We start from the raw sequence: 144,179 nt of genomic DNA, 5'->3' as shown, positions 1-144,179 counted from the left end.
TTTAACCTTTATACTTAGGTCTTGTGGGAGGAGGGTTTCCCATAGATACATGGCTCAATAATCAATTGTGTGCTTGAGTTGGGAATCAGTACAACTTGGAAGCCCATGGCCCCAAAAGATAAATCCTTTACATTTGAATAGCAAAAATATTACAAGCTCGGCTTCAGAGCAGAAAATTAATACAAAAAGGCGGGGATTTGACTTGATGTAGTGGTGGGCGCTATCCACCGTTGCTGACCTGCAACAAGGACCTGAATGCAATGTTGACTACCATATGGATTTTCACAATGCCAACTTGTCAAGCAAAGGTTGCTTTGAACAAGCAGTATTGGACAATCGCTGCTGTAGATAATATCTTTTCATTGTCGGGCAATGTAATGATTCTCAATCAGTAGCAAAATTTGGCAAGGCCATTTCCTATGTATGTCACCAAGAGCATCTGTTAGCTATGACCACTCAGGTTACATTCTTGTCTCATCCATTTGATGAACTTATGTGAAGCACGGCTTCTATTTATGCATCTTGCTTTGCGACTCCCCACGTTTGGCCTATGCTATGAGCATACAAACTTGGGCGGACTTGACAATATGCTTGCAGGTTATTTCATCACATACCATACGGTATAGGATATACGAGGGCGTCTGTACAGATATGGCTATGAGCCGTTTTGGAGCAAGTTTTTCTTCCGACATCTCCAGGAAACTAGTTACAGTAGGATGACCAGGTTAGACCAAATTCACTTTTGTTTATTTTTCCATGTTTACACATTTCATTTGGAAAATATTGTCGATCGTGTAAAGCAAAGTGCTTTGACAATTTCACATGAAGCAAGGATTCTCACGCGTGCCACGCTATTGCCTATTGATTTGGTATCAAGGGCATTGGCACGCCAGTTTGGGGAACTGTTACGATTAGGAATTTGTTCCCGTTTTCTGTGTGGTGACATCATTATGATGCATCACTACCAATGCAAACTGTGCAAGGCACTTATGGCTTTGGCTCCCACGCTTGAGGCCGTCATAGTAGCCAAGAGCTTACAATTTTGCATGCAAGGCATGTTGGTCAAGTGGACTCAACTGCACTGCCTCCTAAATGACGCTTCTGCTATAACACCAAACGCTCTGTCAAGGACGAGGAAACTTTTGGATTCCCTCGACATGCTTTTTGGTTGCTGTCAACACACAAAAGCACTACATGGAATCCAAATCTAAGACTTAAGAGGCAACGAACCATTGTTAAGTCATTTCGTACAGTCACGATCCCCTACACGATAGGAGGCAAGATGTGACTTGTGTTACCTCTCTCGATGCGAGCATTATCCAGTCAGATTTTTGTAGGATTATAGGATAAGCTGCACGCTACGCATAAGATGCACACAAGCATGGGCGCAGTACATACAAGGCAGTAACTTAAGGAAAGTTCCTCAGCCAGCATACACTCTATCTCTCTCTCTCTTATTTCTCTCGAAGAATAATGCACCCTTTCTAAGAAGCTTTTGCTACATGTTTCGCTGGTGAGTCCTCCTCAGCCAAGGTGCTCTAACTCTCAGCTAGAAATTGGAAAAAATGCCATCTACATTAGTCTTCATCCGTTTGACGATTGAACACTAATTGCCATGAGGGCTATGAGCCACACACGTTGGCTAAGAGCCATTGTTCAATCTAGGGCAAGACTCAATTGTTGGTATTCCTTGGATGATTGTTCTCAAGATCGAACAGCTCTACCCAGTGGAGTACACATTGATGTTAATTGACAAGCAAGAGTCTTGTCATTGATGTTTAGTGTGTCGTTTTGCACTACATGTTTTCAGTGCGACACTTGAGTTGAGCTTTTGATAACCTTAAACTCCCATCAGTTGATCTCTACCCCGGAGTATAGATGCAACAATAGGTTGAGACAGCATGGATGTCCATAAGAGCTAGGCATTTCACTTGTTTGGATGTCCGGCTCCCTCTATAGCGTTATGGATGGTCTATAGACATACTGTTTTGGGGTAAGACCCGACGGGTGATTTCTACATCTTCCCATAGGCATTGAGGATCTTAATTCGATCTATCCCAGTTCTACTTTCAAGGAAAGAATCCAGTACTCTACCATGGGGTAGCAAAAAATTCAACTTTTCAAGTTGATTCTCATCATTCTGTACAAGGTTAACTAGTTTGATTACCGTTACCTGCTAGTTGAGTAGTATCTACAAAAGGTCTTACCAAGGGTTTAACTACGTAGATTCTATCCAATGGGTTTGGATTGCAAAGGCAGCACCCAGAATTTCTAGTGCAAAGTTGCTTGTTTTTTTTTCACAGGTGAGAGATGTACTCCTGTGCATTTGAATACGGGGAACTGAGATTTAGTTCAATCCCTAGGGCCATGCCAAGGGCATGTCAAAACAAAAATTTTGGGCCGTAGTGTCCAATGTACATTATGCTGTTATGAATCCACTTGTAGGATTCGATTTGGCACATGTTTTCACATGGGATACAACATGGTCTAGGGACTCAAGGAGTTCGGTTTAGCCAGTGTGGAGCAAAGAATGAAGGTCCCTCTCACTCTTGTCATGAGTGTTTAGAGTTACCTCCACACACAAGTACATCTTGTACTTGAAGGATGTTCTTTTTTACACATCCTTACATGAGACATATTCCACATGTGGAGAATATGAGTCTCTGGACTGACACTGGCGCCATCACTTCAATTATGCATCACGACAAAGTCCCTAGGTGCTGGTCACATCTATTTTCTAGACCATTTTTAGCACGACGTATCCGGAGCAATTTCAGTGGCCAGAAATTGCCGGATACTTAGAATGACTTGTCAGGTACAAGTACTGCTAAACAACATTACAAATGGTTGTTAATACATATAGCAAGGCTCTAAATTGTTAATGAAAAAAGTTTCATTGTTTGTACCTAGAAGTGATCAATGTTTCACCTTCTATTATTGTTCAGACGTTTCAGCAAGGTTTGCAAACGATTGCAATTGAAAGTATTTAGCTTCTTTCTAGAACTCCTTATATTCCTTTTTAATGTGTGCTAGACGCATCACATTTGCCAAAAGTATTGGCAAGGATCACCATGGATATACAGGTTTGGATCTGTTTTTTGCTAAATGCATGCACACTAGGTGTTATGGACCCTGGTGTTTAGCAAAGGCTGATTTGGAACGCATGCATATTCATCAAGTTGTTGCTTATGAAGTATTTTGCACTCTATGTACAGTATCTCAATGAGTTTACTTTTCGGTCTACCAATCACCAATAGAGGTCATGGCTTGGTTTGGATGCTTGTGGACCCCTCAAAGTTCACCACGATGGTTATTCAGCCAATTGTTCATTCCTCAGCAATGTGGTATGATATTGTGATCCCCGTTTACCAGCCATCTGGAAAGACTGTCTGTAAACCGTGGGGGAAACACACCTCAATATTGTCAGTTATTCAAGGGGATATGTAGATTACAAAGTGTAATCTTGTGCTAAAGGATATGCAAGTGCGTACATTAGTACCAAGCGATCCAATCAGTAAGCATTTATTGCTCTACTTAGAGTTTGTTTACTATAAGTTAAAGCATGTTTGCGACTAGGTGTAGTCTCTTCATGTATAACCCAGGTTCTCAACCTTGAACACTCACTAGGGTGGGGTTATTTTCTGATGATGAAAATTGGAAACAAGTCAAGGACTTAAACTTGACTAATAAGTTATGTCAGCAAGTTACTTTCATGGAAAGTGACAAGATGTATTCTTTTTGGTACATCTTTGTTGTGATAAACTCGTTTACCACTCTCATGAGCGTTGTAAATGGAGTCTACACACTATGTTTGAATAGGAACCGGTACCATCAGATGGTTACAAATGGACAACAATGTAGACAATCAAGATGTTACTCTTGGTTTCATTGAACCTCCTATTGAACTGGGTTCCGCGCAAATGAACCATTGCTCTATGAGGGATGTTACGGTAGAAAACATTAGTGTTCTTATGAAGATTACATCACTTGTGTTTTCGCGGACAAAAATGCTTCTCCAAGGGGGGAGTAATGTCAAGACAAGGGAAGGACCAGTCACGGCCAAGGGCCAAGATGGACATGCAGTCAAGGGGGTCCCTATATTTAGCAGGCCAAGGGCCTATATAGGGCAGGGCTGGGTGGAGATTAGCATGTTCAGTTCCCTAGTCCTTTCAATAGATTTCTAATGAGCATAGCAAGAGTGCTTGGATGGAGAGAGAGCAACAAAATCATAACACCTAGCTAGATAGGCATGAACAATACTTCAAAAAGAGAGAGAAATTAAGCTATTGACAACAGTTGAGGACCAGATTTACATGGAGCCGGTCCCCCTCCAAAAGGCTTTGCATTATAGGTTTCCCCCATCAAGGGAGACATTTTACAATACGATACTTTGTGTTCCTTCAATAACTTGCTGGTGCAATGAAGATGGAAGCTTCAAGCACCAAGCTCACACTTGTAAAACACAACATCAATTCCCTCACGGTCTCATACCCAAGACCTAACAGACCTTCGAATAAGGTGAGAGCTAGCGGGGTATGAGAGTAGATCGAGAGGAAGAAGGAGTATTCTTACGAGAAGAAGTATGTCTCCTCACATAATCACTCATAATAGCTTAGCATAGCTTAGTAATTAGGAGATGAGCATGCATTGGAGCTTGGCTCTTGGTTGGATTTGCATCACAAAGCCAAGAGTTGTTGGTGTAGGCCTTTCTTCTCAAAAGCTTGGAGAAGATGATAAGCTTTCCATTAAATCTTGGAGAAGGAGATAGTCTTCTTTTCTTCACACATGAACTTGTGTGAGTGTGTAAGTGATAATGCCTTACAAAAATCAGTCCCCCTCTCTCTCTTGGTCGACCCCTCTTGCTATTTGCACATGCTGGCATCCTATTGGACCCTGCAAAGCTTAGCCAATGATAACTAAGAAGCATAAATGATAGCTTTGTGACATGTGTCCCCCATTCCCCTTTTGTGAGAGCTTTAGGTATTTAAATAATGCAATTAAACTCTCATTGGACCTCTTAGTCTTTAGGCCAATAGGAATCAGGCAAGCCATTCGGCTGTTGAATGCTCATTGGACCCCTTGGGAGACTATCCAATAGTCTTATGAGAGCTTAATTTCTATTGGTTCTTTTATCAAGTGTTTTTAAACGACTTAAACTAAATTTACTCTAGCCTAATTCTCATTGGTCCAACTATGGCCATCCAATAGGATTTGAATGCACCTTGGGGGCAACTAGGCTAGGGAGCTGACATGTGTCCATTATGCCCTTTGTGTAAAGGGAGCTTGCAAGAGTGTGTGTGTGTGTGTGTTCCTCTCTCATCCCCTACTAAAAGGGCTTGCCCCCTCAAGGATAGGGATGTGGGAAGACTTTTGAGTCTTCCCACAAGCATCCAATATTCCCTAATTTTTGACCATTGGACATTACCTTTGAATTTTGGAACCTTACCATTTTGCAAGTCTTAAAGGGTTGAACCTTAGGGTCTTTGAAGCCCATTGTTGCACATTGCTCTTTTGCAGATGGCCCCCCCTTTGGATCCCTACTGTGATCGGTCTACCAGCCTAATCAATATTCTAGCTTTTTCTCCCCTAGCACTTCCCCATATTAAATGATCAGTTTAACATGAGAAAATCATTTAGGAGACTTATTATGACACATAGTCATTATGGTGTGTCCCTTCCAACCCAGCAATAACCATCCATTTGCATCATCACGCATTCTTTATATAGGATCTTGATCTGGATAGAATAATTGAAGGCATAGGTAGCAAATCAAAGCCTGTTCTTTTATTTCTGGATTCCATACTTTGTACATATCAGGTCTCTCCACACTCTCAGCTCCCTCACAAGCCACAATGTTCAAAACCTAGCAGGCATATGACCTTGTTTTTTAAATAAGCAAGTCTCGATTATCACCATAGAAAGTGTCAAGCATGTCCACTACGTTGGAGTAAAAAGTAAAGAGCTTCACGAATACGAGAGACAAAGAAGGGTGAATTTCAAGGCAAGGGCAACGCCAACTTCTTCTAGATAAACATGAGCAAGAGTGGACACCAATCTTTGGCTCAGTCTAGGTTGCCAATGTGAACAATCCGAGCTTTTTCACCTCTAATGATGCTCTCTCACTAGTAGGTTCATCCTTTTATGCAGGAGGTGCAAAATTTGAATCACCTCTGGGCTCACCACGACACCATGGCTAGAGTTGTCTTTCAAGTTCAACACATGCTAGAAAACAAAAGTGAAAGGCCAAGTGGAGATTGAACTCTGGATTCTCCTCCCAGCCAACCTATTATAGGACATCCCATGGCCCTTTGCCCTAAATGGATCCCTTGTCCACACCTTCAGTCCGGCCCTTAGCCTAAGTCCTTGACTCCTCTAGGTCGGGCCCTGCCCTCTAGCCCTTGGCCTGCCATTACTCCCCCCTTGGAGAAGCGTTTCGTCCTTGAAAACACAAGTGGTAGTATCTTCATAAGAACATTGAGGTTTTCCTTGTGGGCATCCCATACGCGGGCCAATTGTCCATATGATTGATACTTGGTGCAGTGAGGAGATTCAATGAAACCAAGAGCAACATCTTGATTTTCAACATTGTTGTCCTTTTGCAACCACTTGTATCTAAATGGTAACTCAATTTATAACTCACTTGAGTACTTTAAAGGAGTAACCACAACTAAGAGGTGTCTAAAGGCATAACCAGTGTTCACACTTTCTGAAGGTACTAGAATACTGCAAGAAAACCTTGGTGCAACTTTCCATGAAGTTGTGAGCCAGATTTCCAACTTGTGTGAGTATCTTGAAAAGCTCATAGCTACTAAGGGATAGAATAGGGAGTGTCCTCATGTCAGACTTATGAACATTTTGGAACACACAGAACTACATGTTCACCCCTAATGTAGGTTACATGCCAACATACTTTGTCAGCACACCTACTAAGTCCTTGACTTATGAAACTATTGAAATGGTATCCAACCCCACCACAACAAGTGTTAAAAGTTGAAAACCTAACCTAAGAAAATTCTAGAATAGGGAGAGAATCGCCCATTTAGAATGCATTGTGCTAATGTATGCGCTTAGCATATCCTTTAGCAAAGAATACGTGTAAGCTGCCCATCCAATGCGGGATGAATAGCAGCAGTAAGAGTGAGGCACATTCCCCCAACCACTTACAGACAGTCTTTCCACAGTCATCCCAGATGACTGATAAACGAGGTTCACCATAGAGTGCAAAATGCCTCATAAGCAGCTAATGTGATGAATATGCATGCCGCTCCAAATCAGCCTTTGCTAAACACTAGGGCCCATAACACCTAGTGTGCATGCATTTAGCAAAAAACAGATCCAAACCTATATATCCATGGTCATCTTTGCCAATACTTATGGCAAATGTGATGCTCGTAGCACACATTAAAGAAGAATGTAATTATTTCTGGAAAGAAACTAAATACTGTCCGCTGCAATCATTTGCAAGCCTCACTGAAACGTTTGAACCATAATAGAAGGTAAAACATTAATCACTTCTAGGGACAAACGATGAAACTTTTTCACTAACAACTCAAAACCTTGCTATATGTATAAACAACCATCTGTAATGTTGTTTAGCAGTACTTTTATATGAACAAGTCATTTTAAGTATCCGAAAATTTTTGGCCACCGAAATTATTCCCGATACATCGTGCCAAAAAAGGTTTAGAAAACAGATTTGACCAGCACCTAGGGACTTTGTCGTGGCATATACTTGAAATAGGTGGTGCCAATGCCAATCCTAGAGACTCATATTCTCCACATGTGGAATATGTCTCATGTAAGTATGTCCGAAAAAAGAACATTCTTCAAGTACAAGATGTATTTGTGCATGGAGTTAACTACAAACACTATACGACGGGAGTGAGAGGGACCCTCATTAGCCTTGCTCCACACTGGCTAAACCAAACTCCTAGAGTTCCTAGACCATGTTGCATCCCATGTGACAACATGTGCCAAATAAACCCTACAAATGGGTCTATAACTGCATAATGCAAAAACTTATTTTGGACACTACGGCCCCAAAGTCTTGGCTCTTACATGACCTTGTCATCTCTTTGAAGAGCAAAAATGGATGACAGCATAGTTTATGCATCCTACGTAGAAAAAGAAAACCAAAAAACAAATTAGACGCGTACCTGGAGGGTGAACATAGTGTTCACTTATTTGTAGGCATCTGTCCAAATTTCCCAACTGCAAAGGCCTAGGAACACTAATTGAAAATTAGTAAAATGCTAGTAGTATTGCACATGATTGTACATGTAACCTTGGGTGTCGCCTTTGCAATCCAGATCCCTTGGTTAACACTAGGTTGGTAACCTAACAGGACATAAAAGTGTCCTTTCAGGGTTTTGAAAAAAACCTCCAAAACCATAGTAGATCCACTCATTTTGTAAAATCCTTTAATGAGGTTATAGTTCAAGGCGTACTATACATGGAAAAAATAAGAAACTTGTAAAATTTCTCATCTTTTGGTCACACCAAGCCTCCAAAGTTGATGGACCAATGCATTTTCATCAAAACAGTCATTTCTTACGTTTTATTGCATAAAAATAAGATTAGGGATTTTTGTAGGACTTGATATAAATCCCTAGTTAACTTCAATGGGTTGGTGATCAGAACATATGATTGCTTCTCACTCACTATTTTTTGTTTTGCCAAAATAAATAGGTACAAAAAAGTTGAATTTTTACCATTCTGCAAACCTATCATCAAAGTTTCTATAGCCACGCTCAATACAAATAATATATGCATGTTTTCTTGGTTCCCTATTGTCCTTTATGTTCATAAGGAGCCATGGAGCATGTCAAAAGAATAATACATCTCTTACCAAGGGGAATCTTGGGGACAAAGATGAAGTGCTAAATACAGCAAACATGAAAAAACTGGGTTCAACATTATGCGTTGTAGAATCCCATAGAAACTATTCAATATCTAGCCAAATTTGATCCTTATGATTAGATATGGTTACTACCTACAAAATGCATGTAGTTGTCACAAGAAACTAACAATATTGAAAAAGCTATACTTGATATACTAGAATGTTTCGTTTTCTTCTATAATTGAAAAAATCAACCATCGTTGTGTACTATGCAAAATAGGGTATTAGGTGCCCCAAAACTCAAGAAATATTAGCTTTATGTTACAATATGCGACATAGAAAATCAAAAATGCATTTGGATATCATGAAATCCACCAAAAAAATCATAGAAGAGCCAAAATTGGCTAAAATACAGGATTTGACAATTTTTGTAATTTGGTCATAACTTACAACTTTTATATTTATTTCTCCCTAAAAGCATCAGGACATGTTAAGGACTACTAAAGATAGTTCTCTAGCATTATAGACCTCACAAACATGAATTCTAGAGTGGTATAGTTGCAAAAAGTTGAAAAAAGGCAAAAACAGGACCTGTTTTTTCACACAGTTTAGGTTGTGAAATGTTGTGCAAGGACAAGGTTAAATATGGAATTGATATTCCAAAAAAGTGTCGAGTTTTTTTCAGCTCATGAGACAAATTTCTAGATAGATAGCACCTCAAAATCCATTTTGAAACTCTTGACATAATTCAAAGAAAATGGTCACTTAATAGGACATAAAAGTGTCCCAGGACATGAAAGTGTCCCATTACCAACCTAGTGTTAAAGAAACATTGTCAAACCCCTTGGTTAAAACGTTGCATGAAAACTGCTCAACGAGCAGCTGGCCCTTGGCCCTTGTCGGTGATCCCCGTTGGGTTTGCCCCTGGCATTTTATTACGTTTGAAGTTGAAATAATTCCACTACCCTTCGGCAGTTTGTGGACTTCTTTCCTTGAAACTGCAAGTATGAAGGTTCCAAGAATGGACCATCAACCATTCTAAGTGATTTAGTAATCATGTGTTGGGTCTTACCCCAAATTGTACTCATATAAGCACTCTTAGTGCTAATAGAGCTCCATTGAAATTGGAGTCGTATGCACAACTAGATCTTTGTCACACCCAAAAATCCATAATGTGGGGTTTCTGTGAGCAGTTGTACGGTCTAAAATGTTGGCTTTGTCCTTACACCTTGGTAGAGATAAGCTCGGATGAGTTTAAGACGTTCAAAAACTCAACTTGACTTGCACACTTAAAGTGTTGAGTGCAAAAATAATGTCCAAAAAATCACTAATGGCAAGACTCTTTCTTGTCCATTTACAAACAAATGGCTCTTAGCCATGCCCAACGAGGTGGTAAGTAACTCATAGCCCTTCCTGTTACCGTATTATCATAGAAAGAGTTTAATAAAATCGTGTCTAGTTTCACCTTTCCCACATAGAAGTTGGAAAGAGAGAGAAAGAGAGAATGTTGGGCTGAGGAAATCCCCTTATTCCAATGTGTTGTATGCCCTTTTCAAATGCTCGAGTGCAGACCGTGCCTGTGTCATAGCTTATCCTATAAGCGTACATCACTGTAATTGTACCATGCCCTTGTAGAGAGAGGTACTAAAAGTCACATCTTGACCCACTTACCTTGTATGTGAGCGTGACTGTATCAGGGTGCAGATGTATGGCATGTTTCCTGTGAATAAACATAAAAATAAAATGTCTAAAAACAACAACAACTGAGTTCGTCCTTGACAGAGTAGCTAGTGCTATAGCGGAAGCAAATGCAATGATGGGTGGTGTACGTCCATCATACTAGTATGTCATGCATACATATCAAAAAATGGAATGATAAGCCCTTGGCTTCAATGACAGTCTCAACCATGTGAGCCGCTGGTATACATGCCTTGCACGATTACACAGACATGGATACATCACAGTGCGCCGTTGCGGAAACTATGAGCCTATATCCACATAGTGCCAAATATGTGTGACCTTATCATTGATTTGAAGTCAATCGATAATACCTTGGCACATAAGAGAAGTAGTGCTTCATATAAAAATAGGCAAAGCACTTTGCTTGATGCAGTGGCTTCTTATGGAGTTTGCCGAAGCATTTTGCTTTGCACAGTAGAGAGATCTTATGTAATGTAAGGAGATTGTTTGGAAATTTACGCAAAAGTGGCTCATAGCCATATGTATTGATCAAGTGAGTTATCATACATAGGATATACACCCTTAGGGGATGTACAAACCTGCAAACATCTTGGCAAGTTTTCCCAAGTTCATATGTGAAGAGCATATTCCAAACTGTGGAAATCACAATGCGAAATACGAAAGGGAAGCCTTGCTTCACCTAAGTACTTATGGAGTTTTGGTGCACATAGCTAAGAGACACTTTTGCCACTTGACAATGGCATAACAAAAGAAGGTCGACCATGTCGAGCAATCACAAATAATCAATCTTGTCGAATTGTGCAATGTGTTGAAAAATAGAAAAATAATTGTAAGAGATGTTCCTGGTACCTGCTTGGCTTGCTTATTGTATTCCTGAAGATTTTGTAAACGGAGTCGTGCTCCCGTGATATCTTAGCAAACTCGTCGGATCACGCTTGTTGAGAATGGGTAATCCTGTTGTTTCCTGATTGCAACAATGACAAACAATTGACCTAGGAGCCATGTCCTAGCAAACTTGGTTTACAACTTCTTGAAAGTGTAATCAGTGGTTGGCCTTGCTGAATATTGGCACCTTAAATGCCACAGGCCTTGCCTGTACCAGCATGGCATAGGCCTTGCTTGAACCGGAGGATCAAACATTGCCGAGGATCAAAAATCTCCAAGCCAAAACTGGGAATTTGACAGCCATAACGGTAGAGCCTTGATAGCATAATTTATTCGGCCAACGACTGTGCTCGTAACCATTTAAGATATCACATGCCATGCATGAAAAATGTTCAATACTTACTGAACATGCTCAAATTGCTCCATGCTTTGCTTTTTGTGCGTATAATGCAAAGAGATCTGCAAGATTCAAAGAAGTTATAATTGAAAACATTAAAGTCGACTTGCTTACCGACTCTTAGAAGTCCACTTTGAACGGAGGAAACATGTCTTCGTAGCCACAATGCAACATCTTGCATGTTGCATGGCCCTCCATGCCAAGCTTACTGTGAATCCATGTTGGATCACAGCCATCCCGATTTAATATCAGTTAAGCTATAAACATAACTTTTTTCTTTGTAAAGAGCCCACAATGTTGTGGAGTTAAAATGTGTACTGTAATTGACTGGATCGATGGCGGATATGAAGCGTTAGTATGCTCCGCTGCAATCATTGTTTCCGCCATCCTTGATTGCGTGGTCAGTCCACCATGGGCCGCAGCCCTTAACGAGAGAGGGTGCCCAAAAATAGGGCACCCTAAATAAAAATTTAATCTTGAAAAGTATGAACTTCAAGCCCTTGGCCATGGCGGCTGCTGTAGACAACGCACGCAGGGAAAAAAGCATTTGCTTCGTCTTCTGCCGACTTCGAATGGCCTCAACAAGGAAACGCAAAGTGTAGAGTATGCCATGACGCTTCTTTTTGGTGCTTATCGTGCCCTCAACTGTGCAGGTCCATCGCGTTGTCTTTTGCATGCAAGGGAGGTTTCCCCTGCTGTCGTATTCTCTATTGAACCCACCACCCTCATGCAAGGGACCGCTCCCGCGTCCCCTGTTCTCTGTCCCAACCTACCATGGGACTTCGGGGGGGAGAGAGAGAGAGAGAGAGAGAGAGAGAGAGAGAGAGAGAGAGAGAGAGAGAGAGAGAGAGAGAGAGAGAGAGAGAGAGAGAGAGAGAGAGAGAGAGACCATCTACGGCCATGCATCCACGACCTGGCCTTTCTCATAAAAGGAAGAGCGAGCAAGAGAACATATGTCAGAGCTTCCATAATGGAGAGAGAGACCTTGCTTCCATGCCCTCCACCCTCCTTCTCCTTCCTCCCCCCCGAGCTCTGATACCAGTGAAAGGCCAAGGGGAGACTAAACTTTGAATCCTCCTCCCAGCCAACCTATTATAGGAGAGCTCACGGCCCTTTGCCCTAAAAGGATCCCCTATCCACACCTTCAGTCCGGCCCTTGGCCTAGGTCCTTGACTCCCCTAGGTCGGGCCCTGCCCTCTAGCCCTTGGCCTGATAGAAAGGATGTGCAATCAATGTGCTTGACTAGGCTGCATTGATCCTAGCTGTGAGGAGAAGATGAGGGTCAAGACTGCACATGTTCATACACAACTATTAGCAAGGGGAAAGGTCAGATTAGCAGTCTATCAAATGATTTAGGAGGAATGCCAATGTCGATGTATGTGTAGTCCGTCAATGTCAATGTGTGTGTGTGTGTGTCACACACACACACACACACACACATATATATATATATATATATATATATATATATATATATATATAGAGAGAGAGAGAGAGAGAGAGAGAGAGAGAGAGAGAGACCATATACCTGAGAGCTAGCCATCTCCCACATCAGTCCTATGGTTTGAAATACCTTCTTATGAAGACAGAGAATCGCCACACACTGGTCTAGAAACCAAACCAAGAGAGCATCTATCTTTTTTTACTGAAAACCTTAAATGTCTCAGAGCCTCTACCTGCTGATCCCATCCCCCTCTATCCGTGTAACTTAGTCTCAAGTCCTCTCTCTCTCTCTCTCTCTCTCTCTCTCTCTCTCTCTCTCTCTCTCTCTCTCTCTCCCCCCTCTACTCATCGCCTATCCCCTCGCTTGCTACCTACCCTCCATTCTCTCTCTCTCTCTCTCTCTCTCTCTCTCTCTCTCTCTCTCTCTCTCTCTCTCTCTCTCTCTCTCTCTTGCTAGCCATCAAAGGCATGCCTACTGCTATGCGAGCCATGCATGGCCCCTCATTAGGAGGCCTCCCTTAACATGAGGCATGGCTCACCCATGTGACCACCCTTCTCCCCCCCCCCCCCCCCCCCCTCATTGAGCCCTGCATTGAAGGCCCTACCTTGTTGGCCTGTAGAGCCACCCCCCACAACTCTTTGCCTGCCCCACACACTCTCTCAGTTCTAGCTTCTTGGCAACTTTCTCCTCCCTGGTTCCTACTAGCCCTGGGTTACTAGCCTATAATGCTAGAAGGCATTGCTTGTGCCAAGCCTTGATGCACTCACATTAACACCGAGTTTTACCTTGCAGCTAGCAAGTAGGGAATAAATTGAGACAAAAACATTTCCAAAGGCTCTATCGAGTAGATAGAGAAATTCCATGGTTAGCGGCACTTTATAAGATTTGAAATACTTTGGTCTATATAAGTAGGATTGATTTCATTATGCACTATTTTACAATGTCTAGGTGATTTATGAAAGAACCAGTGATGTAAACTAATTAAGGAATAGTGTTTTTATATGTAAAGAGCATGGTAGTAATTAGAAAACAAGAAGCATGGGTGAGTGTGGTGTAGAAAGTGGGAGACAAATGTCCATATGGGACTATGTCTTTGGATGGTTGGACCCAATTAGGTCGGTACTTTTCACATAAGTTGGTTAGAATCTTGTTAGGTTGACTTATTGATAGTGCAAGCGTAGATGGTTGTATCTGGAGTGATGCCCTTGCCTTGCATCCACTCCATATATTGCTTCCACAAAAGCACAAAGCGTATTGGGATCAAACTTGTCTTTGAAGTACGCCACTTGCGAAACCAATTATGGTCGGCTTCCATCTGTCCGTTCAATTCTACCAAAAACCTTGCAAAATCTCACTATAAAGGCTTGAAAACTTTTAATATTGCAACTTTGCTTAGCTTTAATACTTTCATATGCAAGGGTGGCGGAATTCCACGTAGACAAATCCTTGGGGTGTGTTTGGTTTAGTTCTAATGCCCTAGACCAAAGAGTGCAAGGGACATGTAGAAACAAATGAAAGAATCACGGTGGCTTTCTAAAATAATTAGAACATGATAAAATCATTAAGTTGAGTTTAAGTAGAATTAGTGTTCAAGAAAGGATTGCCTCAGCTTAACCTTGAGCCGGTTGAAAATGGAGACTACCTGGTTGCAAACCATGGTAAAGGGAAGAAAAACTGGTGAAATATGTGAGAAAATAGTTTAAAAACCTGCAATTTTAAATTTATGCTAGTATTTTCCGGTTTGCTTCTTTGTGGAAAGGAAACTCAATCGACGACCGCTTAATAAAAGAGACTTTCCTGAATATTGACTAGAATTAAGTTATAGAATGTAAGAAAAGTCAAGCCATGTGAGGCTGTGAAATGAAATGTGAAATTAAAAAAACTCATTCATATATATGTGTGTGCATAGAATTTACTAGAATTATGCAAGTGAAGTTTCACTTTAACATTCTAAAACAATAGAATGCAAGAAAAACCAAGACATGTGAGGATATGAAATGAAAGTGAAATAAACATTTAAGGTAAGTCTCCATCATGCACTGAAAACAATGAAAGTCTCCCTAACCCAACACAACACTAAGGTTTCTTTTAGAAAGCAAAAATCCTAATATTGCAACTTAGCTTCAAGTCATTGATGTACAAGGGTAAGAGCTTATATTTCTTTTCAGGTTGAACTTCAATCCACAACAACAATAGCTAATCCAAAAGCTCTAAAACCTACCATAAATTTGTACGTTAGATTGTTAATTATGAAATCAATACATAGAATCATCCCCATAAGCCTCTTCGACATAATACTTAACACTAGTTTGGTACCAAAACAGGACACTTCAGTGTCCCTATTTTACAACTTCCGATTAAATGCTACTTGCATCAAACAATGAAAAACCCTCTTAATATGCTTAAATATGTAAGCTAGAGGGTCTTCTCACATTTTAGAAGCTATCATGATCAAGACCTATATTCATCAAGTGGACCCTGTAAGACTGCGATTGATGATTTGAAAAAGTCAAATTTATAAGCTCAATAAAAAATGAAGAGACCTTGTAGAAAATTGTACATGACTTTTCCACAATTGTGCTATAGATAGTTGCAAGTTTCATGTGTAAACAAATTTACTTGAGAGTATATAAAATAATGGGAAGTTCTACGAGCATATCATTATATACAAAGAAAAATTTGTTTTTGATGTATTTGTGCCTTCTAAAAAGTGATACATTGCTTGCCCTCCCTCCATACTATCTCGCACGGGCAACTTCAGATGGGATCTACGGTTGAGGTGATTCGGATCGTCAGATGCACATTTGTAAATTCAGGACATTCGATAAATTCGAGAAGAAAAGTAAATTCGAGTAGGGTTGTAAATTCAGGGCAGTCCGCACCCCATGTCTTGAACCCACGACCTCCCCATTGAGAGCTAGGTGCACTAACTAGTACGCCCGCATGCGATCATTGAAATATAGGAGATTTGAGTATCTCATGTTGTAAATGTGGACCGATTAGTAAATTCAAGGTAAATTTGTAATTCGGGCAGACTAGTAAATTTGGGGGAATTGTCGAATCTGACGGTCCACGATTGGCGTGTCCCACGTTTTCCTCCTCCACCATTGATCCCATTTGAGCATGCCCGTGTGATATAGTGATGAGGCCCTCCCTCTCCATTGAGGACTCAAGGTGAAAAGTGTAAGTGCTTTGGTAAGCAACAATTAATGGATCATTTCAAATATTCAAAATTGCACATGAGAAAATTTTGATATTTAATTCTTGAGACATAAGCATTCAAAATCTCAAATAACATTTTACGTAAATCAGCTAAATGTGTAAAAGTACATGGTACTGACACAATTGGGACACCTAAACCTTGGTTTCAATGTTATTGTGGAAGACTCAAGATTTCCAATAGGTTTTGCAAAAACAAAAAAATCAAGATAGGGTTCGAGCAATGAAATTTAATTGAGTTAGGAGCTGAAAAATATGTAGTTTCTTGGTTTCAACATATAAGTCATTTTTAGTTGTCAATTTGTGCTAGAATAGCCCCAAGTCCATGAAAGCACCTTTGGAAGGCCAAAATTATGCACTTTGTCAGCACGTAGCACGTGCTGAAGCATGCAATTATGTGTATAACTTGCAAGTGACTTGGAAACTAGTCTTTGAAGGAAATTCCATTGTTTTGTAACACTAAGTACTAACACTTGACTTTTACTAACATAAAAAGGTAATCTCTACACAAAGATGTAAGCATTTTTTTTAAAAAACAACTTGGAAATTTTCTAAAAATTAAGACTTAAAACTTACCATAATTCTCTCCATAGGGCTTGTATTTTGAAATGAACAACAATTCAATGTTTTTTTCCCCCTCATAACCAACCTATGGTAGCAGCAAGGTGTAATAAGATTTTTTCTAGCTTGACAAATAAATTGCCAAAACTTAGTAGGAAAACATGACACTTTAGTGCTTGGACACTTGAATGTTCAATTACAGGACTAGTGTTAAAACAAAGCAAACCCAAAGCTTGCAATAAGTTAACTGACCCAACAAGGTACAAAATCACAATGGCTTCCTACAAGATAGTTAAAACATTTAAAACATTTATCGATCTACTCTATCTAACAAGGAGAGACACACTTATACTCTTGGTCTAGGCTTTAAACTAAATCAAACACACCCCAAAAGTTTGGGTTCAATTTGCAGGAAGCCTATAACTGGGTGAGAGTGGTAGCTTATCCTCAACTATATCTAACACGGGCATGGGAGATGGGACCAAAAGCTCCTATCAATTTAGGGGTCCGACATTAAGCGGGCGCTGTAGATCTTGTCGCAAAAGTAAACCCGGGGGTTTTTACAAAAATATTCGAGTTTATTTTCTCTTGCCTCGATATATTTGCACGTCAAAACTGTACGAAATCGTCCACCTTCCACATGTGGTGTGTGCGGGCGATGTGGTTAAGCCACATGGCTCTCATCCCCCAGGTTGTGGGTTCAATCCTGCAAGGTGGGAGGGGGAGGGCCAAAGGGGGTGTGAACAAGGTACTCGAGTTTACATCTTTCCCAGGTTTACTTGCCAGAGACCTACACATATCGGTGTGACATATAGATGAGGGTAGCCAATCCACCAAGAAGGGCTTAATCAGCGGAAGGGTAAGGTCTCTATCACACAAGGACGGATGGAACGATAGAATATGACTTGGACCATGAAAAGACACGCTAGTCATGACATCAGTCACACATGACCGGAGGACAGTGCGCCTTGTGCTGCTGAGTGGCAGCCGCGTCATGGTTGCACCGTCACAGTTCATGGGCCCTCAAGCCGTCCTAGTCACACCCAAGCAAGGAGACGAGCCGCATAGTCTCTTGGCTGCCGCCTTGTGTGACCTTTGTGCTTGGACAAGCGTTATGGTTTTGAAAAGGTTTGCGCCCATAGAGCTCCAGGTCATGCATGGCAACTGGCCATGTCACAAGAACATTTAGAAATTTTCTCATGTAGGAAAACGGAGTCTTTTCCAGTGTTTTTCATACAATGAATAACATCATGAGCTTCTGCTCGAGAGGCTCCCCGCATACCTAGCTAGGTATGTGGTGCCTCTCGAGTAGAAGCTCATGATGTTGAGGTTAGTCACAATGTGGGAATTATTGTGAGAATTTGTCCAAGCTCATGATGTTGAGGTTAGTCACAATGTGGGAATTATTGTGAGAATTTGTCCAAAACTTCTTGTGTGTGTGTGTGTGTGAGGGCCTAATTTAAGTCCTCACTTACACTCTAGGTCTAGAGCAACTTCCCAAGTTATAAATGTAGGGTTGGGGAATAGAAGTGGTTATTGCTTTTCTGCGCGTCTGTAGAGCTGGGGCCTGTGATGCTGTTGTTCATAAGTTACCTACATTGTCTGAGTCGCAAGATTCGATGAAGACTCTTACATTACACCTGAGGCCCTTTCCGCTTGCAGAAGCTTTGTGAGTACAGGTACACCTACAAGCTTTCATGGCGTCTCATCTTCATCATCATCTGTTTTTGAAGCGAACCGGATCTGGCATGTCTCAGCAGTAGTGCGTGCGTGTGTGTGAAAGTAGCATTGAGTTCTGTAATGTGTGGATTTTTAACGTCTCAGAACTCGGCTCCTTATGAAGTCAGTTTTGGCTTGATGACATGCCATGCGCTATATGCTTTCTTGCTCTTTGGCCTTCGCAGAGAGAGAGAGAGAGAGAGAGAGAGAGAGAGAGAGAGAGGTCTTCTTCTGATGGTGCTTCTTCACTTAGGGTTTAGACTTCTCCGTCGGGGTCTGTAGGTTGGCTCCGTTCTCTAGTGGCTTGACACGTTAGCAGTCCGTGTGTCAAAATCCCAAACATAGACTTTACAATGTAAATCCATCTTTAAAAGTTACTTCTAAATATATAGCTACCTATAGTTATAATGTAAATGTCCCATACTTTCATTTTCAGCACGTTCTTGCCTCCACATAGTGACGCAAATGGCAATGTGCACTAAGACAAAGACAAAGACTCAGTGGGGGATAGCAAGAGCTTAATATCGTGTTTTCAATTTCTAAAATGGCGGTTGGGGGCAAAGGGTGAAAGGAAAATTTCAGAGAGAAAGTGTAAGAACCCAAAAAAATGACCTAATTTTCTGAAATACCCTCTCGACAAAATCAAGAGAAGAAGTTTTGTATGTTTGGAAAAATGATTTTTCCCAAACATCGGCAAGAGCCACGTGTTGTGGCTATAGCATCCTTTGCATGAGATGCTATTTCATATGCATGTCAATAAGGTGAACTTCCTTCGCCACGTCGAGAGAGAGAGAGAGAGAGAGAGAGAGAGAGAGAGAGAGAGAGAGAGATTCTATTACCGCACTCCAAGTTCAGTATTGACCTACGGGGCATATCACTGGGGTTGATAATACGTGACACTTGATCCTCAAGGATTGTAGAAAAGAGGGTGCTTGATAGGAGGTGTAACTTATAATCTATGGTAAGACTACGATATAACTTTTGAATGCTAATAAAGCCATGCTATCTCCGCAACCCACCTCTTGGTGTAGGTTTTGTTGTAAGCCTTTGCCTTTGTTTTAATTTAGGTGTTTTGTAGTCTAGGTTTAGCTAACTTAACACACTTTTGCTATTTTATTGTTGGTTGACATAGTTGATGTGGGGCAACAGAGTTGGAAACTTCTCGAGAGTGTGAGAACATGATCACAAGTAATATTTTAACAAAGATGGTTGGAGAGTCCTGCTACGTTACACCTAATTGCTATGCAGATTCTACGTAGGTGGGATAGCTAAGGTGGATTAGTACTGGTAGAGAGTCCTGCTACGTTACACCTAATTGCTATGCAGATTCTACGTAGGTGGGATAGCCAAGGTGGATTAGTACTGGTAGAGATGGCTTGAGAATACAAGGACGTTGTAGTCAGTAAAGTTGTTTTTGAAGGGATTTCTAGGAAAACTATCTTCTTTTTCATTAATTCGGTTTGATTTATTCTTCGAAAGAAAACAAGTATTCGACCATATTGAAATCCGGTATAATTGTTTGGGTGGATATTCCTCGGGTTGATCTCAGCAGATGTAGATTGAGGCTACGGCTTTTGTAGTTTGTTTTTAGTGAATGCAAATTGAGAGTTTTACTTTGCATGCCATTTTCTATGGTTGCATCTAGAAGACATGGGTGTTATACAAGAAGTTGATATTGATAAACAAATAGATGATGAGAATGTTTGTGGGGCCTTTTGAAAATACCACTTGTTTGAGATTGCTTTAATCAACATGTGTGTCATGTAGTCACACAAGCATTAACAATACTTGATCAAGGGACATGCTTGCATCGCTAGGGATTAACCCTAGCTTGTTGACTCAAGCGAACCATGCCCTCCTTGCTCCATTGCTGATGTCAACATAGTTGGAAGTTACGTTTTCTACCCTTGTCAAGTGTTGCGAGCGAACAGATTGTACTCGGAGGCTATTGCTTTAAATTAGCAAAAGCCAAAACAGTTGATGCATGGTAGGGGTAGCATCGTTGCCTGTGCGAAACTACTCCAATTTCATGTGGTATGTAATGGCTTGGGGTGCATTAATTGGAAGTTCTCTCAGCTAGGTATGACCAAGCAGTGAGCTATACTTGTGAATACATTTTGAATGCCGGTTGCATTATGTATGGTTCTAATGTGACCAAACAAGTTGGTGAAGTTGTGGATCTGCAAAGGAATCTTATTCTTTGCATAACTCTTTCTCATGTATGTCAAACAAGGCCTTTTCAAGAGCACAATAAGTGAGCCTCGTGTGTCGTTTATTTGTTCTAGTAAACCGTTCAAAGAGATTCATGTCTCAAAAGTAATCTCTTAGAGAGTATTGTTTGCTAGGCAGATGACATAGAATTTGCAAGCGGATATGTAAGGTGAAAAGGCAGAGAGAGCAATGGAAAGATGTAAATCCCTTGATCAAGCAAATTAAAAACGATGCTAGAGGAAGTTGTTGAAAAACACTAGAGTGAAAGAGTTGCTTTAGGGATAGAACACTATAGATCCCAAGGGTGACCCTACAAGGGGGGCACCTTGATATATGCATGTGCATGAGGGTGCCCGTGGTGCTACTTATATGGGCAGAGCAACCCATAAATAACCCCTCAACATATAAAATCAGCTTGTAAAGGGTGTTGGCAATTTCACATGGTCTTTAAGGCCAACAAAGTGACCATGTGAACAACTAATTGGCCCAACCACAAGCAATGCAATCCACCCTAAATGTAGATGCAATAAGGGTGGCCAACTTGGGAACACATTAGCTATACAAGAAAAGCCTGTCGAACCCTAGGTGAAGCAACAAAGTGGTGTAGTGTTTTAACACCCTCTCTTATCATTGGATGTTAAACAACTTGCTAGGAATCAAAGATGTGAGGTCGTGAATAAAGATGTGCTGTCAATAGTAGTTTGGGATGCTATGGAATGGAAGAAGAGAAGGTTGTGTGCGTGATGTAGCAAGTCAGGGCAATTGAGTCGTGGGCAAGTGGTTGACAATAAATATCAAGACATTGAGTAATCCAATAAGAGGCTTTGTAGTTCAATAAAGTTCCCTTCTCCTGGAGTTGAATGTAAATAGCCTCAATTTGTGATGCATAGAGAAAGCAAGCTCATCTCGGAATGGGGGGATGATTGTACTCAATGCCCTCTCTCTCTCTCTCTCTCTCTCTCTCTCTCTCTCTCTCTCTCTCTCTCTCTGATTGCGTGTTATGTGTCATGGGATTCGTCAGGTATACATGTTTGTCTAATTTCATGTGTTCGTCGCATAATGTTTTCCATATTTTGCAGGGCAGGCGGCCTTCCCTATTTTTGTTTGTAGCAAATGGTATTAGAGTATAGGCTACGCTACAAAACTCTCTCCCTCTTAATCTTTGTTTGATCGCGTGTAGTTTTGGTATGTGCCATGGGACTTGTCAGGTATACAAGTTTGATTGATAACATTTGTTGTCGCATAATGTTTTATATATTTTATAGGGAAGGTGGCCTTTCCCGTTTTCGATTGTAGCAATGGTATTAGAGTATAGGTTGTGCTACCAAAGTAAGACTTTGATCAATACCAACTAACTACACTAACCAAGTATTTTGCTTATTATGTTTGTAGATACCATTAATTGCTTCAATTTGTAGTTAGTGATTTTTTGAATTGAAGAGTTTTTTTTATTGTCACAATATAGTGATTGTTAGTGTAATTATGTTAGTTAAACATGATAACTAAATCATATAGGGATACTCACTATTGAAAAACAAGAAAAGTACATAGCCCTAGATAGAATATTACAAAGAAAAGAATCTTGTCCAAGAAGAGTCAGTTGCAATGCACCTCAGATTGATGAGTTGTTTTAAGATTGTAGAAACTTGAACCTAGATGAGAGTAGAGGGGATGAAAGAACAAAGATTGAGGATGATGGGGCATGACGAGAAAATTTTTAGCATTTTGGAAACCATCCTAAAGGTAGAGAATTTCCATGGGAATGAACTTCGAAAGGGTTCTTTTCAATAACCCTTTGCTTTGTGTATACTGTATCGTAATACATGTGGCATCCACATCGGCAATCTAGCGCAGTGAGAAGCACTGCCCATCAAAAGCAATGTTTGATAGGTAGTATGTTGTCGTTCGTAACCTGGTAATTGACGGACAACATTTGTTTGCAGTTATTGAAGTGCCATAAAAAATTACCCATTTGTATGGCGATGCAATATATTTCACCCCAACAATAAATGAGTGTTGTCAATCGCTCCAAGATGGGGGTATTGCTATTTGAGCATTGCCATTCGACGTCCACACTATCATTGCCAGTAGATTGATGGTTAAAATTACAGGGAATCACTTTTCCTCAATGTTCTTTACCTTGCATATCTAAGAGCGATTCGGGAAACCTTGAAAGGAGAGGTAGTCGACTTGGCTCATCTTCATTGGTTCAACCAACGAACCTCCACCAAGCTCACTCTGCTTTCTTATCCTTTGCACGACCCCATCTACCCCTCGTATCACATCTAGTTTCTCGACATGGCATCTCATTGTGTGGATGTAGCCATTGTAGTCGTCCGTTGATTAAAGTTTTAGTTTCCTTCTGCATTGATAACTATAATATGTATTTCTAGTGTGAGGTGAAGTTATTTGGGAAACCTTGAAAGGAGAGGTAGTCGACTTGGCTCATCTTCATTGGTTCAACCAACGAACCTCCACCAAGCTCACTTTGCTTTCTTATCCTTTGCACGACCCCATCTACCCCTCGTATCACATCTAGTTTCTCGACATGGCATCTCATTGTGTGGATGTAGCCATTGTAGTCGTCCGTTGATTAAAGTTTTAGTTTCCTTCTGCATTGATAACTATAATATGTATTTCTAGTGTGAGGTGAAGTTTCTTGCCACGAGCTCGTTAGAGGTTGTTTAGTACAACCAGCCATCCGTGGTCTAGCCACCAAATTACTTTATCACCACCGATAATGCATAGAATTGGGAGGTTGCCATGAGTAGGTCTTGGTTATCTCAAAAATAAAAATTCTCCCACACACTCACAGTCTCCTACACACACACACACACTCTCTCTTTCGACTAATTGCAAAACGAACTCTCTTCACCCATCAAGGACCTCTATGCGTGTGCACTCTTTGAAAAGTTGGCAAAAGCGAGGTGTGATACACACGCTCACACCTCGAAGCTAATTGAAGCTAATCGAAGAAGTAGGTAGTTGCAAATTAGACTAGCCTTGCATACGAACAAGGTGCCATGCGCTATCCTTAGAGAGAAGTAGTGCATCATGTCGAACGGCGACTCCCTTATTTTTGATCCACTCACCATCGAGCAACAAATCTAGTTCCTACAACAAGACGTCCAAGAGCTCCAACACCAACGTGCGAAATGTGAGGAACACGATCGAGAAAAAGAATTCAGTGATAAGCGACTTGTAAAAATACTCAAAGTAACTTTTGACTACTAAGTGGATTGTAAAGACCAGAAAATCAGTTGCCCTGCCTTTGCTTTCTCTACCTATGATGGTCGCAAAATCGATGACGTAGTCTTTTCTTGGCTTAGTGAATTTGATGATTACTTTGTTGACGAATCCTTTTCCAAGAATGACAAGGTTAAGTGTGCCACAAACCACTTAAACGGTAAGGCGTCGCTATGTGCATCGCCACACGCAACATCACACAACGCCCAACCACTTGGCAAGAGTTTCAAGCCTAGATCAAGAACAACTTTTTCCCATCCCAATTCCACTTGCAGGTTCGATGTGCTTGGTTTGCTTTCTCTTGGATAGAAGGTGAGACAGTGAGCCGATACACTGGAAGATTTTGGCAATGCCTGCTTCTACTTTGATGGAGGATGTCCCTAAAAAGACGCTCTAAATCAAGTATGAAGATGGACTCCATCGCCGTATTCAAGCCAAGCTCCATTCTTTGAAGCCAACATCTCTCTACGAGGCAATTTCTTATGCATATGATTTATCAATTTGATCACGCATATGCTATAAGTTAATCAACCGCGACGTCAACCACCTCCCTTCAACAATTTTTCGTGCTATAATAACAATCGCAGGTATAACCTCAATAATTATTGGACACCGCATACTCACAATTTCACACTTGTAGGTGCTTTTAATGCTCCATGTAATACACCACCTCCACACAGTCTTTATTATGGTCCACAACTGCCTATATTTGGGTAACCATCTCACAATTTCGCACCGCAACATGTTTCACCCACTGTAACACATCCCACAAACAATCGTCCTTGCATAGTGTCATTGCTGTCACATGATTGGCCATGTCATGCCCAACTTCATAATCTCGACACGAATACGGAACTCTATGATGACTCGACCAACGATCCCTCATCTCCACTCTGTTGATGCAACATGTACTCCTATCACCATACTCTTTTTGTTGCTCACGAATGCTTCTATACACTTACAATAGTTGCTCTTTTGCACGTCGACGACAACACACATGATTTTATTTTTGAACATCTTGCACACAAATTAAATCTAACTAATATAAAATCACCATTTCAAGTTCGAGGCACACGATTTAATGGTATTTACATGGTTAATGACATTTCTCGCTGCACCACTACAATCCATCGACGTAATTTTAGGTATGCCTTTTTATCATGAGCATAACCCCAACGTTGACTACAAGACGCACACAATGTACTTCACTTTTAACGATCAACACATCATTCTGAAAGGTGACCCCAAATTTGAGACATACCCACTCCTTTCACACACTCAAGTTAAGCGTGCACTTAGCAAAGAACACAAAGCGTATATGGTGTATGTGACAGAAGCTGAGGAAGAGCAGCAACCCCCTCTCCTCAATAACAAATTTTTTTGCATGCATATGATTGTTTTGCTCATGATTACCCACCTCCCTCTTGCGGCGATAGACCACACAATAGAGATCATCTTTGTCAGTCAAACCGCCGCATCATGCACCATATTGTCATAGTCCTATGCACAAACATGAGATTCAACGCCAAGTCTATGATCTCCTAGAAAAAGGACTTATTAGACCTAGCTCCTCTCCTTTTGATGCACCCGTCCTATTAGTCCAGAAGAAAGAAAAATAATTTAGGATGTGCATTGAGTGTAGGCCTCTCAACAAGGCCAATGTGAAAAACCGCTATCGTATTCTCCATGTAGATGACCTCCTAAACAAGTTAAAAGGTGTCTCAATGTTTAGCAAGATAGATCTAAAATCAAGGTATCATCAAATTCGTATACACCCAAACAATATATTTGAAATCGCATTTCGCACACAGTTCGGTCACTATGAATTTGTTGTACTTCTCGTTGGTCTCACCAATGCATGACAACATTCTCTCGCATGATGAATAAAATATTTTTGGACCACCATCATTTTGTCATTGTCTTTTTTGATGATATTATGATATTTAGTAACTCACAAAAAGAATATGAACAACATTTGTACATTCTCTTTGAGCTTTTACGTGACCATGATCTCTATGCTAACCAAGTCATTTCAACCTATTGATGCTCACCAAAGCTCACTAAAATATGAGAAAGTGAGCAAGCATGTGTTGGCAAAGCGGATGACTAAGCCCGTGAGGATGCAACCTGCTCCAATATCAATTGTTGGAATTAGGGTTGCAGGAAAACACAACTTTGAGAATACGAAGGAAGCTCAAGGCACACAATTGAGAGTGTATTACTTAGTGTGCACTAAAAAGATAAGATAGCCCTAGAGTGATGACCGGATATACAATGCACGGGAAAAAAAAACTCATGGTGAGGGAATAAATGTCTCGGCGGTCCTAAGTGTGTTCACACACATCACTACCACATGTATATGGTAATACCCTCAAGAGCTTCTACACCTCTGCCTCCACCTCCATGGAACAGGAGAAAAGACCACCTCGTCCTCCACCTTCCCCGTCCAATCGGTCCATTTTGTGCTTCAAATGTGGGAATTATGGGCATTGGGCCAAAGCAAATGTCCTCCACCTTAAGGGTGTCCTCCTTGTTGACATTGCTATGAGGCTCATGATTGATATAGTAAAGATTACGTGCATTTACATCGTTGAGCCCAAGTCAAAGCCAACTTGAATTCACATCTTCCATTATCAATTTGATAGCAATTAGCACCATCCCTCAACTGTAACCTTCTACTCATGTGGCGGCTCCTAATGAAAAGTTCTAGCAAGAAGAAGAGACCACGGGTGTCCTCACTCAGGCCCAAATGGAATCCCGGAGTCTTAGCCTTCTAGCAAGTTCTGCTCTTCCCTCCACCACTATCCCACCAGTGGACACTCCGCTTTCAGCAGTCCACAAGCCATCCTCTAGTGCCAAGAGAGGATCTTCATCTTTGCTCTTCGATATTGATGGGCCTTTCTTAGAAACAGTACATGACCTACAACATATCAATGTTCCAGAGAAAAAACTGGTAGAAAAAACAGAAGCAGCAGAGATTATCTTGAAGAACACTTTCCAGACATGATTTGGCTAGATGTAGGTTTTCGAAGTGACACCCTTGTCGTTTATCAATCGCTTTACCTCGACGCAGGTACTAGTGGCAGACACCTTCCAACGTAACCATCAGAGTTCTATATGATATCCTACCGCGCTGCTCCCTTCACTAGAAGCCCTCGTCTCACCATGTCCATTTTGGGGTGGAAATTCTAAGGAATGATAATGGATGCTGGAGCTGGCATCAACATGATGCTTGAGTTCACTATATTGGCTTTAGGTTTGCAACCTACCCGACGTGCTCCCTCCACGATTATGTTGGTTGACCAGAGAACAATCTACTCATTGGACATAGTGGACAAGGTGCATTTGTAGGTACAAGATTTTACCTTTAGCTTGGATTTTGTTGTGGTTCATCTTTCCTAAATTGAGGGAGGATTTATTTTGCTCATCAGTAGACTATGACTACGACACACTAAAGCACTACATGATTGGGGCAATGACGCGATGTGGATACATACTCCTGGCTCCCCAATGAAACCCGTCTGCCTCGAAGAAGGATGGATCGAGTAGTGCAACATAGTTCTTTGTTGATGGAGTCCAACCTTGAATCGGAACAACCTACTCCACCTGATGGAAAGGAAGACTAGCTTGAGTAGTTGGAAGCTATAAAGCCTATGCCTTGTTATGGGGTCTCTATTCAATCCTTGCTAGAGGGTACCCCATCTTTCAATGTCCTTACAGCAGCTAGCCCTAGTGTGGCACCTAGCCAAGATGTAGGGGTCGGGGTTAGGAAGGATGATGCCTTATATACTCCTAGAGTGGAAGCCTTTGAGGTTGGTGAGCTCCTAAGGGACCGTAGCAAAGGAGGAAACCAATCTCCTTCACAGGAGTTAGCCCAGTCCACAACCTTCTTTGTGTCTAATGCACTACAATTAGATGAGCCCCCCCAAGGATGGTCACAAGAAGCAGATCATGATCATGATGTCTCTATGTTCCAAAAAGCGGTAACCTCTACAGTCACAACAACATCTTCAGTCGTGCCCTCTTCAGACCCAATTATAGAAGTCAATTTGGTAGACTCTCACAACGCCAAGCCCATTCTTTTGGCTGCATTACTGTGGCATCAATGCTGCTAGAAGAGGTACATCTGCTAAAGCGGGAAATCGAAGATCCATATTCACATAACTTCTTTTTTGTTAACGTGACCTTAGCCTGCTCTTCTCTACACATTGTATTCATAGGAAAAACCAATAAATTTTTTTAGCTTTCAGCACCCCCCTCGCCCCTACCCAACCTCTCTCTCTCTCTCTCTCTCTCTCTCTCTCTCTCTCTCCCCTACCCACCCCCTTACCCCACTCTCGCTCCTAGCTACCCCCCCTTTTCTCTTGCCCCTAAATACGTGTTAGCACCAAGCTAACTCGGATAACATTTTTCGAAGTTTTTATTATAAAACACTTATTATTTTGATGAATCGAGAATGTTGTAACACCTACTTTTCAGATAACAGTGTAATCGATGAGCCAAGGCTACAATCTTTCAGATTGTATCAATCTATCTTTAGTTAGAGCTCTCAGATTATTAGTTTTGACCATAAAAACCTTGGCTAAGGTATAAAAGTCATTTTTTGTAATTATTTTATAAGTTTTGGATAATAGAAACACAAGGTGAGCTAACAGTGCTCACTTGTCTCCTTCTCGCGCTTCCTACTCCCTTCTCGGTTGTCACATTGCAGTGCCGTCTGTTGCGTTGTAACCGCAGGTAAGAGCTCTACGTATTGATGTAAGCATTTCATTGGTAATCCGTAGCTTTTAGCGCGTCGTCGATTCGCGGCCTAATTCATCATAAGTAAGAATTTAAGCTTCAAAATCATAAAATAAGTATAGGTAGGGTATTGGGGCATCATTGCTTACAATCATTTAGATGTATTTTGGGTCGAAAACGATTAGGTCAAAAACTCATTGCTGTTAATAATCACGATTTTGCACTTGATTTAAAGTGAGATTTGAGACCATAAGCATGTGTGCTTAGGGCTTGTAAACATGTCCTAGAAGTTTCGTAATGTTTGGATGTCGCTTGATGCTGTAACGGTTGTGATTTTTTTGCCGATTAGCAATTAGCTTTTGGTGATTTTTACCATTTGAGTGTAGCTTGCGTTAGATGCGAATTTTTTGTTGTTTTCCAAGAGATTGACAACCTCTTGTAGCCTCTATGCACTAATCGAGTCAGCTTCCTCCCATGGATTGACAATTATATTCGTGGTTCTCGCTATGTCTGCAATAAGATAAGAGTGAGGTTAGACACTCGTCTCACATTTGGCGCCACTATCGGGGATCGAAGAGACTTAAACTAGAGAAAAACACGATCGTCTTGTGTAATTGTCCTTTAACTTCCTTTAGGAGCACCTAGAGTCAAAACTTTCTTTTTAAAACCGCATAGCTTAAGATTGTCGTCTTTTGTTGTGTAGAGGGTAGAGGTAGCTTGGAAGTAGGTTGTAGTTGTATTTGCTAAGTACCTTTTAGGATTTTATGATTGTAGGATTAAATTAGGATTTTGAGAATGATTGATGGACGAGACAAGTCTTAAGATCAAGGCTCAAAAAACCATAAAAAACAAGAAAACTAGTGTTTGTGAACACTTTTCACAACCCCATTGCAGTAGAACCTAAGAGTAGGATAAGTAGAATCCGAGGTGGGATCTTAGAACGTTGCTTTATCCAAAAGAATCAATTGTGAGTTGTTTGTGTGAAGTTGCAGAATTTCAGGTCTATGGCTAGAAATAGCACCAGAAGACTGTCCACCATTGAATCTGACTGGAGAGTATGCTTTAAAAGTTGTATGAACCAGTGGGTAAGGTTAAGGACGCATTTGAGGTAAAATTTTAAGAGTTTGCAAAAACTCAGATTATCTACTTTTACTTATACATTTTAGATCAAAGTAAGTTTTGACATGACTCAAAGGCTTAAAATAGACGATAAAAAGACCGTCCATTGAAAAAGTTGAAAAAAGTGTTTATTTTAGGTCAAAAGTAAATAATCACGATTATTTACTTTCAATTGAAAAGTGACCAAAGTTGATACTAGAGACTCTGTGTGTGTACAAACATCTTTTGTAAAGACCTATAGAATTTGAATCACCAAAATGACCAAAACCTTGATAAACTGTAATCTGTACTGATTGTCGAGAGCTTGAGTGTGAATTGGGAAAATTTTTGTTCAAACTTAGTGAAACTTGACTCAAAGGCTTATCTTGGTGTTAAACAAGTGTATATGCTCAGTTGACCAAAAAGATGCAAAAATTTATCAGAAGTAAATAATCGCGATTATTTACTTTTGTTCAATTTTTCAACTTTTTTGACCAATCCAACATACCACTAGTTTTAGCTAGTTTTAGCATGTTATATTAAGTCCACAAATTAAGATTTGGATCATTGAAGTGAGACTTAAGCCAGATTCTCAAAAACTTAGTCTGCAGACACGAAACAATTGATAACTTGAACAAATTTTGTTTAAACTCAGTGAAACTTTTTCAGAGATCTTAACAAGTTGAATACTTCGCAAAACAAGCCAAAAAGTGTAGAAAATTAAGAAAAAGTAAATAATTACGATTATTTACTTCTGATACACAGAGATAGACTTTTGAACTTTTGAGTTTGTACAATGTTAGAACAACATAATACAAGGCCACCTGTCAATTTTGGGTTCAATCGGATCCAAGTTAGTACATGTTCTCTCAGTTTCCAGGCTACAGATTAATCCTTTGGATTTTTTGCAAAAGTAGAATCTGAAAGTCTCAATTGCTGACTCACTTAGCTCAAATTGAAGTGATACACATAGACCAATCATAATAGTTAGCAAAAATTATATACTCTTTGTGAAAGAATAGCTAACTTGATTAAAATTGATACAGGAATCAGGTTGCAAACAAGGAATTGAAAGCTTGACAGGAGTTGTAATCACGTCAAGTGGAAGAAGCTGATTACAAGTCAATCTGATGGTAAGTACTCTATCCAGGGCTTCACATGTCTATATGAACCTTAGAGCTGGTCATATACTAGCAAACCAAAGCATATTTGGAGAGACTGTTAGTAGAGTATCCACAGAAGAGAGTGTGAATCAAGGCGATCATTTGGACACTATCTTTGAAGAAGTCTTAGACACTTTTTCAGAATCAACATTTGAAATGTCTTCTTGTTCGACTCGTTCAAGAACTCGAACGACAGTGTAGTATAAGCACATACTCACTTTTTATAAGACTAATGGCTATGAAGCTTAGGTTTACCTGGATCTTAATGAAGAGTATGCCATTTGCATTGATGACCATGACATAGAGTTTGAAGTGGAAATCAGTGCAAACAAACAAGGAAAAATGTTCATGGATAAAAATGGAATTCAGTATTTATAAGTTGAAAACCCTGATGTGATAGACAAACGGGGGTTAGAAGTAAATAGCATAATTCCAGATATGGCAGCAAAAGAAGGACCACCGACTTTAGAATTCGAGGGATACGATCAAGTTGATTTGAATACTTTGAAATGGCTAGCATGTATGTTGAGCCTAGTCCGTCTACATTAATGGTAGAAGAAGATTGATATAATTCACATCCACTACGAATGGAAGAACTTGTGACTTATACTACATCAGAGCTCGCATCGATGTACTATGTAGCTAATCAAGGTGTTAGACCTCCGATGGTAAGACCCATGATTAAGCCAAGGAATGAAAACTGTCATAACTGTGGTGCAGATGATCACTAGAAAAATGAATGTCTAGAGCCTAACAAGAACATTAAGCTAGTTGAAGCTTTTTGTATACAATGTTGCAAAAAGGGAGGACACTTTCCTGAAGATTGTCTAAAAAATCCTTTAAACAAGGGTAAAACAGTAGTGAACGTAGTCCAAGTGATACCTAGTAGCTCATCTGAGAGTGAACCTATTGTTCCAATCAAGGTAATCACCAGAGCCTAGGCCAAGAAAAAGAAACATAACTCCTCTTATGATTCAGAGAATACTAAAATTTCCTCTCAAAAGACCAAGAGAAGCAGAAGCAAAAGGTATGAGATGAGAAAACAAAAACAAAGGGCTGAAATCCAGGAGAAAGCCAAGAAACTATTCCATGAAAAAGTGAAAGAAACTGAAAGTGAAATCAAGGACAACAAAGTGAAATATGGAGGATCAATTTTGGTAGACAAAATTTTTAAGCAATGCAGCCTTGGAAGCTTACCAAGCGGGACTTAAAGCATGCCAAAACATGGAAAACAAATGAAAAAACTATTCTTCTCCAGGTATGGAAGTAGCTAAGCTTGAAGCTTATCAAAATCTGGTAATAATTACTCAAGAGATGCTGGAAAAAGAGAAACCCAAGCTCGAGAGTATAACAAAACCTGAGGAGCTTGTGGTAGGAACTAGTAAAGAGAAATTCGAAGGTGGTAGAACCCCACCTTGAAACTAAAGAGCTTGAACTCACAGTGCCTAACAGTGAAGATGCCCTAGATATGGAATTCCGTTCGTAGAAGAAGAGTGGCTAGGACACTTGTGGGAAAAACTTAGAGAGATTAATGATGGGAGCCTAACTCTGAAGCTAGCTTCTATAGAGGAAGTTTGGTTAGACAATCTACCTCTTGATATGGACATGGATGTACAATCCTTGTATGGGGATTGTGGCTTTGAAGCTTCAGGACTGTCTAAACCAATGACTTTGAAAACACTACCCTTTTACTTGGGAGATAACGAAGAGGAATCCATAGTGTGTAAAACCACTCAAATGAAAAGAGCGGAACAGACCCTGGAGGTAGACAACATCCATTCAATCATGTACACACTCATTCAATGCACTCTTACTTTAGGAGAACTATTAAAAATCAGACCATATTTATGGAATGATCTACAGAAAACTCTAGAGAGGGTGGGGATAATAGGGCTTATCGTAATTTTTTTGGAAAAATTGAAACACAAATTGGATAACAAAAAGATTAGATCCGTTCGAATGAGCAAAGTTTGAGAATACTACGAAGGGGAAGAAGGAAACACAACCCTTCCAGTGAGGTATAATGATATAGAAACCATGGCAATACTCTATAGTGGGGCAGGCATAGCCATAGCCACGAAAGCGATACAAAAATCATGGGAAAAACCAACCATTAGACAAACTCGAATGAAATTGCAATTTGCTGATGGACACATCAAAAATCCCTTAGGATTGCTTGAAAAAGTGATAGTTAGTTCCTGTGGAATTGATTATCAACGTACTTTTGCAATAGTGGACTTTGGGAAGAAACTCAATTATGAAATCATCTTGGGAAGACCTTTCATGCGACAAGTACAACTCATTTAGGATTGTGGAAACAATTATCTGTACTTGAAGCAAGTGGGATCAATAACAAGGGTTAATCTAAAAGATCACACTTATAGAAATGTCATAAAAACGCCCATACAAGAATTTGACTCAGTCTCTTCAGCTAAAACTAAGCTTTCATCTTGGTTAAACAAAGACACACCTATTCGGATGTGCGGAGCCTCAAAAAACGAGAGCTTAAAACGAGAAGAATGTATCTTAAAGAGAGATTGCACAGATGAAGCTTATGGACCTGAGCCTTTTCCAGAGCATTTGTTTGAGCCATTTGAGTGGACTCAAATTTTAGCAACAATGGATGTGTGTATAAATACGTTTATGCCTACTCAATTTTGTAATGAGGACAGCTATGACATAATTTCCATACAAATGATCTCAACCCTTCACATTGAAGACGAAATGCAAGAACCCAAGGACTTAATGAAAGCTCAACAAGCCTTTTCAAACCTCTAATATGATGCAATATATGAGTTAAAAGAACATTCAGCTACCTCAGATAATTCGGGGTCGGAAAAAGAACATGTGAGAGCTAAACTACTCATGAAAGGAGGGGAGGAAAAGTTGTTGACTTTCCAAACCAAAAACCGAGAAGATAGAAATGGTACAAAAGAAAAAGAGACACGAGAAACTTGAAATTTAGACCTATGTCATCAGTCCCCAGTAGAACACAGTTTCTAATGCAAATGGATGCACATGATTGTGTCAAAGACAAAATCACAGATAGATATTCATTAAATGAAAAGAAGAAAATATAAAAAACATTGAGAAAAACGAGAAAGGAAACTCAAGCAAAACCTAAATACCAGGACAAGGATTCAACCATGACACGAGTTGAACGGAGAAAAAAGTATTAAGAGTTGAAGAAAGCTCTAGAGGAAAGTAAAGATGTAATGAGTGTTCTATCCCATTACAAGAAATATACTCTTCAGGACTGAAAGATCATAGTCGAACAACGTGTCTCAGGGAACTATGAAAATAGGGCGAATCTTATGAAGGACATGAAAATACAAAAAAGATAGATCTGGCCGAACCAAGAGAAGAGCCTAGATCTGCTTACATTGCAAACAACCTAATGGAAGAAGAAGAAGAGCTTTTGTTAAGATTATTGAAAGAATACCGAGATATCTTTGCTTTGTCTTATAAGGATCTCAAGGGTGTTGATCCAAAAATCTGTCAACATACCATACCGATGAGAGATGGTGCGAAACCAAGCAAACAAAGGCCACACACTTATAATGAGACATTTGTCAGAAAGATCAAAGAAGAGATAGAAAAGCTCATGGAAGCCGAATTTATTTATTAAATTGAACACACAGGTTGGGTGTCTCCAATTATGGTAGTACCCAAGAAAAATAGAAAATTACGAGTATGTGTCAATCTCAAGAAAGTGAATGCAGCTACCATTAGAGACAACTTTCCTCTGCCAATCACTGAGCATGTTTTAAAACGAGCCGCAGGAAAAGAAGCTTACAGATTTTTAGACGGATTTTCGGGATATAACCAACTTTTGGTTGACCCCAAAGATCAGCATAAAATTGCCTTTGCAATTGAATGGGGTATTTTTGCATAACGGGTTATGCCTTTTGGATTAACTAATTCTCTTGCCATCTTTCAAAGATTCATGAGCCATGCTTTTAAGGAATACCTTTGAAATTTCTTGGAAGTATATATGGATGATCTATGTGTACATTCATCAATCTGAGCTGATCATTTTGAATACCTCAAAAAGGTCATTGAAAAATATAGACTTTATAAGATTTGCTTAAATCCTGAAAAGTGCACATTTATGGGTAGACAAGAAAAAATTCTTGGACATATAGTGTCTAAAAACGGCATAGCTACTGATATGGATAAAGTTCATGTTATTGTTGAATTGCCTAGGCTGACCACAGTCAAAGGGGTTCAAGATTTCATGGGACATTATAGATATTACACACGTTTCATTTACATGTATGCTATAATTGCAAAAACCCATGTACAACTTGATTACACTCTTTGAATGGACTGATGAGTGTGAAGAATCATTCATAAAGCTTAAGCAAGCTCTCACTTCAACCCCAATATTGAAAGCAGTAGATTGGAATAAGATATTCCACATAGATTTAGATGCTTCCAATTTTACCATTGGGTGTATACTAGCTCAACCAAGAGACAGAAAAATTGATTTTCCTATTTCTTATGCTAGTAGACAATTGAATATGGCAGAGGAAAACTGTTATGTATGGAGCCTGATTTACCCTTGTAATTTTTTGTGTGGTAAAAGCGCACTATTGTAAGGCCCCCATTATGAGGGGAAGCCATTGTGCGTGAAGGAAAATCACTCTTCGGAAACCAAAATTTTCACGGCAAAAAATCAAGGGCAACTTTAGGGGCCTTGGGGCCCCGGAAAGTGGTCGGAAAACAACCGTCGGTTGGCCGGTGGCCGGTAGTCAATGGCCGGTGGCCGAATTGAAAAGCGGACTTGTCTTCTCAAGGATGGCCACACATGGGTGGATTGGAGGGTCCGATTTGGACTTATCTACACAAGGGTGGCTACACATGGCTACCTCTCATGAGAGAGGGGAGCCCTTTTGGCCTATAAAAGGAGGTCATTTCTACACACATTTCATAGTGTGAAGTTGATGCAACAAGGTGAGTGTGAGGTGGTGAGAGTGAAGCAAAGCGGGATTTCCATTAAGGGTATAATCCCTTTGTAAATTAATTCTTGTTTTGAAGTACTAAATCCATTGAGTGGCTTCTTTTTCGTGGACGTAGCCCACATTGGGTGAACCACGTATATCGTGTGTACTCTCTCTCTCTCTCTCTCTCTCTCTCTCTCTCTCTCTCTCTCTCTCTCTCCCTCTCTACTCTATAATCTCGTATGTATTTAAATCTGTCTCTCTCCATTAAGTAATGTACTCAATTATCTATTTAGCTATGTCTTATTTCCTAACAAAAACTATACAACCTCCGAAAGAGAAGGATTATGAATGATCTATGACGTAAAAAAGTATAGATATTACCTATTAGCTAACAAATTTGTGTTCTTTGTGGACCACCAAGCCTTATTGTACTTGGTCAACAAGCCATGCAACACAAGAAGATTAGTGAAATGGCTCATTATTCTTTTGGAATTTGATTTCCCGTAGTTGTGAAAAAGGGCACCACTCACCAAAGAGCAGATCATTTATCAAGGATTATATCAGGAGAACCACCAAAGGGAGTAGACGACGATCTACCAGATGCATATCTGTTCTCCGTGGAAATGATATCCCGATGGTGGAAAATACGGTATCATTGATAACCATAGCTCAAGTGGATTCGCAAATACCACTTCCTATTACAATCAGATTAATTGAGCAATTGGCTATGTATCAATTACTAGCTGGAAGGCTATACAAAAGAAATCGAAATGGAATATTGCTTTTGTGTATTAATCCTGAAGAGAAACCAATACCTAAGTCAAACACATATTACCATAGTGGGACTTCACTTTACGGAAGACCAAACTATGCAACAGATCCTGAGACTTGGAGTATTGTGGCCAACTATGAGGAGTGATGTTTACTCATTTGTAAGAAAATATCTTCAATGCCAGAAACAAGCACCCATATATTATGTAACATTGTTCCAAATATCGCTTGTTCCTAAATGGAGTAACTATCTAGTTGCTTACTTATCAAGCCGAACATTTCCCGAGGATATGAATAAACACCGCCAAAGAGCAATTGAAACTGAAGCAATAGACTATGCTCTTGTTGGAAACCAATTGTATTGAAGAGGAAAGGATCAACATCTGCGTCTTTGTTCAAATGAGGACGAATATATTCCCATTATAGAACAATCACATGCTAGATTAGCTGGAGGTCACTTTTCTAGTGAAATTGCCGCAAGAGAAATCTTAATGGCAGGCATATGGTGGCCAACACTTTTTGTAGATACCAAAGAATATGTTCGAAGGTGTGATGCATGTCAACGAGGAAAAATGCCAACCCGTGTAGATAGCATGCCTTTAAGACCAATGATGGAGGCTAGAGCTTTTGCAAAATGGGATATAGACTTTGTTGGGCCAATACAACTACCTGCTCTTATAGAACCCAAGCTCAATATATCTTTGTAGCTACGGACTATTTGACCAAGTGGCCAGAGGCTAAAGCAACCCAAAAGAATGATGCCAATACCATAGTTGCATTCTTGTATAAGAATGTATTCACAAGATATGGATTGCTAATAGAAATTGTCAGTGATAAGGGAACTCATTTCCTCAATGAAGTAATGGAGTATTTGCTTAATGAATTTATGGTCATCCATAACAAATCAGCTCCCTATCACCCACAAGCAAATGGACAAGCTAAGCATACGAATAAAATTCTTAGCTCGGTATTGACTAAAGTGGTTAGTTCATGACGGACTGATTGGGAAATGAATCTCCATGCCGCTCTATAGGCTTATAGAGTTTCATTCAAGACAGCTTTAAATACTACACCCTTTAATCTTGTTATGGTCTTCATGCCATACTGTCGATAGAATTTCTATTGCTGACACTAAGGGTTGCTAAGGCTCTTGAGTGGACTGAATTGTCAGGGAGGCCCGAGGATTTAGAAAAGATTGATGAGCAAAGGGTAATAACTATAGCTCACATCTATGCACAAAAGCGAAAACAAAAACATTTTTTTGATCATCTAGTGACAAAAATCTTCAAAAAAGGAGACTTAGTTTTAGTCTATTCCCTTAAGCAACAAATTCCCAAGTTTAAGAAAAAGAGAAACGGATCGTTTATCATTGAAGATGTATCTCCAAGTGGAGCAGTTAAGTTGTCCACCCTAGATGGTGAACCAATGGCTAATTGGATTAGTGGATGTCGTTTAAAGAAGTACAGTTTGTCACTAACCGATGAACTGCTAGAAAAGATGCATGCAGCAAAGCAAAGAAAGAAAAAATGAGAGCAGGTTATTGATGAAGCCCAAGAGGAAGCTCGGCTTCGAGTACTCAAAAGGAAAGCTGCTCTCAAAAATCAACAAATACCTATTCCCATCAACACTCTGGAACTAGATGAATGGCTATGGGAATTAGAGAAGGATGCAGTATCAATAGATGATGAATTGTTAGATGGAATGGACCTTCGCATCAAAGTACAACTGAACAATCATACACAAATGCATTGGTCGACACAGGAGCTAGAGTAAATGCAGTCAGTTATTCCACGCACAAGAAAGCAACGAATCAATCTTTGACATCAGGAATATCGGCTATTAAAGAATGCAACAAGAACCCAAGGCCGACACTGGGAGTAGTAAACTTAAACGTGATAGTACATGGATGTTCATGCCCTCATCAGTTTGTATGTTTACCAGATGAACACATGAATGAAACCATGATTCTTGGAATCTCATGGATGCGAACGTACAGAGCAATACCAAATTGGGATACCAATCAAATCAAGCTATCACCTAAAGGCGGACAACTCATCGTTCCAATTGCACCAAGCAAAGAGCAATGGAAAGGGGATTCCCAACAGAACAAACCACGAAGCAATCAATCTTCTCCATCCTATCGACAAGAAAATGCTACAAGTAGCATGCAAGGAGTTAGGCATACTTGGGTACCAAAAGCACAGCTTAAGGACAAGCCTTGTCAAATTTGGGTGCCCAAAACATCATCGACTGTACCAAAGACGGTTCCAAGGTTCAAAACACAAAGAAGAGCATCACCGAATAGGGAACCTAAATCAAAATGGATTGGAGAAAAAGGAGTACTTATCTTCTCCGCAAACTATAAAATCGATGAAGTAGTGGAGAGTTAAGTCTCAAAACACTCAACCACAACATTTCATCGAAGAAAAACCAAGATACCAATGGTGAGTTAAAGCTCCAAAACCATCATCATTGATACCGACAGCTCAGGAAATTAGCATGCCAAAGTATCCTGACGGTACAATAAAGCAAAGAGCACACAAGCTACAAGACTTGCTCTTTGGGAAACAACAAAAGAAAACCTCGACCTCAGAAACCATTGAGTTAATTACTCAAGACCCAACTCTTGCACAACATAATGGTTTGAATTGCATTGATCTTCAAAGCATGGTAGAGCCAACCAAGGCTATGCATAGACACGATTGTTTAACCCATGCACACAGCCGTCCCGGGTGGAAGGGAACTAAGTAATTAAGGGCAATGTTTGAAGAGGGAGAAAAAGGTTTGATGTTAACGTGTGATTTTTTACAAAATTATCTAATAATGCCCTTAAAAATCAATAGGAGACATCTCCCCGATGAGTGTAAATAGTGTATACACTATAAAAAAATCATTAAAAAATGATTTTTTTGGTTATTTTTATCATTTTTCTTAATATTGGGATTTAAAAATGCAGAAATCCACCAAAAAACAATAAAGCAGTAATGTTCAATTGATTTTTCTAATTATTGATTTTTCACTTTGCTTTTTTAGCGCAATTTATTATTTTCTTTATTTTTTCAATAAACAGGTCAAAAATTAATAATAAATAGCGAATGAACTTAGATGGAGAAACTGAAGATACGTTGAAGATCAGAAGGATAAGACGGATAGTCACTCTAAATTTCAATCAAATCGACAGATGGAAACGGGAAGCCTGCCAAGGCCTACTTTCACAAATTCTAGCTAATGAAATCCGATTGAAGAAATTTTTGAGTGTAACATAGATTTCACACCCTAGTAGGACTAACAAAGGAAGTTGAGAAAAAATAGTTTTGGAATAAGTATAGATATCCAAGGTGGCCCAAAATCACCTCATTTCCACTAGTTACTCTCGGAGGAGAGAGCTCTCGGCCTTCTTCGCGCGCATTTTCCAAAGTCCACAGTCGTCCGTTTACAGCGCCATCTCACACAAGACATGAGGGATAAGTTCTAAGCTTATTAATGAACAATTCTGTATGGACCCTAGAAACCAAGCAGTGCACGAAGTCCTACGAAACAAATTTGACCATAGCGACCTGTCAGCTCAACCGAATTGAATGAGACTTGAACCATAGCATATCCCTATATAATATAACACTTCTATATCACCAGATGACCATTTGGGAGGGGTCAAGGGGGGTCCCAAGTGGATAATTTAGGTTTTTATCATATGCTAGAATTAGATTCTGACTCCACAGACAGCTTATTGACTGGGTCTATACACAATGTACCTGGATGGTTTCATGAAAACAGTCAAGGCAAGCTCTCGAACAGCAAAAAACAGCTCAAAGACTACAAAGCGTCAAATTTGACATATGAAGTCAAACTGACTCCAAATGGGCCAAAACTGGACGGGTAGCATCAGGATTATGTAGCGAACAAATCCATAGCTTCAAAAATGACTAACCAACTCCACAAGCCATCTAGTCACAAAACTGAATGATTTCAGAGTCGACAAGAGCACGAAGTGATGTCGACACGACAAAACTTTACCAAATTCATTTTAGGACTTATTTTAGATGTATTGAATATGTCTAGGTCATCAAATTGTCAAGTCTTGCAAAACAATTGATTGCAGTAAATAATCGCGATTATTTACTTTTGTGCTTGTTTGTCTTGAAAATGATCTCTTCACTTCACCTATCACTTGTACACATCTATTACATGCCACATTTCAAGTATCAAGAAAAACCTAGAAATTGTCAAAAAGACGCACCAAAGTCTTTCCAATCCATTTTTGAGTTATCTGTCACATTTTTTGATCCAAATCACCCCATATCTCATACACAGAGTCTACATCATGCCTATAACCAAGTTGCAATAAAAATTGTATATTTTGATAAAAAAGTTTATAATCGCGATTATTTACTTTCTTGCCAAAATGGGAGAAATCTGCAACTCTGACCTTATAGGATCAAAGACCATAATGTCCCAAGTCCACTGGACAAGTTTGAGCAAGTTTGGATCTCAAAAACTCAAAATCTCTTTATATCTATTGTTTTAGAGCCTGAAAGACTAAATCTGGCACCATTTCCATCCAGTGCACTCAAATGAGGCCACACTTCACTCAGAGTATCTAAATGCCATATGTTTCAAGCCTATGATGTCAAAAATGCAAAAGGTTGGAAAAAATTTTCATTTGTAAATAATCGTGATTATTTACTTTTATTTCAATTTTTGCATGAATTGTATGATTTTGATCTTTACATGTTTTTATGCATCTATGCATGCTCCAAAATTGATTTGAAGCAAAATGGACATCATTTGTTGACAATTCAGACTCAGGGCAATTGAGAGCGAAATTTACAGAATTCTCTAACTTTGACACTGTATTCATTTAACAGGAGCAATGCAAGCTACCGAGAAAGCAAAGAAAGGGTGTCCCACAAAGAAAAGCTGCAAGAGTTGCCACCATACGAATTAGATCCAAGTTCAGTGAAGACGGCAAAGGTAACTTACTTGTCTAAGGAACAGCTTGAAGAAAACCATACAACTGTTTTCAGTGGCAGATTCAAGAGTGAAGAAGGACACCAAGTAGAATTGGAAATGCTACCAAAGGAGATATATGATGTAGCTGCAAAGACAGACACCAAAGAAGCCAACAGTAGGCTAGGCCTAAGAGACTTCTACGACCAAGAACCATGCGGCGTGGATTTCTAGAAGGCATATGAATTACTGTTCACAATCAAAGAAGATGGGTCAATCCAAATCACCGACCAACAAGGGCAAAAAGTAGAAGTGGTAATCATTAAAGACATAGTGGCCGAGGCACTGAAGCTGCCAACTGCGATGCGGGTTAGAGACAGAAAGACAACAGTCACTTTTACCAAAGATACTGCTGCTACCACATTTTCTGATCTCATCCAAAGGTAAGAGGAAGAACCAGCTCGCCTCTACCATCAACACTTCCATTTCTTATCAAAGAGACCGCCACGGTACACAACTCCAAACCATGTGATTGCGATAACCTTCACTCAAGTATTGAAGTCGACAACCAAGCAGGCAATTGATCATGCGCAATATGTGCTTATGGCACTGAAAGGCACAAAGAAAGAAGGCAAAATCACATATCTGGACAATCTAGAAGTGCTAACCATAATAGCATATCATGCTATTGGAATGGCCGACAATTTTCCACCAGCCTCAGATTAGAACACATGGATTGTGTCTACTCAACCTTCTCCAAGAACCATTCGTTCAAAGAGTGTACAAGTCAAATGAAGAATATACAGAAAGCTCACATGAGGCTCATAGCAGTGAAAGCTCGGAGAATGAGGAAAGAAGAGCAAGAATTGAAGAAATGAAAAAGAAAGCACTAGTAGCACACTGTCACTAGCGTGTGACTACTATCTATTCTTTTTGTTGATTTCTTTCTTAATATCTATTTACTTTCACTTTTTGGAAACACCCCTAGGGAAATCTAACTGCCCTGCATTGCATAGCTAGTGTGGAATTGTCCAGAGGGAGTCCAGGCCTGAGGGCAAGAGAGCACTAAGGTTGGACAAGGACTATGGTTAGCTAAGTGGGGTCATTGAATAGCCAAAGTGGAATCCTTTGCTACAGAGGCTACATTTTAGTTCTGGATGTGGCCACAATGTACAAAGAGGGTCGGATGACCTAGAAAGATACAATGGCAGCATCTCCTAAAATTTAGGGAACTGCTATTTTGGGACCTGAAAATGTGTTTGCGTCATTACCTCCGGAATGACAAGGGGAACATTTTCTTACTCTGCCGTGAAGTCAACTGGGCAACCGGTTGGGAGATTTTTAGGCGGCAATCCCGAAACGGGAAAATGCTTATAAATGTGCCAAGTGGCACCTTCTGGTGCACTTTCCTCATGCAAGAGAAGGGGGCGCTGAATTTTAAGCTGGGAGAGGCTCATTTTCAGATTTTGTCACAGGTTAAGAGCTATGGAGTGCTTGCTTTCCCTCTTATGCACAATGCGGTGCCAGGAGTGATGCCCTGCACGCTACGCACTGCCCTCTCTCTCCCCTTTGGCAATATGTTATGCCCCTCTAGTGGGCTCTTCATTTGACCAATGTACAGTTGTGTGGGTTCATGCGTGATTGCCGAGGCAAGAGCCTCTTGCACAGGTACTGGATTAGCTAGCGGCTAATCCCCCGCAGGTACAGGTGATTCGGAGAGGTTTCACGCTCGAAATCTCGTCCGATTCAAAGGGCAAGTAGCCCTACAGGTGCGGGAGCTCGAGGACTTGCTACGGATGTGACCGGCACGCGAAACGGAGCTCAAAACAGTAAATTACAGCCTGCTGTGTATTTTTGCAGGTTTAGGGTTTTGGCCCTAAACGGTCCCTAATACCCCCAGGAGGTTCGGGGATGCGAGGGGACCGCTGTACAGGTGATCTGGAGCATTTACGGGGCTGAAAATAGAGAATTCAGCGTGCTGCAGATTCTCGCCAGGTTTTGCAAAGTGCCCGTATGCGTCGGGAAAGTCAGTCAATGCTCTAGTACAGTTATGCTACCGAAATCAGGCCAGAACAGTCAAAATTCAGCCAAGGTTGTGGGGGGGGGGGGGCAGCTTGTAGGGAACCACATCGTTTATTCCCTCTTTTGAACAATAAAGAAATACCGAAAGGGGCACCTAAGTTAGGGGCCAATCTGGTGTCGGTCTACTTATGCAGGTGCAATCTAGCAGCCTGTATCCCTCTCCCCTTTGTTGTGTCTTGAAAGTACAGGTAAAATAGACGACTAATAATGGGTGAAAGCTAAATCAAGGTTTGAAGTAAAGTTTACCGCCCTTTTTGGATTGAACAGGCCGGTTTCATGGTTCCATCGACGCGATTAAATCACTTTTTCCCATAGAAGTGAGCCTTGGTGAGTTGGGCTTGAAGACACAGGGGATCACAGACCAGACACAAGAAATTTCAATTATGGCTAAGAGACCAGATGATGTGACTGAAGAGGTTTCCTCTTCACAGGGTCAACAGATACATGAAGTGGGTGAGTCCTCAAGACCACCACAGACGGATGATGATATATTTAGGACCCAGTTGGCTACTGCTGTGGCTATGTTCACACTAGTAATGCAGAATCCGAGGTTTTTAGCCTTTCTGCAACCTCCTGTTCCGTCTCAGCAAGTTGGGTCACTGGATCATATTCAAAAGCCTGTTAAGGCTCGAGCACAGGTGATTCATACTGCATAGTCAATGGAAACCCCTGTACACTTGACGGAGAACATGCAGTCTCCACAACCTATGCCTAAGGTGCAAGAACAGGTGGCTGAGATGCCAGTCTTTCAAGCTGTACCAGTTCATCCCGCCACCTTTCAGCAGCCTATAGCTGGTTCTAATGGGCAAGGAAGCAACCTACAGGCTATGCAATAGGTCTTCCCACCACCTTCAGTACACCCTGGCTATTTTGGAGGTGGATCGGTATTCCAGAGCATGGCTGGTCATGCACTTGGAAATCAGTTGTACATGCCAGGAACAGTGTTCGGGGGTGCTCAAACGATGATGGCTAACCCCATGTATGGTGTCACGGGCATGCTACCAGGGTTTCAGAGCACTCAGGGCCAATTTGGGATGCCACAGGCAAATTTTGGTATGGCTGGAATTACAAATCAGCAGCCAAATATGGCATTTCCAGGTCAACTTAATTGCGGTCAGGGAACACAAATGAACTCTAACAGTGTTCCCATGTTTCAGTCACTTCCATATGACAATTTAACGCCGCTGGAGAGGCCAACTCCATACAAAGAAGGTGGCAAAGGTGTGTCTTTCACGAACTTTATAGGGTTTGATGACAGGAAGAAGACTCTCATTCCTCCAGCAGTTTGACAAGGCCTATGCCGGGGGAAACTTTACAGAGGCTTCAAAGGTCCGCAAGGAAGCCACTTTCTTGACAGGGAATGCGGGACAATGGTGGACAACTTTATTGCTTCAAGGGCAAGCTTCGTCCACATGGATTTACTTCAAGCAGATTTTTGCAGCAGCATGGTTATCTGATGACTTTGAAGCAGATGTCATGACAGAATGGCACCAGCTTAATGCTGCCACTTGCAGAAATTTGGATGATTACAATCGGAAGTTTTGGAAAGCTCTACTTCCAACAACTTCCTATAGGTTTGTGCCATTGACAGAACAGATTGAAAAATACTGTTGTGGCCTACCTAAAGGATTGAGAAAGTACTGTACGAAGACAAAAGTCACTACTTTGACGCAGCTCATTGAGATAGCGAACACTGGCAATGGTTTGCTCAAGGGAGAAGATTGTGAATTTAACACTGGCGTCAAGGCAGGATTAGGCAAGAAAAATTCAACCAAGAAGCACGTTCCCAAGGAGGTTCCTAAAGTGACTCACGAGCCACCCAACGCAGGGAAAGGCAAAGCTTCGGCTGAATCAGAAAAGGGACCAGCAGAGAAATGGAAAAGATGTTTTCCTCGCAAGTCTGAAGAGCAAAAGAAGGTCCTGAGGACAGAGAACAAATGATTTATATGTGAGCAGCCTGGCCGCATTGCTTACAATTGTCCTACAAAGAAAAGGCCAGTTGATTCTGATGACAAGGAAGACAAGAAAGGAAAGAAGCCCATGGCTGGTCTAGTGCCAGATATGGTGGGCGATAAGCCAAATTCAGATGCAAGTGAGCTTTGCAGAGCATGGGGAAAGGTCAGGGATCAAACAATGCTTATCTTCTTTGATCCAGGTGCCAAAGCCAACTTCATTTCCCCAGAATTGGCTTCAAAGTTGGGAATCACACCAAGAGATGGGGTATACAACAGAGGTAGGTTTGGCATGTCCTGGCCATACAGAGGCTGTGACACCCATCATTGGAAAGTTGCGCCTACATATCCAGTCCTATGTAGATGCTGAAGAATTTTACATCATGCCACTGGATGGATGTGATGTGTTGTTAGGTATTCCTTGGTTGTTTCGTGTACAGGGAATCATGGATGCCTACAACAAAAAGATCACTATACAGAGCAGGGGAAAGACTCACATTCTGGATGTAAAGCTTAAAGGGGAGTCTATTCCCACTATATCAGCTTCTGCTATTACTTCTGTAATGAAAAAGCATCTTTCTGCGTACTTGGTTTTTGCACGTGAAGTGTCAGATTGTGATGAATCAAATTTATCTGTGCTAGATAAAGAAAGGTCAATGTTTTTACAACAATATAGTGACTGTTTTTCCGATTCATTACCATCTCAATTACCGCCAGAGAGACCCGATGACCATGCGATAGATTTGGTGCCAGGCAGTAGCCCACCAAATAAGCCTCCGTACAGGGTTAGTGCGGCTCAGCAAAAAGAGATAATGGGCCAAGTATAGGAGCTGTTAGAAAAGGGGCTGATTCAGCCCAGTTCATCTCCATTCTGTTCTCCAGTGTTGTTGGTGTAGAAAAAGGATGGCTCATGGCGTATATGCATCGACTACCGTACACTGAACAAGAATACCATCAAGAATAGGTTCCCTATACCTAGAATTGATGATATTATGGACAAATTAGAAGGAGCAGCTATGTTTAGCAGGATAGATCTAAAGAGTGGGTACCATCAGATCCGCATTAGATCAGAGGATGTGCACAAGACTGCTTTTAGAACAACGTTTGGCCTTTACGAATTTTTAGTGATGCCCTTTGGTCTCACAAATGCTCCTGCTACGTTTAATAGGATGATGGACATAATTTTTTGTCCACACCAGCAGTTTGTTGGTAAATTCTTTGATGACATGATAGTCTACTCAAAGAATGAAGAGGAGCATAGGCATCACTTGGCCATTGTGTTCAAAGAGTTACGCAGTCATAGGTTGCTCATCAATGCAAAGAAAAGTGAATTTTTTCTGGAAGAGATTCATTTTCTCGGACACATTGTCTCAAAGGATGGTGTCAGAATGGATCCTGCAAAAGTTGAAGCGATCAAGTCATGGCTAGATTTGAAGACGGTGCATGATGTCCGAAGCTTCTTGGGACTGTGCTCCTATTACAGAAGGTTTATCCAAAATTTCGTTGAGATTGCTTCACCTTTACATGCTCTTCAAAAGAAGGCAGTCACCTTTAGATGGACACAGAAAGAGATTTCAGCTTTTAATCTCTTAAAGGAAAAGATAACTTCAGATCCAGTCATTGTGTTGCCAGATCTTAGGAAGTCATTTGTGGTCCAATGTGATGCCTGTGGTAGGAGCATTGGTGCAGTGCTAATGCAAGATGGCAGGGTAGTAGCCTATGAGAGCAGAATTTTGCAAGGGCCAGAGATGACCATGCAGGTCTATGAGAAAGAGTTACTGGTGAGGGCGAGCTTTTTGAAATGGGGCCTCTAAACCCAAACCAATGGGCCTACCCTCACAAAAATGTTCGTAAAGAGGTACGCACACTACGTGGGGCACCACCTTCTTTTGGGAGTGGAGAAGGAAACCAATCAAAATAACACTTGCACTCACCCACTCAAGCAACACACTTTGAAAACCCCCTTACTCTATATACACTTTGGACACTTGAACACCATCAACGATTATGCAACCCAATGCCGTGCATCAAAATGAAATATGCAATTTTGTTGAATAGCATTCACCTTCTCCCCATAAGAATACCCATAATACATCCAAACTCTTCCTCTCTCAAGCACTCATCAAAAAATCATGCGCACAAGACTTGCCTCTCAAACACACAAGAGAATCACTTACATCAAACTAACACACTTTGCATAGAGAGCTCATCTCCATCTATGCAATGCCGTGACACAAATAAAATCACCATGAGAGGTAGCCACATGCATATGTAATGAAGCAAAAGAGAGTTGGAGTGAGAAATTTCTTTAGACCAATTGAATAAGTGTGGAGAAACAAACCAATGGTAAATTGAGAATAGAACACTTACTTGATTTCTCGCACACCTTTTAAGGGGAGGACAGACGCTGGCTAACCATCACGAATTGCGACACTTGAAAGTTTTGAAGATGATTTCATGATCATTAACATAACCATGAGAGAGATCATGATGTATTTACAAGTTATTGAGGTGCTACAAATGATTTATTGGGTTGATGGAGTAAGAGATTGTAGAATGGAAAGAGTGGAGAATAGATTTTCACTTCCTCCAAAGAGATGGGTTAGGAGGGAGGATGTGAAAGAGGGAGAGTTGGGGTTTTCTCTACTATTGATCAAGAAACAACATGAAGTTGAAAATATAGGTGTGTGTCCTTGAGTCTCTCCAAGGGGGGCTATTTATAGTTGTGTAGGAGTGGGATTATGCTACACTTAATTAGAGTAAGTGATTAGACCTAATTAAGTGTCCTTTGACCACTCATTGAATATTGGACATAAAAGGGACTATTTATTTACCAAAAATATCATTTTAGACCGTGAAGGCTCCATAGGGGTGCATAATGTAGGTGGGCCCCACCATGAGGCCCTACGGTTGGCTCCTGCGGGGTATCTCAACTTGTCTGTCTTGGCATTTAGAAAGCATCTTTAGGTTGGTCCCATCACATGCAAGTAACCTTGAACACTCATTGCTCTTCTAGAAGATGAGTAGGGGAAAAATAAGATCTCACCCTCTTGATTTACAGTTCCCTTTTGCTGCGAATCTGACAGATTTACACTATTTTGACCATAACTTTTTACATGTAGCTCGGAATGACATGCTTCAAAAGGCAAAATTGACCTTCTCAACATTTTTGATATGAATTTGGACTATTCTTCACGCCCATGCACCAAGGAATTCGGTTTGGAAGGTCCACACTAGGCTAGGGAACCTTTTGCTTCTAAGTCTTCTTGTATGGGCCCTTTGCTTGTATGCATCCAAGGGGAATCATGCTTTTTCAAAAGGCTATGATGCTTAAACAAATAGAGGAGGGCCCAATATTATTTTCTTGTGAAAAGAATATACAATTGGAGTCTTTTTGAAAGGAGAGAAACTATATGTATATTCTTAAGAGATATTGGGCCACCTATGTAGGGGGCATAGAAGACTTGTAGAGAGGGACCATAATCTTTGGTAAAGACAAGTGGAGAGTTGATTTCCATGGGAATTTATCTATATGGGGTGGAAGATGGATATATTATTTTTCTACTACTAATTCACAAGAGGTAAGAAAGTTTGGGGGTATATAGTTGGTTATTGTATGCTTATTCTATTTACAAAGCAAAAAAGAAAAGGGTGGTAATATAAATATATGACTAAGGTGACATTTTTGGGAAGAGTATAATGTATGTGTCACCACAAAGGTTAAATGAAGAGGGGGAATTTACTCTAGATAACTTAATAGCGTAGAAAAATATATACACATATGAGGAAGAGGACGTTGAGTAGGCTGACAAATGTTGCAAAAAGATGGTTACCATTTTATGCCACTCACTGGCTGTGATTCATGCGCTCTTAAGTTGGAAACACTACATGCTAGGTGCAGACTTCGTTGTCCAAACGAACCATCAGACCTTGCGATACTTCTTGACACAGACAAAGTTATCTGAGAAGCATATGCGATGGGCAAATATCTTGTCCATGTTCCATTTTCAGATTGTGCATGTGAAAGGCAAGAGAAACTTTGTGGCTGATGCCTTGTCAAGGAAGCCACAAATTTCAGCTGTGTCGATTCCTTATCATCATGAACTTGATGATAGGAGAGAACAGTATGCAAATGATGAAGATTTTGCAAGGGTCTTCGAGCAGCTAATGGATGGACAACGTCATGAACACTATCTTCTCAAAGATGGGTTCATGATGATGCATGGCAGATTGTGTGTCACAAAGCCATTGCGACGCAAAGTTATGGAAGAGAGTCATGTCCCACCGTACGCAGGGCATCGTGGTATCGATGCTACAGTTAAAGCGGTAGAGACATTCTTCTACTGGCCTACATTGAGAAGAGATGTAGATGCCTTTGTGCGAGAGTGCCTAATTTGTCAGAAGGTCAAGTTTGACAGGCAAAAGGCACCAGGGTTATTGCAACCACTACCTATTCCAGATAAACCATGGGAGAGTATTGCTATGGATTTTATCTTTGATCTTCCGAGAACACAGACAGGAAACGATGGTATTTGGACCATTATTTGAAGATTCAACAAACAGGCTCATTTTATTCCTGTCAGGAAGAAGATAAAACCAGATCAGATGGCACGCTTGTTTATGAGAAATATTTTCAAGTATCATGGCATGCCACAATCGATTGTTAGCGATCGTGATCCACGCATGACAAGTTTGTTCTGGAGAGGCTTGTTTGAGAATATGGGCACCCACGCTCAAATTCTCTTCGTCATTTCATCCTCAAACAGATGGGCAGTCAGAAGAGGCAAATTGTACTGTCCTAGATCTGCTGAAGTGTTATGTGTCAGAGCATAAAGGAAAGTGGGAGCAGTATTTGCCATTGGTGGAGTATGCATACAATAATACAGTGCATTCATCAACTGGCAAGGCACCTTTTGAGATAGTTGAAGGTGGCAAGAAAGTTCCTCCCATACTGCATACAAAGGACAAGATATTTGAAGCAGATAAGTATGTTCAGGACATGGATGAAATGTACAAGAAGGTCAAAGTGGCCTTAGAAAAGACTCAGGCAAAGCAAAAGAAAGTAGCTGATCGTCACCGTCGTGAAGTGGTATATTCACTGGTGGTTGGGTGCTTTTGCGCTTTGAAAAGGCAAGGTTAAAGAAGATGAAGGGCATGGAAAGACTGTTTCCAAAGCTCAGCATGCGTTACTATGGGTCTTTTCAAGTGTGCGACATAATCAGTGATGTTGCATATAGGCTGAAATTGCCTGACAGTTGGAAGATTCACAATGCGTTTCATGTGAGTCTTCTCAGACCCATGTGGGTGATGTGCCAGAGGATATGCCAGCTGAAGATCAGCCGAAAGTCGAGGAACTTGACGAGATCTCGGTCCCCGAATAGATTTTGGCACACTAAGAAAGGAAAGTGAAAGGCAAGGTTGCTAGGCGTTACTTGGTAAAGTTCAGAAACTATCCACCAATGGATGCTAAGTGGATGGAAGAAGGTGAACTTGCAGAGTCACCAACTGTGTTATCACTTTACCTTGAAGCCTTCGGTTTGCAACCTACCTTGACCCCTTGAGTTTCAAAGCTACATGGATTGTCAGTGTGACAATGGCTTTTGAAACAAATGATGTACATGGTATTTAAAGTGAGCTCAAATGAAATACCTGTTACATGAATGTTAGAGCTGTACAGATTGTCAGTTTGGCAATTGCTCTTATGGAATGTCCAAAAGTTTGGTTAGTGCTATAGAAGTGAGTATTTCTTTTCAGTTTGTCAAGGATACAGTAATTGCTTCTATTAAAGAGTACATGTGTAATTGCATTCTTAAACTGTCGGTTTGGGTATGCTCGAAAGTGTTACGGGATCCAACGTGTACTCTAAGGCAGTGGCAAAATGTGCAGCTACCATTTTGTCATTGGAAAGTTAGTGACTCAAAGCAATGGCAGAGTGCGAAGCTACCACTATGTCATTGGGACAGGGTTCACACGCAGGCAATACATGAGTCGACGAGGTGTTGAATACACCAGGGTTGACAATGAGCATGTATGTGTCGTACATGTGTCAACAGGTGTTGAATACATTAGTATTGACTAGGAGCATGTACGACATAGATGCAAACGAGGACGTTTGAGATTTCAAGAGGGGGGTATGTCACCAGCATGTGACTACTATCTATCCTTTTTGTTGATTTCTTTCTTAATATCTATTTACTTTCACTTTTTGGAAACACTCCTCGGGAAATCTAACTGCCCTGCATTGCATAGCTAGTGTGGAACTGTCCAGAGGAAGTCGAGGCCTGAGGGCAAGAGAGCACTAAGGTTGGACAAGGACTATGGTTAGCTAAGTGGGGTCATTGACTAGCCAAAGTGGAATCCTTTGCTACAGAGGCTACATTTCAGTTCTAGATGTGGCCACAGTGTACAAAGAGGGTCGGATGACCTAGAAAGATACAATGGCAGCATCTCCTAAAATTTAGGGAACTGCTATTTTGGGACCTGAAAATGTGTTTGCGTCATTACCTCCGGAATGACAAGGGGAACATTTTCTTACTCTGCCGTGAAGTCAACTGGGCAACCGGTTGGGAGATTTTTAGGTGGCAACCCCGAAACGGGAAAATGCTTATAAATGTGCCAAGTGGCACCTTATGGTGCACTTTCCTCATGCAAGAGAAGGGGGCGCTGAATTTTAAGCTGGGAGAGGCTCATTTTTAGATTTTGTCATAGGTTAAGAGCTATGGAGTGCTTGCTTTCCCTCTTATGCACAGTGCGGTGCCAGGAGTGATGCCTTGCACGCTACGCACTGCCCTCTCTCTCCCCTTTGGCAATATGTTATGCCCCTCTAGTGGGCTCTTCATTTGACCAATGTACAGTTGTGTGGGTTCATGCGTGATTGCCGAGGCAAGAGCCTCTTGCACAGGTACTGGATTAGCTAGCGGTTAATCCCCCGCAGGTACAGGTGATTCGGAGAGGTTTCACGCTTGAAATCTCGTCTGATTCAAAGGGCAAGTAGCCCTACAGGTGCGGGAGCTCGAGGACTTGCTACGGATGTGACCGGCACGCGAAACGGAGCTCGAAACAGTAAATTACAGCCTGCTGTGTATTTTTGCAGGTTTAGGGTTTTGGCCCTAAATGGTCCCTAATACCCCCAGGAGGTTCGGGGATGCGAGGGGACCGCTGTACAGGTGATCTGGCGCATTTTCGGGGTTGAAAACAGAGAATTCAGCATGCTGCAGATTCTCGCCAGGTTTCGCAAAGTGCCCGTATGCATCGGGAAAGTCAATCAATGCGTGGGAATACTGACTGTGAAGGGTTCTAGTACAGTTATGCTACCGAAATCAGGCCAGAACAGTCAAAATTCAGCCAAGGTTGTGCGGGGGGGGGGGGGGGGGGGGGGGCAGCTTGTAGGGAACCAAAGCGTTTATTCCCTCTTTTGAACAATAAAGAAATACCGAAAGGGGCGCCTAAGTTAGGGGCCAATCTGGTGTTGGTCTACTTATGCAGGTGCCTGTATCCCTCTCCCCTTTGTTGTGTCTTGAAAGTACAGGTAAAATAGACGACTAATAATGGGTGAAAGCTAAATCAAGGTTTGAAGTAAAGTCTACCGCCCTTTTTGGATTGAACAGGCCGGTTTCACACACCAAGAGGAACCTCAACAAAAGAAGGCGAGATTTGGAAGAGAAAAGCAGACATATGAAAGGAGCCGCCAAGATGGAGGTGAGGATCTTGCAAAATGGAGTCCAAGAGATATAAGGGGAGTAAGAACCAAGAAGCTTGCAAGGAAAGGGATGGAGGATCCCAAGGATTTTCTTGAGTGCATGTATCGGAAGTTGAAGCTCTAAAGCTAAAGGAAGCTCAAGAAGCTGAAAGGAAAGCAAAGGAAGAAGCGAGCGAGCAACAAAGACAAGCAAAGACCACTGAACAAAGTGAGTCACATCACGACCAGGGAAAAATGTCTTCGAAACCCACTTCACCCACTAGAAGACGAACCTATGCCAAGTCCAAATCCTTCACCAACTGCTAAACCCAATGAAGGCGAGGAAGCGAAGGGAAAAGAGAGACAACAGGTAGATGCCAGTTTTGAACAGCCAAAGGGAACAGAAAACATTGAAGCTGGACCTTCTACAACAACGCAACAAGAATCAGTCGAGGCATCTACGAGGCCTCAATAAGCAGAAGCAACCAAGGCATCCGCAACGCCTCAAGGAGGAGAAGAAGAACCCCCTCCACGGCCACAAGCAAAAGCCACAACACAAACCAAAGAGCCACAAACTGAAACGGCTGAAACCTCTAAACAACGTTGGGTAGAGCCAGAATATTGGGAAACAAATGACGAAGTCATCATGTAGGTCAATGAATATGCCAAGCAAATGCAGCTAATGATGGATAAGATGCGAACAACAACACTTCGCCGCAGTGCTAAGGCTAAGGATCTTGAACTCGTCATTGAAGCTCTACAAGGAGAGTTCGATGACCGAATGAACATTATTGCAAATCTCCAAAGACAAATCAAAGAGATGAAAAATGAAGCAGAACAACACCAACTTGCAAAAGAGAAACAACAAAAAGAGATAGAAGAGCTAGGAGAGCTTCTAACTAAATTGTCGGATGCATGCAAAAGCAAAGATCAACAGCTGACACAAGTAACCAATGAACTTCTCATCACTACTCTGTCAGTACAAAAGATCCAAGTGCAACTTGATGTAGCTATTGCTTCTTTGCAATACTCCGAGCAACGGATCAATGATCAAGCAGTATTGTTGAGACAGATACAAGAAAACCCTGCTGTCATCTCAATCAAGGGAACAGAGGAAGTCTACAAGACTTTAGAAAAGAGGAACAAGGCCCTTGAGTTAGAGCTGAAGCTGGAACAGTCGCAAAGACGAGACCTTGCATTGATGTGGGTCCAAAGAGAAGAGCAACTGCTCAAAGAGATAGCAGAATTAAAGAGAGTCAATCAACTGCTGAGAGAGGGACAACCAAAAACTCAAGATGAAGCAGGACCCTTTGAACAACCAACCGTCGACATACCCTTAGTCTCATTTCCTGAGATGGAAACACAGCCGTCAGAAGGGCTAGCAGAAGAGTCGGATTTTCAAGTACCATTCACTGAAGCTGAGCAAGTGCCCATGGTTCAGCTTTCTAAAGCTGAGGAAGATGCACTAAAAGAGCAGATTGTCCAAGAAACAGATGCCGAATGGATTGGGAGTTGAGAGTTCTCCACTTAGTCAATGTAACACAACTCGCCCCCAACCAAATCAATGCTCAGTGGCATCAGCAATCGTTGCCATACCGAGGATATCCACCCCAAGTGGAGAAAGAACTGGTTGAACAAGAATTCCAGATATCTAATTCTATTCACAAGAGCACCTGCAGCCCTACAGAAAGACCCAACATTTTGTCCTATACCAAGTGTAAGGACCTGGCAGGCACACGAAGCACTGAAAAAGAAGAGGCCAACATGGCTGAATTACCCATGACTTCCAGCTCCAGAGCAGGGACCAACAACGGAAGAATACACGGTGAAAAACCTAATGGGTTCCATGACCTTCTTCAAGAGCCTCCCTGACCTCTCATGTGCAATGTTGTATAAGATTTACAGATGCTGTTCACCTACATTCAAGCTTTTCATGAGCCTGAGCAAGCTGGAGCACCATGGATGTCTTTTCTCAAAGGCAATAAAGGTCTCTGTTATGACTTAAGTGGACAGTCTTCAGAAGAAGTCCTTTACGACTTCTACGCAAGATGCATGTTTATGCCCTCTAGCAATATGTTGGTGTTTGAAGAATCATTCTATGTAGGTTTCTTCACTTGGCGAATGAAGATATTTGGGCCAGTGAAATAAGTAACCTTACATCAAGATTTATTGGCTATTCAGCCATTGAACTTAAAAAATTGTAAAAACACTAATTATTTTGATCAATCGGGAATGTTGTAACTCCTAATTTTCAGATAAACAGTGTAATTGATGAGCCGGAGTTACAAGCTTCCAGATTGTATCAACCTATCTTTAGTTAGAGCTCCCAGATTATTAGTTTTGACCACAAAAACCTTGGCTAAGGTATAAAAGCCATTTTTTGTAAGTATTTTATGAGTTTTGGATAATAGAAACACAGCGTGAGCTAACGGCGCTCACTTCTCTCCTTCTCGCGCTTCCTACTCCCTTCCCGGTTGTCACATTGCGGTGCCGTCTGTCGCGTTGCAACCGCAGGTAAGAGCTCTACGCATTGACGTAAGCATTTCATGGTAATCTGTACCTTTGACATCACGGAACCGCGGCCTAATTTCATCATAAGTAGAAATTTAAGCTTCAAAATTATAAAATAAGTATCGGTGGAGTATTGGGGTATCATTGGTAAGCATTTAGATGCATTCCGAGTCGAAAACGAATAGGTCAAAAACTCACTACTGTTAATAATCGTGATTTTTGCACTTGACCTAAAGTCAGATTTGAGACCATAAGCATGTGTGCTTAGGTCTTATAAAAATGTCCTAGAAGCTTCGTAACGTTTGGATGTCGTTTGTTGTTATAACGATTGTCATTTGTTTATCGATTAACGACTAGCTTTTGGTGATTTCTGTCATTTGAGTGTAGCTTGAGTTAGATGCCAGTTGTTTGTTGTTTTCTAAGAGATTGGCAACCTCTTGTAGCTTCTATGCACTAGTCAAATCAGCTTCGTCCTATGGATTGACAATTATATTTGTGGTTCTTGCTACAATAAGATAGGAGTGAGGTTAGACACCCGTCCCACAATACCCCGCTCTCCTCACCCCCTCACCCCTACCCACTCCCTCACCTCTCTCTCTTGCCCCTACCCAACCCCCCTAACCCCCTCGTCCCTACCCTCTACTCTCTCACCCCTACCCACCCCCTCGCCCCACTCCTCACCCCTACCACCCCCCTAGCCCCTCTCACCCCTACCCACCCCCCTCGCCCCACCCCCTACCCACTCCCAGCCTCTCTTTCCTTGCCTCTGGCCCCACCCCCGCCCTATCCACTCCTACCTCCTTTTGTTGGTGAACATCAACCAATTCAGCTTCCACGTTCCTTATACCTTCGGACATATGTGACACTTGCTCATTTGAAGCTGTAATCTCAGCTTGAAATTCTAAGATCCTCACCTCTGAATCATGGAATTCATAGCCAATGACTTGCAATTATATGTTCCAAGCTAATTTTCTCCTTCTTCCCCTCCTTGCAACCGGATTTTTTGAGCTTTCACTAAGAGAGGAGGAGGGAACTTTCACCATTGTAGAAACAATCCCAAGGGATTTTGAAGGTCTATCCGACAAGACTTAACTCAAGACCTTTTTAGTTTTGAGGGAACTGAAATAATGAATCTACCACACTTGGGTGCTAGAAAGGTTCTTCCAATTTCCTTTTCTTTCTCTCTCTCTCTCTCTCTCTCACTCTCACACACACACACACACACACACACACACACACACACACACACACTTCCCATGAGGAGAACTTTTAACGTCGTAGGAACAATCCCAAGAGACCTTGAATGTCCATTCGACAAGTAAGAGAGAGATCATAATGCATCTTCAACCACAATCCACCTGATCTCTTCTCAATAGAGCACATCTATGTATGTGTGTCTTTTGTTTATCAGTTGACCTTTGAACTTTCACTATGCCAAAAATGTCAATGTTTAAGGTTTAATTTTGATTTGCCCACTTCAACACACCCCTTTGTAAAGTACGAGTGTGGCAATCCACCTCCCACGGCCCCTCTCTATCTTTCGTCAGCATACTCTAAGCTTGGCCTCGTGTCTGTCTAAGTAGAGATAGTCTCATTTTGAAGAGGAGTATACATTGGCCTCATTGTGAACCTTCATTATTTTTAATTTTGGATCAAATTTGAAGAGACCTTTTTTAATTTTTTTTAAATTCTAATCAAATTTTGAATTTACTCTTGCATCTCTCTCTCTCTCTCTCTCTCTCTCTCTCTATAATGGACAACAGCTTGGTGCCTTCGACCCACCTCCCAACAACTATGGCTAACATACTGTAGTAGGCTGAGAAATATAACCCTACAAGGAGAGATTGTTTAAAACAAAATGAGAAGCAAAATTTGAATTAAAAAAGGAAGAAGTTACAAGGCCTCAAAGGTCATAAGAAGTAGGCTGAGAATTGCAACCCTAGCAGGTGGCCAAAACGTTTTTTCCATTTGTTTTCATAAGAATCTAGCAAGGTGCTTCGTTTGGATTCAAAGTAAAAGAGAACCTTTTCTTTGTTCTTTTATTTACAAGACCCTGAGTTCAATAGTATTACAGAGAGTGTTCAAAGATGCTTTGGGGGAAGAGGGAGGAGGTGGGACCTGGGATATTGCCATGAGTAGCGTAGAAAAAGGGAGATTTTCCCATATCTAGGTAGCACATCAAGACCAGTCGGCCAAAACAGAGAGTAGCACGAAGAGAGGGGACCATTTCAATGGAAAATGACGCAGTCGATTGTAGCTGAGCTGTGATGAGCAATGGGACATCCCATGGACTCCTACAACACAGGCAGAGATGGATAGATAGAGAGAGGTGTGGCATGTACATGCAGCCATCAACTGAGGAGAGGGGATGCGGACCGAGGGAAGAAGATTGCATGCACCAACCATGGCGAGGGGGCGATCGTCTGCAATTAGAGGAGGGAAACTCTGATGGTGGGAGATATCGTTCAAACGACGATCTCTCTCTCTCTCTCTCTCTCTTCCTTGACGTGCAGATGGTGCCCGACTCTATGCCCAGTCTATGGTCAAGAAGGGGAGGCACAGGATGATGGGTTGGGGGAGCGACAGGATGGACGAGCTGAGAAAGGCGTTGACAGAGGAGACGAGGGCGGTGACTGACACGGCAGAGGTGACGACGCAGAAGGAGAGCTTTCTACCTACTTTGCAACCTTGCATTTAAATAATAGAGAGCCGTGGAGCAAAAGGCCCCCTTTTTTCATTAGAGGCATCCCATGAATGCTCTCCTTGTGAGTTATCCCACTTGGACGTCTTCAATGGTGTCAACTACAATAAAATCACAAACATGGATTTGTAAAGAAACCTTGGCTTTTCAATTTGCAGAAAACAATCCAGAACAACTTACCTTACCTATGTTGGACATTGTTTGCAATTACTTATTGCAGTTGAAGAGATGACATACTCCTACTCGCACACCTATTCGGTCCATTTTGTTTCATTAATGGGAATCTACATAGATTCCCTCAAATTTATATTAAACGATTGCCATCGTGTGGCCTTGAAGTCATCCACTTGCGCAGAATATGCTCATCAGCGGAGGCAAAAAAAAAAAACAAGGTGAGGACTCACGATGGCCTGTTGAAGGGGGGGGGGGGGGGGGGGGGGGGTCATCGAAAGTAGATCTTAATTAGTGTTGCAGTTGAATTGTTTTAATATAAAATTGTATTGTCCATATACAGGTGAAATAAAAAGATCCATTTAATATTATAAAATTTAAATAACATTTAAGGTAAGTCTCAATCAAACCATTTTTTTATTTTCTTCTAGTCTATACCCGCTACTCGCAAATGGCTTATATATTATGAAGGGCCCCCAATAATAAGGTAAATGGTGCACATTGCACATTAGTATTTTGAAACAAAATAAAACAAAAAGAAAGTAAAATAAAAAGACACATTAAAAATCAAAACTAAAGAATATTTTAATGCTTTTAAATAAGTATAGAAAATAATTAAATAATTTAGTGAAGTGATTTTTTTTGGAAATCCTCAAATGAGAGAATCCTTCATCAATACCTCAGTGTTTGAGAAAGGTGTGCCTGAGCTTATGCTTAAGACGATTGAAAATCGAGATTAGCCGGTTGCAAAGGATGGCAAAGGAAAAAAACCGCGATAAAATATACTAGAAAATAGTTTAAATATTTTGCAAATTTGAAAATTTCTAATAGTATTTTCATTTTGTATTTGTATAAGAAGGAAACTTGCCACTTAGACAAAAAGAATTTCTCGAAGATTGCATCATAAGATCAAACTCCTATGAATATTTTGTTTGTTGTTTTGATCTCTAATGTCATTTTCAAGCATGGAGACAAAATAAATGTTGCCTTGGAGAATAGCTTTCTATTCCAAAGTTTTAGCTTTCTATTATTCACAAGACTTTTGAATTCCTTAGGGACACTTGTATCTCAAAGAAGGTGATGTAAAGAAACAAAAGAGACAACAAAGTTATTTTACAAAGACCCTTGCCATGTGGCACTCATCCAGCCAAAGAATCCAACGCCCTCAGTGTTGCAACAACTTTGCACAATGAACCGTGTGGCCTTCCACAGGCCAACAATGCACGTGTTGCAGCGCCCAGGTCTCACAATTCGCTCGTCACATGCATGCTCGCCGAATTTGTGGGCAGCTCGCCTCACAATCCCCTTCCTTCCGCTTGACAAACAACCAATCAAAGCCATAGTTTTATGTCTGACTTTAAACAGAACCATGCAAAACAAGTGGCATTTGGAAAAGCTCACAAAGCTGACAACCAAGAAAGTCAAGAACCAATCGAAGGGGCAATTTTAATTTTGACATCAACAGAGGGATCCAAAACAATTGCCACATGGCAAAGTTCAGAAAGCCAACAACCAAGATGAGTTTCTGGACAGATACAAAACAGACCGCTCTTGTGATGATTCAAGTACAATTTGCATCATTGTGAATCTAGGCTATATATTGGTGCTTTCATAGAAAAGATCTCTCATCCACCAATACATGATTCTGTACAGGGATACAAGCCAAAATGTTGTTCTAATTATTGAAGCTATCTTATATTATCGTGAATACAGACTAGATGTTGTTTCTATTGAACAAATTTCAAAACCTACATACTATGGCATTTAATCTGCTCAGTTGTGCTTTCAAAGCTGTCACTTCTTTCCGCATCAAGAATATTTGTTCTTCTAACTTTGTCACTTGGATGTCAGCGACATTGATTCCGTAATTGTTGACTACATCTGTAGAGTGCGTATGGCTTCGATAACTTCCGATTGAAGCAGATGTTTGTTACTGCTTTCATCTCCAATCAGCTCTATCAAAACTCTAGCCAACATGTCTTCTATCCTTTCGACTCTTGGATCTTCAATTGCTGCAAAAGAGTCATCTGCTTGTGTGTCGGTCAATCCAAGCAATCGATTTTCATCCTCCTCCTCCATTCTCGCACTGCATACGTCACAACTAATTATTAGTTTCATTCTTCAACAAGATGCTAAAAAATAAGGAAAGCACATATAGAAAATTGAATACACTAAGCAACTTTTGTGACACCAACGCAATGCACTAGCGGGATGTAGTCATCTCCTATGTCCGTATCTCTCGTCTCAGCATGTAAGTTCTGGTCATCAACAATTGTTGTTGATGGGCTGTGAAAAGTTTTCCGCTTAATTGACAATTTCATGAACCAGTTTTCATTTGTGAAGTCTGAGTGGCATACCTCTCTCTTTCTTGCCATCGGGAATGGAACCAATCTGCTCGTGGATGCGTGGTCCTGTACTTCTCATTGTTGACAAAGATGCTAACAATGTCTTGGTAGCTCGTAGTGGATGGATATATCATGCATCTCCAAAGTGCCTTGATCTTCCCTAGTTGCATTCCGCCTCCCTGGTGCGAAGTTATCCACGAGAACGATGGATAATTCTTTCCGGCCTTCACCATTCTATGCAGGGTCAATAGAAAGTCATTGCCCGCTTGGTGTCGGAGCTTAAATTTTCAAAACATCAATGCCCTATCAAAGATGTTTGCCGGTGTCAAGCACAGCCTGTTCTTCAATTCATCTGCTCCATATAGGCTATCTAGCTCTACGTCTCTATTCACATCAACACTACTGATATTGTGCAATACTTTTTAGAAGTATGGCTCATCTTGGTCTTTCAAGCAATATCCTATGATGCCCTAAAATGTGTGCATCTTATGTTGCTCTAATCCTCGACACAGGACCATTCCCCTTGGGCCTCTCTCCAATGCACAAACCCCAGCTAATGTTTCCTTTTACAAAAATGATTTCATGCAGCCCAAAAGCCCTATGTCTATACTGACTTCCATCACTCTATTTTTGTTGGAAACTCTAAAGTCTCCGGCTTGTTGCCTTTTGAGGTCGTTGCCCCTGCAACCTTTTTCCCTCATTGATTTCCCCCTCTCCGGCACAATCCCTTGATCTAGTTTGCTTTTGCCTCGCACTTCGGATTCTAATCGCGTCATCGTCTCTGCCTACAAACAGTCGACATGAAATTTTCGACTATAGAAGAACAGGGTAGCAAAAAGGCTCCATAGAACACAGCTACCACGAGCTAGAAAACACCATTCTTGGCTCACAACAATATCATAAAACTTATGCCCAGGCAAGGAACGAGGCAGATACCTCCAAAAACAAATATCAAGCCTACTCCTACACTATCCTGGACTTTGAGCGAGGTGCAATACAAAGCATGGATGAAAATTAATGAATGCACTCTGGTTGACTTTAATGAGCCAGGTACTTCAATCCAACAAACACAATAGTAGAAAGGTGCAGAACAGAAGAACAAACTGCACTCACATCACGTTGCGCTTTGCATTCGTCATAAAATTTGGCACGGACATCATTAGCAACTGGGTCCACCTTAAATAAATCCGGACCTGCTTTTCCCCATTATGTCTTGTTGCCACCTTCCTGCAACACGTCCGATACAGCTGCACTTCGCATGCCATGTCCTCGCTCATTTTGAACAATGTTATATAATTGCATCTAAACCCCATGGCATCTCGCTAGGTTCCTGTTAATAAACCCCATTATCAAAAATTGAAACAAAATACGTATACATACGTATACATACTTGCTCTATTCCAATTCCATTATGTGGAATCTTCAGAAGATGCTCAAAATCTCCACCCACTCTCCATTTCAAAGGCCACAACAAAACCACCTTTTATATCACTTTTTATTACTCACATTTGAATTCATCACGTTGAATGTGCAAGGATCAAGCTAAACCACTAGGCTACAAGCCTCTAATGGTTTGTAGGGTGGCCTTGTTCATCAAAAAGAAAAAAAATGATCCCCCCATCCCCCGCCCCCGCCATCTCTGCCTTTTCAACATCTGACGTGGGACAATCATGCTTGCTAAGTTTTTTTGTATGCTGCCATCGGGGTACTCAATGCTTTCCCCCCTTGCATATTAAAATGTTGCAAGACCTTGTGAATATACTCTTCCTGCGAAAGTTCAAGTATACCACGTTTGCGATCTCTCTTGATACGCATACCAAGAAAGTGATTTGCGTCACCCAAATCTGTCATAGCAAAGTGCTTGACTAAGGCATCCTTGAGAAGTGCAATCTCATCTTTTGACTTCCCGGCTATGAGCATATCATCAACATACAAAATCAGAATGATGAGGGAACCATCGTTCGACCTCTTTGTGTACAAGCAATGATCCTTTTGGCTCCGTACGTAACCCTGGTACCGAATGTACTTATCAAACTTGATGCACCATTTCCGTAAGCCTTGCTTTAATTCATACAAAGATTTCTTGAGTCTACACACCAGTTCTTCCTGTGTTGGCTTCTCAGACTTTATCGCAAAACCTTCTAGCTCTTTCATGCAAACGTCCTCTTCAAGACCCCCATGAAGAAACGTTGTCTTCACATCCATTGACCAATTCCGAATCCTCAATGACTACTAGACCAAGCACAAGACACAATCTAGTCATCTTGACCACTGGAGAAAAGATTCCATCGAAATCCACGCCTTCCATTTGTTTGAACCCTTTAGCAACCAATCTAGCCTTATACTTAGGCTCGGGATCATCTGTGATATACTTCTTCTTATACACCTTTTGCATGGAAATTCCTATTTACCCGCAGGTAACTCTGTCATTTCCCAAGTTCCATTTTCTAAAATTGATTTATACTCAGATTGCATAGCCTCTTCCCACTTCACGCTATCATCCATTTGAATGGCCTCTTTGTAGCAAGTGGGTTCACTGCAATTAGTGACTAGTAAATAGTCCAATCCTGGCTCAAAATGCTCAAGTGCATGAGATGTACGAGTAGATCTTCGAAGTGCCTGATTGCTAGATTCCTCTCTCTCTAGAGCAACATGGATGTTTGTACTAGTGAAAGGTGCATCACTAGCACGCCCAACATTCTGTGTAAGTGGTGGTGAGGAAACATCCTCAAACCGTACTCTACGATACTCAATGTCTTTCACTGGCTTTCTATGTATCTTAAACTCGTTGAATATCACCTATGAGCTTCGTATAACCTTCTTAGATTCCGGGTGTTAGAGACGATATCCCATCTCTCCGTCCACACCATATCCAATGAAGATACACTTGTGTAATTTGGGGTCCAACTTGTGTAATTTGGGGTCCAACTTTTGTCTAAGCTCTTTGGCACATGTGAGAATGCCTCACACCCAAATACACGTAATCTATCATAATTGGATTCTTTGTCCGTCCACATCTCCTATGGAACCTTGTACTATAGTGATGTACTAGGCGACCGATTGATCAAGTAAGTAGCCAATGTAACAACTTCTCCCCATAATTCTTGAGGTAAGTTGGCCTTAGACAACATAGAAGTGACCCGTTCTTGAATGGTTCTATTCATTCTCCCAATCACACCATTTATGGCGGGTGTAAAAGGCATGGTAAACTGTCTTCTAATGCCTCCTTTACAGCAAAAGTTCTTGAACTCGGAGGAGATGTACTTGCCTCCATTGTCACTGCTCAAAGCTTTAAGCTTTCTACCCAATTGGTTCTCGACCAATGCTAAGATTTTTTGAAAGACACTAAAGACGTCGCTCTTCTTCTTCAAGAGATAAACCCACACCTTTCTAGTAGATTCTTCTATAAATGTTAGGAAGTATAACGTTCTCGCTAGAGACTTGACTGGCATAGGTCCGCACAAGTCGCTATGAACGAGATCTAGAGAACTTCCTAACTCCTTGTCCAAAGGCAATGAAGTCAACCTAATCTATTCTCCATAGATACAATGCTCACATAAAGAGAAGCTAGAGTAATCTAACACATGGATGTAACCAGAATGTTGCAAGACTTTCATTCCCTTTTGACTCATATGTCCTAGCCGGCTATGCCACAACTCTCTAGAGGGTAGCTTGGCTACACAAATAGAATTCTCTTTCAAAGAAGAGACATAAAGTGTTACCATATACATGTGGTAGTGATGTGTGTGAACACACTAGGACCGCCTGGGCATTTTTTCCCTCTTTAGGAAGTTTTTTCCCCTGTGCATTGTATATACGCCCATCACTCTAGGGCTATCTATCTTTCCATTACACACTAAGTAATACACTCTCTGTGTGCCTTTAGCTTCCTTCGTCTTCTCCAAGCTGTGTGCGTTTCTCTAGAACCCTAATTCCAACAGTTGGTATCAGAGCAGGTTACGTCCTCCCAGGCTTAGTCGCCAGCTGCTCTAGCACACGCCTGCTCACTTTCTCCAATTAGAGTGAGCTTTGGCAAGTGTTCGCAGGTCGGCAAATACTTCGGGCTCAGTTGTTTCATTCAGGCTTATTTCGGCCTCCGTTTCTACTACAGGCAGTACTGCACATGCTATTTCGTCATTTTGTGCAGAATTTATGTCAGTGCCATTATCTGCATAACAAGTGCCTTATAGTCTTCGACGGTTTGTGCTATATAGCACAGGTTGTTCCTGCTTCGTTTCTCCTATTTTCGGGCAGTTTTCACATCAGGTGCAACATTTACGATGGTTGACAACAACAACACAAATGTGTTCAAGATGTTTGCTGTTGAGGACAGGTTGGATGGGGACAACTACCCTCTGTGGGCTTATATGATCCAACATGTTTTTGTGCCGAAGGGCGTCTAGAACATTGTGCAGGACATTGATGTACGTCCTGGTTCTGAGGATGTAGGCGATGTTGAGGATGTTTCTGCTGTTAGAGTTGTTTTGCCTACGGCAGAACAAGCTCATTGGGATATAAAGGATGCGCAGGCTCATGCATTGATTGCGTTATTTGTGAGGCGCACCATTTTTCCTCACATCCGTTCAGCAAAATCTGCAAAACAGGCTTGGGATATTCTAGCAGGTCTTTATGCGAGGCTAAAATTGCTTTGCTGCGTAAAGAGCTGGAGTCGAAGATTATGCATGAGGAAGATGATATGGACACTTTCCTTGCTAGTGTCAAGGATATCAATGAGCAACTTATTTCTGTACGTGAAGTCATTTCAGACAGTTCCCTTGTGCAGACTGTTCTTGATGCCTTACCAGATTCCTACCAGAATTTTGCTAGTACTTGGAGACTGATGGCCCAAGGAAATCCTAAAGTTGTCAAGTTTGATGCATTATGCACATTGCTATTGCAAGAGTCACTTTCTAGAAAAAACAAGACTAGGCAGTGTGCAGTTGAACAGGCTTTTATTGCTTCTCAAAGAAAGGGTGGTAATAGTAATGCGGCCACTTCTTATGGTTCTGCTACGAGTGGCAAAAATTCTGTTCCTAATGCTTCTGCTGAATTCGTCTGGAAATTCTGGTGATAAGGGCAAAAAGAAGATGCGTTGCCATTATTGTAAAGCTAATGATCACTTGATCAAGTCGTGTCCTAAGTTGAAGGCCAAAGAGGCTAAGAAGAAAGAGGATGGTTCCACTACAAATGCAGCCATTGTTGAGTCGTGAAAGGAGACTGTAATGTCGATGTTGATGCAAAATGGGCTTTTAGCATAGAGTGCACCTACAATCCTACTGTCCATGATGCATGCTTGTCAATTGCTGCAGATTCACATGTGTGGTATTTCGACAGTGGTGCTACAAAGCACATTACCTCACATCATGAATTGTTTACCTCTCTCGAGTCTGTCCCTCATGGGAATTTAGTCACTTGTGCCAACAATGAGTCTTATCTAGTTCAGGGAGTTGGAAAGATTGTGCTTACTGCTGCTAATGGCAGTTCTTTCACACTTGTTGATGCACTTTATGTACCTGGGATCAAGAAGAATCTCTTGTCTGTATCCGCACTTGCTAGACTTGGACTTGTAGTCAAATTTGTGGATGACAGATGTACAGTTCATGATCTTAGTTTTGGTGATGAAATTGTTGCATCTGGCCTTTTGTGCCGTGGGCTGTATAAGCTCACTTTGTATGACAAGCGTGGACAAAATTTTGTGAATGCTGTTGCAGATTCAAGGGCTATTTCAGATGCAAAACTTTGGCATGCATGTTTTGGTCATCTGAATTTTGCAAGTTTGCTGCGTTTGCAGAAATCTGATATGGTTGCTTCTCTGCCGCCTCTTGAAGCACCTGTCAAACATGTTTGTGAAGGCTGTATTTTGGGTAAGTTGCAGCGTTCTAAGTTTCCAAAGGATGGTTCAGTTCGAGCCACATGCAGGTTGCAGCTTGTGCATAGTGATGTTTGTAAGCCCATGCAAACTCCTTCCTTGGGCAATTACCTGTACTTCGTGACTTTCATTGATGATTACTCCAGGCATGCATGGGTATTTCCGCTTAAAGCGAAGTCCGAAGTTTTTATGTGCTTCAAACAATTTCTGGCTATGGCTGAAAATGTCTCGAAATGTACTATAGGCACCCTCCGTTCAGATCGAGGGGGGGAGTATATGTCTCATGAATTTAATGCATTTCTAGCTAGTCGTGGGATAAAACACCAATGTACATTGTCTTATACACCTCAACAAAATGGTGTTGCTGAGAGGAAAAACATGTCACTTACGAAAATGGCACGATGTATGGTCAAAAGTCAAGCTTTGCCGCATTCTTTTTGGCTTGAGGCCATCATGTGTGCCACTTATGTACTTAACAGGTGTCCTACGAAAGCTTTGCAGTCTATTACTCCATATGAAGCATGGTATGATAGAAAGCCTTCTATTGAGCACATGCATGTTTTTGGCCGTTTGGCATATGCTTTGGTGCCACAAACACAGTGCATAAAATTGGATGATAAGGCTCTTAAATGTATTTTTGTTGGTTATAGTGCTGAAAGCAAAGGTTATAGGTTGTATCATCCGCAAACAAAACGTATTCTCGTTTCACGGGATGCAGTGTTTGTGGAGATTTTGTTCAACCCTTGCTGTCATGTTCTAGAGACAGTAATGTAAGCTCAAACGACATGTATGACACTTAATTGCCTCTTTTCAGTGGTGGAAATACGAATATAAGTTCCAATGAGGCAAATGTATAGCCTATGGGAGTTTCTGAAAATGTTACAGATCAGCCTATTACTGATGCAAATGTACATGATGTACTTGATGAGGAAAGGGCTGAAAATGAGCAGGCTAGAGGTATGCGTAAATGGCTAGTGCACACTTTGCGTGATAGTAAATTGGATGCACCTCTGTCTAGTCGTACTAGTTCAGGCTCTCGCCATGCATCTTATGCATCAGATTGTTATGCTTTGGCTGTGTCTAGCTTACATGATGTTGAGGTGCCTCTGTCTTTTGATGAAGCACAGAATTCAGAAATTTGGATGGCTGCCATGCAATCAGAATATGATGCACTTATAGAAAATGACACATGGACTTTATGGATTTCACGATGTAATTAATCAAAAGCTACACACACAAGGGTGAATGGTGCTTGAGTCTCATTAAACCCATCTACACATGAGCAAACAATAGGGCACATAATCTAATCACAAAATTAAGAACCCACTTAATCAACCTAATTAGAGATGTTAAATATCACAAATTGAGTACTCATAGAAGGATAGGAGTGGTCAATAAGCAAGAAGTCATCACCACACACTCAAATCTAGAATAATGGAAGGTGAAACTACTTCATGACATAATGGAATATAGAAGAATTAAGACTAATGAAGAAAGTAGAGATTAGATTAATCAAGAAGTGCTTCTCTAATTACAAAGGATTAGCACTAGCTTTATAAGCATGGGCATTAAGCTCAAGGCTAGGCCATCCATAAAGTGAACACTCAAGAGTGAGCTCTCAAGAGTGGATACTCAAGAATGAATCCTCAAGAATAAAGCCTCTTTGCATAAAAGGCTTTCTTATAAATCACCACAAGCCTTTCTACCATGGGATTAAGTTGAGCCCTCTAGCTAGCATATAAAATTTGGAACTCCCAAATGAGCCGAAGACCTTATACAATGTGAATAGAAAATATTGTGCACATCTATCCCAAATTTTTAATAAGTTTAATATTCACAAAGCAAAGTGTTGAAACTTTAGTATGCCTAGCTTTTGAAAATAAAAGAATCATAGCTTAGAAGAACATTCACTTAATCCAAGCATGCAAAGAGTGTAATGATAAAAAAAAGAGCAATATCATGGAAGGATTTCACCGATTCATGCTCTTTTGGGCATCGTTGAGCAAAGCATCCACTTTAGTAAAGCCCCCTTGATTCCTTTTATTTACAATACAAGCTTCTTGAAGCTAAGTGTAAACACAAGCTACAAAATCCACTTATTGAAAGCCAAAAAACACCAAAAAAAATTTGAATCAGTGGAATCCTTATGCCAGGATCTTAAATACCCAAATATGCCAAAGGGAAAAAACCCAAGGGAAAAAAGTACCTTTGGTTATGCACATGGTGCTCTTTAGTAGCAAGTGTATGCATACACAACAAAATGAGAGAGACAATGCTTCTTACTAAGCAAATTTTGCAATTTGGAAGTCTCTCATACATGATTTAAAGTTGATTAATTTCTAGCTCAAATGAAATATACAATTCAAAACAAACCATGAGCTAGGAATAATGCAATTTTGAATGAAATTGAAGTGGATCTTGAAAGCCAAATTTCATATTTCTAAAGCTCTCCAAAAAAGTTGGCTAACAACTAGCTCGCATGAAATTTTACAATTTTAGAGCAATCTATGAGCTAGAGATGATTGCAACTTGTTGACAGTTAATGGCTCTTAATATCCAAATATTACAAGTTAAAGCAATGCCCACACCCGGCCTTGGATCATTGAACGTTCATGCTTTCCCACAACCCTTCAAAATAAAGCACAATTATTAGTGCTTGTAATCATATGGTCATTCGATACAAGCACTAAAAATCAACCACAAACGTAAAATGATATCTTATGGCCATTCGAGAAATCTCAATGTTTGCAAGGATTTTTGTATACATATTAAGCACTAAAATGCAACAAAAAATGTCAAGCCCAAGCACAAAGTCTTGATCAAGCCTTAATGCAATGCCAATGGTACTTTCAAAAAGGGAAGCTCTCATGCATGCCAAACAAATTTTCCATGTAGTGCATTAAGACTTCAACCATGTCAAGCACATATGCAAATTTGTAATGATATAGGTCATTTGCTTGCTCAACCAAGGCACCCACTCGATGCTCACACCTTTGCTTATAAAGAACCAAAATGGCAATCATAGCAAAGAGAGAAAAAATGTATGATGGGATGAACTGTAGCTCTCTCGAAATGATCAAAACCCAATTTTTTGATATTGCCCCTTGAAATAAGTTCAGTTTTAGTGCTTTGTAGATTTTGCATTCAAATTAGGCAATACGAGCAATTAATCAAGACACCTTTTGAAATGAAGCTCATATGCCAAGCCAACATGCACACACAATCAATGCTTTGCCTGCTTGCTCTCATGTAGCGAGTATGGCATACATAACAAAAGAGACTTGGATTGGCCACGCAAGGATATGATCAAGGTAAAAAAATTCTACTATGGTGATGGCCATCCTTGGTTCAATGAAGAGTTGGCTCTCAAGGAGTCATAAGGATCATACATAATTTTATCACTTTTATGTCACACACCGAGGTGGTTCTCATTCTCTCTAATGGATTAATTTGCTCAAGTAAAGATAGAGATAAATCTTTTGAAATGATGGAATCATTTCTTTCATTTTTGTAGTTTAGTCTCAAAGGGGGAAAAGCGTGGGAACAACCTCTCAAGTTTTTGTTTTTTTTTTAAATTATATATTTATATATTTATTTCTCTTATTGTTGACGACAATGGCAGAGAGAGAGATAGAGGCAGAGAGAGACAGTGATTCCTCAAAAGTGTGTGTGTGTGTGTGTGTGACTCAGGCGGGGAAATAGCGAGTGGGGCTGCTGCGCTGTGAGCAATCAACGGGTGGGCCATGCTAGTGGGCAAGAAACCAACTTAGTAGGGGTGGGCCAGGGTTTGTGAAAGAGAATGAGTAGTGATTGAGCACCACTTTGGGTCAGCCGGGAGAAAAGGTGCACGATATTGCCTGTGCGAGGGAGTAGGGCCAATAGATAATTGGCCACAGTACATCTTGAGAGAGAGCGTGTTGCAAGAGACGAAGAAGCTGCCAGCACTGATTGCGAGCGGGTGTGTGTTTTTAAATGAGTGTGTTGTGGGTGTGAGAATGTGTGTGTACGAGCCTCTAAAGATGCCAAAAGTTGGGAAATCCAAAAGCCTCAAGCCATGGCTATGTGTAAACGTTGATGGCGGGCCAACGACCAAATAAGAAAAGCGACGATAAATCCAGTTAGAGTGGGGCAAAGCACGGGCAAGTGCAGTATGGATTTTGAATGTGGGGTTCATGGGACTACGAGAGGTCAGAGGTGGCAAGTGGGATCTTGTCAGATAGTTAGCTCTTTTTGTTTTTGTTTTTGTTTTAGTTTTCCCATTGGGGCTTGTTCCCATGGGGCACTGAAAAGTGGTAATGGACATGAGAATGAAAATAACCATTCATTTCATTCAGTTATGAAGCATCCAAGTATAAATATATACAAGATTTTCTCGAGAATGGGCATACGCTCTCATCCATGGACATCCTCTAACAAAATTCCCATGATGTGACATGCTAATGCTAGCTGGCATAGTCCCATGGAAATAAGAACTTGGGTGTTGTGGTTGTGGAGCATAGGTAGTTGAGACAATGGGAGGAGTAGAGACTACATGAGTACGATGACCCATAGGTGCATACGATTGATACACGCTTGTAGGTACTATTGCAGACATTGAGCTACCATGTAGCGGTGCTTTACTAACAAATGAGTTCCATGGCGTGTTTCTTGGCATGCCCATCATTGGGGTAGGCATGGTAGCCGTGGTGTCATCAAGGGAAAGATGAGCTAGACTTGGAAAGGTGAAGCTATCACTTGTGGGCTCAGATTGCAGTGAGACCCCTGGAGAAACAACATATGGAGGATCCATCGGACTTACCGAGGGAGTCTCCATTTGCGATAAGGTCGGTTGTTTAGCCCTTCCCGTATCCAAGAATCTCATGAGACCCGTTGAAGGCATGTTGATCCCCTTGTTCTGTCTCTCTAACTCGATAACCCTATGGATGACCTCACAAACTCTTTGTTGTTGATCCTCCACACTAGTAGCACCCATTGTGGATTGTAGGACATCTAACCAACCCACGTGATAGGTGTGACCTGTGTATAGGTCGGTCAGAGTCTCTGTTTGTAATTCGTACTCCCAGTTCTCATTTAAGAACACTCCATCTAGGATTGAGGTGCTAGGGGTGTCCTTTGAGCTAGATGCAATGTTGCTTTCTAGGGGTTGTTGGCCCTTAGCGGTTGCTAAATCAGAAGCACTTGATTGCTCTCTTAGCAAGGATATTGACATAGGAGCTTTCGCTTTTAACTCTCTTCGTTGCTCCGCCTTGCGTAAGCTCTCGACTTCCTTTTCCCTCGCTGCAAGGATATATCGCTCAACCTCTTGCACTTCGTCAAGGCTTCTACCATCGGGTAATATGACCTCGGAGGAAAATAACTCTGAAGAGTCAGGAGGTGCAGTGAATGAAGTATTCACGTGCACATTCGCTAACGGTATAACGTCTACGTTTGTCACGAATGGAGAATTTACTTCCCCACCCCCTCATTTACATCATTAGCTCCATGTTCGGAGCGAGTGGCTCTACTGAAGGTTTCCTTCAGGCGGCTAAGGACCCATGGCATGCATGTCTTGGCCCGAGCTATCGGGATTAGGCATTGGGAAACCCTCCATGACGTCGTAGTCAGAGGAAGAGTCACTAGCCGCTATGTTCGGCTCTTGGTTTGTATGTTAACCCTCACGGCTCATGGACACCCTATCACCTACGATGGACGTTGTAACCTATGGCGGACATTGTACTATTTATTTGGTAGAGTCAGGTACTGGGCTTGTCGGTCCAATAGGAAAAGGGTAAGAGTGATCGCCGATGAGAGGCGCACTCTAACTGGAACATTCAAGGGATTAGTTGGCTAAGCATGGGCGCCCAAGTGTGAATGGGGGCTCCATCTCCATCTTCTTCTTCTTCATCTCCTTGTGTGTGTGTGTATGCGTGAGAGAGAGAGAGAGAGAGAGAGAGAGAGAGAGAGAGAGAGAGAGAGAGAGAGAGAGAGAGAGAGAGAGAGAGAGAGAGAGAGAGTGCGATCGAGCATTGCGACGACGGCACGGCGGCGGTGAAGCGGTTGAGCGCGGCGTAGCGGCGTCTCCTTCTTCTTCGCGGTGAGGAATCCTCCACGAAGCAAGCGTAGAGCGGTGAGTGACACACCATCGCCTTCTTTGAGCTTACTAGTTTAGGCTTGTTGTGTGCTTGGAGCCATTTGTGGCTCGCACACGGTGTATCGGCAAGTTCCTTGCATTGACACGTGCGACATACGCGTACATTTTTGGTGCCGTTGCCGGGGAATGCCGTGCATTAAGCTCGAGTAGCACTCTGTGCTTCTCCGTGGTGCAATTTCAATTATAGGAACTAGTACTCGACCCGCGCGTTGCTGCGATCAAGAAGGAGTATCATTCAATTTTGGGTAACCCCCCCTCCCCCTTTCTTAAAAGGGATAACATGTGTCGGTATTCTTTATGCATCTAATTCAAGGTAGTGACAACCATATCTTAAATGTTTTATTATGTGCAATAAAGTTTTAGATGCTTTATGACATCAACCTAAATCACATTGACTTTGTGCAACAACAGAAAGTACATAGAGAATTGAATGAACATAACAACTTTAGAAAATAAATTTTAAAGACTGCACGTTTGGGGGGGGAGAGAGAGAGAGAGAGAGAGAGAGAGAGAGAGAGAGAGGGAGGGAGGGAGGTGGGGACTAAAAGAAAAGCAACAATCCACTTCCATTATTGTAAGTAGTCTTTGTAAGAATAACTTGATATTCGTCTCTAAAGAAAAAGTTTTTTGAAAGACACTAAATCTTAACTAAAAAAATTGTTGCAATTTCAAAATGATAACCTTCGGGATGTTGCATTTGGTACTCGTCAAACCCATGGACCCACACAAAGAATGCTCCTACCAAAACAACGATGCCCCTCATGCAAGGTGTACAATACAATCCTCAAATTCTCATACCTATCCCTATAAGAGCATTATGCATTGGTCGGCAAGCGATCTTTGAGCTCGTGAACCCTTATGCGAGCTGAACCTGCATTACGATTCATAGCCACACTGATGTGAAAGTATCATTGGAGTCCTCCAAAAACTCATGCACTTCCATTAAAATGTTATCACGGTAACAGTGATTCCTGCAAGCCAACGGGTTAAGTACAATAAGTTCAATAACCAAACAAAATATAAAAAATCATCGTGATTCATTGATATTCCTTACCTAACAACTTCCAAGCTTTCAATAATGTGTACTACATCGTGCGTAGTGAGTGGGCCTCTCCAACCAGGTGGATCTACATGAGAAAATTGTCAGTTTGAACACCAAGCTGAAAATTTTACAAAGGAAATACTGAAATGTTACCATAGATATGAAATGGTGGATGATGAAGGATCCAGCTAAATGTAGATAGTGTCCAATGCCTTCTTTGATGTGGCATCTATAAATAGAACATTTCAATCCCATCCAAGAAACATCATAACATCAACTTTTCATGAAAAGCAAAGTTGAATCAATATAACAACTATAGTATGTGACCCATATGTTGGTGCAAACCAAAAGAGCACAGTATCAATACCACTTCAACTCTTAAATTTGTAACAATATCTTAGCTCTCGATCACTCCCAGATATGCATAAAGAGCTACACAAATCTACTCGTTTATGTATATGAAAGCGATAATATTTCAAAATTCCCCCATAATGAGTCAAACACCACTGCTAAGAGCCTCTCTCTCTCTCTCTCTCTCTCTCTCTCTCTCTTGAAATTATTGCGCTCCTTGTGAAGGGAGAGGAGGTTCCTAAGGAGAGGATGAAGACACACACACACACACACACACACACACACATGATCTGATTGCGTGTTGTCTCTATTGTTGTAAAGTAAAAGTAGGTTGCATCTAAAATTTCTCGTATGCACATTTTTCAAGTGTCCAAGAAGAAGCATTGTGTATCTGAGTGGGTATCCAATTGCTTGAAAAAAATGTAGGTTTTATGTATTCCCATATATTCATTTTGAAATCTACCTCTAAATTATATGTTCAATTTCAATTTCGAATCGATTTAAAGATGAGAAACCTACAAAGTTTAGGAGAAAAACATTGAAACACAATGAAGTTGCCGTAAATTTTAAATTTTTTCATCTGTCGATTTTTAAACTCGAAGTAAACTTTGGGTTAGTGCAATCCTAGTGATAAATTTTGACATTTATCTATTCATTGTAATTACTTGAAGGTGAGATAGAAGTAAACCTAGGTTTAGTGTAATTTCATCGACAACTATTCATTGTAAGTTTAAGACGACCAAATCCTAGAGAAATTTATTGTAAAGACCTTCAAATAGTGTCAAGATTTTTTGTCCATCTCGGGCCTTTGCCACCTCGGATTTGGTCATTCCACTGCAAGCAAGCATTATGTATCTAAGTGGTATCTAATTGCTTGAAAAAACGTAGGTTTTGTTTATTTCCACATTCTCGGCTAAATTTCTTTCGCGATTTTAATTTTGATTCAAAGATGAGAAAACCTAAAAATTTTAGGGAAAGAACCTTGAAACACAATAAAGTTGATTTTTCTTTCATATGTCGGCTTTTAAATTGGAAGCAAGCTTAGGTTTAGTGTAATCCTACCTATAAATTTTGAGATTTAGTTATTCATTGTAACTTGAACGTGAGATGGAATTAAACCTACTTTTAGTGTAATCGCACCGCTAAATTTTGAGAATTAGCTATTCACTGCAACTTAAGGTGAGAAAAAAACCCAAGTTTAGCACAAATAATAGAGAAATTTAGTGCAAAAGAACCTTGAAACATCGTCAAGTTTTTTGTCCATCTCTCGCCTTCGCCACCTTGGATTTGCTTGCGCCACTTCGGGTCTGCCTACACCGCATTGGGACCGTTCGTCATCCGTCTTGGTTTCACTTGCCTTTGATGGCCCACGTTGCACATGCTATGCACATACACGCACACACACGCACAGGCACACATGGTTGATGTACATATGATTCAAAGGTAGACAACGTTCGAAAAAAATGTGTCTTAGCTTAATAAAGTGTCGTTTCCAATTTCAAAAATGCCAATTGAGGGCAAGGGGAAAAGGAGAAATTCCACCCCAAAATAGAAAAAAATAGTTCAAAAGTCAAAACTCATCTGTCAAAAATGCCGGTTGAGAGCAAGGGGAAAAGGAGAAATTTCACCCCAAAATAGAAAAAATAGTATAAAAAATTGAAAAAATACTCTCACATCGACGGTTGATTTACACATGATTCAAAGTTAAACATTGTTTTGGAGAAATGTGCCTGGGCTTAATAGCGGGCGTTTCCACTTTCAAAAATGTCGGCATGATTCAAAGGTAAACAGTGTTCGGAAAAAACGTGTCTTAGCTTAATCACATGCCGTTTCCAATTTCAAAAAGGCCGATTGAGGGCAAGGGGGAAAGGAGAAATTCCGCCCCAAAATAGAAAAAAGTAGTGCAAAAACCCGAATTTAAAAAAAGCCGGTTGAGGGCAAGGGGAAAATGAGAACTTTTGCCCCAAAATAAAAAATAATAGTGTAAAAACCTGTAAAAGACCCATAATTTTTTAAAATCTCCTCTTGGCAAACTCAATGAAAGGAATTTTGTATGTTTGGATTAATGACTTTTCCCTGAGTAGAGACGTCCAAAAAAAAGGGAGAAATTCTGCCCAGAATAGGAAAAAATAGTGACTTGAAGGAAAAGAATTATGTATGTTTTGGAACAATGATTTTTCTAAAGGTAGAAATGACAAAAGATAACGATGATTTTTTTGGAGGTAGAAATGGCAAAAAATAACGATGTGTCATAAAGCTTCTCTGTGTGTGTGTGTGTGTGTGTGTCTCTCTCTCTCTCATACACACACACATGCACCTTTAATAACTGCGCAGTGCGAGCTACACGAAGCTCCATCAATTATTGTGAGCGAAGTAAGTTGCAGGGCCAAGTGCCACCTCAACACTATCTCACACAGGCATGGGCAGGAGAGGATCAAGGGCCCACGCCTATTTCTGGGAGCGTGTGCATCGTGGGCCGTCCGATGTTGCAACATGCCCGAATATACCAATTTGCCCGAATTTACTAAACTGACCCAAGTCTACACAGTGGCGGGTTCATCATAAGGGAACCCCTTCTCCCAATGCTTTCAACAAACACGCGCAGGTGAGGTGGTTAAGTGATAGGCTTGGAAAGGCGCTCTTCTGGGTTCGATTCCGGGGGCGGAGAGTAAGGGAGGGAGGGGGGCACCCGAATTTACAAATTTTGCTCCACCCGAATTTAGCTATTTTCCCGAATCTACACAAACCGCATTGGACGGCTCAGATCGCACCCGATCCCCGAAATGGGTGTGGGCCATTGATCCCCTCCAACTCATGCCCATGTAAGATAGTGAGGACATGTCGCATAAAGCCTCTCTCTCTCTCTCTCTCTCTCACACACACACACACACACACACACACACACACACACACACACACACACACACACACACACACATACACACCCCTTCGATTACTGTGAGCGGTCGAATGCAAGACAATTTCAAATTGTAGCTCTCTCTCTCTCTCTCTCACACACACACACACACACACACACACACCTCTGCAACCCCATATCAAAGACTTGCACTCTCTCTCTCTGTCTCTCTCTCTCTCACGCACGCACGCGCACGCACACACCTTCCAAATTCAATAGGTGCAACTCAAGTGTTGTCTCTCTTTGTCTCGCACACAATCGCTCATCATCATTGAGTCGGAGTCCTTAGAAGCGAGCAGGCTTTTGTCTCTATCTCTCTCTCTCACACACACATGCAAAGGGCACAAGTAGCCAACCGTGCTATCGAGTCTCTCTCTCACTCGCATAGCCTCGCCAACTCCCATGCAATGCTATTCAATGTCCTCCAAGAATCCTCCCCAATGCAAGTCAGTGGGATGGAGGCCTTCGTTTTTCGTTATCCAAGATTCCAAGTCAAGTTGAAGTGAAAGGAAGGCTCCTTTCTTTTCCTAAAAAATTGAAGTGAAGTGATGATTTTTTTATATACTCTAATGCAAGTCTCCCAATGAGAGACACGTGGATACCTTCTCCTTGCTCAAAATTTTTAAGCTGCATTATATAAGTATAGAAGGTAGGGAAGGAGTGTGTGTGTGTTGAGAAGAGGGATTTGGTGTTATACTGTGTGTTTTTTTTGTTAATGGAGTTTTCAAAGGTTCTGTTTATTCTCTGTGTATTAAGGTAGTTAGTTTTCTGTGTACAGTAAGTAGGAAGTAGATTAGTGAGAGTTAATAGAGTGTGTTAGTGTGTAAGAGTAGGTGTATTAGTTAGAAGTAGGTAGATAGAGTGTGTGTGTGTGTGCTCTCGCACAGGCCGCGGTGACCTTATCCTTTTAAAAAATAAAAAAATAAAAAAAATTTAAACGTAGGATCGGGAATATCTCCCATACCCAAACCCAGACCCAAGCTCAAGCTCACGCTCAGGCCTAGGCCTCAGTCGCCTTTTAAAAAAATGAATTTTTAGCTTCACACGTAGCTAAAAATCGATTTTTTGAGGACCAACGGAACGTCAGATGCCCGAAAATTGTGCTATAAAGCACACAATGACCCTGTAAGTTACACTTGTTTCGACTATCACACACTTTAATCAAAAAAATCAAACATTAAAAAACATTCAAAAAACATCAAAAACAAGAAAAAATCAAGTAAAAAACGGGGTGCAAAACACCCACATAACAAAGCAAGTAACCTTTGAGGGTACTTGCCGGCACTTGTAGGGCACCCAAAGCACATGTATCTACGCTCTGGTCGTGTGCTAGAGTCTGAACAACTAGCTAGTGCTTCGATTTACGGGGGTACTCACTATCCTTCCACGCTCGGGTCTACGCTCTCGACGGGGACCCAAGGTAGTGCAACCCAAGACCCAAATATAGCGGCTAGCGACTCTGCCTCTGACTACGATATTGTGGAAGAGCATCTTGCACAAAGCCCCGGGGGAACAAATGAAACCGTGCCTAGCTGGGCCCAACAACCTGGAACTAGTGTTTTTAGCCGTTTGATGGAAACTTTTAGTAGAGCTACGCGCTCTGAACCTTCGGCTAGTGAAGTAAACGAAGGGGGTGGGGAAGTAGAATCACCATTCACATCTCCTGTAGACCCCACACTCCCTCAGAGTGTCCACGTGGACATTCTACCTACCTCATTTAATGAGGGCCCTACCGAGCTACCACCTTCCAAAGTCGCCTCTAAGGTAGCAGTGACTAAAAGTCAAAACACAGGACGCAACATTGCATCCACCTCACGGAAACCCTCTAGTACACCAAGTTTAGACGGGGTATTTCTCAATGAAAATTGGGAATATGATCCACACACGGAGACTTTGACCGACCTATACATGGGCTACACATACCATGTGGGCTGGTTAGAAGTTGTACAATCCACATCTAGTGCCACTAGTCTAGAGGAACAACAACACATGATCTGCAATGTCATCCATAGGATTATCTAGTCTGAGAGGCAAAATCAAGGAATGAACATACCTTCGACGGGTCCTATGCAATTTTTAGACACGGGCAAAGGGAAACAACCCACTCTATCACAAATGGAGACTCCCCCAGTGAGTCCCATCGATCCCCCATATGTTGTTTTGCCAAGGGTCTCAATCCAATCTGAGCCCACAAGTGATAGATTTACTTTTCCAAGTCTAGCTCATCTTTCCCTGGATGACACCACGGATACCATGCCTTCCCCAATGATGGGCATGCCAAGAAACACACCATGGACCTCGTTTGTTAGTAAAGCACCGCTACATGGTAGCTCAATGCCTGCAACAGTTGCTACAAGTGTGTACCAATCGTATGCACCTATGGGTCCACGTACTCATGTAGTCCCTACCCCTCCCATTGTTTCAACTACCTATGCTCCACAACCACAATACACAAGTTCTTATTTCCATGAGACTATACCGGCTAGCATTAGCATGTCACATCCGACGTCTGCTATGCCTAGGGCCACTCATATGAACTATGGACCACCACATGGCACAACATCGTACCCAACGTGGAACCCAAGGGCTTCCTATGCACCAAGACCAATGCCAATACCTACTCCATATGTAGTATCTGGAGCGCCTTTACCCACGGTCCTGCTCACTTAGGTGACTTGGTAACATTTGCTCGAGCTATTGGTCGATCTATTGCTGAGAATATGCGTAACTCGCCTGATAGAGAGCCTAGAAGTAAGGCAGTACAAATAGCCAATCTCACACAAAAATTTAGTGGAGATGGGGATGTGAGAAAGCATATCGAACAAATATGCTATTCTCTAGGAGAACACAATGACCTACATAAGAGCAATGCTTTAAGCCTAACCTTAAGTGGAAAGGCTGGGGATTGGTATAGAACCCTAAGGGTGGAAGAAAAAACGATTTACCCTACTCTTAGGAGACTGTTCTTAAAAGAATACATACGAAAGGGAGTACTTTGGGGTGTATCCCCTCAGCTCCAGAAAGCCCAACGAGAGGAAGGAGAGTCGGTGAGAGACTTTATAAGTCGCTTGAAGCATTTGAATTCTCGTTGTAATCCAAATGAGCGCTTCAACAATAACCAATTGCTTTTGATAGATTCATTAGGGGATTACGACATGAGGATATCTACAATGGCCTAGTCATTAGAGGTATCACCACTTAGGAAGCAGTCACCACCAATGCGATCAAATTGGAGGATAATTCAATGATTCAAGGAGAAAGAGTGTCTGTTGAGTCTAAATCTATTAGCTCACAAGCATCGGGGCATCAACCAATGACCCTAAAGCCTATTGCTAAGGAGCCAAAGATATCTGAGATGACTTTAGCAGATCTCACCAAGGCGATTCAAGAGAGTCTTAGAGACAATCGTGCTTCGCAAAACAATCATATGTATCCAAGAAGGGAGCAGCAATGGTGCTCAGTATTCTATGGACCGCATAATACCAGTGAATGCCCTACTTTTAGAGTAAAATTCAATGGGAACTGCAATGCATGTGGAAGGTATGGTCATCAAGCTAAGGATTGCATAGTATCTAAGCGCGCGATGGCCAATAGACCAACCTTAGCATGGACAGACACACCTCGAGTGCTTGCATTGATGCCGGCCCCACCTCTTGAACAAACAGCACAACACATGGTCCCTAGGGCCCAAAATGTTGTTCAAACAACACCCTTACCACCTCCAGTGCTAGAACCGCAACCACCACATCCGAGAATCACTTCTGTGAATCAAGTGGGTTGTGAGTCATTTATTTCTTGTTTGGAAGGCTGTGAGGAAGATATAGATCCTAATATCGCCTATGGGATGGATGTGCTTGAAGAAAGTCCACAATACTACATGAAGGACTATTGGGGACAAGTCAAACCTGTATATCAAGGAGCTGCTCTTGCGGCAATAGACCAAAATATCAATAACACTGCTAAGAGACCACCTCTTCAATACTATGAGTGTGGAGGTCCACATCGTGTAGCCGAGTGTCCTATTATGCTACAAAAGAACTCCACACTAATGCAAACCAATCAAGCGAGCACGTCTACAAAGTCGATACTCATGTGTAATCGATGTAGCATAGATCATTTGATTGCCCAATGCCCAAATAATCCAAATGCACCGAAGATCACGCCATTAAACTTGATTGAAGTTACCGAGGAGCCATCACAAAGTACACCTGTGGTACCAGTAAATGTACTGACACGATTGATGCTCCAAAAACAAAATTATATTCTTGAGGAAAGAGACACGGCATCAATTGCCCAATCTCAGAAAAATAAGAAAACATGAAGAAAGAGATCGCAAAAGCAGCGAAGTAAGACCCCAGTTCAAAGACCAACATAGGGACTGGTGATGACCTCGTATATATGAACGACGCTGAAGAAGATTCTGATTCAGGTGAAACCATGGAGACCAAAACCACCACTAACATAGAAACCAACAAGGAAGATCTTCATGAGCCACAATGGCCAGGATCCAAAAAGAAGATAGGAACTTACCCAAACCCTACAGAGGAGATTGAGCGAGTCAAGCATTTAAGAATTTTGGTAGAAGATACCCAAAGGGATCTAGAACCAGCAGCTAGGAAGATCCAGATTACAGACATCGTGTTCCCTACGCAACAACAACCTCACCAAGTCCATAGACCCTTGGATATACCTAGTGTCATCCAAGAAGAAAGTGACTTAAAGTCATGGGAAAGTGGGCGTACTCACTTCTTGATGGAAAGAATGTTTACAGAGGGACTACCTGATCCTATCGAAGAAATGGAGATCCCATCTTCCCCACGTCGAGGGACTCAAGGCCAAAAGGTGCCATTATACATTGAGAAATTGATGGATTTCATGTCTTCAGAAGTTAGAACCACCATCATGTCCAAACTATATAAAGACCCTGAGCTAGTCTCAGCTCTTTGAGCCTTCCTCAATGGAGAACTGAAGTTTGGGCTACCACAATTTGCACAGATGGATGGAGCTGGGGAGATGCGAATAGAGGAGGAATACATAGATCCACAACCCAACCTAGATGAGAACCTTGGTATAGAAATACCTGTTAACAAGTTGGGACATTGCAGGGAAACTATGGGAAGACCTCACCTTGCGACCACAACCATAGTAGTGAAGATGGCCAATGGGTCTATTGTTAAACCTATTGGGATGCTAGAAGATCTCAAGATCAAGGTCTTTGGACATAAAATAAGGATTACCTTTATTGTTATGGATTTCTCTAGGAAACATCCTCTAGGAAACAGGTTTATAATTGATCATAGATCTGACACCATAGTTCACTTGGCCCCATTGCAGTATTGTTATACGTGTAAAGCAGACACTGATGTTGGGGAAGATTCTCCTTATATGGATGTACTACCTGGGATGACTGAGTCGGACAATGTGGATTGGGTCCACCTAGCAGCAACCATAGACACTTGGGGAAATAGGGGGACGACCTGGGTAACACCTGAGGGGGATGAAATACCTCCACTTGTACCCTTAAATATGCTACAAGCAATGCACATAGCTTCTGACAAGACTCATCCTAATATAACGAAGAAAACTTACAAGTGGGTCCGTAAAGCTTCTTTAGTGACCATGCTTAGTGCTGAAAAACAGAAGCCTTGTAAGAAACGTTTCACTCGCTCCAAGAAATGTAAGAAAACGTGGCGCTGGATTCCTTAACGACTATTGGAAGCCCAAGGCTACTATCAAGGAAATGATCAAATTTGGGTGCCAAAACGTAGAGTGTGTTCTTACCTATCACCCGACCCATGTGAGCCCAATCTCGTAGCTTTAAAACAAATCGACGATCGAGGAAAGAAAAAAACCACATAATGCTACACACCCACTCCAAAGCTAGTATGGGTACCAAAGTATGGGTTCCACCTAGCTCAGGAAGGGGGGAGTCCCATGAAGCTTCTAGCTCCTTATGTAATGCATCCATAGAGGTAAAAGCTTCTCCACATCCTCCACCTACAATAGTGGACCTTCATGAAGCTACAAAGAAATCCACACCTCCTAGTGTTCAAGAATCACATGATGAACCACTTCAAGTTCGATCCTGGGAGAGTACCTTACCACCCTTGCAACTGGATGAGGCACCTAAGGTAATAGAAAACTACTGGCAAAAATCCTCACCTAGTACCAACTGGAACGATTGGTTTCAAAGGGTGACGAGCTCATTTCAAACGATATGATCTACCCAAGGAAGGGGGGAGTGTTTGCTGACAGTCATCATTCACTCATTCTCCTCTCAACCTTCCTCCCTGACCTCTCAATCTCCCAATCTTAGGGAATGTACATATAAAGCCTTATACTCACAAAAAACAAAAATAATAAAGAGCAAGAGGAATTAGCAAACGAGTGCACAATAAAAGTCAAAACATTGACCCAGACCTACACATTCACATCCGGTACACTGAAACAGAAACCTATGCCATAAAACACCTTTGATCCTCATCACTCGAGTGATGGACGGTAGGTAGAATTAGTATGATAGGAGTGTTTCTGTTTTAGAGTTGAGTGATTAGCAAAGTTCCTTTTTCCCACTGATGTGCCTCCGAGAGGTATTTTTTGTGTTTCCTAGTCTGTACAGGAACAGTTGTTGTGGTTAGGATTTGGACCTTCACGGAATCTTTCTCTCATTCACACTTCAAATCAAGCGCGATCATCGACACAAACAGGTGTTTCTTATCCATTAGCATTGCCCCTTATCTTTTTTGCATCCATGTTTGTTTGCTTTGATTGTGATTGGTAGCATAATATTCAGCGCATTTGCTTAGTATCAAACATTAAATTTAATGTAATTTTTTGTCATAATCACTTGTTTAGATTTAAAAATCAAGCAGTCCGACTAAGCTAGTTTGACCAAGCTAGGTGTTAGAGATCTTCTCTTAATACCATGGGAAATGCCTTCCTAATAATCAATGGTTACTTAGGTTCTTCATCCGATTTAGGCAGCATTTTGTGAAATGTACTAGGGTTTTCTAGTGGGCTTGACCCTACTGACCTTTAGCTTAAGTATTATAAAGGGAGTGTACTTGTGTGATGAGCCTGGGGAGGTGTATCAGTGTTATATGACCCCCCAAAGTTACAAAATTAAAATGCTGAAAATGAACAAACAAAAAATCAAAGTGCCACAATGTAAAATCTTAAGCTGGAAGAGAAATCTCAGCTTGATTGGGTACTTCACTCACATGTATCGCCTATGGTACTAGAGCCCTAGAGGTTCCCAGTGTGGGCGCTTTTCCTTGAAAAGCAAAAAACCCAAGGCATACAAAATAAGCACACACATCAAAATTGAATCACTGTGAAAAGACTTTGGGGGGTCAAAGAAAAGGTAATCAGTCAGGCGATGATTTCATGAGAAATTCCTTTTATCGTAGCTTAGCTACAAGGTCTTCTAGGTATAGCCTCTAGTCAGCCCTCGAACATTAAAAACTTGGCTCTCGCGATTAAACAACTTAATTGACCAAAGAAAATTAAGAAGCTTACCCATGGTATTAATAGTCGATCTCTAGTGCCTTTCGACCGTTAAATTAGCGACCCCATACTTGTTTAATTTTTTACCTTTACATCTGCTTATGAATTTGATTATATTTCAATTTAATGTTTACTGCTGACAAATTGTTTAAAATTCTGTTACCAATCAATTTGTCTGCCTAAAACTGCATATGCTTTTTAATCGCTTATGAGAATGCAATTACTGTGCCAATGTTGTTTGCTTTTGCAGCGACTGAACAAGGCTAAGGACATTCATCTCAAATGCTCTTCCACCTCGACGAACGAGCTTCAACTCAATAGCTTCCGAGGACGGAATCTACATCAGGAAGGGGGGCATGTTAACCCTCACGGCTCACGGACGCCCTATCACCTACGACGGACGTTGTAACCTATGGCGGACATTGTATTATTTATTTGGTAGAGTCATGTACCGGGATTGTCGGTCCAATACGAAAAGGGTAAGAGTGATCGCCGATGAGAGGCGCACTCTAACCAGAACATTCAAGGGATTAGTTCGCTAAGCATGGGCGCCCAAGTGTGAATGGGACGAGCTCATATAAAAGTCAACTAAACCTAAAATTCATTCATTCTCTCATTTGTGCAATAGAAGAGTGCTCTTGCTCCATCTCCATCTTCTTCTTCTTCATCTCCTTGTGTGTGTGTGTGTATGCGTGAGAGAGAGAGAGAGAGAGAGAGAGAGAGAGAGTGCGATCGAGAATTGCGACGACGACACAGTAGCGGTAAAGCGGTTGAGCGCGGCGTAGCGGCGTCTCCTTCTTCTTCGCGGCGAGGAATCCTCCACGAAGCAAGCGTAGAGCGGTGAGTGACACACCATCGCCTTCTTTGAGCTTACTAGTTTAGGCTTGTTGTGTGCTTGGATCCATTTGTGGCTCGCACATGGTGTATCGGCAAGTTCCTTGCATTGACACGTGCGACATACGCGCACATTGTACTACCTTGGGTCCCCGCCGAGGGCTCGGAACCTAAAGTAGGTGGATATTGAGAACTCGTGTAAGTCGAAATTCTCTCTAGTTGCTCCGTCTCTAGCACACAACCAGAGCGCAGATGCATGTGCCTTTGGCACCCTACAAACGTCGGCGAATAACCTCGAAGGTTAACCGCTTACTTTTTTAATGTTTTTTACGTTTTTAATGTTTTTTTAATGTTTGATTTTTTTGATTAAAGTGTGTGATAGCTCGAAATGAGCATATCACTTAGAGGGTCGTTGTGTGCTTTACAGCACAATTTTCGAGCATCTGAAGTTCCGTTGATCCTCAAAAAATCGATTTTTACGTATGTGTGAAGCTAAAATTCATTTTTTTTTATAAAAGGCGACTGATGCATAGGCCTGAGCGTGAGCTTGGGCTTGGGTTTGGGCTTGGGTCTGGGCTTGGGTCTGGGAGATATTCCTAATCCCGGTCCTACCTTCAAGAAAAAATAAAATAAATTTTTTTTAATGTTTTTTAATTTTTTAGTTTTTTAAAAAAACAAAAAGGATAAGGTCGCCGCGGCCTGCGCGAGAGCACACACACACTCTATCTACCTACTTCTAACTAATACACATACTTTTACACACTAACACACTCTATTAACTCTCACTAATCTACTTCGTGCTTACTATACACTGAAAACTAACTACCTTAATACACAGAGAATAAACACAATACCTTTGAAATCTCCATTAACAAAGAAAACTAACAACCTTAATACACAGAGAATAAACACAATACCTTTAAGAACTCCATTAACAAAAAAAACACACAGTATAACACCAAATCCCTCTTCTCAACACACACACACACACACTCCTTCCTTACCTTTCCTACAATAGAAATTGCACCACGGAGAAGCACAGAGTGCTACTCGAGCTTCATGTATGGCATTCCCCGGCAACGGCGCCAAAAATGTGCGCGTATGTCGCACGTGTCAATCCAAGGAATATGCCGATACACCATGTGCGAGCCACAAATGGCTCCAAGCACACAACAAGCCTAAACTAGTAAGCTCAAAGAAGGCGATGGTGTGTCACTCACTACTCTACGCTTGCTTCATGGAGGATTCCTCGCCGCGAAGAAGAAGGAGATGCCGCTACGCCGCACTCAACCGCCTCACCGCCGTCATGCCACCGCAATGCTCGATCGCACGCACACACACACACACACACACACACACACACACACACACACACACACACTCTCTCTCTCTCATACACACACACACACACAAGGAGGTGAAGAAGAAGAAGATGGAGATGGAGATGAAGCAAGAGCACTCTTCTATTGCACAAATGAGAGAATGGGTCAATTTTAGGTTTAGGTGACTTTTATATGAGCTCGCCCCATTCACATTTGGGCGCCCATGCTTAGCCAACTAACCCTTGCGTTTTCCAGTTAGAGTGCGCTTCTCATCGGCGATCACTCTACCCTTTTCCTATTGGACCGACAAGCCCGGTGCCGGACTCTACTAAATAAATAATACAGCGTCCATCGTAGGCGATAGGGTGTCCGTGAGGCACAAGGGTTAACAATTGCACACACAAGTGTGTGCACCACCAAATCGGCTCCAAAATTGACCAATTGATGGTAAAAAATCAACCAATCAAATCAATAGATTAGGCATGGATTAGCACAATTAACTTGATTAGAGTAATGATTCCACCTCTTATAAGGGGATTCATCATACATTACACATCAAATGTTAGTGGTTCGGTTAGCAAAGTTAGTCAAAAATTAGTAAAAGTTAGCATGAAATTAGTACAATTAGCATGAAAATGAAGCGAAATTAGGAATGATTAGTGTAAAATTAGTGAAATTGGGGATTTAATTGAGGGTTTGGGATATTCATAACTCAAATATTAGCTTCAATTACTTGCACACACAATCAAATTAAACTAAAATTGAGCTACACACACTCAAAAACCGATGAAATTAGTAGTGAAATTACTCTATTCTAAACATCCTCTGCTCACTAGCTTAGGTTATCGATCCCCGACAGAGGCGCCAAATGTTGGGGGTCATCGTAGCATGACCTAATCACAACCCAAGACCAACAAAAGTATCAATCCTAGGATAAGCAACCAGGCTGGATATATAAGCATGAGCATCATGGGATGTATCGAATGAGAGGATTCAAGAGAATGCTCTTCCAATGCAATAGAGATTAGCCATGAATCACTAACTCTAATCACACCATAATTATCAATCAAGCACACACTAAGCCCACCAAAGTCCAACTTGCCATAGATTTGAGTCTCAAAGCACTCTCTTAACAAGCACACATTAATGGCATTGGTGTTGGCCAATCACCACATTCCAATCAAGGTAATTAATCAAAAGCTACACACACAAGGGTGAATGGTGCTTGAGTCTCATTAAACCCATCCACACATGAGCAAACAATAGGGCACATACTATAATCACAAGATTAAGAACCCACTTAATCAACCTAATTAGAGATGTTAAATATCGCAAATTGAATACTCATAGAAGGATAGGAGTGGTCAATAAGCAAGAAGTTATCACCACACACTCAAATCTAGAATAATGGAAGGTGAAACTATTTCATGACATAATGGAATATAGAAGAATTAAGACTAATGAAGAAAGTGGAGATTAGATTAATCAAGAAGTGCTTCTCTAATTACAAAAGATTAGCACTAGCCTTCTAAGCATGGGCATTAAGCTCAAGGCTAGGCCATCCATAAAGTGAACACTCAAGAGTGAGCTCTCAAGAGTGGATACTCAAGAATGAAGCCTCTTTGCATAAAGGATTTCTTATAAAGGCATGCACCACAAGCCTTTCTACTATGGGATTAAGTTGAGCCCTCTAGCTAGCTTATACAATTTGGAACTCCCAAATGAGCCCAAGACCTTATACAATGTGAATAGAAAATATTGTGCACATCGATATCACATCCCTAGCTTGGTACATAATCGGTGTCGCATGTGTTAGCCACTGCTAACAGTCCAAAACAACAGGACGACACAGAAGACTGCAAACTTCTCGTTGGTTACATCCAAAAATTGCTACATGCCATAAGATAATTCGGGTATATCAAACTACCTAAGCGTTAGGCATTTGTGTAAATATGTCCCTAAGGTTTAAAACTAAGACCTTATTTACACTCCAAAAAGATAAGTACCCTGACACATCAGGCACTAACAATGGGTACAACCCTACTAGGGAAGCTCATCAAGAACTTATGCTCTCAAAAGCACATAACAGCTAGGCATGCAATACAAGAGCCAACATCGTAACAACACGATGAGACATGAATATCAAATCATTTGAGGACACATGACAATCAAAGCATTGGCTGAAAATCGACGGGGTTGAATTTTGAGCGCTAGTGCCTACGTGGCACTAGAGAAAAGGGTTGATTTGGTTGATCTTGAAATTTTAAACGGCAAGTGTTTCTGCCACATGGGCAAAAGTGCTTGAAATTTATCATTGCCCACTCAAAATACGCCAAAGACTTCTGGCCTACCCTTGTTTGACATACAAACCAAGGAGTATAGTACTCCACGATCGGACGCCCTCGTATATTGGAGATATTATCCAATGAGTGCAGTCTAAGAGACCAAATCCTAGACACAAACCTTCTAACTGACTGTTGTGCTTTCAAAGTACCCAACAATTGGTAGACATGTCAAAATCAAAGCATTTCCAAGTCTGATGTTGTTTAATCAACAGCCTTCTATAAAAAAAGTCATTTGTAGATGTTCAATGGCATCAACTTCATCTGTCAAAAGAAAAAAGCATGCAATCAGACATCCCAAGAGGAGTTGTTGGCATTAAAGTGGTACATATGATCCTCATGCAACAATCGACACTATTATTGACAATAATGCAGCTACGATCGGTGCACCCAAATCATGCAATTGGTCTCGTGTTTCAAATATGGTGGTAAAGTCCTCTTAATTACCGTTGGTGCTGTAGTGATAGTACAATTATAAATACCTACCCATAATACTGCCATCGATGTTGATGGTGCTTCTATCAACCCCAGTTCTAGAGAGAGAGAGAGAGAGAGAGAGAGAGAGAGAGAGAGAGAGAGAGAGAGAGAGATAGTTCTATTATCGTCCTCGGAGGTCAAATATGACCTATGGGACCAAATGAACACGTCATGTGGTGTGAGTGGAGGTCGTAAGTGACTCTCGATGCTCAAAAATGGCTGAAATGAGCATTGCAATAGAGAGTTCACATCGTGGTTGGGATAGGAAGGTATGTAGGGAGAGCTCATGGCTAAATATATGGGGAAAAGAGGACCTAATGTGGTCAAAAGCTGAGCACTCAAGTAGTGTGTGGTACTCACTCTCTCACACTTGATGAGGGCATAAGGTGCAAAGTCGATGACACTCCTCGCCAGTGCCCCAACGTCCTGTATCGCACCGTAGAGAAAGGGAGCTAAGACAATGGAGGCAATGGTGCGGATCGCACTCAATGGGATGGGCTCAAGGATGTAGGGATGGGTTCGGTTACCTCGTTCGGAGAAGAAGAGAGATTTGTAGTTTGGGGCAACGTGTGTGGTGTAATGGCTGAAGCGAGAACCTCCCGATTTCTCCCAAGCCGTGATACATTGGCGTTGTAAGAAGGCCTCATTAACTTGAAAGTCGATCGAGCATCCTTGACCAAGTGACATGCATCCCATCTTCGAAACCATTTCTTGATGTCAAGCATCCACCCCGAACTTAGTATTTTGCTCTTGCATGCCTTTTGAACCTTTTGACTTGCTTCATATGCAATTCTAGGAAATCAATGCAAAGGGCAGAGAGAGAGAGAGAGAGAGAGAGAGAGAGAGAGAGAGAGAGAGAGAGAGAGAGAGAGAGAGATGCGGGCCACATTGATTACAATGAGGAAAAATGCACTCACTTGCACAATGACTCGCTCTCTCTCTCTCTCTCGCTCTAAGTTCTCTCTAAATATTGGACTCCAAGGATGTGGCACCCTTGAGAGTCGTCCAAGTGGCAATCATGTTGACTTGCTAGGCCCTTTCATTTTCACAAAGGTGGAAATTCTCAATAATTAAAAAAAAAAGATTAAATATTGCAACCCATTCACCCGCAGGATTTGAACTTAGGCACCTGTGAAGAGAGGCTATGACTCAACCACTAGCATAACCAACTTGCTCAGTCCCAATGCCATGTTCAAACAGCTTTGTTGTTAACTTTGGGGGGGGTGGGGGGGGGGGGGGGGTGTTTAACCCTTTTAAAAGGACCCCGTTTATTGGTATATGTGACTACCTTTCACATTGGCAGAGAGTTCGATATCTAGATCAAGCCCTCTCTCTCAGACACACACACACACACACACACAAAAAGAGAGAGAGCAAAGAGGAGCAAGGATATTGGAGACATATGTGTTAATTTTAGAGGCTATAGCTCTTCATTAAGCCATAGCCTTCAAGATGCTATCCCTTCAAAAGGATCTCAGACTCTCTCTCTCTCTCTCTCTCTCTCTCTCTCTCTCTCTCTCTCTCTCTCCAACAAGAAAAAAGCCAGAGCACATACAACTGAAGAGAAAAAAAAGAAACAATAGATAGATTCACACTCACCGCTTGAGATCACACAACATAACACATACCATTAACAAGTTCTAAGGGAGTTCAAATGTTTCATATTGGGTTTTGTGTTTGTGATTTATGCTTCTGAAATTGCATTGTGCTATAGATAGAGAGGTAATCAATGAGACATCCATTGAGGAAAGAAGCATACACAACCTCAACAAACTTTCTCTAAGAGGGCATGAAAGACTATTACCAGTCTTTAGGGCTCCTCTACCAAGGCACGCCATTAAAATGGATGTGCATGTGTCGTACTTTGGAGGCTCAACCATGGCAAGCAAGGTGTCAAAGCTCTTAGTCAACTTCATGGTAGTGCCTTCAAAAGGGGTCAACTTCTCAATAAAACCACCTTTGTACCTCATTACAAGCTAGCCCTTCAAGATTTTGTTTACAACCAATAGCCCTTCACTCTAACCTTCTGCACATGTTCATTCAATGCCCACAATTCCCATTTGTCTACTTATGGTGCTAAAACAGTATGGTACATCGATAAGTACAAGGGATAGACATGTTCACCATACAGACAATTCATCATAAATGCTCACAAATCATATCTTCTTGAGCAATAAGTCTATGTGCAGAAAATGATATACAAAATTAATGCACATTCAATTACAAACAATACAAAGAAACTATGACCCCCCAAAGAGAGTGTAATTCAATCCTCTTATCCTCTTCAGTTGAATGGGGAAGACAAAAAACTCCTTTTGCTTCCAAGTAGGCACAATAGTCATTTACAAAATGGCACCCCTCTTATTTTGCAACAAAGCTTTTCCTATAAATAATATTGCCATAGCCATTCTTGCAAGATGAGAAATAAGCATGAATGGCCTGTTAGCAGGGGTAATCCCATCGAGGCAAGTTCACAAGTATTGAATCTTATGGGAAAAAATTTGAGGTTAGAGATGTTGGTTAGAAAGTTGCAACTGGTTGTACACGTAGGATGACTTATGGCAGCTATTTAAACACCTTGGGTTGATCATAGTTTAATTCACATGAGGAATCAATAAAAGTATTGACTCATAAATACCAAAATCAAGAAAAACCGGTCATAAATCTGAGCCTTCATGTAACAAGGTATCAGTCTCACCTTTATCAACTTGCATAGGCTATCGATCATTGCCAGTGACTAAAGCTATGGTCTCCATAGGTTCAAATGACCCTGCACCACCACTTTCTCCATAATTTATATCGTTGATGGCCTCAACAGCCTGTGTGCCTTAGTCACTGGCACTAAGCACATGAGGAGAAGAATGATTCAACTCATTTTATTCTATATTTGTGCCAGTAGTCCTAAAAGACTCTTGTCTAGCACTGCTTGGTGCATCTATGATAGACACTACAGATGGTGCATATTCATTAGCCCACAAGGGACTTTAACCTATTCCCCATATAGGAAAACCAAGCTTCTATAGTATATTGGTTGTTTTTGCTAGATAAGAAACACTCTATTTCCTATATATCTCTAGAGAAAACCACATATCTAGAAAAAACATCTTATTAACTAGGAAAAAGGCTCCCTATCTAGGAATTTAAGTATTAAAACTAGGGAAAGTGATCCCTAGTTGCAACTAGGGAAAGTGATCCCCATCTTGGATCACTAGTTGCAACTAGGGGAAAAATGCTCCCTATCTAGGAATTTGAGTATTGCAACTAGGGAAAGTGATCCCCATCTTGGAACTTAGTTTCCCTAGTTGCAATATTCAAATTCCTAGATAAGGAGCATTTTTCCCCTAGTTGCAACTAGTGATCCAAGATGGGGATAACTTTCCCTAGTTGTAATAATCAAATTCCTAGATAGGGAGCCTTTTCTCCTAGTTAATAAGATGTTTTTTCTAGATATGTGGTTTTCTCTAGTTATACATAGGAAATAGAGTGTTTCTTATCTAGAAAAAACAACCAATATACTATATAAGCTTGGTTTTCCTATATGGGGAATAGGTTAAAGTACCTTCTGGGCTAATGAATATGCACCATTTGTAGTGTTTGTTATAGATGCGCCAAGCAGTGCTAGACAAGAGCCTTCTAGGACTACTGGCACGAAGATAGATTAAAATGAGTTGAAGCATTCTTCTCCTGATGTGCCTTGTAATAACATAAACAATTTGATTCTAGTTCCGGGTAGAAACTAAACACTTCGCTCTTGCTTGTGAAAGAGTTGATTTGTCAGGTGGTAAGCTGGGACAAAATGCCTACAAAAGCATGAAAAGCAATGATGTATTTCAAATGTGACAACACAACCACAAGAATGTTTTGAAACATTATTAGTTTAATATATCTAGGAAGTGAATATCAAGCTAGGTGTGGTTGGGGCCAGGAGACTACTACCTAGGGGTGGGGGTTGGTAGTCCCTTTCCCTCAACTAGATCTTACCTAGTTGTTGGGCCCTCTCAAGAAAAGGCTCATGATGTAGCAAGTTAGGGGGGGATTATGGGAGAGATCTCCTCAATTCATGTGGAAAGTGCCAGAAATGTGTATCAATAGTCTTAAGATTGTGATCCACTATCAACTCATGTGTATGCTAACATTGCAGAGGAAGCTCTTATAACTTTCCCTTTCAATTGAGTAGTCTCAACAAACAACTAGTCCATCCAATGCAAGGTTGGAGAAAAGCACTCACTAAACTCTTCATGCTTGATGTATTGACTCAAATGAAGAGGATGGGATGCACCTCAAATACTATCACCTACTCCAACTTGATACATGGTGTGCTACAACTAGAAAACTATCAACAAGGCCCCTGTCATATTGAGACAAATGAAATTTTTCAGTTTGATGATATTGTTGTGGTCTGGATATGTGAGCTATTCCTGGTCTATTGTACCTGGGACATGTGGCTCGTGAGAGCACGGGGTGATATGTAATTCTTTTTGGTTTTAATATATATTTTCACCCACCTATTTTGGGTTTGGCACAAAAAAAAGGATTTAGAAGCTAAAAACCTAGCACTTTTAGTCCTCATTTCAAATAGTTAACAATACCGTGTCCACATCTCTTCTTTTCTCAAAGACACTAGTTGTAGATGCTATTTACTTAAACATTTCTTGTAGGATGAATCCTTCATATTTGTTTCTTGTGTGGTCTACCTAGGGACTTATTATAGATTCAATGGAGGAGAATAGATTTAAAAAAAGATTCCAAATGGAATATTATATCCATTAGAGTCCAATTGGACCTGCTAGGTGCATGTTGAGAATAAATCTATACTTCATAATGATTGAGTTTAGAAGCATACATTTCAAAGAGATTTAAGTCTAGCTGGATGCAAGTGAATGAGATAGAATTGAGTATTTGATTGAGTCCATTTGGGTATACATATATACCATATTACCATAAAATATACCAATGGACATGGCATTTAGAAGCCAAATAATCTACAGAAGGATGCTCACTTGGGTGGAAAGGGCTACGAGCTACAAGTCCTTCATTTATTTTGAGGTTGCAATCAATCAATGGAACCCTGTGTCCATTGTTATGTAAGATTTGATTATATGAAGGTCATATTAGCAGTTTTCTTAATGAGATTTGATCTCATGTTCATGTGTCCAAGAGTGTATGGAAGCATTTAACCTTGTGGAAATGCACAATTTAAAATCTCTCTCTCTCTCTCTCTCTCTCTCTCTCTCTCTCTCTCTCTGTTGTGACCTCGACTAGATATAGGTGCCAAGCTTTGACAAGAAAACAAGAGCACTCCATAGACTTGACACCAAAATTCAAAGCACACATAGTAGCATTGGTAGCCCTCTTGTTGCATTCATCCAAAATAGTCCACAACTCATCATTTGGCATAGACGTTGACCAAAAGCATTGCAAAACAAGATATCATTTTACAATATTTCCTGACTAGTTTGCCTTATTGTTAATTTCCTTGCCCTTGCACAATGCCACGTGCCTTCAAGGAGCACACATGGTGATTTATTTTCACAAAAGTTCTTCACTTAGCATATGCTAAAAAGAGCCCAAATCTTCCTTGCCACAACCACGTTGGTCATATCAATGCAATCAATACCCAAACCAAAAAAACTGATGAAAAACATTTTGTGCTTTTATAAGGATGTGGACATTGTCCGCATGCTAACCAAAGCACCGCCAAGAAATACTTGTTTTTGCAAATAGTCCTTGACTAGCAATCACATTATCACTTTCTTCACCCATGTCAACATCTTGTGCAATGCATAGGGGGCTTCAAAGTGCATACGAAACATAACTAGAGTTAGAGAAAGGCTTTCACTTTATGTTGGATGAACAAATCCTAAAGATTCCTTGTCAAAACCATGCTGGGTAAACCATGCAATCAACAAGCTATAAGTGATGGCATCTTCTGTTTACTAAGAAGATTAGCAAGAGTGCTCTCTTTATAGAGGAGAATAATTTGATTGAGAAAAAGTTGAAGAGTCCTCGGGACTAGTTATCCTGCATACAAGGGTGTATGCAAGATAGAGTGTACCCACTTCCCCGCAGTCCGCACCCAAGCGTGCCTGCAATGCGACTAACTCGTCAAGTTACCCTCATGCCCAAAGTAGGAACTTGTGATGCATGACATACTTCTAGAACTCAGCAAGTTACTGGTAAGAAGCTCCACGTAACTCGTCGAGTGACGTGGTCATGCCACAAAGGAGACAGGTTATTTCCACGTACATGTACACACGGAATTTCTACGTAACTCGCCGAGTAACATGGAAATTCCAACATAGGCAAGCCACATAACTCGTCGAGTTATGTGGCAAATCCTACTAGATTGTCACATAGGCATGCCACGTAACTCAACGAGTTACATGGATGCCATCCTGGAAGAACTCTCGATAAAGACGTGGCATACACATCAGATGTCCATGTAACTCGTCGAGTTATGTGGTCACCACATAATTTGGCGAGTTATGTGGTTGCTAGGTAACTTGGTGAGTTACATGGACATTCCTCCGACCGTTTGCATGCCACACAACTTGGCAAGTTACGGGACACTCGATGAGACTTCCAAAGATGATGGAATATGGACCCACATGCGTGCATGGAGTTTTTGGCCAAAAATCTTACTGAGTGTCTAACTCAGAGAATGTCTGGATCAAATCTCATCGGAGATATAAGACTTCAATAAATATAAAACTAGTGAATTGGCAATCTCAAATTGCTCGTCAACAGTCTCCGGGTGGAACGATGACAAGAACTGCAACCGCATGCTAATGTTCTCCCAAATTGCCTTCCAAAACAAACTCCTAAATCTGGGGTCCGTGTCGGAGACAATCATCTCAGGCATGCCATGTAAACTGAAGATCTGGGCCACACACAGTCTCGCTAAGTGATCCGGCTTGACTGTTTTCTTCACTGGAATGAAATGAGCCTGCTTGCTAAATCTATCAATAACAGTCCAGATACCATCGTGACCACTGTGTTCTCGGAAGATCAAAAATGAAATCCATTGCTATACTTTCCCAGGGTCGGGTGGGTATGGGCAAAGGCTGTAACAATCCCTGTGCTTCATGCCTGTCAAATTTGACCTTTTGGCATACCAAGCAACTACGCACTATTGAGACTCTTTTCCCTCTCTTTCGCTCTCTCTCCTCATGCAATGTGTATAAGAGTCCCTCCACCACATGATAAATCTCATATCATTTTTTGTAAAATTATACACAAATTCATATCCAAAAATACATCTATTCTTGGATCCCCCTGGTGACAGAAATATATATATATATATATATATATATATATAGAGAGAGAGAGAGAGAGAGAGTGAGAGATAAAGAAAGAAAGTTTTCTTTTTAAATTTTAGTTGATGAAAATATGGTTGTTCGTATAGACGATGAGCTAGTTTTCTAAGTATACACCAATCGGGTTGACCATTTATGAGACAATAAAGATGATGATATAGAAAAAAAATCTAAAAGACCATATAGATAAAAATCTAATTAACCATACAAAGAACCATTTAAAAGGGCTTGGAGCAATCGTATAAACGACTATATAGATGACTGACCATATAGAGGATCATACCATCAACCATATAGATGACCATATGTATCCCTATATAGAAGATTGTAGAACTGACCATATAGACTAGCATAGAAATGACCATATAGACTACCATATACATGTGGTCTATGAAAAAAGGATAGCATGATATATAGATGACCATATGGATGCCAATGTAGAGGATCCACGTAGACAACTAGTCTTTACAAAGTTAACCATGTATAGGTCTATATAGACAATTGTATAGATGACCTTAGAGACAACATTGTAGATGCACTTGTAGAGGACCATATAAGCACCCATATAGAAACTATATAGACAAGCATGTCCTAATCCATTATAAAAGGATACCAATGTAGATGAACATATAAAGGTCCACATATATGGCAATCAATCTAATCATATAGATGAAAATATAGACAACTATATAAAGACCCATGTTCATGGCCAAAGAGCCAACAATACCAGATGATCATATCCTAATCCATGATAAAAGAGCTAAAATGGGATGTATGAGCCACATGTCCCATTTTAACACATAGTATGGCTCTTGACCGCCCAAACCATATCGGATAGCTGTGTGACTTTTTAGGAGTGTGTGAATGGTGCTCCCATCCACTCATGAAAAGTCTCATGGTCATTCGATATGGTTTGGTTGGTCTCGACCCATACTATGCAATAAAATGGGTTATATGAGCCATATGTTCCATTTTAGCGCATAGGATAAGTCGTGACTGTCCATACTATATTGGATGACTGGGAAAATTTTTAGGGGTGGGTAAGTGGTGCTCATGGCCATCTAATATGGTTTAAGAAGTCACCATACTATGAACTAAAGTGGACTGTATGGCTCATACGACACATTTTAGCACATATTATGGGCCTTGACCACCCATACCATATTGAATAGCTATGAAACTTTGCAAGGGTGGTAAAATGGTGCTCACCCATACCCATGAAAAGTCTTGTGGGCATCCAATATGTTTTGGGTGGTTGCGAATCATACTATGTGCTCAAATGGCCATACGACCCATTTTAGCACATAGTATGGGCCTGGACCACCCATACCAGTTTGGATGGCTATGCAACTTCTTAGGGATGGAGGTGAGCACCATTTTTTCACCCGTTCAAAGTTTCATAGCCATACACTATGGTATAAACGATCAAGGCCAATACTATGCGCTAAAATGGGATGTATGAGTCAACGGAGAATTTTAGCGCATAGTATGGATCGAGACCGCCCAAACCATAGTGGATGGTTGTGAGAATTTTCAAGGGAGGGTATGAGTATCATTCCCCCACTTTTATAAAGTTTCATATACATCCATCCAAACTGGTATGGACGGTCAAGGCTCATACTATGCACTAAAATGGGTCGTATGGCTCATACGACCCATTTTAGCGCATAGTATGGGTCAGGACCGCACAAACCATATTGGATGGCTGTGAAAATTTATACGAATGAGAGTGAGCACTATTATTCCACTCTTGCAAGTTTGCACATTCATTTGATATGGTATGGGCGGTCAAATCCCATATTATGCGCTAAAATGGGTTGTATGAGCCATATATCCCATTTTACCACATAGTATGGGCCTTAACTGTTCATATCATGTTGGATGGTTGTATAACACTGCAGGGGTGAGTAAATGGTGCTCACCCCCACCCATAAAAAGTCTTGTGGTCATCCAATATGGTATGGGCGGTCAAATACCATATTATGCGCTAAAATGGGTTGTATGAGCCATATATCCCATTTTACCACATAGTATGGGCCTTAATTGTTCATATCATGTTGGATGGTTGTATAACACTGCAGGGGTGAGTAAATGGTGCTCACCCCCACCCATAAAAAGTCTTGTGGTCATCCAATATGGTTTGGGCAATCCCAAACCATACTATGTGCTAAAATGGATCCTATGTCTCATACGTCTCATTTTAGCACATATTATGGGCCTTGATCGCCCATACCATATCGGATGGCTGTGAAACATTGCAGGGATGGGAGAATGGTGTTCACCCCCACCTGTGCAAAGTCTTGTGGCCATCCAAAATGGTTTGGGTGGTCTCCAACCATACTATATGCAAGAATGGGCCATATGGCTCATACGGCCCATTTTAGCACATAGTATGGGGTTTGACCACCCAAACCATATCGAATAGTTCTGAGACTTTCCATGAGTGAGGAAATAGTACTAGAACACATCCATGAAAATTATTATGGCCATCCAATATAGTTTGGGAGGTCTCGACCCATACTATGTGCTAAAATTTATTTAATTAGCCATATGTCTCATTTTAGCACAAAGTATGGACCTTGACTGCACATACCGTATCGGATGGCTAGGAAAATTTGCAAGGGTGAAATTATACTCTCCCTAACTCATAAAAATTCTTGTGGCCATCCAATATAGTTTGGGCAATCCGGATCCATACTATGCGCTAAAATGGGTCATATGGCTCATATGTCCCATTTTAGCGCATAATATGGGCCTTGACAGTCCATACCATATCGGATGGTTGTGTAACATTACAAGGGTGAAGTAATGGTGATCATCCCTATCCATGAAAATTTTTGTGGCCATTCGATATGTTTTGGGCGGTCCCTAACCATACTATGTGCTAAAATGGACCGTATGTCTCATACAATCCATTTTAGCACATATTATGGATCTTAATTGCCCATACCATATCAAATGGCTGTGAAAATTTGCAGGAATGGAAGAATAGTGCTCATCCCCACTCGTAAAATTTTTTGTGTCCATCCAATATGGTTTCGGATGTCTCAAACCATACTATGCGCTAGAATGGTTCGTATGGTTCATACGACCCATTTTAGCACAACGTATGGGCCTTGACCATTCAAACCATATCGGATGGTTGTGAGACTTTTCAAGGGTGAGTAAATAGTACTCAACCCCACCCATGCAAATTTTTGTGGCCATCCAATATGGTTTGGGAGGTCTCGACCCATACTATGTGCTAAACTTTATTGTATGAGCCATATGTCTCATTTTAGCACATAGTATATGCCTTGACTGCCCATACCATATCGGATGGCTGGGAAACATTGCATGGATGGGGCCTGGACATCCACTAGGAGATATGTAAGATAGCACGTGCAAACAAAATAAGGGATTTATAATTAGGTACATTTACAAAAAATGTACTTACATAAATGGTTTTTTTAATTGAGAAAGTGAAAATTTTCATACATGAGGGCTAGTTTTTTGACAAAAATGCATACATAAGGGGTACATGAAATATTTCAAATAGTACAGGTAAGGGATTATCTAAATACCTCTTGTTCATACGTGCTATATGCAATTTTTATATAGTGGACTCCCTAGGGGGTAGGGGTGATCACTATTTCCCGACCCGTGCAAAGTTGCGTAACCATTGGATATGATATGGGTGGTCAAGACCCATACTCGGTGCTAAAATAAGTCGTATAGGCCATATAGTCCATTTTAGCGCATAGTATGGATCAAAACCGTCCAAACCATATCTGATGACAATGAAACTTTGCATGGCTGGGGGTGAGTACCATTTCTCCACCCGTGCAAAGTTGCATAGTCATCCAAGTTTAGGGTTTATGGGTTAGGGTTTAGGGTTCATTTTAGGGTTTAGAGTATAGGGTAGCCATACGGCCCATTTAGCGCATAGTATGGATGGGGACCACCCAAACCATATAAGATGGTTATAAAGCACCATTCCCCACCCGTCCAAAGTTTCACAACCATTCGAGTTTGGGATTTATAGGTTAGGGTTTAGGATTAGGGTTTTGGGGTATAGGGTATAGGATTTAGGATTTATGGTTCAAGGTTTAAGGTTTATAGTTTATAGTTTATAGTTTTGGTTTTATAGGTTAGCGTTTATGGTTTAGTGAAAGGGCGGTGGTAATGCGTGTGCTAGTCTCCACCCAACCGTGCTATCTTATAGCCTCCCCCTAGCGTACACAGTGTTCGATCATGCCGGTGGCCTTGCCCGTAGGACCCATGTCTTTACATTACCCCCCCCCCCCCCCCTTTGGAGAATCGTTTTCGTCCTCGAAAGTTAACGTAGGAAAATTTTTCTTAAGTGCGAAGACATTCTCCCATGTAGAACCTTCTTCATGTCTATCTAGCCATTTTACCAACAACTGTCCTCAGACATGATGTCTGGTGTGAAGCTCATGAGAATCCAACATCTTTTCGGGCTCATGAGGAATAGAGTGGTGAAAGTTGAGCAACTTTTCCCGTCTTCAGACTTTCTGAATGCTCCGGAACTTTGAGGAAAACCTTGTCTCCTTCTTTGGAAGTAGTAAGATGACGATGTTTATCTGTGTATTGCTTAACATTCTGTCAAGAAACTCAAAGCATGTCAAAATGGTCTTGGAGAAAATCCTTTGCTTGTTGTATCTTCTCCTTAGCCAACCCCACCGTAACGGGTGATCTAAGTTGAAATCCATACAAAAGCATAAATGGACTAAACCCCGTAGTCACATGGTTTGAACTATTATTAGCAAAGTCCAATATAGGAAAGTAGTCTTCCCAATTGGTTTGCTTCTCCCTAACGTAATCTCGTAGCATATCTTCTAGCACGTGATTAACTCTTTCAATTTGACCATCTGTTTCTGGATGATCAGCCGTAGTTAGATTAAGTTTAGTTTCCAACTTTTGAAACACAGCTCTCTAGAAGTGATTATCAAACTTTTTATCTCTGTCACTAATGATACTAGTTGGAAGACCATAGAGTCTATATATATGCTCTACAAATAGCCATGCTAATTACGGTGTCTTAACCGTAGTCTTAGTGGGAATGAATCGACCCATCTTTGTGAGACGTTATACAATTACCCATATGGTATCATGACCACGATTTGTAGTAGGTAGTCCTACTACAAAATACATAGATATACTCTCCCACTTACCTTGTGGAATCTCTAAAGGATATAAAAGGCCACCTACCTTGAGGCGCTCTGCCTTATTAACTTGGCAATGTTGTCAGTTTAGTACGTATGCTTGAACATCATGATGTAAGCCTGGCCAATAAAATTTCCGTCGAACTAAGACATACGTCTTACGAATACCTGGATGACCAGCACTTGGACTATTGTGACACTCAAATAAGATTTGGCACCTAGTGTCTGAGTCCTTTGGCACACATACTCTACCCTTGTAGAGTAAGTAGCCATCATCAATGGAACAATTCTTCCATCACTTAAGCTCTTCCTAAGTAGGGGTGGAGATCTATGTGTTGGAGTTTTTATCTGCGTGTGCAGAGACATGTTGATCTCGCTGTACAAAGACATGTGATTGTGAGGGATCCCTATTTGAAACTGCACTCCACACTTTAGCATACGATTGATCTTGTGCACACTTGCCATGACCAAAAATCCACTCTTTATTTCCGTGAAAGCAAGTGAATTAATCTGAGGTATCCAACTTAGTGCACCCGACTTAGTGCATCCGCTACTACATTATATCACCCCTTGCCATATCTACTACATTATATCACCCCTTGCCATATCATAGCTTACAATCATAATCTTGAAGGATTTCTGCCGATCTAGCTTTACGTCCCTTCAAGTTCATTTGAGTAGTAAACCATTTGATACTCTCATGGTCAAAAACTACTTCAAACTTGGCACCATACAAATAGTGTCACCACTTTCGTAAAGCGTGAATTATGGCATAGAGCTCTCTCTCATAGACATAATAATTATGTTGAGCTGTCTCTAACTTTTTACTTTACATAGGTCCTCCCTCCTGGAGAAGCACCACACCAATTGCTTTATCACTAGCATCAGTCTCTATCACAAACGGCTTAAGTGGTTCAACGATTGCTAGGATGGGAGCAGTGGCTATAGCTACTTTAAGTTGTTCAAAACTACGTTTTTGGGCTTCTTCCCAAGAAAAGGTCTTATCTTTTGCTTTAAGTTGATCCGTCATAAGAACAACGATTTTGGCATATGTTGACACGTCAACCTTTCAACAATGCTTCCATAAAGATTCCATGAAGATTCCTCAAAGATTCTCTAAAGATTCCATATAAAGATGCTGACGAAGTGATGAAGATGAAGATGGATGCTGTACTGTGAAGATACAAGCTCATGGACATCATCGAATATCCCGTTATTATTATTTTGAGCCATTACGACCACTTTTGTAATGTTTACAGGTTCTTCATATTTTAAGTCGGCAATTGTATTTTAGCCGCAGATGCTTGTTGGATGAGCAAAGCCAGCTCACGGTGTTGTAATTAAGCTCTATAGAAGCCTAGGGACAAATCAGGTCATTTTGGCCGGACATTCGGTTTTCTAAGGCTTAGTATATTAACCAAAACCTAAAGCTTTGTAAGGAGACTTCTAATAATCTTATCTTCTGTGTCGACTGGGAGACTGCAAGAGAGTGAGAGAGAGAGTGTGTGTGTGTGTGTGTGTGTGTGTGTGTGTGTGTGTGCTACAAGAGCTACGATGGTCAAAATCGCAAACGGAGAGCAGCAGCGTGTTGCCCATGAGGAGAGATACGCGTTGATGCTTACATCACGTGCGTTCGTTTGTGTTTTGACAGATTCACCCGCCAGGTACTTTTGGAGTTTCGGTGAGTAAATGTTGTCCGTTTTTGCATTTCAGCATATCCACGCGATTAGAGCAAGTAGAGCTACGCATTAGGCATCTTAGTTTTCGGAAATGTCGACTTGCAAAAACTTGTCAGACATCCTACGTGATTCTGTACCAGGTGTTTTTGGGTAGGGTTTTGGGTCACGGACCTTAGGGAGAGTGGCCTATTGGTGTTGATAGGATATCCCTCAAGTTTCGTAACATTTCAAGAACGTCTAATGGGCTTTTGGCTTGCGGTAGCATCATAGGAGACTCTCACATTCACAAAACCGATGGCATGTAGATTTGATATCTCTGTAGGAAGTAGTCATTAGTCGGTCGAGTAGAGGTTGACACCCTTTGCTTGCTTCCACGCGCCTACGGGTCGAGCTCTGTCCTCAGTTGACATTATATGTTAGGTGAGTTCTCGCTATGCTGACGTCCGTCGCGGCATATCCGCCAACATTGGCGCCGCTGCCGGGGACGAGGACCCTAAGTAGGTGACTGAGACTAGTCCTTGAGGATAGAGGTCGCTCTGGCTTGCCAAAGTATATTCATTCTTTTAGATAGGATCGGAGAGTGGTGGACTCTTTTGGTCTTAGAGGGAGTCTAGGGAGCGTCTGTGTGGCCTAGATCCTTCGACTTAGGTAGTATTAGGTAAGAGGATAGGCTGTGGTGAGAAAAGTGGAGTTGGAGTGGTAGATGAGGTGAGAGGTTAGCTTGAGAGTCCACGCGAGGCCAGGAAGCAACTTAGACACCCAAAATCACCATCCCATATGATGAGTAGGAGTAGAGTAAGTAGGACGTACTGATTTTGATCTTAATCATATCATGCATGTCATATTTGCTACTAGGCTCATCAAAGTTGTGAAAACATAAAATCAAGGAAAAAGTAAAATTGCATTTGGATGCTTGCTTGATGATTGATAATTGCTGTGAGTAGTTCAAAGGGGTTGGCAGAGCTTAAGAGAAAGTTTTAACTGAAAAAATCACAATTCTGTCATTGGGGAAATCCTACGCGTAGGATGTCTCTAGAGGTAAAACTATGAAGATTTTGAAAATTTTGAGGTCACCAGTGTGTTTATTGGGTATGTGTTGAGTTGAGTGTTTTTACATGTTTTTGGTGTCCAAAAGTCAAAAGGCGAAGTCAGAAAGAAAAAATCTCATAAATTGCTTGTTTGGAGTTATTTTGACATTCAAATGAAATTCTGAGCATACCAAGGTGTTGCTAGACTAAAGGGGAACCTTTGAACCGAATCTTGCTTCATTCTGAGCAGAAAACATTTGGGCGTAGTATGTCTCCAGGGGGTTTTTGGGCAGGAATTTGGGAATTCTGAGACAACCAGTGTGGGGTAGGTTTTACCCTAGGATCATGTTGACTTGAGTGTTTTCCCATGTTTTTGATGTCCAAAAGTCAAAAGGCGAAGCCAAAAAGCAAAAAAATCATAAATTGCTTGTTTGGAGTGATTTTGACATTCAAATGAAATTTTGAGCATACCAAGGTGTTGCTAGACTCAAGGGGAACCTTTGAACCGAATCTTCCTTCATCTGAGAAGAAAAAAATTTGGGCGTAGTATGTCTCCAAGGGGTTTTTGGGCAGGAATTTGGGAATTCTGAGACCACCAGTGTGTTCAGAGGGTAGGTTTTACCTTAGGAACATGTTGACTTGAGTGTTTTCCCATGTTTTTTATGTCCAAAAGTCAAAAGGCGAAGTCAGAAAGCAAAAAATTCATAAATTGCTTGAAGTGAGTGATTTTTGCACATTTTTTTCATTTGTGGAGCTTATTAGCACTTGCTGTGACCATAAGGAAGCATCAGGAGCACTTCAATCTGAAAAAATAGGCAGTAGACATCCTACCCGTAGGATGTCTATAGGGTGATCTGGGCATAATTTTGCAATCCTGAGGATGCCAGAGTGTTTAGAAGATAGGTTTTACCCTATTTGCACTCTCAAACCAGGAATTTGACCTTATTTTGACAGATTAAAGGCAAAAGACGAGAATTGCCAGACATCCTACCCAAATTGTGTACAAGGGGTGATTTTGAGACCAAACCATAAGTTGACATCATATGCATGTTCTAAATGTTGTATTGAGTGTATGTGACAAGTTTCATCTCAGTTGGATGAGTAAAATTGAAGATTAAGCGAATTTTAGCGTTTTGTACCAGACAAAGGCAAGAATAGCCAGCTTTGGGAGCTTTTGGCATCCAAACCCAAATCTGACTATACCACTGTGTTGCTAGACCCAAGGGGAGTCTCTGGACCAAATTTTATTCAATTCTGAGCAAAAATACATCCTACCCGTAGGATGTCACCAGGCCAGTTTTAGGGTCCAACTGTAATTTTGACCATACAGGAGTGTTCAAAGTGTCACAGAGATCCCAAATCTTCTTTGAAAATTGAATTTGGACTCATTTTGACCATTCTAAACTGCATTTCACTATTTTGGCCATAACTTTCACAAACAGTATTGGATTGGAAAAGTTTTTATATCAAAACGTAGCCTGAGAGCGACACTACAGATCTTAGAGCAAAACTTGAACTACATGTATGACTTTGGCAACCATTTAGGTCCACCTTGAAAAAAAACGTCGTTTAAGGCCTCAAAATGAATCTGAAAGTCAGGTGTGTCTAAAACCGACAGTACAAAAGAATTGTGAGAAAACGGTCACAGTTTTGAACATAGTTTTGGCTTTTCTCTTGGAGAGGGGCTAGTGAGCCATAAGCGAGGTCATTGGCTAGAGTCAACCTGGGCTCTGGAACAGACCGCTCAAATCGACCTAGAGCGGACACGAGTGCATGTGAGATTTTCATCATCAGGAAGATGAAATTTGAAACCAGATTTGGTCTCTAGGCCTTCTAATTGACCATTAAAGACTGCTAAGTTAGCAGATTGAAATTATCTTTTGGGAAAACCATTGGTCACCCGTGGGAAGGTGTAAAAGTTAACTACGGCCTAGTGTAAAATTTGAGCGTCCATACACAAATCTGGTAGCAGTAAGACCGTACACAAGGACTCTTGATTTTGCAACAACAGTCACAAGTTTTGGAAAACTTTAACACAAGATTTTGGCTAGCAAATCACTGCAACTTGTGCATAATTCTCTTGTGCTAGCTTAAGTTTAGTTGAGCTAAAAGTGAACTTGAAAGTCACTTCCGAGCCCACGGAACAAGTGTGGCCGTCAAAGGCACATCAAGAATTTTTTCATTCTTGTGAAAAAGTTTGCCAGCTAAATAGAATTTTGCAAATTGTGTACATAGGTTAGCTCGACTCAAGAATCGCTACGAAGGGAGCAGTCGTTGCAGTATAGTGGTAAGTTGCATAACTTATCATAGTGCTTCCAATAGATTGAGGTAGGCCTGCTAAAAAGCTCTGGGCAAAGCAAGCAGCTAGACAAGTCAGTATCAGCCTTGGCAAGCAAGGGAGCTAAGAAGTTCAAGCAGTGCAAGCAAAGCCCAATTCAGAAAACTCAGAGATTAAGGCATCCACAAAAGCTGAAGGACCTCAAGCGAAAAAGACCGACACAAGGGTGCTAATAATTTTTATTAGCATTGAGGCAAGTAATTAGAGCTATCACTGAATAGGTACAACAAGGGAGTCAAGACAAAAGCAATGGAGTCTCAAAGGAATTAGACCAGCCAAGATGAAGCTTCAAGTACATCCACAAAAATTACAAGAGAGCAAATTTGGATCTATTTGATTGGCCACTACAAAGGATTGCCATGCTATGAGGATGTCAATCGGAATTTGTACATCAAGACAAAGAAAGATACAGAGGAAACTCGGACATCTCAATATGTGGAAGTTGAAACAACGAAGAATGTACTACACCCACATCCAGATTTCATGGAAGACTGTCTGGGATCAATTTACATGAGGCACGGAAAATACATCGACAATGAGATAGAAATGTTGTACAAGGATCAACTTACAGAACTCTACGCATATCCTCCAAGTATGTTTGTGTACAAAGCTCAAGATGGGAAACGGCAAATTGGTACCCTCTATGTAGATAAGGACGGTCGCTACTACAAAGCTGCCACAAATCATGAAGTTCCTGCAGAGAGTAACCAATATTTTGCAGCTGAAATATTTGGATCAAGAGGGGAAGACTACAAATCTGAAGGTGGTAATGTTTATCATCTAGTCATGGCTTTACCTCTTGATACGTAGCTAGAAGAGTTACAACTACAGCTGTCACTGCACAAATGAGTGGCACAACATGGAAAGACACGGCATAATTCTTGTGCACCACACCAGCACAAGACAAAGCACAAACACACCAAATTGCACAAACAGGGAATACACCGGAAGTACCAGCTATGAAGATAGCACAACTTCAAAAAGAACTAGCTCGATCTCAAGAGCTACTTAACAGAGCACAACAAGTCATTTCATCACGCAATAACCAAAGGCCATTATCAGATATGGAACCCTCTCGGAAGGGGGGAGTTCAAACTCAACAAAGAGACCCTATCTCTTCAAGAGTGGGATTAAGAAGTCCAGTTTTACAAGAAGCAGTGTCCCTTTCAGGAGCCCAAGTGGAATTTCAAGAAGCATTGGAAGATGCTTAGCCGGAGGAGAGACCACCGGAAATTCACAATGCCAAATGTAGAAGGTCAGGCGAGCTATATATGGTTGACTTAGATCAAGAGGATGTGGGATTATACAAATTTTGGAATTCTGAGACTAATATGCTTAGATCCCAAACCTGGAGAATTAAGTAAGTTAAAAAGTTATATTGGTTTAAATCTGTGAACCCAACAGGTCAAGATGTCATTGTGGTCGACAAATATGGTAGGCACTATGAAATAGCCAATGTGAAAAATATGGATGAGTTTAGAATTTGTGGGAAACCTGTAAGTCACATACTTGGACCCTGTCCAAAAGCACCATCCAGGGAAATGGAAAACAAAAATTCTGTTCGATCTTCATTCTCGGTGAAAACCTCGCCAAAATCAGCTCGAAAACATAGCCCTAAGGCTATGCAGCAGCCCCACGTAAAAGACCATATGCTGATAGAAGAATTAGCATTACAACTGCTAGAAAGCATGGATAGTGATTTGATCTTGTATGCAAGCAATATTGGAAGCTATTTTCAGCTTCTCAAGGACTAGACGATGGAGGATAAAGAGACAAAGCCAGTGGATACACCTAAGTCGGTCGTAATCTACAGGTCCATGCATGCAAAGAAGAGGTCATATCTGTATCTAGATACCACAGGAAACCATTATCAGCAGTATTATGGAGAGCTGCCTCGTCCAAAGGGTGCACATGTTGAGATAGCGACATATTGCAACCAATGTGCCATTGGTCATTTAGTGAAGGACTGCCCAGCAAAGCTCTACATGGAAAAGAAGAGGCAACAAGCCAAAAGAAAAGTTCAGACAATGACAACAAGGGAACGGAAGCAAGAATCCCCAACGAGATCTCCGGAAAAGAAGAAGATCTTGTCACAGAGCACAAAAGATAGGCTCAAGATGCAGTTGCTTGAAGTCAAGGGTGTCAATGACATTATCAAAAAGAATCAGGCTTTCAAAAAAGATCAATTGAAGCAGATGATTCAAGATTGCTTAAAGAACCTCAGTGAGGACAAGTCAAAGCATCCACAAGGTGATGAAGACGAAGCTCGCAGCTCAAGGTTCGAGAGCAAAAGAAGCCAAGATTTTGAAGATGGTAAGCAAGCCCAAGAAGAGGTGGCAGAGGTAACAACAAAACTTAGTGTCACCTCACGAGACAAAGACATGCAAAATGAATCAATGGATGAAGCTGAAATTCTACAAGATAATTCCTCTATTGTAGACTCTACAAGGATGATTGAAGAAATCAAAGAGCAAAAGAAGCTAAAAGAAGATGTAGCTGAAGTTTTAGAACCCACAGAAGAAATGGAAATGAGTCCAAAATTGACTACCAAGGACAAGCAATGCAGGATATGAATGAATATTTTCGAGAAGAGACTCTACAAAAACCCATGGAACAATGGGAACCAAAGGCCACGGCGACCATTGCATCAGAAGAATAGAGTCAACCTCAACATCCTGCTACACAAGCTTCAAAAGATTTCCAAGAAGAAAAGTCACCATTGAATGACCTTCAAGTGCTAGAAAAAGTAAATAGTGACAGAGAGCTTCTGAAATCAAGAATCAAGTCGTAATAGTCAGAAACTAGCAATGAAGACCAACAAGCAGCTCAGGCTATAGACCTTCCCCAAAGCTATAGATCAGAAGATAGTAAGCACTTGGGACTGTCAAATGACAAAGAAGTTCAGCATAAAAGAGGATGACAAAGCTTCCCATGCACAAAAGTCCAAGACAAGTACCAAAAGCAAAGAGGACATCAGTTACTTGGCAGCCAACAAGAAGATTAAATTCTCGTTGGATGTGCATGAGAAACTAAAATTCAATTTTACAGCAGAGATAGATTGCACTGCCACGACTAATGTCATGTATTATGGGCTGTGGTTACTTCTAGATAAGCCAGAACTGTATGAAATTCAGGTACAGGTATCCCTGTCAAATGGAGTTAAGGTCAAAAATTTGGGGATTGCAGAAGCTACCCTTAAACTACAGTCAAAGATAGTTAAAGACAAATTCCTAGTAGTGGATTCTTCCAAAATGAGTACACATTTGATTTTGTCCAAGCTTGTTAAAGATGATGAAATAGGAAACAGAAGGAAGACAGCAACTCAGAGTAGGAAGAAGATGGAGAAGGAGAAGACACAGAGCTTGTGTACGAGATCTCTGTAGTCTATCTCTCTGTATTAGAATAATAGAGTATCTACAAACTCAGAGCTACAAAGCTTATATGAAACCCTAAGAGATAAGGTGTCCTTTCACACCAGATGTCCAAGGGGAAAAACCCAGTGGGAGAAAAGTGCCCCTGGTGAAGCGCGTATACACACTAACACTACTACATGTCTACAAATCCCCCCTGTAGTGATAGTGTGAATCCGTACAAGGTAGCAGATCATCATGTGTATGAGAGTAAGCCCAAAGATTTTCGGAAAGCTTCAAACTTTTCTCGTGATAACGCCTTCGTAAATAGATCTGCAATGTTATCCTGTGTAGGACAGTAAGTTAGTGTGATCTCCCCTGTATGTAGCCTTTCCCTGACATAGTGGTAGTGAACCTCTATGTGCTTTGTTCTTGCATGAAATACTGGATTCCTTGCAACTGCCATAGCACTCTGACTGTCAGTGAAAATGGTAGTGGGTGCCTGTTGACACTCACAAAGATCTGCCAATAACTTGCGTATCCATACACAATCAATTGTTGTCGTGAAAGCTGCCCTGTACTCAGCTTCACAAGTTGATGTAGCCACTATGGGTTGCTTCTTGCTTAGCCAAGATATACATGCATTTCCCAAGAAAAAACAATTCCCACTTGTGGAATGTCGTGTGTCAAAATCACCAGCCCAATCTGAATCGATGTAACCAAGAAGCTGCATAGAACTGTGTTTTCCATACATATCCCCCCTTGGAAAGAACATGGAAAGATTAGGGGTACCTGAAAGGAAACGAAGTATGCGCTTCACAGCCTGCCAATGATGCATACCTGGGCTGTGTATAAATCTGCTTTCTTATGAAACTCCAAATTGAATGTCTGGACGAGTGTTGCCTGCCAAATATATCAAGCAACCAACCGCTGCTGCATAAGTATGTACATCAAAAGGTTCTCCAGCATCGTGCATGCTCAACTTTGATCCAGTTTCTACGGGTGTAGAGATTGGTTTACAATTTTGCATACCAAACTTGTCCAAAATTTAATGCAAATATTTTGGCTGCAACATGTATATGCCATCCTCTGATTGCACAAACTAAATATTTTGGCTGCAACATGTATATGCCATCCTCTGATTGCACAAACTGAATACCCAAGTAATAATGTAGCAAACCAAGATCGGACATCTCAAAGGTTTTTCTCAAAGCATCTTTAAACGCTTCAATTTCATTTGCATTATTGCCTGTAAGAAGCATATCATCCACATAAAGTGTTAGCATAATGAGAACTCCATCTCTCTTTTTGACATACAAAGTACTTTTTGTTGGACTATTCTGAAATCCCTGGCCAATCAAATAAGTATGTATCTTCTCATACCATGCTCTTGGAGCCTGTTTGAGACCATACAAATATTTACGCAATCTACATACCTTTTTCTCTTGACCTTTTACAATAAAACCACTTGGTTGACTTACATAAACTTCTTCCTGCAAATCACCATTCAAAAAAGCAGTTTTGATATCCAACTGATGCACTTTCCAACCATGATGAGCAGCAATTGCAACTAGTGATCTAACTGTGGACGCACGAGAAGTAGGAGCAAAGGTTTCATCATAATCTATGCCTTTCTGTTGCGCATAGCCTTTTGCCACAAGCCTTGCTTTGTACCTGTCAACAATACCATCTTGTTTCCTTTTTACCTTAAATACCCACTTTGTACCAATAGGCTTTTTACCTGTAGGCAAGTCCACTAGATCCCATGTATGATTCTTATGAATAGAATCAATTTCCTGCTGCATAGCATCTTTCCACTGAACACACTCTAAAGCTTGTTCAAATGAATCAGGCTCATCTGCATCACAAAGAGTGCTAAAGCAAGCCAAATCTACTTGCTCTCTGCCAAAAGTAGTACCAGCACGTGTTTTTCGTGGCAACGGTGCATCCAACTTGCTATCCTGCAAAGTTTTATGAACCCATTTAGGCAAGGTTCTTTCTTCCCTGAGAACTTCTTGCTCTTCACGCACAATTTTCTCTACATCATGAGGTGTCACATGCTGATCAAAAGATTGATCAAGATTATCAACCTGTTGTGATTCTTGATTCTCCACAAAAGAAGGAAGCAAACCTTCAAATACATCATGTGTCTGCATACTAAGTACATCAAAAGCAACCATAGGTTGGGCAGTAGTTTCCGCAAAAATTACATCACGACTTTCAAAAATCTTGTTTGTAGCAGGATTGTAAAGTCTATAACCTTTACTTCCACTACTGTACCCCACAAATATACATTTGATTGCCTTATCATCAAGCTTCCCACGTAACTGCTGAGGGATGTCAGCATAAGCAAGACAACCAAAAACACGAAGATAACTGACTGAAGGTTTTCTGTCATACCAAGCTTCATATGGAGTAATGGTCTTCAAGGCACGAGTAGGACACCTGTTCAAAACATGTGCTGCACAAGCAACTGCCTCCATCCATAGCTTATGAGGCAAACTCTTAGCCTTGAGCATACATCTAGCCATCTCCATTAAAGACCCGTTCTTCCTTTCTGCAACACCATTCTGTTGTGGTGTGTATGGCATAGTGCATTGGTGTTTAATGCCTTTCTTTCCCAAAAAATCCTTAAATGCACCTGACATGTATTCACCCCCTCGATCGGTACGAAGAGTCTGTACTTTGCAACCTGTTTCATTTTCAACCATGGCGACATAATGTTGAAAAACTGCAAACACATCTGACTTTGCTTTGAGTGGATACACCCAACAAAACCTAGAAAAGTCATCAATGAAGGTCACAAAATAAAGGCTGTTTCCTATAGATGGCGTCCTCATAGGACCACATACATCACTGTGTACAAGCTGCAACTTTCGTGTCGCTTTACTTGAACCATCCTGCGAAAATGCAAATCTGTGCATCTTTCCAAGAACGAAACCTTCACATACATGTCTTGGTGGAATCTCCAATAAAGACAAATCATGCACCATATTATGACGTTGTAAAGTCATCAAACTGCCATAACTAACATGCCCAAATCTAGCATGCCACAACTCAGCATCCTGCATGGCCCGAGTCTTTGTTTCTGGAATACATACCTGAATCTGCTTTTCATAACGATCTAGCACAAATAGTCCATTTTCCAGCGTACTTGTAGTGATAAGAGAATAACCATTCTCTCGATCTCGTACAACACATCTGTCATCCTCAAAAATGACCCGAAGACCAATTTTTGCAAGAGAGGATACAGACAACAAATTCTTCTTGATCCTTGGAAGTTCTGCAAGATCTGATATGTGGTGTGATTGTCCTCTTTATGGTTAAGGCAATCACAGCCATAGCTTGTGCATCTTTAGTATCCCATCTCTTTTGCTCTGGAGTGACTTGTGAGGGTCCTGCACCAACAGTTGCACCACGACCAGGCGTGGTAGGTGCAATGCTACCTGGATGAACTTCATCTCCAGATACATAATCCCACAATCCTTTACCAACCAAAACATTTTTGGCCATAAAAGACCAAAGAGAATAGTTGGTACCATCCAATTTGTCTTCGGATGTAAACGCACCAAATATCTCTTTCTCCGTAGATTGAGCCATACTGTGGATGCACACAAGAGAGCAAAAGAACCTCCAAGAGATTCACAAATCTCCTCTCCAATGCAAGCAAAACTCTACACAAAATCTCAGCACAAAGCTAAAACAAGCTGCTTCCCAAAAGAATTGTTTACCTGAAGAAAATTTGTCAAAAAGCACACCCTCTTCATCTAAACGCCTCCGAAAAGTAACTTTTGCTACGCTGCTCAGAACAAAATTCTAAGGGCTCGAACGGCTTCGAAAGGGGGGTAAAACTCCAGGTCGCCTATTCAGAATACTCTCGGAACGTTGAGGATGCTCCCACGAGCAAATTTTCCGAAAACTGCCTAAAAACTGCGATTGCGCGCGCGGACGCGAAAACGCAAGTAGAGGCTTTGGAAATCACCTTGCTCTGATACCAATTGTTGAAGATGATGAAACAGGAAACAGAAGGAAGATAGCAACTCAGAGTAGGAAGAAGATGGAGAAGGAGAAGACACAGAGCTTGTGTACGAGATCTCTGTAGTCTCTCTCTGTAAGGTGTCCTTTCACACCAGATGTCCAAGGGGAAAAACCCAGTGGGAGAAAAGTGCCCCTGGTGAAGCGCGTATACACACTTACACTACTACATGTCTACAAAGCTATGGGCAAAACCACTTGAAGAAGAATCTGAATCTTCAATGATGGTCATCATGACTAGCTCTCAAGAAAGCCATCCTACTACTGCTCCAAGATTATCGGATGCCGACAAAGGCAAAGCCAAAATGAGCCCACAAATGTCCTACCAACAGAAGCAGCCCCTTAAATCAAAGTCTTCAATCCAACCCAGAAAAGTTCAAGACAGAGCTTCTATATCAACTGACCACATGCTTCCACATGAAAGGTAGACTCCAAAGAAAATCTTTCAACCAAAATACCCTACACTGCGAGATTACCGCCGCCAAAGGTTTTCAAAGGTCTACATTAAAGCTGAAGAAATAAAGATCAAGGACCCAATATGGATAAATGATCCTAGCCAATTGACGAAAGGTAAACACATGGGATGGATAGCCTCCCACTACAGCTTAGCAAAGCAAGGCTATTATGAGGGGTCAAAAGAAACTTTGGTTAGCAAAACCATAGACCTCGGCTTATGCGGTGGATAAAGGTTTCAAAAATCATCCCCAAAAGCAACAAAGCTCATATTTATATCACCAAAGGAGGACAACCAACAAGGCTCGCCAAAGGTACGCAGGAAATTTCAAATCCAGTTGGCCTTCATACCTACATAGGACTTCATCGGTAAATAATCCCAAAAATGGCACTCTTGTACATCTCAATACGGCATCGAAAACATCATGGGAAGTGCCATCTACAATTCTTCAAGCACAAGGTTACTATCAAGGAAATCAAAGAATCTGGCTACCAAAGATGCCAGGTAAACATTCTTCAATCAGACGACTTCAGCTTGAAAATAATCGCAATTTCACGGAAGGCAAAGTCAAGGACAATGTCACAGTCAAGGCAAAGGATATTTACAAAGACATGCTAATCACACGATGCAGATACAAATGGGTGCCAAAAGAACAACACATACCGAAGAAGATCGAAGTCATCTCTAGCTCTCAAGAAATGTCAAGACATGATAGACAAAGTGTTACGGAGAATGGAGCGAGCCAATCTTCTCAACCAAGGAACCAACAACAACAAAAAAGAAATTTTGACAACCAAGGTCACCCAGGTATGGCAAAAGAAATCGATATTGCCGGTATGGTCCTTTACAAATCCTCTCTTCGAGGATGGGAGTTTTGAATTTCAAAACCTATTCTTGGTCGAAAGCTGTCGAGAGTAAGTCAAGTCGCCATAAAAATCATGGCATAAGAGTCAAGAATCGAGCAGCTGAGCCACTAAATGAGCAAGCGTCAGACCCAAGCTTCATGTCTTAATATTTTTTGTGGTCTATGAGTCTAGATATTTAGATTATAGCTCAAGCTGGAAGAGTTGAGCATATTGTAAAATTGAGTCGCTCATGCTAGATAGGCAAGCAGAAGAGTCAAAGTCTAACAATTTTATTTGGTGGAGAGGCGGAGTAATCCACAAAACACTCACGCACATGTACACAGTGAGGAGAGTGAAAAAACCTTGAGCATCAACAACCCTTCTTGTGAGCAACGGCAGCTCTTGAAGTCAAATATATTTTTGCTTCTCTAGCTGCGTTCACTCCTGGAAGCACCCATTCAAACTCTTCTCGCATAACATATTGTTTCCCATGCATCTATCTGTGCAAGCATATATAATGTCCCATCATTGGACATTTGCATTTGACACGATTTGTGTTCCACCCATGCACTTACACAACAAAATGACGATGACGAAGCGGTACCAGGTTTCATAAGCATTTGCTCAGCAACGACGACTCTGACTTCAAGCTACTAACACTTATCCAATGTATATCCAGTCAATGATACTAGGCATACGGCCGTAAGTACTTTAACTCAACAAAACTCGGTTACATCAAAACATAAGTACATATAGCCTCACATTTAATTGTGACTAAAGGCATTTATTTCCAACTGGGTTTTTTCCTTTAGTCCTATCCAGGTATCCAAGACCTTCATTTTGTAATATACGCCACATTTTATTTTTACTATTTTATTTTTTATATAAACACAGAAAAGCAGACCAACGACATCCCCAAACAACTACATGCTCATCAACTAGAAAATCAAAGGGGAGCGGCTCAGAAAAAATTCAAAAAGGCTTCAAGTTTATAGGTACACATGCAGATGACACTCAAAGAACAAACAATACACAGCTACCAAGATAAAGACTTGCTGCAACAACAAACCTCACTCAACCTATTCACGATACAACAACCAATCGGAGGGGGAGAGCTATGGCTTCAACTACACTACATGTACAAGAAAAAGGCCACTACAGACATAGGGTCTTGTCGGGGACGATAAGAATTTGGAGGGGGAGAGTGTTGACAAGTCAACCTTTCAACAACGCTTCCACAAAGATTCCATGAAGATTCCTCAAAGATTCTCTAAAGATACCATATAAAGATGCTGATGAAGTGATGAAGATGAAGATGGATGTTGTAATGTGAAGATACAAGCTCATGGACATCATCGAATATCCCGTTATTATTCTTTTGAGCCATTACGGCCACTTTTGTAATGTTTACAGGAACTTCATATTTTAAGTCGGCAATTGTATTTTGGTTGCAGATGCTTGTTGGATGAGCAAAGCCAGCTCACAGTGTTGTAATTAAGCTCTATAGAAGACTAGGGACAAATCCGGTCATTTTGGCTGGACATTAGGTTTTCTAAGGCTTAGTATATAAACCAAAACCTAAATCTTTGTAAGGCGACTAATAATCTTATCTTCTGTGTTGACTGGGAGAATGCGAGAGAGTGAGAGTGTGTGTGTGTGTGTGTGTGTGTGTGTGTGTGTGTGTGTGTGTGTGTGTGTGTGTGTGTGCTACAAGAGCTACGGTGGTCGGAATTGCAAACGGAGAGCAGCAGTGTGTTGCCCATGAGGAGAGCTACGCATTGATGCTTACATCATGCGCGTTTGTCTGTGTTTTGGCAGATTCACCCGCGAGGTACTTTTGGAGTTTCGGTGAGTAAACGTTGTCCGTTTTTGCATTTCAGCATATCCACGTGATCAGAGCGAGTAGAGCTACGCATTAAGCATCTTAGTTTTTGGAAATGTCGACTTGAAAAAACCTGTCAGACATCCTACGTGATTTTGCACGGGTAGGGCTTTGGGTCACGGACCTTAGGGAGAGTGGCCTATTGGTGTTGATAGGATATCCCTCAAGTTTCGTAACATTTCAAGAACGTCTAATGGGCTTTTGGCTTGCGGTAGCATCATAGGAGACTCTCACATTCACAGAACCGATGGCATGTAGATTTGATATCTCTGTAGGAAGTAGTCATTAGTCGGTCGAGTAGAGGTTGACACCCTTTGCTTGCTTCCACGCGCCTGCGGGTCGAGCTCCGTCCTCAATTGACAATTATATGCTAGGTGAGTTCTCGCTATGCTGACGTCCGTCACGGCGTATCCGCCAACAGCATAATCACAGATATACTGTCGATAAATTCCAGCCATGCCTAAGAATATTTGAAGCTCCTCAACAGTGTTGGGATGTGGCCATCGAAGAATGGCATCAACCTTGTCAGTGTCCATCTTGATGCCAGAATAAGAGATCACATGACTGAGGTAATGTATCTCTGTTTTAAAGAAATCACACTTGCTTTGCTTAGCATACAGAGTGTGAGCTCGTAGCTATTCAAACACTAATTGTAAGTGTTCTATGTATTCATCTTTCAGTCTATGAGAATGTCATCAAGGAAAATCACAACAAATTTTCCAAGATAGGGACGTAAGACACTATCCATGAGTGTCATAAATGTAGTTGAAGCATTGCTTAAACCAAAAGGCATAACCAAAAATTCAAAATATTCCAACCGTGTTCTAAAGACAGTTTTGGAGATATCTTGCAAAAAGATATGCACCTGGTGATATCCTGAATGAAGATCTATCTTTGTATAGTATCTTGCTCCATGGAGTTGATCAAACAACTCATCCACTCGAGGCAGAGGATACTTGTTCTTGATGGTTATTGTGTTTAATCCGCGATAATCTACGCACATGCGCATAGTACCATCTTTCTTTTTTACCAATAGAATTGGTGATGTCTAAAGAAACCACGCGCGAAGTAGTCAACCAATTGACTGTCAACCTCCTTGGCTTCTTTAGCACGCATACAATAAGGTGGTTTACTCACCGGTTTAGTGCCTGGCAAGACATCTATGTCATGCTGCACATCACTTGTAGGGGGTAAGCCCGGTGGTAAATCACTTGAGAATACATCACTATACTCTGTAAGTAAGTGAGTCAGCTTTTGTCGTGCAAAAGGAGAAAGTAAACTAGAGCTATGATGGATGGAGTATCTTGTAATTCCTATAATGTTTGTTTTACAACAATTGCACGTTGCTCAATAAAATTGAGAGAACTTTGCTTGTTAGATTTGTTAACACTTTGCTTATCATTAGAATTCATTACACTTTGCATACCATTACTAGAATTCACAGCACTTTGCTCTTGAGAATTCACAAGACTTGGAGACAAGCAATAACACAAAAATATTTCATCTATTAAATCTGCTTCCAGCAAAATAGAAAGCTCAGTTGTATAGGTGCAGATGGTATATTTTCTCATGCATGCGAATCAAATCATGGGGGCCAAAAGTGGGTTGCCACATTGAAGCAGGTACACAACACTTGTGCTTTTCTTCCATATGAAGAACCTCTACAACACAATATTTAGGAGATGAATCTAATGTGAGGTGTTGCACTGTGTGCATGGTCTTTTCTTTGCATTGCAAAAGAAGACAATCTTTCTTGTTATGTTGGTCCAAAAGATAGCTAAAACACAAATTGTGTTTCTTTGCACACTCAAAATCAGCAGTGATGAGAGACCCACGTGGAGTATCTCATGATTGCTTAGGCTTCTTAGCCTCTTGTGGGCGTGGAGAGGTAGATTGTCTGTTATTCCTCTTGGAACGTGTGGGAGATCTACCTCGTTATTGGCTCTTAGCCACATTGCTCTTAGCAAAATTATTCTTAGAGTAGGAAACATTTCCTTTCCTCTCTTGGTCATCACATATCTTTGGGCATGACTGATGGCTTCTTCCAAAGTTTTTGGATGTTGGGTCTTGACATGAAGGCGATAGTCTTTGTCAAGACCCCTATTAAAACCCTGTATCTTTTGGAATTCATCTAGTCTCTAAACGCAGCCAAGAAGAGAGATCTGTACCCTCTTCCTTTCATAGAAGGTATACTTGATTCTATTGCATGGCATGAGAGGCATAATGTATGTTATGGATTCTCTGGATATTTTCAGCTCACCTTGGCTTTAGAAGATCAAAAGAAGACCACATTCATCACACCATGTATGTGCTTCCTTTTGGTCTTATGAATGGTTGTGCGTGGTACCAAAAGCGTGTCAATAAGGTGTTCTCTCCTTTTCTTGGCAAGTTTGTGAAGGATCTTATTAAGAATTTTTGTGTTTATAGTTATAGAAAGTATCATTGTGCAAATCTTGGGATGACATTTAAGCAATATGATGAAAGTGGAGGTCAACTCAACCCAAAGAAGTGTCATCTTCGCCAACCGAGAATGAAGTTTTTGGGACATATGATCTCAGAGAATGGGATTGAGGCAAATCCCAACAAAGTGAAGGCTTTGGTGCTCCTCCCATCACCTAAGGATACAAAGCAACTTACTACTTTTATTCAAACTTCTTTATCCTCTACATCAAGTAGCAAGATTGGATTCTCTACAATGGACAAATGAATGTGAAGAGGTTTTTCAAGGTATCAAAGAGGTTCTTGGTTCTCTTCCTGCTATGCAAGATCCTAATTAGGATAAGGAATTTTATGTGAATCTGTTAACTGATCTAACACTAGTTAATAGAATCTACTAAAGGCCTAGAGCCTTACAAATGCACATCAAAGATCAACATGAAGAAGCAGTAAATATTGGAGTTACACATTTTTTACATTTTCCCAAAATGGTCATGTATTGTAAATTCCCGATTTATTTCAAGCCGTTGTAATATTTTTTATGTGTTATGGGCTCAATGGGATTTTCAAGATGTAAAGAACAGGTCGGTTAGTGTGCCTAGGTGGTGGAGCCCTAAAGGCCTTGGGCACCCGGACATTGCATATTTTACCCTAGGTATATAAGACAGTGTGTAAAAAAAAGAACTTAGGGCTCTCAAGCTCATTTATTGAGACCACTCTTTGAGGAGATCTCATGAGGTGTGTGGCTATGGAGTCCTTGAGCTTCTCCTTGCTCATGTGACTTGATTAACACTAATCGATGCTTAATTCTCTTTCACTATGCCTCTCTCATACTTCTTGTGATTGCTAATGATGCTTTGATTAGCTAGATCGTAACTAATTAGTGGTTAATCTATCTTTAATCTTGTGTGATTGCCCTCTTTTGCTTGTGTGTGCATGTAGGTTTGATTGGAGTGTGGTGCTCGATAGATCTATGTGTGTGTGCTTGCGATTAGTGTGTTGCATGATAGGATTAGTGTTGTGTGCGTCTTGCAATCGTTAGTGTGTGTGATTGGGTTGATTGGAGGTGAAGGAAAGTGGATGTGGAGATTGCCAATCATTGTGGCTTAGCTACTCCATAGGCCGAGAAGCTCACCTCATAGAGTCACCATTCGTGTTACCATGATTAGCTCACTGATTGTGTGAGTGTTTCCATGCCCTAGCCGGGTCGCTCATCTCTCCGGATTGATAATTTTTTTGGTCATTGGAGCTATGCTATGATGGTACCTCCAACATTTGGCGCCGTTTCTGGGGATGATGGCCTACGCTAGTGTAATTATGGCATAATCGGATGTGTTAGCTCACTAATTTCTTCACTAATTTCACTTGTGTGTTTATGGTTTTGTGGATTTTGGATGTGTGTGCATGAAGCAATGTGTTCATTCTTTCCTAATTTGTCACCATATCTTGCCAATTGTGTGCCTACACACTCTAATTTCACACTAACACCTTGGTAATTTCACTAATTTTGTTAACTTATCACTAATTTTCTACTAAGGATCGGAGCTTTCAACCGTTCAACCGATCTTCATTGGAAAGGTAAACGAGGTGGTATTCTCAACCTCCTTAGAATCTAAACATGTGTAGAGATGAGTAGAGATGCCACGATGATGCTATGATATGCTATGCTAATTAACACCATGTCAATGCTATGTTATGCTTAGAATTTTTTTAAAATTTTCATTTTCATGCCGTCGTTATGCCGAAATTTTTCAGATTTGGAGACGTATGGAATTGAAAAGTTCAATCGCTAATTGGCAAATGTAGATTGCTAATTGTGTACCTAATTGATCTAATTGCATGCTTGAATGGTCAATTGCAAGTGTGTGTGCATTCTAATTGTGTGTGTGTGTATGCCTAATTTTAGGTGTGTGCACTATTTTGCCTTTGATTGTGAATCTAAAAATCAATGTGTGCTTAATGATTTTTCGATTGTAATGATTGATTTGTGTTGTGGTCATGCCCAATTAGAGATTTGTGAATTCAAACTGCAATTTCGACAAGATTAACCCTTTTGTGTGTGCACCTGAAAATTGGTAAAGTTGCTAATTATTAGTGTGTGTGTGTGTGCCTAAAAAGTGCTTAATGTGCATGACTAATTCAATGTTTGATTGCATATTTGATGTGTGTAATAGTTAATTGCTGCGTTTTTTTAGCTCAAAACAGGGATTTACACACTCCAAATGCGTCAATTTTTAACCTAATTTTGTGGGTTTAATTGTCTCATTTTGATTTTTATTGATGAAATTATTTGGCAATTGAATTGATGTGCTAATTGTGATTTGATTTGTGCACTAATCCCCTATGCGTGGAGAAATGTTTTTTAAAAAATATTTTTTAATTAATTTTTGACAAATTTTGGCTAATTTTTGCATAAATTTCGTAAAAATTTGATTTCTTGCAATCTTGATGAGCCGTTTTGTGTGCATATTTAGGCATTATTTTAAGCGCATTTGTGTTGTCCTTGGTCGAGTTTTGAGTGTTTCTTTATTTCTGGGGGTCGGGTTGTTGATTTTGTTGAATTTCGTATTTTTTATAAAAATTGCTATTTTTGGTGTGCTTATGTGAGTCGAAAGTGTCGATTGTGATTGCCGATGATTTTTTGAGATTTATAGAATTTTCTAAGAATTTTTTGGATTTTTGGGTGATTTTTAGCGTTTTTGGCTAATTTTCATACTAAATATTGCTTTTTCGGGCATCAAGAAAGTAAAAACTGAAAAAAAATTGTTCGACGAGTGCCGGTGGTTGATCTCGAGCTTGGTGCATGTTTCGACAAATTTCGACGGTTGTGCGGACTCGGCGGTCAAATTTCGAGCTTCGATTCTCGAGCACTGCCTTTCGGCACATGAATGCTCTCCCTCTTGCTCTGTTGTATTTTCCACGTCGGATGGATCTTTAAGGTCTCTTGGGATAGTTTCCTACGATGTTAAAATAATCTTCTTCTTCTTCCTTTGACTGTTGTCGCCCGCTCTCTCTCTCTTTGTGGCGTGTGAACACCCCACACACACACACACTCTTTCTCTCTCCCTCTTTCTCTCTCTCAACTCTCCTTATCGGTTAGATCTTTAATGTCTTGTGGGATAGTTTCCTAAGACGTTAAAATACTCTTCGTCTTCTTCTGCTGCCCCGTACTGCGCACCACGATCTCTCTCTCTCTCTCTCTCTCTCTCTCTCTCACACACACACACACACACACACACACACATACACACACACTCTCTCTCTCTCTCCGCCATGTGGCAGGACCAACCCATCATACACTCACACACACTCTCTCCTCAGCGTGCCACTGCCGTTGTTAGGTATCCCCCTCTGCCGCGCTGACAGCGCTGACAGTGCACGTAGATCAACCCTCCCCTGTTTCCCGCGCTTGGCGCCCCGTAGGTCCCATTTCAACGCCCCGCCCACAGGTCAGCAGATAAGCAATTAACTTATGATATTTAAGTTATTTAATTTATGATTTTTAATTTATTTAGGCAATTTTATTTAGCCATTAAAAAAACCCTTTAAAAACATAAAAACAATAAAAAGCCATAAATACATTAAAAATTTAATTTTAAAAAGGTTTCAAAATTACAAACAAATAGAAAACTCACCAAAAAACTTATAAAAAATAAAAACCTTACAAAAAAATAAAAATAACATAGATAATTCACAAAAAATGTAGAAAATTTATAGAAACTCACAAAAAATCCATTAAGAATCATAAATTGATCAAAAAACCATAATATATCAAAAAATTTATAAAACCTTTAAACAACTCTGTAAAATTACAAAATTCATTGAAAAATTCCTTAAAATTTGAAACTTTCTCCAAAAAAAATCACAAAAATACCAAAAAATTTAGAAAATTTAGAATTTCACAAAAGAATAATAGAAATAAGGGGAAGGAGTCGGAGAGTTATACATCGCAAATCGAGCAAGTAGAGTAGAGCAGCCAGAAAATAAAAAATTGAGAAGAAGCAAACCTGATTAGCAGAAGAACGGCCGAAAAAAGCGAGAAAATAGACCAACTCAAGGCCGTGAGCGACAGACAAATTTCAAAATTTGTCAAAATCAAGCAAAAAATCAACAAATCAGAGTTGTAAAACTCATTGAAGCTCAAACTTTTGAGCTAGATTTTAGGAAAATCCTTGGGAACCGAACTTAATCTTTTTGGCCAAGAACATCACTGTTTTAGCCCAATTTTGGATAGTGTTCCCACAGTTCAGACAAAGAACGCCAAGAAGTTAGAAGTGATTGTGCACGCTAGAAATTGGCAAGTGCAAGTTATTGCATTGCAAATTGAGCTTCTAATCGGGCAAACAAGGGCACAAATCACATTGGATTGCAGGTTAGGCTATTCAAGGCCCAAATTTTTATCATTTCAAAGGCTACCATCAATTTTGATACTTTTGAGCTAGAGTTAATCAACTCTTGTGAGTCTAAGAGTAGTCAACTACAGAAATTTCTTTGACACAAGCAGTTTTATCAATCTTGAGCAGGAGTAATTCTGCTAATCAATGTCAAAATCTGTTAGGAGACAATTTTTCCAGAATCGTTGACATGGACTCAAATCGAGCTGAGAGTTCAAGTACAGCAAAGCAAACTAATAGCAGTGCCAACATAGGTACAAGTGCAAAAGAGCATCTTCTACAACTATATGGCTACAATGGAGATAAACTTTTATATGCAGGTTTACAAGGCCATAGATACTTCATGAGCAGCAAAAGCAACACAAGAACCACGATTCTATTGATCAGAGTAAAGCCAGATTCAGAGAACTCCCAGATGTTCACAGATTTCAGTGGAGCTAGGTATTGCAAGCTCAAAGATGAAGTGCAGATAGAAGTTCAGAAAGTCAACCCAAGTGGTTATCCAGAAATCTGCACAAGTCAGTAAAACATACAGTTGGTGCATATGCAATCAAGTTCATTGTACATGGATTACAGTGGTTAGATCTATAGTCGAGAGCTAGAATTGCAAGATCCAACAGATCAACCAATAGGAGCCAGTCTAATTGGAGAACCCAGCCAAAGATGGTACAAAGGTCAAGATGGAGCATTCTACAACTTGATGCTTAGTGTTCTGAAAGAAGATACCGACAACTTGGTCAGCATAGAAGCAAAAGCTTCTCTGCAAGAGCTTGACATGACAGAACCAAATGAAATACCACCAGTCATGGTGTATTGCTCAAATTGTGGAAGAAAAAATGGGCATTTTTTTGAAGATTGTCCAAGAAATCCAGACAACAGGGACACATCAACCGCCAGCAGGGTACAAAGCAAATTGCAAGTGCAAATATCGATGTAAGTGCACCTAACTCGTCACTTTTAAAATGCAATCAAATGATTCTGCAGCATTACCGTTAGAAGCACCAATAAAAGCATTGCAAGTTCAAAATCAGCATAAAGATGCACAAGCACCTGAAATTCTTAGAATTGATTCTTTTGACAACAAACAAATTCCTACATGAATTTGGTCAAAGTGTCCAGATCCCGGGGGATTCACCATGGAAAACTTACCGCACCACGTAAGTGCAGGGGAGGGGGGTTTTTTTACAAGTTACATAAGTGTATAAGTTAGGGGTAGGCCTCCAAGCTTAAAAATAAGGGAAGGGGTATCATATTTATCTTCCAAGCTTAAAAATAAGGGAAGGGGTATCATATTTATGTTGGGGGGGGGGGGGGGGAGAAGTGAGAAAAGGGAAACATGAGAGGAAGTTTTTGTGTTTCAAGATCATGGCTTCCCAAAAGATTGTTCCCTTGAACTTGTGAGTCAATAGCTACAAAGATACATGCAAGAACTAACACTGCTTTGTATATAGTCCATTTGTTGAGTTTGTATAGATACAAATTTACATGGAGAACCTAACAAAACTTTATAACCATGGTTTTTGAGTAATTTAGATGGATCAAAATTGGACCCGAATTGGACGAGTAGGTAGAGTGTAGGCTAATCGCGCACATAGTTTCAAAGTCAAACTAAGACACATTGAGGGTACATCTAGTTATCAATAGAAGTGGCTCCTTAGTACGTTGCCAGTCACTATGCTACATGCTCTTTGACTAGTTTTACTCATTTAGATCATGTAAGACCTAAATTTTATATGTAAAATAGGAGTATGATAGCTTTTTGCATGGATTGTCGTATAAGCGTAGAAAGGGAGGGTCATATTTCCTAATATGAGTCGTATATAGGGGTTTTATCAAAGTTTTCCGCTCCCAAGTGGCGTTCCATTTTGTATATAGTGAATCCCCCAGGGTCCAGATATCACCAAAAGTTGAAAAGACTATTAGGTTTGCAAATGATTCCGCATCCACTTCCACAAGTGTGCAATCATTCACGAGTCTTAAGGGACACATCAAATAGAATGTTCTTAGCTTTGTATGGCACCCATAATTCATATGCACACTATGTAGACCAAATAGGGCAACTGTTCAAAAAGGATCAACCAGTGCTTGAACGACCCACATCCCAGCTCATAAAAGTGCGTCCAGTGATAGACCAAATAGGATGGTTCATTTTAGAGAATAGAAACTATTATAGCCCATCCTCTCTAGAGCTGAATGATATTACCAGAGTGAACCCAGAAATCTGTTCAGCGCCAAACTCTCCTCCATCACAAATCAAGCTTCGATGTTGTGACCAAACGAGCATATACTTTGACGAAAACAATCGTAGATATAGACGAGAGTCTAAGATCTATGATGCCTTGGGTCCTGAAACCACAAAAGCTCATATCATAGGAGACCCATGGGATAGACAATATCAGGACAAAGATAGTGCTATCTACAGCTTGACATGGGGGAATAATTTGTCATGATACATAGGAAGCCATGCAGAAGGTTTATAGATGCCAAACATCAATAGTACTACCCAAAAGGTGAGACTAAATGAGAGACAAACAGTTTTGAACTCTTATAATCAAGCAGAATATAGTGATCACCCTAGGAAGGGGGAGTTGTAAATTCATCAAAATCAGCCCTTGTACCAAGAACCGCCATGTCAGTTAGAAGCCCTAGAACTTCTAGCCAACAGACCTCTTCAAAGAAGAGACCATTGAAAGATCATATGGTTGTTGGGAGTTTCCAATTGACCCAGATTTCATCTATAAATAAATGCCTCTATGAAGATCATTAGGGACAAAAGTTTCAACTGATCTCCACAAGTCAAAGCCAAAAGCCGATGAATCCAATAGTGTTCAAACGTTACATGTGACCAAGCTCACATATGCATATCTAGATGCACATGGTAACGAATATCAGCAAGTTCATGACCTTGTACAAACCCATACAGATGGCCCGACTAAAGTCAAGGACTATCTGAAGATGATGCAAAGCCTCAAGCTGCCAGAATAGGTGACAGAAATGTCAAAAGCAATGAAAGCTAAAGTTCATAAGGATACACAAAGGTCACCACCAAAATCTCCTTCAAAGAGACAAATTCTGCCATAAAGTACAGTGAATCTATTAAGATCAAAGGTTACTCAGATGCAGGCAAGGTGCAATATTACAGACAATGGAGTCAGCATCATCGATTGGAGCAAGTGGTCAAAGCAAGCTCAACCAAAGGACATTGCCACAACAGAATCAATCACTACAGAAAGAAATCCTGAGACGATCAAGTGCAACATTGTTGGTGAGAATGAAGAAAAACTCTCAAGCAAAGTAAAGCTAGATTTTCACCTAGATAATAACCTGATGTCTTCATGCACTTGGAAAAAATGAAGCCAACAACAACTGGAAGATGCTCTTGAATTTGTGAGCATATCTGGAAACAAACGAGCAGAATGCTTGGGAATCATCTCCTCCAACATCGAAGTAAGTTTACAGAGCATTATAGCCCAATTCCATGTGATCACAGTAAAAGATGTACATGATGGCCTCATATTGGGAAAGCCACTACCTCAGAAGGTTTTAGAGATACAGAATGCAAACAAGATACAGTCTTCAGAGACAACCAAGAATGAAGACCAACAAGGGTCACCTGTGGGACGACAACACAAAGTACTCAAGCAAAGTTAAAATGGAGACTGATATCAAAGCAGATCTTATTGAAAATGATTCATCTCCATTGAACACAACTTCAAAAGAGCTTGAAGAAAATCAGGAAATAGCATGTGTAGATCAAATAGAGCAAAGAACAACCACGATAGCCATTGAGCAGAGAATGCCCACCAAAGCCAGAAGTTAAGAAGAACGGGGTTGCAGACAACCAAGAAGCTATAGGAAGTCCACAAAAACAGACACTGCCAATCGAATCTACCGATGTAAGTTAGATTGGAAAACAGAGTCTCAAGCTACCCTCCATAGAGACACAGTTAGATCAAGATGAGACCATGGCAAATGCAGGACAAAGATCTTCAATAGAACCAACAACGAGAATAGCTATAGTCCTCAGTATTACAATTGGAGCGAGTGTCAGATGCAATTCTCTACTGGATAAAGAAGCAAAGTGCAATATGGTTGCAGACAACATCCAAAGCATTCTAGAGATTTCTCATAGCAAGCCAAATAATAGAGAAATCATGGGTAAGGTTACAAGTCAAGAAGAAATGGTTGCTATTCTTAGCATCCAACATCATGAAGAGCGGGTAAAATTTTAGGTGAATCCTTCAAAGGAAATGCTTGCAGGTGTCACCTAGGACATAGGTGGTTAGACCAACACAAGGCCTACAAAGAAGATAAAATGCTAATATTCTCTTTTCCAATTGTTAGCAAGCAACAGATGCAGATATATGAGGTCCCCAACCCCGAGAAGATTGGGGCGACTTGATAGATAGCCTTCCTTTATTCTCTTTTTCCATTGATGACACCCTACTCTGTTACCACAAAGTAGAGATACGAGCAACAGAAGAGAGGAAGTCCTCTATCATTTACGTGGTTATAAGGGTCATACGCCACAAGCCAGGTTGATAAATCTAAGATTCTAATGAAAGTTGTATCCTAACATAAAGATGAAATCCCATTGACATATTTGCAATCCATAAACAACGCCTTTTTCCCCACGTTTAAGAGGCACGGTCGCCATCCATAAACCATAAATATGATATGAGACTTAGTATAAACTAAATAGTAATCTTGTGTCACGTAGATTTGGGATATCTCGACTTTTGGCACAATGAGTCTCTAATTTCACTTCTCTTAATAAGAGGGAGTGGAGAGTTTCTTGACTAATCGAGACCACCCATCCTTGACTGGCAACCTGAGCCAGCCCCCACTTTCCACCCCACACTCACACTTTTTACCACATTGTTTAACATATACAAACAATGTTCCTTAATTAATTCCAACCACAGGTTCTTTTATACAGCCTTTCAAACAATACCAAAACAATTCAAACAAGGTCTAATGAAGACAACCCTATTATTCAACAAAAATAACTTTTCCAATTTCTCATGAGTTGCCGCTACTCGCAGACTTTCTCTGTTTAACCAACAGAGCCTTTGCAAAGGATTTATTCCCTAACCGCGAATTGCGCAACCTTCCCATCTCGCTAACCGCGAGGCGTCTTGCTAACCGCCAGGCATCCCACTACCCGCGAGGCATCTTGCTAACTGCCGGGCATCCCGCTAATTGTGAGGAACAAAAGAAAGCCGATAACCTTAGCTTAATCTCCGCTAACCAAGGAATCACCCCGCTACCCAAGAGGAACAAAAGATATCCTTTCAACAATTCTTCTCTTTAAATGATTCATCAAACATGACCAACCAATTCTTTATATCAATCAATCCACTTATCAAACAATAACAATTTATTAAGTAATAACAATTCAACAATTTATGAAACAGTTCTTTCACTAATCTATGAAAACATAAGCTTGTTTCTTGTTATAGAATCACGTTTCTTAAACAGTTTAAGGGAATTCCTATGCTTAGCTTCCCAGGTCAACATGAATAGCAATGCAGAATTATAAATTTGTCTTACAGGATTAGCGACATGTTCGATTACCTCTCGTGTTTGAGGTTGGACGGCTTCGGCTTCTTCCGCGACCAATACATCCGCTTGAGCAACGTTTGGAGTAGATGATACTTTCTTTTGCACCTTCCTTGGAGGTGGAGCGACAGAGCGTCCTTTGAGCTTTGAGTCACTCGCTTTGGGGCCATCGTATCAATGTAGAGAAGAGAGAAACAGATAAGAGAACTCCAGAATTTCAAGGCAACACGATGATGGTAGAGAAGAAGCTGGAGATGGAGATGGTTTGAAGGTAAGAGCTCGAGGGAGAGAGGTTGAGGGAGATAAGATAACTCCGACGTCAAGGCAAGATTGGAAAGGGGAAATTTATAGGATTTTAGAGGAGAATCATGAGGGTTCTTGTGGTGGTCACTTTGCTTCAAAGATCACTTTGTATAAAATCTTGCAGGAGGGGTATGTGTGGCCAAGCATTCAACGTGATGTTCATCATTGGTGCAAGTCTTGTAAAGAGTGCCAAACTATGGAAAATAGGGTTCTCAAATAAAAAACTAGAGGCACCATTGTGGTCACTTTGCTTCAAAGATCACTTTGTATAAAATCTTGCAGGAGGGTATGTGTGGCCAAGCATTCAACGTGATGTTCATCATTGGTGCAAGTCTTAAAAAGAGTGCCAAACTATGGAAAATAGGGTTCTCAAATAAAAAATTAGAGGCACCATTGTGGCTTATGATGTGTTTGAGAAGTGGGGTACTGATGCAATCTGTCCTCTCCCTATGACAGCTAAAGGGAAATTTTACCTACTTACTACTGTTGACTATCTATCCAGGTGGGTCGAAGCCAAAGCTGTTAAGAAAATCACAAGATGTTTCCCAATTTGTATATGAAGATATTTTCTACAAATTTGGCATGCCATTGGAGTTACTTTCTGACAAGGGTCCAGGTTTTAGGGGAGAGCTGGTGGATTATCTATGTGAGAATCTTCATGTGCATTGCATGTTTACTACATATTATCCCCAATACAATGGAATGAATGAGAGGTTTAATGGAGAGCTCATAAGGATGCTTACAAAGATGACAAAAAATAATGTGAATACTTGGGATAGAGCTACCTTGTGCTCTATGGGCTTACAAGATTGCCATCAAATCAGGTACTGGTCTCTCTCCCTTTCATCTAGTTTTTGGAAAAGAGGCTTTACTTCCTATTGAGGTGGAGATACCAGCTTTGAAGCTGATGCCAAAGCTTTAAGAATAGCCTAATGATGCACTCAAGGAGAGACTTCTATATTTGTAATGTGTACAATTAGACAGGTTGCTGGCTTTTGAGCATTATGAACAGGTCTTGAAGAACAATCAAGCAAAGGCAAATGAGAAGGTGAAGGACAAAGACATCAAGAAGGGTGACATGGTGCTTTGTTACAATAGTAACCTTGATAGCACTTTTAAAAAGAAGTTTCAAATAAAGTGGCAAGGTCCTTTCTTGGTCTTAAACAGGTTTCCAAATGGTACTTATCAGCTTGTTGACTTGGATGGTACCCCACATAAAGCACGTGTGAATGGCTATAGGACATAGAGCCGAGTAATGCTACCCAACATTTATCATCTACCATTTCCATGTAGTCTCTCTTTTGCCATCGACTGGACAAAATCATTCACAAAAGGTCCATATTTAGTCTGAATGCACTCATCTCTCTGATGAATTTAATTTGATCATGAACATTGGCGAAGAACATATTAACTACCTTTGATAGAAATTGTTGACCATCTTTGTACTTGACATCAAGTCTAAATTCCAATACTTAGGATCCAATATGTAAGCCACACTGTGGAGTGGACTATAAGCACTCTTCCACCTTGCATGAAAGTACTTAGACAAAACTTTACGTTGTTTTGCATAGAATGGTATTCGCCACTCCTTCTCTACTAAGGAATCTTTTAACTCCACTCGTTTAGATTGGTCAAGATGTCATTCGTCAAATGTTTTGCAATTGAACCTATCAATCACTTTGCACTTATTGCATAGTAGTGATTCCAATGTGTAATAGTGTGTTCACAATTGAGTATCAGCATGCAATTTCAACATAACTGACATGTGCATCCTATATAAATCAAGCACTCTTTGTCATTTTAAGATGAGCTTCATAACTTACCATGGTGTCAATTATTTTGGCAAACCATGTCGTTTCTTCACTAGTTTACCAATATTTAAGCATCAACTCTAAACTATGTGTATTGCAACCATTGGCCTAAATGTATGAAAAGCATTTTTTTATTATGTTACCCGTATTTTTACAATTCTTTGCATTGTCCGTGACTACTTGGATGACATATTCAGTATTGATCAATCTAATTACATTAATCAAGACCGTAGTAGTATATTTTGTACTTTTAATAGCACCGAAACTGTCAATAGCTTTTATGAATGTCTCTCCCCATGGACAAACCAACATAACATTGATCAGTGGTTTTCTTTGAGCATTTGACCAACCATCACTGATAATTATGCATCTTGAAAGCGATATATTCCCAAGAATCATTTTGGAACCACTCTCTTTTACTTCGACATAACATTTTTCCAAGAGCTCATTCTCTATTGTCCTATATGAAGGGGCTAAAAATCATGTGTTAGGAAATATGACGTAGCTAAATAGATATTTGAGTAGATTACTTAATGGAGAGATAGATTTCACACACAAGAGATTATAGAGTAGAGAGAGAGAGAGTACAAATGATATACGTGGTTCTCCCAATGTGGGCTACGTCCATGGGAAAGCAGCCACTCAATGGCTTTAGTACTTCAAAACAAGAAGTAGTTTACAAAGGGATTATACCCTTAATAGAGCTCTCGCCTTGCTTCACTCTCACCACCTCACACTCACCTTGTTGCATCAACTTCACACTATATAATCTGTGTAGAAATGGCCTCCTTTTATAAGCCAAAAGGGCTGCCCTCTCTCATGAGAGGCAGCCATGTGTAGCCGCCCTTGTGTAGATAAGTCCAAATTGGACCCTCCAATTTGCCCATGTGTGGCCGCCCTTGAGAAGACAAGTCCGCTTTTGAATTCGGCCACCGGCCATTGACCTTTGACCACCGGCCACCGGCCATTGACTACTAGTCACCGACCAACTGACTGGTCGTTTTTCGACCACTTTTCGGCTGCCGTCCGGCCATAATATTTCGGCAAAAAGGAATATTCCGATGGGCGTGAAAATTTTGGTTTCCGGTGAGTTATTTTTCTTCACGCGCGATGGCTTCTCCTCATAATGGGGGCCTTACAAATGTGCGTTTTTAACACAGAAATTTACATACTTAACAATCTCCCACTTGGAGACTTATCTCCAAACCAAACCTGTGACTGCTTTCCATCTTGGCTTCTTATCCTTGAATGCCGATTGAAGATGAGCAAAAGCTCAACTTCTCCTTGTTGACCACCTTTGTAAACATGTCTGCAGGATTTTCATTTGTATGCACCTTTCCTATCTTTAGTTGTCCCTCTTTCAAAAGAGTGTGTATCAAGTGATATCTCACCTCAATATGCTTTGTCCTTGAATGAAAGGTTGAGTTCTTCGCAAGATCGATAGCTCTTTGGCTATCACTGTATAAGACACAATTGTCTTGTTTGAACCCAAGCTCTTCTAAGAATCTGTGAAGCCACAGAATTTCTTTGCTTGCCTCCTTCATTGCTACATACCTGCTTCCAAGGTAGAAAGTGAGATCACTTTATGTAGCTTTGAAGCCCAGCTTACTGTTGTGCCTCCAACCGTGAAGACATAGCCATTAGTGCTCCTTTGTGTGTCTTTGTCACCTGCCATATCTGCATCAGCATACCCTTGAAGAAAAATATCAGTTCCTCCAAAATACAAAGGGATCACTTTTCAAAACTGCACTCCACACTTTAGCATATGATTGATTTTGTGCACACTTGCCACGCAATGTCTCCAAAAATTCACTCTTTATTTCTGTGAAAGCAAGTGAATTAATCTGAGGCATCCGACTTAATGAGTCCGCTACTACATTATATCGCCCCTTGCGATATCGTAGCTTACAATCATAATCTTGAAGGATTTTTGCCCATCTAGCTTTACGGCCCTTCAAGTTCGTTTGAGTAGTAAACCATTTGATACTCTCATGGTCCAAAACTACTTCAAACTTGGCACCATATAAATAGTTTCGCCACTTTGGTAAAGCATGAATTATGGCAGAGAGCTCTCTCTCATAAGACTGATGTCTCTATGTAACTTAACTGACAGAGGGCAATACCACCATCACACTGCTTAAACTGTATACCCAAGTAACGATGCAATAGCCCCAAATCTTTCATCTTCAAAGTAGCATTCAAATCAGCCTTAAATTCAGCAATATGTCTCTCACCTAGTCCAGTGATCAGCAAATCATCGACAAAAAGAACCACAATGAGAAGTACATCACCCTCACGCTTTACATACAACGTGATTTCTGTTGGACTGTTACAAAAGCCTCGTTTGACCAAATGAGTGTCAGCTTTCTCATACCAAGCACGAGGAGATTGCTTCAACCCATACAAAGCCTTCTTACATCTTCACACTTTGTCCTCTTGTCCTTTTATGACAAAACCGTGAGGCTGCATTACATAAACTTCCTCAAATATGTCACCATTCAAGAAAGCAGTAACAATGTCTGATTAATGTACCTCCCAACCAAAATGAGCTGCCAATGCACCTAGAAAATGCATAGTAGTCATATGACAAGTGGGAGCAAAAGTCTCTTCATAATCTATGCCTTTTTGCTGTGTATAACCCTTTGCAGCAAGTCGGACCTTATGGTGATTGATCTCACCATCCGGCTTGCGTTTCAACTTGTAAACCCACTTCGTACCAATGGCCTTTTTGCCATGAGGCAAATCACATAAAGTCCATGTGTCATTTTCTATAAGTGCATCATATTCTGATTGCATGGCAGCCATCCAATTTTTTGAATTCTGTGCTTCATCAAAAGACAAAGGCTCCTCAACATCATGTAAGCTAGACAGAGCCAAAGCATAACAATCTGATGCATAAGATGCATGGCGAGAGCCTCAACGAGTACGACTAGACAAAGGTGCATCCGGTTTACTATCACGCAAAGTGTGCACCAACCATTTTGGCATACCTCTAGCCTGCTCATTTTCAGCCCTTTCCTCATCAAGTACATCATGTACATCTGCATCAGAATAGGCTGATCTGTAACATTTTCAGAAACCCCCATAGGCTGTACATTTGCCTCATTGGAACTTACATTCGTATTTCCACCACTGAAAAGAGGCAACAAAGTGTCATAAATTTCCTGTGAGCTTACATTACTGTCTCTCGTACATGACAACAAGGGCTGAACAGAATCTTCCACAAACACTACATCCTGTGAAACCAGAATACGTTTTGTTTGTGGATGATACAACCTGTAACCTTTGCTTTCAGCATTATAACCAACAAAAATACATTTGACAGCCTTATCATGCAATTTTCTGCGTTGTGTTTGTGGCGCCAAAGCATATGCCAAACAACCAAAAACACGCATGTGCTCAATAGAAGGCTTTGTATCATGCCATGCTTCATAGGGAGTAATAGATTGCAAAGATTTCGTAGGACACCTGTTTAGTACATAAGTGGCACACATGATGGCCTCAAGCCAAAAAGAATGCGGCAAAGATTGACTTTTGACCATACATCGTGCCATTTCCGTAAGTGACTTGTTTTCCTTCTCAGCAACACCATTTTGCTGAGGTGTATAAGGCACTGTACGTTGGTGTTTTATCCCACGACTAGCCAGAAATGCATTGAATTCATGAAACATATACTCCCCCCCTCGATCGGAATGGAGGGTGCCGATAGTACATTTCGAGACATTTTCAGCGATAGCCAAAAATTGTTTGAAGCACATAAAAACTTTGGACTTCGCTTTAAGCAGAAATACCCATGCATGCCTGGAGTAATCATCAATGAAATTCACGAAGTAAAGGTAATTTCCCAAGGACGGAGTTTGCATGGGCCCACAAACATCACTATGCACAAGCTGCAACCAGCATGTGGCCCGAAGTAAACCATCCATTGGAACCTTATTACGCTGCATCTTACCCAAAATACAACCTTCACAAACATGTTTGCAGGTGCTTCAAGAGGCGGCAAAGAAGCAACCATATCAGATTTCTGCAAACGTAGCAAGCTGGTAAAAATTAGATGACCAAAACGTGCGTGCCAAAGTTTTGTATCTAAAATAGCCCTTGAATCTGCAACAACATTTGCAAAATTTTGTCCACACTTGTCATACAAAGTGAGCTTATACAGCCAACGGCACAAAAGGCCAGATGCAACAATTTCATCACCAAAATTGAGATCATGAACTGTACATCTGTCATCTATAAATTTGACTACAAGTCCAAGTCTAGCAAGTGAGGATACAGACAAGAGATTCTTCTTGATCCCAGGTACATAAAGTGCATCAACAAGTGTGAAGGAACTTCCATTTGCAGCAGTAAGCACAATCTTTCCAACTCCCTGAACCGGATAAGAGGCATTTGTTGGCACAAGTGGCTGAATTCCCATGAGAGACAGACTCAAGAGAGGTGAACAATTCACGATGTGAGGTAATGTGCTTTATAGCACCACTATTGAAATACCACACATGTGAATCTATAGCAACCGACAAGCATGCATCATGAACAGCAGGATTGTAAGTGCACTCTGCGCTAAAAGCCCATTCTGCATCAACATCAGCAACACAGTCTCCTTTCACAGAAGACTCAACAATGGCTGCATTTGTAGTGGAACCAGCATTTGCAATGGGACCACCCTCTTTCTTCTTAGCCTCTTTGGCCTTCAACTTAAGACACGACTTGATCAAGTGATCATTGGCTTTACAATAATGGCAACGCGTCTTCTTTTTGCCCTTATCACCAGAATTTCCAGAAAAATTTCTGCCAGCAGAAGCATTAGGAACAACAGTTTTGCCACTCGGAGCAGAACCATAAGAAGTGGCTGCATTTCTATTACCATCCTTTCTTTGAAAATCAATAAAAGCCTGTTCAACTACACACTTTTGGATTTCCTTGGGTCATAAGTCTCCAAGTACTAGCAAAAGTCTGGTAAGAATCTGGTAAGGCATCAAGAACAGTCTGCACAAGGGAACTATCTGAAATGACTTCACCTGCAGAAATAAGTTGCTCATTGGTATCCTTGACACCAGCAAGAAAAGTGTCCATATCATCTTCCTCATGCATAATCTTCGGCTCCAGCTCTTTACGCAGCAAAGCAATTTTAGCCTCATTGCGGCTTGCATAAAGACCTGCTAGAATATCCCAATCCTGTTTTGCAGATTTTGTTGAACGGATGTGAGGAACAATGGTGCGCTTCATAGACAAGGCAATCAATGCATGAGCCTGCGCATCCTTTACATCCCAACGAGCTTGTTCTACTGTAGGCAAAACAACTCTAATAGCAGTAATCCTTGCAGCAAGACCTGCAACATCCTCAACATCGCCTACATCCTCAGAACCAGGATGTACATCAATGCCCTACACAATATTCTAGACGCCCTTTGACACAAGAACGTGTTGCATCATATAATCCCACATAGGGTAATTGTCCCCATCCAACCTGTCCTCAGCAACAAACATCTTGAAGACATCTGTGTTGTTGTCAGCCATGCTAAATGCTGCACCTGATGTGAAAATCGCCCGAAAATAGGAGAAACAGAGCGGGAACAACACGTGCTATATAGCACAAACCGCAGAATACTGTAAGGCACCTGTTATGCAAAAATTGGCACTGACAGAAATTCTGCACAAAATGACAAAATTGCCTGTGCAGACGTGCCTGTAGTGGAAACGGAGGCTGAAATGAGCCCAAATCAAAAATCTGAGCAGACGAATCTGAGCAAGCCATTCCAAAATATTTGTCGACCTACGAATGCTCTCCAAACCTCACTCTAATCAGAGAAAGTGAGCAGGCGTGTGCTGGAGCAGCTGCGACTAAGCCCGAGAGGACGTAACCTGCTCTGATACCAATTGTTGGAATTAGGGCTGCAGAGAAACGCACACAGCTTGGAGAAGATGAAGGAAGCTCAAGGCACACAATAGAGAGTGTGTTACTTAGTGTGCAATGGAAAGATAGATAGCCCTAGAGTGATGGGCGTATATACAATGCTCGGGGGGAAAAACCTCCTAAAGAGGGAAAAAATGCCCCGGCGGTCCTAGTGTGTTCACACACATCACTACCACATGTATATGGTAACATTGATATGGTGAAGGCCCATGATGAGAGTCCCAATTTTAGTACCCCCAGACTCCAGGGTATGCAATGACCCTCAATGCTGTGTGAAAATAAATTATATTGGATTGACAAAAAGGTATATGTTCCATGCTATGTTCATTGATGCTTAACATGTCAAAGGATTAAGACAAAGAGAGAGTTAAACTCCCCAGTAACGCAACCACTTGATATTCCCTAAATGAAGTGGGTGTGAATAAGTATGGCCTTTGTCATTGGATTACCTATTGTTCAAGGATGATAGAATTCACTTATGGTGATTGTTGACTCACTCACTAAGGTTGCACGTCTCATTCTAGTCAAAACAACCTTTACCACATTTGACATTGTATGACTATTTGTTAACACTAGGTTGGTAATGGGACACTTTTATGTCCTGGGACACTTTTATGTCCTGTGAAGTGACCATTTTCCTTGAATTATGTCAAGAGTTTCAAAATGGATTTGGAGGTGCTATCTGTCTAGAAAGTTGTCTCATGAGCTGAAAAAAACTTGACATTTTTTTGGAATATCAATTCCATCTTTAACCTTGTCCTTGCACAACATTTCACAACCTAAACTGTGTGCAAAAACGGGTCCTGTTTTTGGCTTTTTGCAACTATACCACTCTATAATTCATGTTTGTGAGGTCTATAATGCTAGAGAACTATCTTTAGTAGTCCTCAACATGTCCTGATGCTTCTAGGGAGAAATAAATGTTAAAGTTGTAAGTTATGACCAAATTACAAAAATTGTCAAATCCTGTTTTTTAGCCAATTTTAGCTCTTCTATGATTTTTTTGGTGGCTTTCATGATATCCAAATGCAGATTTGATTCTCTATGTCGCATATTGTAACATAAAGCTAATATTCCTTGAGTTTTGGGGCACCTAATACCCTATTTTGCATAGTAGACAGCGATGGTTGATTTTTTCAATTATAGAAGAAAACGAAACATTCTAGTATATCAAGTATAGCTTTTTCAATATTGTTAGTTTCTTGTGACAACTACATGCATTTTGTAGGTAGTAACCATATCTAGTCATAAAGATCAAATTTGGCTAGATATTGAATAGTTTCTATGGGATTCTACAACTCATAATGTTGAACCCAGTTTTTTCATGTTTGCTGCATTTAGCACTTCATCTTTGTCCCCAAGATTCCCCTTGGTAAGAGATGTATTATTCTTTTGACATGCTCCATGGCTCCTTATGAACCTAAAGGACAATAGGGAACTAAGAAAACATGCATATATTATGTTTATTAAGCGTGGCTATAGAAACTTTGATGATAGGTTTGCAGAATGGTAAAAATTCAACTTTTTTGTACCTATTTCTTTTGGCAAAACAAAAAATAGTGAGTGAGAAGCAATCATATGTTCTGATCACCAACCCATTGAAGTTAACTAGGGAATTTATCTCAAGTCCTACAAAAATCCCTAATCTTATTTTTATGCAACAAAACGTAAGAAATGACTGTTTTGATGAAAATGTATTGGTCCATCAACTTTGGAGGCTTGGTGTGACCAAAAGATGAGAAATTTTACAAGTTTCTTATTTTTTCCATGTGTAGTAGGCCTTGAACTATAACCTCATGAAAGGATTTTACAAAATGAGTGGATCTACTATGGTTTTGGAGGTTTTTTTCAAAACCCTGAAAGGACACTTTTATGTCTTGTTAGGTTACCAACCTAGTGTTAAGGATATTTTTAGATTGCATGGATTGGCTAAATAGATTGTAAGCAATAGGGATGTGAATTTCACCTCAAATTTTAGGTCCTCTCTATTCAAAGCAATTGGAGTGGAGTTAACATTTAGTATTGCCTACCATTCATAATTAAATGAGCAAAACAAAATGGGTTAATCAATTAATTGAAGATATTCTCAAAGCTCATTGCAGAAACAAGGAGCATAAGAGATGGAATCAATTCTATATCTAGTGGATATGTTTACCATCCTTCAAACCATCAAAGCATTGATATAATCCCATTTTGTGCCCTATATGGCCATGAATGTCTCTCTATTCGATCCTACAATAGGGGTTGAATCTTCTAAAAGGATGCTTGAGGAGATGGAAAACCAAATGAAGGCCATCTACCAGAAGGACATTCAAGTAGCTCAAGATTGCTAAAGTCAATATGTTGATGGTAAGAAATCCAAACGAAGATTAAGGAAGGAGACAAGGTTTTTTCTTTGAATACACCCAAGGAGAAGTATCTTATCACGTGAGAAGTATCTTATCATGTGAGAAGTAGCCCACGTTACTTTGGCCCCTATGAAGTCAAGTGCATAAGTACTCAAGCTTACAAGACAAGTTGCAAGCTCATTTCAAAGTTTGTGATGTATTCCATGTAAGCTTATTGAAACCCTATGTTCCTAGTGATGAGCAAGTCCTTGATAATAAACAAATTGTCATGCCAACCCAAAACATTTTGGAGCTCCAATCCTCTAGAATTTTGGAATCTCAAGATTCCTTTGGAATAGAGTTCTAGAAAACACCTTGTCCAATGGCAAGACTATCTTGAGGAAAATGCAACATGAGAAAATGAGGCCACCTTAAAGACTACCCTCACTTCTTCTTAGGATGAGGACATCTTGACTCCCTAAGTTGGGGAGTCAGGAATGCACCCAAGTTTTTTTCAATAAATTTTGCATCTAGTTAAGACTATATTTTTTGGTTTATAAGCATTATTAAGTGCATTGATAATCGGGGCAATGTCCAAAACAATTGGTTTAGAAATTAGACATCCTATGTAGGAGTTTTGCTAATTTAATCTTGTAGATCATAGGAGAAAATGGAAACTTTTGAAAGCCGCTACTTTTTAGAAAGTGGGCATTGAATATTTTTGTGACCCTTGGATACTTAAAAGAAAATGACTCCAAAGAGAGAAGCCAATGCAAACCCATAGCTAAAAGCAAAGGACACCTAAAGTTGATTCCACAAAAAGCAAAGATGTGGGAGATATGCAACCAAATTAGCGATGTGCAAGACAGGGAGCCAAAAAGCATGCACCCAGAATAACACACCTTGGATGTCTATATAAAGGTACATAGAGATAACACAAGCCAAAGAGCAAGAGCACTCGGTAACAAAAAATTTGTGCAACAATGAGAGCACATTGTCCCAACAATTCCAACACCTCCTCCCCCACAACTCCCTCCAAGGTGACCAACCAAGGTGGCGACCAAGGAATAGTCCTTGGCATACTTGGCAACAAGGTTATGAAGGCCTTGTTGGTGGCATTGGCTACACACAAGGAAAAAACTTTTCTTGAAGTCAAGGCTTGCTACAATTTCAAGGCTTCTTGAGAGCTCACTCACCCAAGTACTATTCTGACGTGAGAGGGCTAAATTGCAAGGTAATTAACCATTGAGTTAAACCTCCTTGTTGTTTATATTCTCAAAAGGATATGAGGTTAAGCTCAAATTTTTTATATACGTAAGCTAAACTAGGTGTAGAATAAGTATATGAAGCAATATCTAGAAGTACTTAGGTATGCATGTAGATGGGTACGTTATGGATGCATGCACTAGTAATAAGGGGATAGAATCCCGTTTTTTTATCATTGTTTTTAACTTTTATCTCCCTCCATGTTGTTACTATTCCTTCCTATTTCCCTCTGCTCGACCACTTGAAAGTGGTATGTGAGACATGGTTTTCTGTCTAGTTATGGTTGTGTATGTGTTATGATGTGTTCCTACATATATAGATGCATAATCCTTGCATGAGTCATATCTTTATGTCTTTCCCTAATTGTTAATTTTTATACCTCCTTGCTACAACTAACATCCAAGTGGGCTCGATTGATTCTAGTATTACACCCTTTTTCCTTTTCGGTGTACTACAAGAGAGATGGCCCCGCTAAGGAAGACAACACAAAGTTCCTAAAGCTCTAGCAAACCCTTGACCTATGACAACATTTCTCTCCCTACACTCATGTGTGTGCAACAGCATTTCTCTCTCTACACTCATGATCAACAATTTGAATTCAAAGGAGATTGAACTGCACTCCCCCTCTTTCTTCCCTCCACAACATAATCCTTTTCTCCTATCTCTGAGTACTCTCCACTTCTTTCCTCCATAGCCACCTTCACCTGCTTGTAGCAATCACCATTACACATTCTCTCTAATTTGCTTGATTAAATAACACAAATGTCACTCAATCCCCCACCACTACAAGACATTACTAACAAGTCAAAATGATATTGATTAAATACTGATTTAGAGCAGCTGTGCACTACGGCACATCTAATCCCAGTGCTGGAGATTAGCTACGGAACCTTGGGTGCAACGCAATCAACTTATGGGTTGATGGCCATATTTACCATGGCAATCCAATGATCAATGCATCATCGCCTTTTTGTAATGTCACTGAGCTACTGCGTTTTTTTGGAGATGGGAGAGAGGATTGTTTGGCTATTATTGGACATTACATTCAGCTTTTGTCAATGAAAGGGAAGCAAGAGAACATCCCTGTGCTGCCTATTCATCATTGCAAGAGAAGTATGTGAAAGATATTCAGCAAGTCAAAGAGGAAGCCAACGAGAAGACGAAGCAGCTAAACAACGAGATGTCAAAGCTTATTAAAAAAGCAGAGAATCAAAAAATGGATCAAAGCCATTTACATAATTATGTTCAGCTACAAACACATTGCGCGTAATATGCACTAGCAAATCGATCATCTCTTACACATTCCATTGGGCTACCACATTCGCAAGCACAAGAGACATGCGATGTCTATGCTATCTTCAAGCGGTGGAGCTCGAAAGAAACATATCCATCAAACTCAATAGGAATACAAATGCAAGCTTCTAATTTCTTACATTTTTTGCTGGTTGCTATTGTAATATTATTCAATACATAGGAACTTGGCTTGGATGATGATGGGAATTGATTTTGATGCTTAAACAATTGGACATACTCTGATGCAACGTATCATCAAACCAAAGAAGTTGGTGGAGCTATTGGATGATCTATCCAATGCTGGCATTGCTAATGTTTTGCACCAGAAGTATTTCAGTGAGCTAAAGAGCCTTGTGTCACCTCAGGAGATGATGGAGGTGTGTAACAACACAAGAATAACTTTCAAGGCCTACGAAGCTTTGTATAGACTTGTCACACTAGGTCACATAGCAAAAGGTTTGTTTAGGTTGTTGCCAATACCTTATAGTGTTAGTGTTGCAAAAGGTGCACCAATGATGTTGCAAGCTTGTTGGGTGGATTTCAATATGTGGAGATGCCCTGCCATTAGAAGAGAACAATCCTTCCATTACAATGAGTTCAATAATGTCTATGTTGACTTGTTGAAGCTCCAGGAGTCAATGATCAAATTTTATGGGTTGAC

This window comes from Adiantum capillus-veneris, chromosome 24 (assembly GCF_014529385.1).
Source record: "Adiantum capillus-veneris isolate H3 chromosome 24, ASM1452938v2, whole genome shotgun sequence".
NCBI lineage: Eukaryota > Viridiplantae > Streptophyta > Polypodiopsida > Polypodiales > Pteridaceae > Adiantum > Adiantum capillus-veneris.
This window is presented reverse-complemented; position numbering follows the sequence as displayed.